This window comes from Amphiura filiformis, chromosome 5, assembly GCF_039555335.1.
Source record: "Amphiura filiformis chromosome 5, Afil_fr2py, whole genome shotgun sequence".
In the NCBI taxonomy this organism is placed as follows: Eukaryota; Metazoa; Echinodermata; class Ophiuroidea; order Amphilepidida; family Amphiuridae; genus Amphiura; species Amphiura filiformis.
The window spans coordinates 3,214,830-3,344,809 of NC_092632.1; the positions used below are offsets into that span (position 1 = coordinate 3,214,830).

At 37.1% G+C, this 129,980-nt stretch overlaps 3 protein-coding genes across 5 annotated transcripts; 2 read left to right on the plus strand and 1 right to left on the minus strand.

Moving 5' to 3' along the window:
• The first annotated feature begins 11,860 nt into the window (after window positions 1–11,860).
• LOC140152484 (5'-AMP-activated protein kinase subunit beta-2-like) lies at window positions 11,861–48,619 on the plus strand. Its single transcript, XM_072174814.1, has 8 exons — window positions 11,861–11,952; window positions 34,388–34,736; window positions 35,579–35,760; window positions 38,045–38,138; window positions 38,654–38,765; window positions 39,298–39,431; window positions 42,547–42,615; window positions 43,400–48,619. The coding sequence occupies exons 2-8, from the start codon at window positions 34,575–34,577 to the stop codon at window positions 43,475–43,477; spliced, it is 831 nt and encodes a 276-aa protein (XP_072030915.1). The 5' UTR covers window positions 11,861–11,952; window positions 34,388–34,574; the 3' UTR covers window positions 43,478–48,619.
• A 14,433-nt stretch (window positions 48,620–63,052) lies between these two features.
• On the minus strand, window positions 63,053–82,484 carry LOC140152486 (peroxiredoxin-5, mitochondrial-like). Its single transcript, XM_072174818.1, has 6 exons — window positions 82,280–82,484; window positions 78,003–78,137; window positions 75,189–75,320; window positions 71,457–71,495; window positions 68,178–68,233; window positions 63,053–66,104 (listed from the first exon to the last, which is right to left on the minus strand). The coding sequence occupies exons 1-6, from the start codon at window positions 82,367–82,369 to the stop codon at window positions 65,999–66,001; spliced, it is 558 nt and encodes a 185-aa protein (XP_072030919.1). The 5' UTR covers window positions 82,370–82,484; the 3' UTR covers window positions 63,053–65,998.
• Window positions 82,485–82,675: 191 nt separating this feature from the next.
• On the plus strand, window positions 82,676–118,668 carry LOC140152485 (exosome complex component RRP46-like). Of its 3 annotated transcripts, none has more exons than XM_072174815.1 (6): window positions 82,676–82,938; window positions 106,152–106,265; window positions 106,679–106,800; window positions 109,096–109,236; window positions 115,956–116,045; window positions 117,729–118,668. In XM_072174815.1, exons 1-6 carry the CDS (start codon window positions 82,827–82,829, stop codon window positions 117,819–117,821), a joined length of 672 nt encoding a protein of 223 aa, XP_072030916.1. In that variant the 5' UTR covers window positions 82,676–82,826; the 3' UTR covers window positions 117,822–118,668. The 3 variants fall into 3 exon arrangements, with proteins under 3 accessions (XP_072030916.1, XP_072030917.1, XP_072030918.1); XM_072174816.1 differs by having other exon boundaries at window positions 82,676–82,929; XM_072174817.1 differs by lacking the exon at window positions 82,676–82,938 and adding an exon at window positions 94,296–94,444.
• Window positions 118,669–129,980: the final 11,312 nt, after the last annotated feature.

Consider the following 129,980-nt stretch of genomic DNA (forward strand, 5'->3'; position numbering starts at 1 on the left):
GTCATTTTTATCCATAAAACGACACAGGATATGATAGATAACTACTTTCACATCAATATGGTCCATATGATCACAGATTGTTGAGAATCTGTGATATGATCCGGGGATATGATGAAGATTTTGATTCTATAGATCTGTTATCAACATGATATCACGCTGTTCAGTGGTCAAGGAGTAAGGACCCCGGTCAAGGACACTGATATGACATCATAGGTGATGTCAGATTTTCTTCTGCTGACCATATGATGCTATATATATTAACTATTATTGTTACATTTAGGCCTTTAAACTTTTAAAGTCATAATTAATTAGTTCAAACATAACTTTGGTAATACTCACTCGTTTTCGTTCGTTGAAACGGCAAAACATACTTACTTTTCCTAATAAATCGAATTAAAATATTTTTAAAAAATTTAACCACAAAAAGTAAAAAAAAAAATCATTCCAATACCACAAAAATATAATCTCTTGAGTAAACTGACCCCAAACCTGAAACAGGTACCAGCCCCGAATGGGCTGGCGAAAATGGTATTTTTGATATAATTCAACTTCGCCCCTGGCGTGACAGTGTTAGATGTTTACCTAATAATTTTCCCGTTAATTTTTTACCTTGATAATGTTTATCTTAAGGGTGGGGTTGAACGTTTGGACACGGTATTTATTGTGGGACATTAGAGCACATCAAACATATCGAATTGCATTCTGAATACGAAGAATGTCCTTCTGATATCAAATAATTTTGATTTTTTGAAATTCGCAATGTAATACACATTTTATGACAAATGATTAAAAATTGATATTTTTGATATTTAACAATACTCGAAGTAAACTTTTATAAATTTATATCTAAAGTGTATGCAGGTGGGAGGAAAAGCCGACGATCAATTGAAAATTTTGACCTTTCATATTGAAGATATGGATTTTTTTCTTGATCGTAAGCTTAGTTCCTCCCAGCTACATACACTTTAAGAATATATCATTAGATTTATCAAATTTACTTTGAGGACTGTTATATATCAAAAATGTGAAAAATATCAAATTTTAATAATTTGTCATAAAATTTGTATTATATCGTAATTTCAAAAATGAAAATTATTGATATCAGAAAGACATTTCTTCGTATTCAGAATGCAATACGATATCTGATGTGCTCATTTGATCTGTCACCCAAAGACCCTTATTTTCAATTTGAACAGCAACTTCATTTTATCACTGATTTTGTTACTTATTTTGAAAAAAAAAACCAAAGAAATTTGAAGGCAATTAAAACTAGATGTTCGAGGCAAGTTCTGTGGCGCGGGCTCTCACCTAAAGGTTCCATTTAGAAAAGGTCATGCCGTTCTCACCCAATGACCCCATATTTTTTACATTTTGCTCTCACCGAATGCCAAAACTCATCCGGGAAACTCATGCTCTCACTCAATGACCCCATATTTTTTACATTTTGCTCTCACCGAATGCCAAAACTCATCCGGGAAACTCATGCTCTCACTCAATGACCCCATATTTTTTACATTTTGCTCTCACCGAATGCCCCTTTCTGCGAAAGTGTCAGCCCTACACCTCAGTAGGGGAGACCGGGGTAAAGTGGACCAAGGGGTAAAACGACTCACCAATTAACTTATGCTGCCCTCAATCTCCAAGCTCATGTATTTAGAACACGTCATTTCCTTATTCAGAACAATTTTTTTAAAAAAAAAAAAAAAATGTTGATTTTATCAATTGCGGCATAAAAAATGGGAATTTCGTTTTTTTGTTTGTTTGTTTTTGTGTTTTTTTCTTTAACGTTCCGGAAATAGAGAATATCTTGATTGATTATCGATTATCAATTATTGATAATCGATTATCGATCATCGATTATCGATTATTGATTGACACGACAATTATTTCATATAAAATAAAAGTAAGTTTATTTGAACTTTTCATAAAATCAACCTTTTAGGCCACATGTCACAGGGGAAGTTGCCCAAAGGTGTCAAAATTCTCCAAAAATGTCCGAAATTTTGCAACATATTTTAATGTTACGTAAAGTTCCCCAAAAGTGCGTGAGGTTGCATGACCTATTTGTGCTGCACTGGAAAATTTTTGACAATTTCATGGAATCCGCGCTCACTTTACGCAGCTTGCGCGGGAGTTGAAGCAATTTTGAGTAATTTTGAAAACTTTTGAGCATCTTTTCAGCAACTTTAAGCAATTTTGAGAAAATGTAAAGCAATTTTGTGAATAACTTTACGCGATTTTGAGAAACTTAAAAAGCAACTTTGTGCAACTTACCGCAATTTCGAGGAAGTTTTAAGCAAGTTTGTGAAACTTTGAACAACTTTATACTATTTTGACAATTCTGGACCAATTTGGGCAACTTCCCCTGTGACATAGGGCCTTTTTTACAGAAAGTGTCTGTGTTGATAATTTATAGAAATATAATTATCTGCCAACTGTGTTTTTGCTGAATTACTGCAATAGCCATATTATTAAAGCATTGATGAGGAGAACGCCCTCAAAAAAAATTAAATTCTGGTTTTTACACGATTCTAATGTAGGCCTACTTTAGTCAATAAGGATACTCTGCAAAAATCGAGACTGTAGGTGCTGTAGTTTTGTCAAAATCTGAGATTTTGAATAACACGATGGAACCGGCGTTTTATTAATATTATAGGCCTACGATGGAAATATTAGTCGAATACACATACACAATTATACACACCCAGAGGACCGTATCAACCGCGGGAGTATAACATGCATGGGCGCTAGTAGTAAATTCCAATTTTATGCTTTACCACACTTGTTTGGCTCAAAATTAAAAGGGGACATATCTGACAGTAAAAGCTTACATTTTATGGAGAATAGACACTAATCTATTTTTACAGAAATGTTATATAATATGGCTTTAATGACAGATGGGTTTATGTCTGCTCTATGCATGATAACAGGGCCGGCATACATTGGCTGTTCCATAAAATAGATGCACACCCCTATTATAAGAGGAGTTCGGATTTCCGGACTGTTTGTCCAATCGTGACTCAAAAATTAATAACACACTGCAAAGCAATCCAATTGCTACACTGAAATTTCAGTGACTCAAGACAAGCGGTTCAGTAAATATGATAGCTTATGGAAATGAGGTAGGCCTACATCTTATATAGCGGTACCTCGTTTTCTATCATAAGTATCGAATCGCTTGTCTTGGGACACTGAAATTCCAATGTAGTAATTGGATTCCTTGCCCCTATAATATATAACTTTTGTTATCAGTGTGTTATTAGTTTTTGAGGAAAATGCAAAAATAGTCACACATTTATTGAGGGGTGTAGTACCCCCTTAAAGTGCCCAAAGGTAAAAAATCCGACAGAAAAATAGTTCAAAATCAGAAATCCTCAATTTGAGAGCTCCTTTTGAACATTTCCGTGATTTTTCCTTCATTTAATTGAATTTCCAAACTTTTTCAAGTGGCAACTGGAATTCCAGTCGTTTTCAGAAAGCAGACTTGGAAATCCGGACATTTTATTTTATTGAAAATTTACTCCCAGGGGTGTGTGCTTATTTTCTAGAATAGCCCATTGGCGTATAAAAGTGGCAAAGTGGACAATAGTCCAAAGTGGATGGGGCAATGTGGAACACTGGACTTCAGACCCCACTCAGAACTATGCAATTAATGTATCCAGCCATAGTAGGCCTATACTGATAGTCTACTGATGTATACCAAGAGGTAGGCCGTAATTGATGTTGACACTTGCCAATGCTGAAGACACACCTGAAGGGGGTGCATTTCTGTATGCCCTCTCCACGTTTCACTTTACCCCACCCCCAAAAAACCTGGGGCAAAGCGGAACGACTCTTTTCAAGTTCACACCAGTTCTATTTAATAATACCGCGTTTTTGATCAACTTTATTAATGTCATTTGCTATGCCGTAGTCGAATTTTGATTTAAAAAAAACACCATTATTATTTAATCAGTGTTGGAGGACTCGGGACTCCGACTCGGACTCGAGTCCGGACTCGAGTCCTTTTTTCAAGGACTCGGACTCGGACTTGGACTCGGAAGCTAAGGACTTGGACTCGGACTCGGACTCGGACCCCAAGGACTCGGGGGACTCGGCTCCGAGTCCTCCTCGAGTCCGGCAAAATAGGGTCTTTTTAGGTCTTTTATTTTCGTTCATTGTAAACTTCTTATACTTGATCAATAATCACATCACATGATTAATTTAAGTAATTTTGCATGCAAATAAATTCAGTTTGTAAATAAAAGTACAACCAAAAAGCAAGATTTGTTTCAGTTATATCTTTAATTGGTTAAATGGATTTTAATCATAATCGTTTCTTTTGACATGACTGCTTAGTTAGACGGTAGAATGTACATGAATAATAATACCCTGGGGCACTTAAGTTAAATTTTGGTAGGGGTGTGCGGCGCCGAACTTTGAGAACTAAGAACTGATTTGGGGGCAAAATAGGGACATTTTTGTTTAGGTCTGTGAACTAAATTTGGGCCATATTATAGGCTTTAAAACTAACAAATTCAAAATGTTTCCAAATTTGAGCTAAAGAGCTACAATTTTCAGAGTGTTAGGCTCAATGAACTGGAGCATGATGCAAATGTGGGTCTCAAGGAACTGTCAGAGAGCACGAAAAGGGGACCCTTGACCGCCGAACATAGCCTACCCGTACCACCTTTACATGTGAGTGACACTTCCGGAATAATACTGCATAGGCCTACAGCCAGATCCAACACCGTTTCGTTTGGCACCTAAAGTTTGGTAGTGACGTCATATTTTGATTGTCATATTGCAACTTTTGCCTCTTTAAAACACAAGCCTAATAAGTTGGGGTGGGGGAGTCTGTGATTATACTGTTTTCAAGGTAGGCCCTTTGCTACCTATTGAGGGCTTAGCAAAAATTATGAGCATTGGGAAGGTAAAATTGTGGGCAAGAACTTTTTGGCCGATCGAAAGGGGTGGGGGTGGAAGCAATTTTTGGCAAGCCGAGAGGGGGGAACAAGCAATTTTGGCACATATGGGGCACCTTTCAAATAAAACGCTCTAAAAATGCTTAGAAAACGGTACGGGAACGCTTACATATTATGCAAATTTGCCTGCTCGCTGCGCTCGCAACATATATCAAAACCATTTTTAAAACCTTAAAAGGTTTGTAAATTGGGATGCCAAAAAAATGGCATGTGTAAACTGCAAAGGGAGTGCAAATATTTTGGGCAGGCCGGGAGGGGGGTGCAAGCGATTTTTGGCAGGCCGAGAGGGGATAAGCAATTAAGCATATCTCTTACAGTTTCACACATCCCCGCGGGCTCCGCATAATTATTGCACAGCCCCAAAACAATACTAGGCATGCAAGGTGGGACTAGCAAATTATGTATTTACAAGAAAATAATATAAAACTAAAATTCTGGTTAAGCATGTTAAGTATAGGCCTACATTGATAAAGTATTGGTCAAAACCCCGGGGCTTGAATTTGATACATAAGGACTCGGACTCGGACTCGAACATTGAGGACTCGGACTCGGACTCGGACTCGGACATCAGAAATTGGCAAGGACTCGGACTCGGACTTGGACTCGGACACCAAGGACTCGGACTCGGACTCGGACTCGGATGATGAGGACTCGACTACAACACTGTATTTAATCATGATGAACGCATTCCGTTGAACTCAAAATTATAGGCCTACTGATGTTTATTAAACATGTTAAAATTAAAGTGTTCAATAGTAATGGTCATAAAACTGATCCTGTTAGCCAATTTTCATTAAAAAGAGTTTATAATATGACCGAAGCCGAATGTTGCGAGCTGTATTTAATGCCTTTCAGAACTACGCTAGATGTGAAATTAACAGTACAGAGTACTCATAACATTTTGCCAACTAATGACTGGCTGTGCAAAGTTGGGTTGGTTGACAATGATAAATGTGTCTTTTGTAAAACAGAGAAGGAAACCATTGTACATCTTTTTGCTATAGTTGTAATATTGTGAACCCTTTCTGGCAAAGTATTCAGACTTATTTTGATTTCATACCTGAGTTCGATGAATTTTGTAAAGTATTTGGTTTACTGGATACAAATGTTAATTACTGGGCAGGTATTAATCAAATTATGCTCATTGCTAGAAGATATATTTACAAGTGTAGATGTGAGCAGTCTAAGCTATCTTTTAATGGTTTCAAAAATATTGTTGTTGATACCTTGAAGCTTGAACATTTTTGTGCACAAAGAAAATTGAAGTTGGATTTACATTTTAAAAAGTGGGATTCCTTTCTCAGCTTGTTGTAATGCATGATATCTGGGATATCTACGTTTGGCTTTTTTGCATTTTATGTATACGGTTGAGGTGGTACTGCACCCCTGGCCAATTTGATGCCTATTTTTGCATTTTTCTACAAATTTGTTGAGAGGAATGCAAGGATGGTCACGGTTTTGTCGGAAGGTGTGGTACCGCCTTAAATCCTTTATTCCATAAAAGTGTACTAGTATTTGTTTGTTGAAAATTCATATTAATTTCATGACCCCACTTAGTGAATTGCGCCCAGCACTGGCTGCAACACAAATCCATTTCTCGTATTTTTCAATCGTGTTTTTCATCAATTTTTCAGCGTCAGCAATTTAATTCCATGTTTTTGTGATAAACTGTGATATGCTGTGGTGTTCCTGAGTGTTCGTCTTCATTCTTTGTGAACTATCATTAAACGTGAGTGTATAATAGCAAGACTTTTGGTGGGTGTCTGTTGCTTCAATGAACGCGAGTCTGCAGAATTCTGCACTGTGTTTTAAGCTTACTGACTGACTACCAATTCGTCACCTCAATCATCTGCACAATGTGTCGAATTACCTATAAACCAGATCACCTAAAAAGCATTAATAACAATCAGTTAAAACCATCAGCTGAGCTTCAGGCTTGCATCGATGAACTTGATCTTTTTAAATATACTAAGCCTAAGAAAAAAAACATTCGTGGATGCCGTGCTGGGCGATATAAACAACGTCAAATTAATGTTGTTAATTCTCACCGCTACCAACCCTCTCAACACAGCATTAAGAGAGGTGTAGACTTTGATAATCTTGTCAAAATCCAGCCTGCAAGCTGTCTCCCGTGGACAATACAGTTCCGGTAGGTGGTCAAATGTGGTCACCTGATGGACCGAACCCCACACCCCGCCCACACCCTTTCCCACAGCCAACCAAGAGGGAAAGGCGACAGCAAGCCAACTCCCAGTTATCTTCATGACTAATGCCCAATCACTTGGTAACAAGTTTGATGATAACAGTGTGGTATTTGATCAGAACAATGTTGGCGTCGGCGTTGTCACTGAATCTTGGTTCAAAGATTTCATGCCTCTGAACCAACTCGGCATCAGCAACTACAACTTATACACCCAGTCCGGGAACATAAAGGTGGCGGTGGTGTTGCCATTTATGTGAAAGAGGATGTACCTGCCTCTCCCATCACAGATATTGAAGTCCCACCGAGCTGGAGTGCCTATGGGTTAAAGTAAGACCTAAGAAATTACCAAGAAGCATATCCGCTATAGCTATTTGTGCTGTGTACATCACCACTAAATCGCCACTTCAACCCCTTCTACTGGAACATCTTCTAAGCAGTGTTGACATTCTCGATCCAAATATCCTGATATTGGCATTATTATCACTGGCGACTTCAACCGTATGAACATATCACAATTGACTAATGGTAACAATCTATTCCAAATTGTCGATTTCCATACTCGAGCACAGGCAACCCTTGACCTTATAATTACAAGTGACAATATGAGAGCTTGCTATGAGAAGCCGTGTCCCTACTCATCAATAGGGAAAAGTGATCATTTGTGCGTTCTCTGGAAACCTAAAAGGCATAGAGTTGTTCATCATAAAAGGAAAACACAGATCACCCGCCCATTGCTCGAGTCAGGAATCCGAACATTTGGAACATGGATTCAAAGCCTTGATTGGCATATGGTTTTAAAACAAATGGTACTCAGCATAAAGCTGACGCTTTTACGCCATTCTTGATCAAGGTATGAGCTCATGCTTCCCGAAAAAAAAAGAAGATGGTTCACACGAATGACAAACCTTGGATTACCCCTCAGATTAAGGACCTGATTGCGAAGCGTCAAAAGGCGTTCATTGCCCGCTCTGATCAAGAGTGGCGTAAAGTGAGAAGCGAGGTCAAGCGTAAAATTGAGAAGGCAAAAATAGATTACCATGCCAGCAGAATCAGAGGTGTTCAAAAAGCGGAGTCAAGAAAATGGTACCAACAAATCAAAAAGGTTACTAACTCTGGCCGAACTGAGCTCAGATTGGACATCCCAGGTGTTTGTGATGATGATGAGAAGGGTAAGGCTGATGCGGTCAATGACATGTTTGCTAAAGTATCTGCAAGCATGTACCCCCATTGGATACATCTAAGCTACCTGCGTATTTACCAGCCAAAGACCCTGCTCCCAAACTGCACCCTTGGGAGGTTTATTCTGAGTTACAGAAAATTAACCCCAATAAATCTGGGGGACCTGATCGTATCCCTGGTAAAATCATTAAGGAATTTGCCTATGAGATGAGCATCCCCTTGACAAATATTCTTAATTCCTCATTTACTGAAGGTATTGTACCAAGTCAATGGAAACAAGGTATCGTTGTGCCTATACCAAAACAAAGACCCCCTACTCTTGATAAGTTACGGCCAATTTCTTTGACCTCAATCTTCGCCAAAGTAGCTGAGGGTTTTATATCGAGATGGGTAATTGATGATATTAGTCACAAGTTAGACATCAGGCAATTTGGAAATGTAGCAGGTGTGTCAACTAATCACTATCTAGTCAATATGATGCATTACCTTCATACTGGTGCTGAAGTGAGTCACAATACGGAACGATTGTCCTAACTGATTTTCTAAAGCCTTTGATTTGGTCAACCACACCATTCTCATCACAAAAATTATTCAAATGGGTGTGCGAGGAACATAGTACCTTGGCTTTGTGACTTTCTTCAGCATCGACAGCAATGTGTATGCGATACAACAACATGCTTTCAGACTTTGTGCAACTCACAGCTGGTGTACCGCAGGGCACCAAGCTTGGCCCAATTGGTTTTCAAATCCTCATCAATGATGCCGCCCGATGATGCACATGCAGAAGTCTGGAAGTATGTTGATGATCTCACATTTGCTGAAAACTCTACTAGTGATAGCAATAGTCATATCCAGGAAGATCTGAATAAGTTCTCAGACTGGGCAGCAACTAATGGCCTAAATCTTAATGCCAAGAAATGCCAGGCACTTGAGGTTAATTTCAGTAAAACCAAACCACATCATGCAGACTTGAGCATTGGCTCTGACAAGCTTGATTATGTTGACAAAGCCAAAATCCTGGGTATCTGTATTCAAAGTGACCTGAAATGGCAATCTCAGGTTGATATTATGATCAAGAAAGCAAACACTCGTCTTTTCATGCTTAGATCCCTGAAAAGATTTGGCTTTGACCAGGATGAACTTACGGTTAGTTTACAAAAGCTATGTCAGACCAGTGCTCGAGTATGCTGATGTGGTTTGGCATTCGGGGCTCACATGTAAACAAGCTAGTGATCTTGAGCGCATACAAAGAAGGGCGATTAGAACCATACTTGGTTATAAATACATCTCATATTCAAAGTCAATACAACAGTGCAATATTAAAAAGCTAGAAGACAGAAGGGTTGAGCATTGCGAACTTTTGCCAATGGACTGAGAGACAGTCTAAGAACCAGTCACTTATTACCACCCACCAGAATCTCGGTCCATGGCAGAAGTTTGCGCAATGCTCAAGATCATACACAACTCAGGGCCAACACGAAACGCTTCAAACAGAGCCCCATCCCCTTTTATGTCACACTTTTAAACATGCATTAAATGCCCCACTTGCTTTTATCTAAATTCAATTTGTGTGCATCCATGTCAGAGGGATGCGCTTGTCGGCTGCTACATGTGTCTCATTTCGCATGATAGCTGGGAGTAGATGCCGGACTCGTCTTGGGTGGAGGTCGCTTTGGGTCGTCCCGGGGTCACATGGTTTGGGAGTACAGAGAACATTCCTTGGCCATGTGACTTGCGGATGATTTGGAGTGGCCTCCGCTTGGGATGGGTCTGGTGTTTGTTCCTGGCGGTTGTGAGGGGTGGGGCGCATGTGGCGTCCAGCACGGGTGCATCGTTTTGTTATGGATGTACACATTTTTTCATAAAGATTTTATCCTGCTGGCAGGTTAAATTTTGATTTTTTGTGCTTTTTAATCAAATCTTTTGGTGATATTTTACATTGTAATTGGCCTATTTTATTTGTGCAAATTTCATATCTTTATGTCCTTGTAATAATATATTTTCCATGTGTCATGTTTATACTACTTGTGCAATACTTGTGTATTTATGAATGTTTTAAATTTGTGGGTTATTCTAAGTATTTAATTATAATTGTAATATTTCTCTGTAATTTGGCCCATGGCCACGATTGTGAAATAAATATATATGAAAAAATGCTTGTCTGGAACTTGTTGTGATGCATTATATCTTGGATATTTTAGTAGCCTTTATTGTATTGTATATTATGTATACCGTTAAGGTGGTGCTGCACCCCTGGCTAATTTTGTGCCTATTTTTGCATTTTTTCTCCAAATTTGTTGAGAGGAATGCAAGGATGGTCACGGGTTTGTAAGGGGGTGTGGTGCCGACTTAAATCCTTAACTCCATAAAAGTGTACTGGAATAGAATATTGTATTGTTTTATATTACCCCCCTGGAACTTATCTGTATTGTATATTCTTTTGTATATTCTTTTTGTGCTTGTATTATTATTGTACTGTTTTTATTTGCAACGCATGAAATGATTTAAATAAAAGCCCGATTTCGGGCATGAAATACAAAAAAAAGTAATGGTCATAAAGAGTTTATATAATTAGATGATTAGTGACAATAAAAGTTATTGAATGCAAAATATCTTAGTGCATAATTACAATTACTCACTTCAATACTAAACAATTCTGATTTTGGAATCTACCAGTTTATTGATCTCGTTATTGATCGAGAAAGCCCGAGTAAAAAATCACTTGGGAAGCTAGCTAACAGAGGGGGTATGGTGACTGAAACCAGAGAAGATGAGAAGAAATCATCTTCTCTGCTGAAACAGAGGGGGTATGCAATCTATCAATTGCACACAAATTAATACAAATCACTGAGCGTTTTATGCTTGAATGTAGTAGCCAGAGTCTAGTTGTTGTCCTAAGGTAAGACTATCATTTATAGGCCTATAGTATCAACCTAAAGTTTTTCCTTGCCTCAGTGCTTTGTAATCCTGGTTGGGCTGGACAAAAAAATGGTCTCATTAATTTTGCCCTGGTCTCTCCTACAGTGTCTCTTATTGAAGTGCCGGGGGTCCCAGTCGCCCCTAGAAATCAAGTGACCCCTCCCCTTTCGAATTGCACGAGAACTAAAATAATCGTTGTTTTGGCTCATTAAATGTAATTTTGTAATTGATCTGGTCAGGCTTCCTGGGCTGACGTAGCTGTATAGCTCTGTATAAAACGCGCACATGCTCATGTTTACCTGGGGAAATAAATACATGCAATTGACCTCATAAGGTCACATATGGACCAATCCATTTTTATACATGAGGGGAATAAATTTGTGACATATTTTATCTTGCATTTTTTACCAATATATTCAATTAAAATAAAACAAAATAATTGTACTAACTTTGTATATTTATTTTTAGGATAACTTCGAAAACTGAAATATACACGAGCTTGTGGATTTAGAGGGTTAATAAAGGAACTCATGCACAGTCTTATCCAGGAAAATGGAATGGCTTATCCAGATGTCGCCATATTTGTTTTCAAGCGCAGTCAGGTCATTGGAGGGTGTTGTTTTTGACCGAATTTGTTCTAAGATTTTGGCTAAAAAGTGCTGTTCAGAATGGCAGTTAATGGTTAAGGTAAGTACATATAGGTTGTCTATTATATTTAGCTTCGGATGAATAAACTGCAGAGTGGTGTACTTTTCAACTAGAGCGAAAATTGCTGACATTTCTGTCCTGTGTACGTGTGACTTTGCACATCAGCACATGGCGAGTGCAACGCAAGCTTGTTTACATTCAGTACCATTGAAGCAAAGCAATTAATTTGTGAGGTGATGCAATTTGCGTTGTATTTTCTTGTGCATAATATTCGTCTCGTTGCAAGGAAAGCTATGGGAGATTGCACTTTTTCGTACCAGCTATATGTCAATTGTCAGGAAGGCTGAGTGAGCATGTAGTCCTGCCAGCAACTGAGCAAGACTTCAGTCTTTATATTTTTCATCATAAACATAATAATGACATCTATAGTAAGAATTCCAATTGAATGAACGCAGCTTTCAACAGCTGTACTCGATCCAACCGCGATTGTATATCGCGTATTTCAAACTACAACGCGAACGCACGACCTTGGATACAATGCTAACCAATCACGAGTGCGTTGGCATGGTTCCGCGTTACTCACGCACAGTCGCACACGCTGGCGTACATCGCACAGTGTACGCAAATGTTCGTCACGCTATTAAAAGCTGCGTTCATTCAATTGGAATTCCCACTATAGTATATCTACGTAGACTACGTACCTGAACTGAGAGAGTTCCTCAGCAACATCCTTAGAGCCCAAAATGAGCCCACATATTGTGATGTTTCTTATTTGTGGAACAAATGTTAATATACCGATCTGTAACTCGGTAATCAGATAATGTTAGGGCAAGTAAAATAAAAAACATGTTTCACGTCCGGGGTTTTGAAAAAAAAGGAGGAAGAGGGGGCTTTTTATTTTTTATTTTTTATCACAAAATTGGTGTGAATACCCATAATTAGATTTAGAGCTGTTTTACATGTTTTAGCGCATACAATAATGCCTGGAAAAAGGAGGAGGCCTCTTTTTATTTCTTGTTCTGAGAGATAGGCCCCCTCTAACTATCACAAAACCTTATAAAAGTGTTTCTTGTACATGTATATTACCAAGGCTATAGAAAGCATCTCTACTTCCTAGACATATTTTTTGAAAAGTTATAACTGAATTTCAAAAAATAAAAATAAAATTGAAGAAACCTCAAAAAAGGAAGCGGGAGGGGATGTGAAACATGTTTATTTTTTTATTTGGCCTTAAAATTAAATAAAGATTACTGAGTTACAGTTACTGGAAGCATGGTGAGTGCATGTTCTGCATCTGGATCAATCGCGATCTGGATACGGGGGTACTGTCACTGACTGTACTCTGATTAAGCAGGAAACTACAGGTAAAGTATTGTTTTTCTTGGCCAAACTGGAACACTATGAACGCTGTGGCTCCGTGATAACCACACACACGCACATAGCGTGGTACAGAAAAAAAGCATACCCGGCGTGCAGCGCTTTACATTCATGCATTGCGTACATACTTGAGTGTTTGGACAAGCGGAACAGTTTTGACAGGCCTTTTGTCTACCTCTCTGTTTGTAAACAGATGAGGAGGTCAAAATTGTCATCCTCGCCGAACAGGAAAGTCAGCGTAATAGTACGGCACTGGGGGGGGGGGGGGGAGCACTCAGAATTATACTTGTATTTGTAAGCATCCGTGTGAAAGAAAACGCAGATTTAGGGTGGTTTTGAAAAGCAAAACGAGGAAAACACTCATTTTACTGGAAGAAGGGTTTTTTTTTTAAAGAACGATCCTCGCTCAGAATCTGGTGTGTAAAATCGCTCTAATATGTCATATTTGTCAAGTTATTTGGCACAAAAGAGTGGTTTCCAAGCGATTTTACACACCAGATTTAAACAAATTTTGAGCCGACTTCAACAGCGCCTTGAATAGCCGATCATTTTTAATGACATTGACACTTAATCCTCACTTATACTGACACATGCAATGTAGATCCTTGTTTAGGGGCAAATTTCAAGCCAATTCCTCGCTTAGGGTGTTTTTAATGTTTCTCTTTGTTTAGGGGAAAATTTCAAACGCTTTAGGGCTAGTTTGACAAAATTTCGACATTCTTGTTTAGGGTCATTTTTGAAAGTCATTTCACGCGGATGCTTACGACTTTTAATTTGTAGCACAAATTGAGGACTTGTTGTTCTCAAGTTATAGAACCTTCGGTAGGGTGTCCTATAGTGTTAATTTGTTGGCAAGTTTGCGCAAGTATATCTAGTAATTTAAAATACTCACTTGAGAAACCTGTGTCACTAATTGCTGTCATCTGTGATTGCTCAACTTATTCTATGCATCAGCTTTTGTCCAAAGAAATACTAAGAAAGATGATTTTTTAAATGATTTTTAAGAGCAGCGAAAAGTTCATTCAACGACTATGTCGAGGTAGACCAGTTTTCGACCCACTGACGGAGCAAGCTCGAGCTTAAACTGGTCAGGAGTTGTTTATTTTTTAAAATCCTTGTGCATACAACTAAACTACACATTGAACATTCCTGCTCGGTCTTTTGCTGGTTTCAAGTTCAACTGGTTTAGGTATATGATTGTATAAGACATGTAAACAGGGACAGGGAGACTGCTGTCAAATGATGGTACCATACTTTTATAACCTCCAAGATAGACATTGGCAACTCTATGTTGCATGGCAGCACAAAGACAAACTGCACAGAGAATACAAAACATTGCTGCCAGACTTGTAACTTTCACGAAACCACATCAGCATTCAGCACATTACACAGACATGACCTGCATTGGCTACCAGTTGAGCAAAGAATTGCATTCAAAGTAGCCTTGTTTGTCTACAAGATTTTGTATACAATGTATCAGCTCCAGCATATTTAAGGTGGTACTACACCCCTGATAAATTTTGTGACTAATTTTGCATTTTCTCAAAAAATAACTACACACTGGTAACAAAAGTTATGTATATTATAGGGCAAAGAATCCAATTACTTCACTGAAATTTCAGTGATTCAAGACAGGTGGTTCATGTTAAGAAATGAGGTACATTCTAGCGTTACCTCTCTGTATTCACCAGCTTGTAATCTCCGTTCTGCTACAAAAGGACTTCTCCAAGAAACAGTTGCTACATGTAGTTAGAACTAAACAAATGGGGCAGCAGATCATTCATTTCCATGTTGCAGCTGCAAAAATTTGGAACAATCTGCCATTTCCAGTTCGCTCTGCTAAGAGCATATATGTGTAGTTTTAAAACACACTTAAAACACATTTGTTCCAAATTGCCTTTAATTGACTCCATGCATATCATGATCTATGCAACAATGATGAACTAGATACAAACTCATTTGTACCACATGCACAGCATGTGACACAAATAAAATGGCATCACAGACAGTGAAAACGGATCAGCTGTCAAAGGAGTGTATCTTTCCAAACATGATATCTGCACCAGTTTTATGAAAATTCCCACATGCCTACCACTTGCACTTTCAACTTCCATATCTGAAAAAATATGATCCCCAATTTGTACTCACTTTGTTAAAAAAAGTTAACTCCACATTCCAATTTCAGTTGTATATGTTCGATGTATATGTCCAACAACATAACCTCATGTCATGACATGGTTTATCAGGATTTCAAATACACCCCAATACAGCCCAAGGCAGGGGAAGCTTGGTCTCACTAAAGCTCACTATTAAAGCCACTCTGCGTGCATGCATTCCATGTGACTTGATGACGTAATCAGCCAAAGTCATATACCCAGGGAATTGCTGCCAGGGGCAGCCTAACCTCGGTAGCTACAGGTCGGTGATCGTATGCTTGGCATGCGAGGGGTCCCGGGTTCGAACCCGGGGGTACCAAGTGACTTCTTCCCCTTCTCTCCTTTTTTGTTACTACTTTCCTTTCCGATAGCAAAAACACCACGGGTAGGGTTGGGGTTAAAAAAACAAAAGAAATAGTTCAAATAAATGACAAAGAAAATTACTACTTGGTATTTCTGAGGGAGTGATTATGAACTGGTCAATGAAACAGGTGCTACATGTAGTTCCTATGTACTGGTTCAAATGATTCTGGAAATCAAGGCCAAGGTGATATTGACTATAACCACACTATGATGGTTGTAATCAGGGACAGATACCTGTGCAATTATATTTGAAGTATTGATTTGTGTGGGCACACTTTTCAGTATAGAAGTCAGTAGAGTTGCATTGAAGGTTCTGTGTATTGATTGCTATGTGAAGCATATTAGTTATTCGCTAAATACGCGAATAAAACATTTTTTAACGCGCTTGCGCCACATGTTATATACACACAACATAAAAGTCCTTTTACTGGGGAGTCGTCTTATCGCAGCAGCTAAGGGACAAAACGTACTAGGCCTGACTTTATTGTAGGCCTCCTTATTACCGAAATAAATCAAATCTGAAAACTTACCCACTTTGCAGGCAGGAAGAAATTTTTCACTTTCTGGAAAATTTATCGGTGTAGCTGTTATGAGTGAAAGACATAAAGTGACAACGACTAGATTCTTCCCGAACCACCTTACATGCCTGAGTGAACAAACTCTGAAACGCTTTTGTTAATCGATAACAATTACGATAATGATACATGCTTACTCATGTATTCTTCATCTCTGTTTAGAAAATACATTTAATTGCTGCAAAATGTATGTCATCATCATCACCATCAGTCGGGTGCGGAGCAGGTGTATACAAGCTTTCGCCAACTATTGCGATCTTTGGCAAGAGAAAAATTTTGTTTGGCTGCAGGAGCCTGCAGCATCCCTTCAGTATCTCCCAGGAGGTGCTGGACATACTGTTAGTACTGTAAGTACAGTGTGGGTGGCCATCCCGATTTCCTCTTCCCATGTGGTGGAATATAATAAAGGGCATATTCTTTCACCTGTAGGCTTGTTGTCTCGCAGTATATGGCCAAGAAATTTGAGTTGATTAATCTTGACTCTTGCAACCAGTGGAGTGGTGTTGGTCAGATTGCAGATAGTTTCATTTGGAATCTGATCCACATGCTTGATGTTTAACATGACTCTACTATATAAATAACCATCGCAGCCAGCAGGCTTCCGTTAGTGTGCGTCATTGCGTCCAGACGCGTATTTTACAAATTTGGACGCAAGTTTCAGATGGCTGATCAAATATTTTGCGTCCATGTCACATGCATGTGGACGCAGACAAAACTTCAAAATTTAATCAATAATTGATGATAAAAATAAGAAATTTCTATTCCTTTATATTTTTAAGATAATAAAAGCCCCCAAATTTTGACCCACCTGCTAAGAATTGAAGTAAATTCTGCAATTTTTGTAAATGCAACGACAGGAAATCATTCACTTTTTACATGCTTTCTGTAACGATCGCTGTTTGATGGGGAAGCCCCAATTGATGAAATTTACACTTTGTTTACAAGCATGCTGGACTGACGACGTGTGGTTAACGTGCGGTTAATGTTTATTTAATTATATATCACAACCCGACATGTTTATTTAAGAAATAAAAGGGTAATGCAGTATCCTTTACACCAAATAATAATGTCGAGGCAGTAAAAGCGTAAATAATGGGTGAGGCGCAGCCGAACCCATTATTTACGTTTTACTGCCGAGACACATTATTTGGGTGTAAAGGATACTGCAACACCCTTTATTTCTATTCTATTACCACAAAATTGTCCAAAATGAGCCGAAAAGGAGCAAACTCTTCCTTGTTTTACGTCAACAAATTTAGTGGCCCCTGAACGAGCATTGTTGTAATCAAGGGATTCCCAATGACGTCACCATCATGATGTCATGATGTTTGCCACGCGCGCTGCTGAGACTCTCAGTGAGAGATATTCATGTATTATTTACGATGCTGAAAAATCATGACACAACGATACAGTATCACACTCGAAAATACAGATTTCAATATTTCAATTTTCAACAAACTTTTTTAATATCGTAGATAATTTTTAATCTTTGGCGAAACTAGCTTTAATGTGCCAACTTTGAAGCATTTTAACAGCCTCACAAAATGTGCGTAACGCATAATATGTCGATCCAAGAAGAGTCCTTGTTTACATTTTTGAGAGCACATCAAAAAGGTCACGGATCGGTCAACAATGGATCATTAATGTTTTATGCAAAACATATTTACAATCACAAACACTTTTATCCAATGACAGCATTTCTTCACGGTACGCGATACAGTGGAACCACACAGTGAATATTGAGCAGCTTCAGTTCAGTCAATGCAATGTCTGGAATTCTTTAACATATTTATATTAAATTAAATTTATTCGTGGAACTGGAACAATTTGAACAGGATTTTCAAGAGAGGAAATAATACCATGTCCATGGAACTATGTTATAGTGTCTATTATTATTTGGGTAAGTGAACTGTTACATTTCCGTGAAAAATACATCCAGAAAAAAGTACAGGAGCTTGACTAGGTACTGCGTGAAGTGAGGCAGTGCTCATGACCGCTGCAGTAGCTGTTGGTGTGATTTCCATAGCTTCTGACCGCTGCAGGCCTATGGCTCCCGTGGCTTGACTAGGCTGAGGCCCGGGCTGAGGCTCTCCCTTTACCGTGGCATGTTTGGTAGATGTCAGGGTAGGTGAAGCTGTTGACATGCTTGACAAGGTATGCGATATATTTCTTGCCCTCTCTGGGTGCATACGTGCTGTGTAACTGCGGACACTCGCCTCATTCTTATGGCCTGTTATGGCCATAATCTGTTGCGATGTCATAACCAGCCCGGTCCAGTTGCACACATGTTGTTGCGTGAACGCAGTGATTGGTATATCTGTTGGATAAGCCAGCAGACTGCGACAGGTCAGACATCATCTTGCCCAGGGTTTTTGAGCCTACAGGGGCATTATTGTACCATGGACCTTGCTTGGGGATGTCAGGCTTGGGTCGTTGGAATAGAGCATCATGACCTGGATGTAACTTGCTTATGTAAAACATAAAAGAGCGTACAGGACAGTTTTCTGTGTCTTCTGGTGTTTCATGCATAGTGGCATGAGTTTGGTAGTCATCATTTGCATGGTTCTTTTCAGCTTCTCTGAAGTTAGGTGTTACATACTTTAGTCCCTTGGGATCAGACTTCACCGTAAAGGAACTCTTAGTGAGCTGCCTTAGGCCTTCATACCCCTTCTCCCAAACTGATAACTTATATCAAAGTACACCTTCTTTTGAAGGGCAGCAGGTGATGCGTAACCCATTACTGTAGACTGGCGTAACTTCATCAAGTCCTCTTCAACAATAGGTTGATGGTGTTTGCTCCTTCTCGTTTCATCTTCTTGATGAGACCTAGAAGTAGCTGATTGCTGGACGTAAACTCTTTGTCCGTCATGATGGTAAATTGACGATGAAATGGGGGGTTCCTGAGGTACCTGTTTAGGCCAGACCGTAAACTAATCAGTGCCGGTTTGCTGTAGGGCTTCCCACTCCGTGTCCGTGCTTCAGCATAGAAGGATCGCAGCAATGAGTTTAGTTGTGCGGATGTCCTGTCCTCAAAGTTCTCCCCTTGTCCCCTCTGTTTCATCCAATCTAGAAGAAAAATAAAACACCAAAACACACATTAGCACTTTGGTTAAAATGCAAATTAACCTACTGAGTTTAAGACTATCCTTGAGTTTTATTTAAACAGGCCTAGTCGAGCCTAGCCTGGCCTAAAAAGCTTATAGTAACACCAAAACACACATTAGCACTTTGGCTATTGCAAACCTACTGACTTTTCTTGAGTTTTAAACAAGCCTAGTCGAGCCTAGCCTGGCCTAAAAAGCTTATAGTAATAGTTAAATAAGATATAGGTCCTGATGATGATATGTTTGATTTGACCTGTCCTTGCTATTGAGTTTACAAATTACAATCATGATATTTAAATAGGCATGACTTCCAAAAATAAAACAATATGTAGGCTAATTTTTATGCGATGCACTAATGTGATGGACCTCGGGCCTAGTCATGCATGCATGCATTGCATGCATGACAGTAGGAGTAGAATTAGCGGGTTTAACTACTTTTAAGGCATGGAGTCAGTCAACTTTAAAATTAATTTGGTAATGATTTTGCTTTTTATTACTATTTTTTATTATAATTTTTACCTTTTAAAACCTTAACAGCCCACGTAGTTTGATTCATTGTTGCCTTTTCATTCCTCGCCTCTTCAATTGCCTCCAGTTCCTCGCCTGAAACTTTCTTAAATCGTTCAGATGCTTCTGGTCCTTTCCCCGGGGGTCCGTCCATGTCGAACTGTAAATCAAATGTGGGCTTAGGAGTAGGAGGTGTATCTTCGGCCATGGATTGGACACTGATGATGATTGTATAGGCCTACAATATTGATTAATTTCAATGTTTACTATTGAATCTACGTGAATGACTGTCAAGACTTGAAATTTTTCGTAACAGACTATAAACAATTTCTGTGAACCGGCGTCTTCCTTTATCCATGTTCAGGGGCCACGGCGGCACATTATCGTAATTAAAGGGCTCTCACGTGACGCGTTTTAACAAATCAGAGAGCGTGATTCTGAATAATGGGTCGTGGGGGTAATAGAATTTCTCATAAATAATCTCTGTTTCCTTTATTAGTATTATTATTACGATGAATAATTTGTGGCAGTGTGTGTTTAGCTTAGCATCAACAACATGTTAATTTGCTAAAGATTGACAGACTTTGCGCATGTTTTTGCAGCTGTTTCTGACCACGTTTCTGACCAAAACTGACACGGAAATGAGAAAAAAGAAAAAGAGACTGGAGATGGAATATCACGGCGAAAATGCACTTTTATTTTATTTTAACAATCAGCATTTGATGAGGTTTAGACCCAGGGTATGTGTGTAGCAACAATGGGTTGCCGTTCTGATCACAGTATGATTGATCATGAATTTCAGATGGACGCACAAAAATCTGTCTGGACACAAGTTTTTGCAACCTTGTCAACAAACTTGCATCACACACGATGCTCATTTTTTAAGCCTTAAAGGGAAGCCTGGCAGCCAGGACCTGAGTTTTGATCGATAGACTGGGCCAATAAGCACTAAATTCCTTGTTTGTACAAGAACAGAATTATGACTGGAGGTGGTCTACAAAGTCGTATTGTTTTTAAGTCTAAACTTTATACACTTTTTATTGAAGTTTATGCATATGTGTCTGTGTGTATCATGTTGAGCCCAGTTGAGTACAACATGATCTCTAAATCTGCCTCTTGAAAGCATCCCAAGAATTAACCGTCAGCAGTACTCAGCACCCATGGCATATGCCGTTTGTGCCCCTCCGCCTGCCGTACTGCCCTCAAAATATGTCCTTTACCGATGGCAGTCACTTGCCGTGCTATGCCCTCTGACGAAGTTGCTATCGGTGCCTAAAATCATTAAAGAGAACTATTTAGAATCAGGGTTCGATTTATTTTGAAAAACTTGGAATAGCAATTTTAGCGAAAATATTATTTAGGTGATGTTCTTATAATATTAGCATATTTTTACATTGTAAAATTTTGATATACCAGCTGATATTTGTGTAGCATGTTGTCCAAAATGGGGAGCATTTTGCTCCACAACACAAGTTAAATTGAAACCCTGTTTAGAATGGAATAAATATTTTATTTTTAGTTCTAATTTTGAAGCAACTAGCCCGACAATCTCTCTATCTTTTTAATCTTATTCAATAATTTTGGTATGTAACCTATATCGTGCACAGGGTTGTTGATTTTTTTAATTTTTTTTAAATACAAAAAATCAGATTTTTAAAATTTAAATTGGATTTTTTTTATTCCAAGAACTGCTATACCCCATGATAAAGTCAAAAGAGTACCAGTGGAATGCTAGTCTTATGCACAATCCTACCAGGTATTTACAAACAATCAAAACATGTTTTTATATGTGAAAATTTCAAAGAAAAAATTTGGTAAAATCATGGGAAACAAATCTGTTGAATTCTGCACCTTGAAGATGAATTTTTAGCAATAGATAAAGTGACATCATAGAGTGATTTTAATTGTATGCAATAGTTGTAGAAATATTAAGAATGAAGTAAATCAGTCAATTTAAGCAAGAAATTAACTTACATTTATCATAAATGGTAAAAAATGAAAAAGTTGATTTAAAAAAATAAATTAAAAAAAAATCAAGTGATTTAAATTTAAATCAACATGATTTAAATCAAACAAACCTGATCAGTGAAAATCCAAGGCACTTATCAACTTGCCCTAAAAAAGTTGCTGTGCCTCTTGAGCAGGGGCGTAACCAGACCTGACCTTCCGGGGGCAAGATTGAAAAATTTCCCAATTTTTGACCAAAAGTTGTATTATTTATATGCGATCATGAGCGGCTTACCCTTGAAGCGATAATGGCGGGGTCCAGGGGCCCGCCATAGGGCCCCTGGTGGGGGTCCAGGGTTTTTTGGCATATTAGAAGCTAAAAATCCAGTGTTCAGAGTACAAAATTTCACAATGAAAGTAGTATAGATTTTCTTTCCCTTTCTCTTCTCCTTCCCTTTTCTCTTCTCCCTTCCCTTTTTCTTCCCTCTTTTTCTTTTCTTCTTCCCTTTCTCTTCTTCCCTCTTTTTCCCCTTTTTCTCTTTTCCTTCCCTTTTTCTTCCCTCTCTTCTCTCCTTCCCCTTTTCCCCTTCCCAATTTTTTTGCTCTTCTTCCCAGTTTTTTTTTTTTCTGGTTGGCAGCCCCCCACTGGTTACGCCACTGATCTTGAGATCCTTAAGTCGAGGGTTGTTTGAAAGGTTTCCCTTTAAAATCAGTTACAGCTTTCTTTCACTACCATTTGCGGCAATTATTATGGACATCCAAATCTTCCTTCCTTCCTCTCCTGGATGACACTGCCTGTTATGATTCACTGTACATGTATTTCCAGTATTGATAGCATTGTATACTGATGATAAAAAGGACAAAGTATTATAGACTTATCGAAATCTTCCAAAATTGCTCTGATATTAAATAGCCAAATTTTCAGCACCCTGACAGTTTTGGTTCGTCAGATAATTTTTGTTGTTGAAATTTTGGCCAAAAAATGTCATGAAACGATTAACACATTCACAGTGACTGGAAAATTGTGCACCAAGAAAATGGATTTTGAAACCTAATCTGTTGCTCTTATACAAATGGAAGTGCCCTTGTGCCATTTTTTATGCCTCCACGGAGGTATTATGTTTCCTGGTTGTCCGTCTATCCATCCATCCGTCTGCCTGTCCATCCGTCTGTCTGTCCGTCCGAGCTTGCAGTGCAATTTCTCGGAACTGGTAAGGCGTATTATGATGCAATTTGTTGGAGGGGTGGCAATTGGTGGTCTCCAAATTTTAGGTTTTCGTCGCAAAATATGGTAATTAAGTACCTAATTTGCATAATTTATGCATATAAAGCAAAATATAACCCAGACCTGCCAACTGTCCCTCAGTTTGAGGGACTGTCCCTCATTTGGGGTTTACCAAAGTGAAAATGAGGGACAGTCCTGTTTTCTGAAAATTTCAGTGATGGCAAATTTAAATAAAAGAACAGCACAAAATGATGAAATGTCACTTTAAAATTTGCTATAGCAATCATTTTAGTCTATTGTGATAAATTCAGACCTGCAAAACCATCTCTGAGTTCTGAAAGTTTTGCACACCTAAAGTCCTTCAATTTGTCGGTACCTGGTTTGTGTACATGTACAAGGTTTTGGTCTCCATGTCCCTCATTCTGACTTTGGTAGGTTGGCAGGTCTGTATAACCTTGTGCACAGATTATCTGGAGATCTGTGCGAGATACATGGATGAAACTTGGTGGAGAGTAGCACAGCCAGAGGTTCTTGATCTGATTTGCTTTTCAGCGCAAAATTTGCATAATCGCAAGGTCATTGTGAGGTCATTTGGGGTCATCCGGGGTCAAATCGCCATATATTGTTGCAGGTTCATGAAATTTGGTGGGAAGGACTACTGTAGGAAGAAAAAAATGTCAAGGTCATTTTGGGGTCATCCAAGGTCATCCGAGGTCAAATCGCCATAGATTGTCGCAGGTTCATAAAATTTTGTGGGAACAACCACTGAAACAAGGCAAAAATGTCAAGGTCATTTTGGGGTCATTCGAGATCATCTGGGGTCAAATGGCCATAGACTGCTGCAGGTTCATGAAATTTGGTGGGAACGGCCACCTTAGTGAGGTAAATAATGTTAAGGTCATTTTGGGGTCAAGTGAAATTGCACCTGTTAAAATGATGGGCATCAAGGTGGAGGCATTGCGGCTGACGCTTTGCGTCGAGAACCGCACAGTTCGAGAACTGCAAAATTCTAGTTATAGTCTTGTATCTCAATGCCCCATTAAGATCCAAGGGTCCATGAAAGAACACCAACTAAGCTCTGAAAGAAATGCACAAAGCTTTGGAATCTTTTCATCCAGATACAGATATTTTATGGAAATCTTTTGCCCTGAGAGTATTCTTCGTAAGCTGGGCAATACTCAACTGGCTGATGCCATTAGAACATGGTACATTTACAGAGATAAAGCAGTGTTTAATACCTGGGATATTAAATTTTCTGATTTGGGTGCTTTGCAGTACTTATGGTTTAATTCTAGACTCCGATCCAAATCGAAACAGTATTTTTACTCAGATGAATGGTTTGACAAAGGCATTTGCAATATCATTGACCTTTTAAATATTGATGGGCCTCAACCTATTGTTCTTACATTTGATCAGTTGATTGAGAAATTTGGTATATCTCATAAAGATAAGAGATTTTATAATTTTCTTATTAAGAATATTCCATGTGAGTGGTTGGAGTATCCTAATATTCAAAATGATGATGTTTTTGAATTATTTGTGAAGAAGTTAATCGATGCTCTAAAAGTTCCTAAATATGCTTATTCGTTGATGTTGGACAAATGCCTTCCAGATAAACAAATTTCCTCCTGGGAAACTTTTGCAGGCTTCACTGTGGATTCTGAGGATTGGGAAGAAATTCATCTTAGGAATTTCAAATGTTCCATTAGTTCCAAATTGCGTTCATTTTATTTCAAATTTTTTCATGATGCCATTGCTTTTAATGATTTTTTATTTAAAATCAAAAGAAAAAATTCTCCCAACTGTGCTTTTTGTGATAAAGCTCCAGAAACTTCCTCCCACATTTTTTTGCAATTGTGATATTGTTAAACCTATTTGGGAGGCGCTAACATGTTCAAGTTATCAAAGTTAAACATGACATTGATTTTGATTTGTCAACATTTGATAAATTATTTGGAGTGCCCTTAGATAAATATATCACTTACATTTGCTTATGTTTGAAATATCATATCTATCTGTGTAAATTTCAAGACAAAAAACCTACTTTCGTTTCATTTAAAACTTTTCTGAATGTTCTTAAAGATACTGAATATTATATTGCTAAGAGGAAAGGTAAATTATCTGTGCATTTTAAAAAATGGAGATTTGAATTGTAACTCTCTAACTTTTCACTTGTACACTGTATAATGTTTTAGTTGTACCACTGTAATCTATTTTTATGCCTCCACCGCGAGGCATACTGTTTTTGCAATTTCCGTCCTTCCGTCCTTCCGTCCTTCCGTCCGGATGCCATATCTCGGGCATGGATGGGCGGATTGACTTCATATTTTCAGGATAGGTGGGTCATGGTCAAAAACTCTGGCTACTTTTTTTTGGGTGAGGTTCAAGGTCATATACTGAGGTAAAAGGTCATTTGAGGTCAGGGGGCTCATTTTCCTTATTTACCTCTTTTCTCAGAGAGTAGGGGTCGCATGTTCCTCAAACTTGGTGGGTGGGTGCATCTTGACCCCAGGCAGAACAAGTTTGTATTGGTTAGTGGGTCAAGGTCACCTGAGGTCATGCAGGGGTCATTTGAGGTCAAATTAGCAAAAACTGTCATATGGCCATGAAACTTGGTAGGTATAGTCAACATTTAGAGCCGAATTTTTGGAAGGTCATTTGGGGTCACCTAGGGGTCATCTGAGGTCAAGTTAGTAAAAACTGTCGTATGGGAATGAAACTTGGTGGGTACAGTCAACATTTAGAGCCAAATTTTTGGAAGGTCATTTTGGGGTCACCAGGGGTCATCTGAGGTCAAATTAGAAAAAACTATCTGATGGGCATGAAACTTGGTGGGTACAGTCAACATTTAGAGCCAAATTTTTGGAAGGTCATTTTGGGGTCACCAGGGGTCATCTGAGGTCAAATTAGTTTGAACTATCATATGGGCATGAAACTTGGTGAGTACAGTCACATTTAGAGCCAAATTTTGGGAGGTCATTTTGGGGTCACCCAGGGTCATCTGAGGTCAAATTAGTAAAACGGTCATACGTACATGAAACTTGGTGGGTACAGTCAACATTTAGAGCCGAATATTTGGAAGGTCATTTTGGGGTCATCCAGGGTCACCCAGCTTTGTATCAACTTGTGAGTATGTGCCACATCACTCCCTTTGGTGGAGGCATCACGGTCGACGCTTTGCGTCGAAAACCGCGACATCCGAGAACCGCGGTCCATCTAGTTGTATGCTGCTTTTTTTTTGTTGCTTTTTCCATGTGATTTCTTGTGATTTCTATGTGATTTCTTTGTTTTGATAATAAAAATACATGAAGATAAAAAAATGCACAAAACATTGCATGCCTTGCGATGAGCGATGGGTGTTCTCTACCCATACCTTTGGACAACCTATTTGGGACCGCTATCCCTATTTTTATGTTAAATTTATATGGGGATGCGCTTCATTATGTGCAAAAAGTCTTCTATACTAATAAAATAATAAGCGGTCTCTATCTGTCTGTCCGGCTATGCGTTCCGCCGCGCTTCGACGCATCGATGCGATATTTCGGATATGGATAGGTAACGGAAAAGCATGTTGACCGGGTGGGTTCAAAGGTCATCGGAGGTCAAAGGTCAAAATTTCAAACTTTGTCCGATCGGGCCCAAACTTGGTAGGTGGGGTCCTTGATACGAGGGGAATATATGCCCAAAATAAAATCGAGGTCAACCGAGGTCAAAGGTCATTACGGAGGGGTCAAATTTCAAACTTGGTGGGTCGAAACCTTCGTCTGAAGGGAGCATGAAAAACATTATATGGAGGTCATCCGAGGTCAAAGGTCAAAGGTCATGGATTTCAAACTTTGTCCTATCGGGCTCAAACTTAGTGGGTGGAATCCTTGATACGAGGGGAATATATGCGCAAAACAAAATTGAGGTCAACCGAGGTCAAAGGTCATGTAGGAGCTAAATTTAAACTTGATAGCGCCAGTGCTCTCACAGCATCAGGGCTCTCACAGCTGCAGGTGCACTAGTTACTAATAAAATAATGAGCTCTGTCTGTCTGTCCGGCAATGCGTTTCGCCGCGCTTCGACGCATCAATCCAATATTTCGGATATAGATAGGTCTCGGGTATTCCACGTTTATGGGGTGGTTTGAAAGGTCATCGGAGGTCAAGGTCAAAGGTCATGGATTTCAAACTTCGTCCGATCGGGCCCAAACTTGGTGGATGGAATCCTTGATACGAGGGGAATATATGCCCGAAATAAAATTGAGGTCAACCGAGGTCAAAGGTCATTACGGAGGGGGTCAAATTTCAAACTTCGTCCGATCGGGCTCAAACTTGGTGGGTGGAATCCTTTGTATGAGGGGAGCATGAAAAACATTATATAGAGGTCATCCGAGGTCAAAGGTCATGGATTTTAAACTTTGTCCTATCGGGCTCAAACTTGGTGGGTGGAATCCTTGATACGTGGGGAATATATGTGCAAAACAAAATTGAGGTCAAAGGTCATGTGGGGGCTAAATTTAAACTTTGCCCTATTGGGCTTAAACTTGATAGGTGGAATCCTTTGTATGAGGGGAGCATGAAAAATTTTACACTGAGGTCATCCGAGGTCAAAGGTCATCTGGAGTCAAACAGTATCGCTGTCATGCCAGTGCTCTCACAGCATCAGGGCTCTCACAGCTGCAGGTGCACTAGTATAGATAAAAAAATTACATTATTAACTAGTAATGGATCAACCGTCACTAAAAAAAAATGCCACTTCCATTACCGTACTGCATGACTTGTGGATGCATCCTTTGCATATCCTTTTACCAGCCTTATTAATGGCTTTTAATTTGTGTACTCATATCCAATGTACCATACATGTCCTTTTGCAGTATCAAAAAGACAAAATTTATTTATTACCAGGAAACCCCAATATCTAGCTAGGCTATTTGTTTTAAAAGCTATTCTTATTTTAATTTAAAACTTGATTTTGAAATTAAAATCACTATGATCCAGTCAAATCTGGGAGTGTATGTTGTGTTGAAACTTGCAGACTTGTTGATGTCGCGATGTGTTGGATGCCCCGGGGGGCCACTGTAATGGTGAAGGGGGGTATCAGGCGCGTCCGTAAATTCACGTAAAAAGGGTATTTTTTCAGACTAGTGTACGTTACGTGCGTAACGTCTGAGACCATTTTTAGGTATTATGGTCTCAGGTAACGTGAATAGGGTATCAAATTCATGTAAAATTGGTGTAAAAGGGTATGTTTTGGAGCTCTTACGTACTTAGGGTAGTTTTGCCAAGTTTGGGATTTTGTGCTTTCTCCTTCATTCATGAAAAGTGAAAGGAAAGTATCTTCTTCCTACACCCCAAAAGCAGTTAAAAGCCATCTTTTAGCTGTCAGAGATGACAGATCCCTATACTGGCCCAGCTAGCATACTAAACACGAGGTCCCCGGACGAGGTCACAACTTGTTCAGAATATACAACCAATCAGCATGCTTTTTTCTTAACTGTGGAGTCAATAAATTATGAGGAAAAATATAAGAGGATTTCCGATTGGCGAACCTCTTTAAACTCATTAATATTCATAGTCTTGGTGGCTTCCAGCCCAGAAAATTTGGTTGATCGGAACATGGTCTAAAGGAGCAACAAAGCAACCACGAACTTCTAGGTTTGTAAACAAGCTGTGTCAATGAACTTTTGACATGTGTGAAATTTTACCGGTATTTACAAACACAACGATTGAATAATTTGGAACTATTTTGGCTTTCTTAAAATATAAATCAATGAGTTTCAGGATTTTGGTTGGGTTTACCACTAAATCCAGTATGATAATTAATGCTCTAGAGGAACTGGTTGTCTTTAATAATCTTAAAGGTTTTGTTAAAACAAGTACCCGGTAAACAACTACATTATTATTATTAAGTTATTCAAACAAAAAACTTGGTAGATAGGTAAGATAAAATTTTAATAAACAATTAATAAACAAACAAAACAAAACAAATAAGAATTGCAGGCCTAGAAGTCCATTCTCGCAGAGATTCCCTTTCTACCCCTACATTGGGTAATCAACAGGAATACACAGTAAAACATGTGGATTTCTTTTTATGAATGAAAAATAAATCAAAATATGATGTTTGTTGAAGAGGAATACAAATCCTTTTATTGTTTTCTGTGAGGAATGAAAACATCTTACTACTTAAGCATAAATTGTAGGTCATATTTTGTGCAAGTCAAGCTTGAAGTTGAAATGATTTCAGCTGTCATTACTCTACCATTTATTTGATACCAGCCTCATTAACTGTCCATTTATCACTGATGGATTGAGGTTTACCATAAAATAGTAATTTTGGTTTATAATTTTTTTTTTGCTTTCTCAGTTCTAAACAAATCACAAATTTAAAGCTCGTGAAATTTTCTTAGTCCATTGGCCTATGTTTTAAAATTAGAATTCTATTGTAGCTTGTCAATTTCAAAATTATGTGCATGAAATTATTGGCATAAAATTTGTCTTCACTAAATTGTATGGAATTGAGCAATGGCTTGGTTTGATAGGATTGACAAGGTCTATTGTGGCTACATTATTGTCAATATTATTAGTTTGTACTTTGAGGAGCTATAGCATTTGCATGATGGAAACATTTTATATGCACTGATAACATGATAATTGATAAGCCATGATTTTCATGTACAGAAGTTCTGGGAAATTGTGCAAGTTGCTATTTTCATATATCTTGACAAGTAAAATATAACTCTCAGTTAATATATTGTGTATATCTTTTTGTTCACATTTCCATGTTATTTCTCAAAATTTGCCAAAATAAACCCCACAAAAATTACAACATTACAGTGAATTTTTACAGTTAAGCCAATTTGCACAAAAATAAGTCAATGAATGTGACAGTGTGGCAGTATGTGGGCGCATCCACCCACGCATGTACATGCGGAGTATGTACGTGAAACTTCCTAGAGTGAATTACTACAAATAAATTGAGGATTCATGTTATATTATTAGCCAGCCTATATCTAGACATGGGTTCCAAGGAAAACATTGATAAATTATGTATATTTTCAATTCTAATTTATGTGTTTAGAATTACAGAATTTTATTGCAATGCAATTTTATAATTTAACTTGTGTTTTTCATTGTACAGTAGTATTATATTTGCTGCTTCTGCCATCAAAATTGATAAAGTTGGTCATAGACTCAGATTTGATAAATGCATCTTGGTTCATTAAATTTGAGATAGGCCGTGGGAATTTGTGTGAGGTAGTGTACTGCAGGACTAGCAGAAAATGGTAACAACTAATACAACTATTTGACACTAGGAAGAGTATCATTTGTTGTACACATTAGTACCAAGAAGGAAATAGGGTATCAAAAGTTTTGAGAAAAATATCCTTATGAAACTTTAATGTTATTTTTTTTCTTTCTGCAAAGCTGCCAGAAATATAGGACTATGTTGTCAGATTAAACATTGTGTGTTCTATAATTTTGAGTATGGGTTCTATAATTTTGAGTATGAGTGTATGTATGTATGCTGGGTGTTATTCAGTGCTCGTTTTGACTCTGCAACCAGCAAAATGCATTATGCAACTATGTTATAACATTGCGTGTTCTAGATCTGTTTCTCCTCCAACCTGGACACCTATCAATGAGTGAGCTTATTCCCATGTGTATTATGGAGCAGTATTAAACACTGTATACTTTCAGTCATCTGGGAAAAGTTCAAATTATATTAAATTGAATCATGTCAACCAGAAATAAAAATTCCTTTAAAAAGGAATAGGGTGAGCAAATGAGGAACTGTCAAGATAAAACTGTAGTTTCCCGAGTCTTGCATGATCGAACACTTAAAGGAAGATTAGTGCCAAAATATTAAGCAATGCATGAAGGGCCCAAATTCTGAGTCAATCAATGAGGATGTTGCTTGATGACCTGATCCCAACCATGTGACAGATTTACTCTAATGCCCCGCTCCTGTTGAGGGACGGTCGTCCCCACACTGCTTCTTTGACTCCCTGATCAAACCAACAGGGTTCACAATCCAAGATGACAACGTCGTCTATGTCAAAACTGTGATTGCTGCTGAATCATTGCCTGACTCTTGAACTGTCGCGTCTATGTTGGGACATGAGACTCTGCAGGGGTTGACCTGTTTCGCCAATGTCAAGTTCTTGGCACTCCTGTGATTCAGTGCACTTGACATCGTAAACTACGCCATCAATGCAGGAAGGCTGTTTGTCCTTTTGCTGCACTAGGGACTGCCGCAGGTATTGGCTAGCTTAAAGTGTGTCGAGATGCAGTGATCGCGGTAAATCCTCTTTAATTTCTCTGAAACATCCCAAAAAACTGTAGTGTCCTTGCTAGCTGGTTTAGCGTCTTTATCACCGCGACTTTAAAAGGCTTTGTCAATTGCCCAGTCTTGAAGCAATATTATGGAGTAGGTTCAGCAGGCTGGTTACACCAGACCAAGTATACCCCTGCCAGGACTTTTTACAGGTTTAAATTAAAATCAAATTTAATTTATTAGCATATTTGTAAAATGATCTGGCCCACAGAGGGGAAAGGAGGCATTTTTGAAAATTGAGTTGCTATTATTATTACCTTCTACAAACATTAGGCTATCATAGACTGAAAACTCTGAAGGTCTAGCATACTTGGTTCTAAAGGTTTGTGATGTCTATTTTTTATGTATTTGATTGTTTTTTACTCCATATCACCTTTATCCATAGATCATCTAAATCTCAATATCAAATTTGCCACCATTGGCCTCCATGGATCAGATCATGTCACATTATAAAACCAAAATCATATAATTTTTTAGCATACACAATTTAACATATTTTCATCTAGAGCAGACGGATTGTTTACCTTTTTGCCTGTGTAACCTCATTTCATTGATATTACAAAGTGTAGAAGCTACAAAATGTACCAATCACACACAGCCCTATATGCAAGTTGTGTTAGTCACGGGCTCACATGCTGGTATTGATGTCAATGTATAAAAAAATCAAAAACCAATCAAATCACTCCATTACCGTACTTCATGTAGCAAATGCATTGTTTACCTTTTTTCCATTTTGACCTCATTCATTCATTTGCTTGTAATAAGTGGTAGCTAGCTATATGTGATACTATGTACACAGAGTGGAGATTCCTGACTGAGGCAGAGACTTATCCTGATTTGCCACTTATTAAAATCCCAATAGATCGTATAATTGGGTTTATGTGCTCCCTGAACTACGTCATTATACAGTGTGTGTTAAGATGACTTTTAAATATTCACAATATAGACTTAGACTTAATATGGAACTGCCAAGGGAGTTTATTCCAGGCTATTTGGATGAAGGAAGGTGCAAAGAGTTTGGCTTTTTATCAACAGTTAATAATCCACTTGTATGTTACAAATGGAAGTGCTTCTCAATGCGCTTTACAAACCAACCTTTATAACAATTAATGAAGATGCTGTGATGGTATCGTAGGCCACGTTGCTTCTAAACTAAGACTCTGAAATACTTCAAAAGCAAACATGACAGTTAACATTGAAATTTTATTTGTTTTCATTTAAAGTATTCATAAATGATGCTGGATGCTTGACTTACATTAGAAATTTGTGAATGGGAAGATTATTAGAAACGTTGAGGAATGCATGTTCTTACAGGTGTTTACAGGCTTTACTGCAGTTTAAAGTGATTATGAACAAGAGGGCCACATTGAATGCAATGTTTGAACCACCTAATTTAAAGAGAGGAATGCATGTTCTTGCAGTTTACAGGCAGGGTTGTAGCTAGAGAATTTTTAGTGCCGGTTAGTTTTTTGAGGGAATTTTTTGTGAAATTGACAATTTTATTGAACATTACATAATAAGAAAGATAATACTTATTAGGGTGGGCCAAAAAACACCTTTTTTCTCGGATCGACTTGGAACTCTCGGAGAATTTTACTAGGGTACATATTACTATTGTGCTAAAATATCAGTAAGATCGGAGCACGTGTCGCCCAGGCAGTAGATTTTCACAAAGTCCCTATTTATTCACCATTTCTTACTGTATAACTCTATATAGAGAAATCAGTAGAAACAACCTGGGAAAAGTAGGCATTGAGATTACTTCATAGCCAATATTAAACAATTTTGGTAGTTTGTTTAGACCCTCCAGAACATCACCAAATAGCAAGCAGTCTCCAATTGGTTACCATTATTTTTTGCTAGAGACCTGTATTTAGTTAAATATTGATGATATTTGAGTTGCTAAATTAAGGGGTAGGGGTAGCATTATGGAGCATTTCCCCAGTTCTACTGAGTCAAATTTCACAATCTTGGTCTTGTTGGGTAGCTATGAACTGCAAAAGTACAAACAATACATGAGATATGAATTTAGAGCAGCTCTGACATGACCAGGGGTTAAAGGGTCATGTGACGCCTGATTTGTAGTAATTTTCAAGGCTATGTGACCTTTTGACCTCTGGTCAAAACATGGATAACCGAAAATGATATAGCATTTGTTTTTGGCAATGCTGCAGCTCATATATGTGCAACAATACCGCATTTGGGAAATTTGACTGAGTAGAACTGGGGAAATTCTCCATAATGCTACCCCTACCCCTTAATATAGCAACTCAAATATCATTAATATTTGACTTACATGCGTGTCTTTAGCAAAAATAATTGTAACCAATTGGAGACGGCTTGCTATTTGGTGATGTTCTAGAGGGTCCAAACAAACTACCCAAAGTGTTTAATATTGGTTAGGATGGCATCTGAATGCCTACTTTTCCCAGATTGTTTCTACTGATTTCTCTATATAAAGTTATACAGTAAGAAATAGCAAAAAAGTAGGGATTTTGTGAAAATCTACTGCCTGGGCGAAACATGCTCTGATATTACTGATATTTCAGCACAATACTAGTATGTACCCCAGTAAAATTCTCCGAGAGTTCCAAGTCGATCCGAGAAAAAAAGTGTTTTTTGGCCCACCCTAATACTTATACATTGATTGATAAGTTTCATCTTACCTTTTAAAACTGTTTTCAGAGTCCTAATTCTGCTGCTGCTAAAATGACACCTCTCTTAATCCTGACCCTAAAATGTAACACTGATCCCAGAGTCTGAGTTGACAGTCTTTCTTCAATTTCATGTGAAGTCTTGCTACAGTTTATAAATAATGATGTGAAAATCAGCTTACATTCAACAAATTCCCACACATGTTTTAATGTAGTTCTCTCTCTCTTTCTTTTTAAACTTCTGTAGGTACATATTGGCTACTCCACAAAAATTGGGGAAGATATTACACTGTGAGGTGCTTCCATTCCTGTCATCAATAAATAGTCTTCACTATAAGGCAACAAATCTGAAAGCAAGTTGACGTGAACCAAACCATTTTGATTTGTGGCTTTGTGCAAGTAATTTGCCAATAACAATTTTCTAAATAGACACCATGGGAAATACAGGAGGAAAGCGTGAAAGTAGGGACTCTGGGGCTCTCTCGCCTACCAAAGAAATACCACCCAATAGTTTTGATTTTAAGCCAGGAAAGTCACGGATATTACAGCATGGGTCACTGGATGATAGCATGGACTTGCAGGCTGGTATAATGAAGGTAGGTAGTCAAATGAGGATAAAATTATACAATTTCCAGGTACTTTTTTCAAACCATGGGTCACATTTTGTTACGTTGCATGCATCATCTTTACTGAATCTTTGAATGAAAATGTGCCATTCCAGTTGATATCCATACACCCCTATGGAAGACATGACCTTTATAAGGGAGGGGGTAACCCCATTTGAAATCTATATCCCCTGTGTAGCAGGAGATGAAAGTCATGTCTTTTATAGTGGGTGTATGTATGAATTTCAGTTTGAATAGCCCTGGCAATTGGACAGGTCAATAATTTCATAGCATACTTGCAGTGTTATAGGACTTATAAGTTGAAACAATATTCAGCCCAAGGCAATAATTCAATGTACCACTTTTATCTAAACTTGACTCTTGAATGTTATAATAGCCTCATCTTGAGGCACCATGTAACAGGTAAGGTATTTATGGTCAACTGACATTTGCTCAAGGGAGATGAGTCAGAGACATTATTGGGAGTTCCTCAGTTTTGTTGAAAGACAGTTTCAGAGCTGATTTCCCTTTCTGAGCTCAAACAGAGTTTCCTGAGAAAAGCAATTTCCAGGTTGGAAATTGTAGGCACAGTGGCTAGTAGTGATGCGTTGTGTTGCTAGTGATGTTTGCTAGCTTAGTAGTAGTAGTGTCATGGACTTAACGTACTGAAATTAACACCTGCAAATTAATGACAGAAACATCATCAGAAATGGCAGATAAGACAGACTCAAACAATGAGGTCATAAACCGTGCATTTGTGTAGCTGTAAGTTTTATCCTTTTCATATAAATGCAATGAATTTACAAGTTTTGAATTTTTTTTGTTTGTTTCAGGAACTGTTAGAGCAACAGAAACAAAACCAAAGGATTCGAGCGACAACAATGGGCTTTGATCAAACAATGGGTCTGGAATCCAACATGCTTCCTGTTGTATTCAGGTGGGAGGGTGGAGGCAGGAATGTATATGTGTCAGGTTCATTTAACAACTGGAGGTCTAAGATTCCTATGAATAAGAGGTAAGTTTGTCATGCAATTTGCAGTGTATACTTAGCAGTCAAGTTAGCTCAATCGATAAGGCGTTTGACTGTGGTGTGAGAGCGTTGTGGGTTCGAACCCTGGTGGTGGTATAGTTGCTGTATGCTCTTGTGAAAAATTGAGTTAGCTTGAAATTCCCCTGGACAAGGAACTTACTGCTAATTGTCTTGTTGTAATCCGTACAAAACTTGTGGAGCTGATCCTGGTTGCGATGGTCATATGTTGAATGTCTAGGGTGTGCGCTTTTGAAGCTGCAAAGTCCCTGTGTTGTTTTTAAATGGTTTATGGAATGATGTGATTTTTTTGCACTTGTGCCTGTTTAATTTCATCTCTATAATTCCCTTTCTATTTCTTCTTCATTGAGTGTCATGTATAAGCATTTTTGGAGAGCTGAAATTAATATGCACAATGTGTAAATTTTAATATATAGGGCTATTTCAGTGAGCTTTTCAAGTTTAATTAATTTGAGTTTCCAGGAAGTTATTTATTTAAACACTGTAATTGTAGTAATAAGCATGACATTCTAGTGTACATGTAGGTGCGAGTCCTATGTGCAAAACATTATAGCTCTGGCTGTTGAAGTATTTTGGCACAGCCTTGCCAGCATCCAACCTCCTTAGTTTGCTGATACTTGTATTCATCTTTTTCTACACACTCATGAGTAGCACTATATTCACCTCGCCACCGCAGTATTACTGTCAAAGTGCACACATTTTGGACTCTTTCAGTTGAAATCCTTACACTATCTATAGAAGACACAGGGCTCGAAAAAAAAATTTCCTGGGAAAGAGATTCTGATTTTACATTGAGGGAGGGAAGTTGAGGGAGGTTTATGATCAAAATATCCATTCAAAACCAAGTGGGTGGGGTCGGGGTGTTGAACAGTGTACCTACACACGCTTGTACGGTTCACACGCTGGGTCTTTGCATGCAGGCCATATCAAGTATCTAGTAGATGGAGTAGGCTAGGTGTGGACATGCGGTAGGAGTTGTGGAATTTTTATCAATGTTAGCGTAAGTTTACGCCAGGTGTAACTTAAAATGTGAACACGACTTAGACCAATGAAGGAAATTACTAATGGAAAGAAATGAAAAGAAAGTTTATTATTGCAGTAATATATTTCATGACTATAAAGTGGTGTAATTAATCAAAGTCACTGATGCATGCATTCAAGAGAGTATCAAGATTACGTTTTCCATGTGCAGTACTGTTCAGTGTTGAAACAGTGCTCTCCCATTATGACCAGAAGTCACAGTAGGGTGTACAGCCAGGCATTACCCTGATTGGAACTGGCTGGAGACCTTTGTCTTCACCTGCATATGCCCCACAATTCAATGCAGTATGGAGAGAGCGACTTGAATATGAATTTTACCTCCATGGGGGATTGAACTGGGGAGCTCGTGTACCAGAGTCAAAGAAACCACTGGACTACGCCGTCATACTTGGTACTTAAAAGTCAATATTTCAATCAGGAAATTTTTCTTTTCTGTTGTTTTCTGGCATGATCAGTAGCTTATATATGACACAATCTGATCCACTCAGATCAAAATTTTGAAAATTAAATTGAACATCGTAATGAACTTATATCACTTTTCTCAACTTGATTATTGCTGACTTTGATCTGATTGGATAAGATCGTGTCACATATGTGTCTTCCCTTGCTTCTTTACTGTCATTTTGGGGGAATAGGTCTCAATATTTGGGTTCATAGTGTGTTAAGCTGAATGTATACTTGATCGCTTTTGCAGAAAAATGATTCTCACAATTGCTCAATGTTTACTTACATTTCCAGAACGTCGAGGTGATCAATCGATTCAAATCAACTGGGCAAAAACTAGGTTGCTTTTGCAAGTTGAAGAAATCTCAACTTCTGAGCGATGTCGCTTGACATGTGAATGCATCATTTCCAACCAAGATCTTTTATTTTGCTAATTAATTTACCTTTCTCGATTATTAACTTTCGGTGATGAATTAATTCAAAGCAATAATTATTGACAGCAATGGATGTTCTAAAAATGTATTTTGTGACATTTAGAATATTTTAATTGTCTTCTGCAACCGCTATCGCTGTGATAAGTACAATGCAAAAGCAACGAATAATGCATCGCAAAATTTGGCGATTGCCCATGGCTTTCTAAAAGTGGTGCATTGCAATCACTCGGCGATCGAGTATATAAATTCAGCTTTACAGATCTTGGGCGGGTAAATCTCATTCTAGAATCGGTTTATGTTTTGTTGTTATTTTCACCTGTTTTTTTTTACAGTCATGGTGATTTTACTGCAATAGTGGACCTCCCAGAAGGGGAACACCAGTACAAGTTTCATGTTGATGGATCTTGGGTACATGATACTAAACAGGTAAATTTCAAGTCAATAGTAATTCAGAAAATATTTGTGAAATAAATAGAAAAAATAATTATGTGTATGCAGTTAAAGGTGACTTGAGTGATGTTTGTGTGGGAGTGCGACCTTGAGTTAGTCATCACTTTTGAGGGCTCATATTTTACAATGAAACAAAAAACAAAATTTTGAATTTTGTACACACATAAAAATCAAAAAACAGTGTATTGGAAGTCATCATAATCTTGCGCTGGAAGGCTTAGATGGTAATTTTATTCAGACATGTGAAGAAATTAAGTTGTCCAGGTGCATTACAATTGGGGCTGTTGAGACAATTGTGATGCATAGTATGCTGGGATGGAAGGCTTTCAGCAATTTGTATCAATTGGTTACTTGACAAATGAATGACGATAAATATGCTAGTATGCCATTTCGGATGGTTACTCTTGTATAGGATCCAGGAATTTGTTTTCCTGCCTGTATTTTACCAGTCACATTGCTTAAATAACTTCCATATTGTCGTACATTTTCAGCCCATTCAAAGCAACGAATTTGGCACTGTGAACAACATGGTGAAGGTACAGAAGTCTGACTTTGAAGTTTTTGAAGCATTAGCGTTAGATTCGTCCAATAGCAAACAAAAAGGTGAGCAATAAATGTGACCTGCTACTGGAAATGAGCGTAAAGTGGTAGTTTCAAGACGTCCTGGCTGCTGCGGTAGTGTTCTTTGACTCACTTTAACACACACCTGTTCAAGGCAATAGTGTGTCTGTATGTCCTTTGTGTGAATGGGGGCACAATGGGCCATTCAGGAAGGACATACTACTGGCTTGTACAGGTGAGCAGCAAGCCAAAGAACATCAACTCAGCAGACAGGATGTCTCAAAACTAGCAACTTTCATTCATGTAAATTCCTTATTTTGTCTTAAATAAACAGCTTTTGGCTGAACCACTAGCAAACTATGTTAACACATCTATGACAATGACAAAGGTGCCAAAATATGAATTTGATAATTTTTATGATTGTCCGGATGAGAAATCACTGAATAGGCCTTTAACTGAAACTTGTTAGTGAAATGTGGAGTTCACCGCCAAGATGGTGGAAGGCAAGCTTTGACTGACTTTAAAGTGAGATTGGTTGTTCACTTATTATGTATTCTCTCTCTTCCATTCTCAGATGACATAGGCACGCCGCCAGGGGATTACAGTCAAGAAGTACCTAGTCGGGAATTCCAGGAGAAATATTCTGGTCCTCCCATCTTACCTCCACATCTACTTCAAGTCATCCTTAATAAAGACATTGGTCCACAGGTAAGGTGCTATAGATAATATTAGGGCAAAGGGGGAGACATCGGCCTGCAGGTAAAGTTTTGCAGATATTAGAGGGATTGCGATTTCCAAACGTACGTATCGAACGTACATGAAATCACTCTCCTGTGACGGGATTTTGAATAGATTCCATGTACGTTCGATGCTACGTTTGGAAATCACAATCTCTAATATTAGGGGAAAGGGGGTCACTTTAACAATTTATAGGTTGGTTACCAGATTGACAGCCTCATCTTCCACTTTAACTCCTTCAAAATTGTGGGTATCTGAAGAAGCTCATATTTTACTCATCAACACATTAAAATTTTATGCCTGCAATGTTTCTTTTAACTGGTATGACAACAAAGTGGTAGCCTTATCAGTGATGGTATAGAAAATTGCAGGAAACCTTTGATGAGAGTGTAGTTCTACGATGTTGACAAGGCGCAACTCACAATGCATAGGACACTTATGGTGGTGGAATTTAACATCGCGCACATTGCATAAAGCACACATACTACACTTCAGAAGCACCTTGTTGAGAAATATGCTCTCATCAAAGGTTTACAGCAAAATACTGTAGTATTCTATGGGCCATTGTTATACACATGTCTGCTTCTAATATCTAAACCTCTGGAGCAAAGATTTTTTTAGAAATATTAGGTACTCAATACCATTTGATAAACTCTTCCTTTTCATACAATCCTTTTCATACTATAATGGGCTCTTATCATGGGAATTAATTAACAATGAACTAATCGCCACAATATGATGTCATGGCAGAGACGCTGTGTGATTGGTTGCTGACTTGCGCAGTGCGGCATATATTGTCTGATTGACAAGACATGAGTTAATCTCTGCCAGCGATTATAATTATTACCAATTGCCATAATTTAAGCAAATTTAGCTGTATTTTTCATAAAATTCATAGTGCCTTGAGGTGAGTTACTCAGCATTTTATGGCAAAATTTCAAGAAAATACTCAACTCACTGCTCACTGAATGGTTTCCTTCCGTAATGTATTAAACAGGAGTGATATTGTGTCTCCGTGTATTCAACTCAGGCCTGTAAATATTCATTCTTTGAGCCTCAATTTTATGCTTGCTGACCTCTGATCTATAAGGTCATGTTAAGCTGTAATCACGCAACAACACTCCAAATATTTACTCATGTCATAAACCAAGCATGCATTCCGTCAATGTCTCCAACCAACCAGACTTTGTACTTCTACATTTGAGTCTACTCTCGAGGAGATACATGTACGATGAGTCTTGAAAAGGGATGAAATACTGCCTAAAGCATTAATTGCGTTTTAAAAACACTCGCATCCTTTTAATCATTAATATAATAGACCCATTGATCTTCATATAGTGTTCAAATAATATGCAGTGCTTTCAGCATTTATTTCTGTTTATCCTGTAGTAAGTGGGATCCTCCTCACTTGTACTAATTAATTCCCTTCCATTCAGACTATCCCTATTGAAGGAATTATTTTATAACACTTTTGTTCTCTGACAAGCATTAAGTAATTTCTTTCATTTTATACATTAACTGATACAGTGTTATTCCTCCTCATTCACTAAGTTACACATAATTCTCTTCAACCCAATTTTTTTTATTTAACAAGTCAAGTATTATTTTCATCAAGAATTTGTTAGGCACACAAATACAGGTTTTTGTCAAAACATGTATTTGTAATTTGTTTTGACTGATAGTAACTTGCAATGTTTATGTGAACTTTACTAGTTCTGTGTTATCAACACCCTTATCATGCCAAAATGATTGCAATCAATCTGTAAATAGTTTATATGTCATGCATCGGCCATCAGTGTTTACACCAGTCATTCTGTATTCAAACATTTCTCTCTATTGGATTTCCCGCAGAGAGAGGGAGCAGATTCTGAACAATTATGTTTCTTTTGTTTGAAAATTGAAAATACAATGTAATTTTTCTTGCAATTTTGAGGTAATTTGCTGGTTAAGACACATTGAGGGAAAAATGCTAGACATGTGGCTAGTTCAAATGATCATATAATGACACACATTACAAAGCGCAAAGTGACTGTTGATATATCAGAATCAGTTTACTTCCTGGTTGTGAATAGCTTTCATCATTGGATTGGATTAGGACAGTTGGGGTTAACATCCTACTCTTTTCAAAACTTACTGCGAGCTGCAGGGATGGCTTTCAGTGCATGGGACTGATGGCTTGACATCCCCTCTGAAGGACAGAGTACTCTCATGGTTCATTTATTTAATTCTAATATACGGAGGGGAGAGCAGAAGTATGAATTTAATCTACAGATGTTACAAATTGAAATTCAGATTTGTTCCCTGAATCAATACCCCAATAATTGAGGTTTTGTAACCGTAAAGCTTGAGTGTTATAAAGGTGTCTGCAGTTAGCACTTTGCACACATTATCTGGGAGGGGGGGGTACTCAGTACAAATGACCATACAGGGACGTGCCGCAAACATGGGTAGCATTTTCGGTCTTTTGGTATATCAATGACCCCTTTTTCCAAGCCAATTTTGGTATATGGATGGGTCCTTTTTTCAAAATTTTCTCAATTTTTTCAGAAAATAGCCCAATTTTCCCCAAAATTTTTGGGGAAATTTGTAAATACTAAGCCAATTTGGCCGAAAATGTTGACTTTTGGTATATTGATGGGTCCAAATTTCTTGAAAAATTGGTATATTTATGGGTCCACTTTCAAATTCTCAGCGGCACACCCCTACCAAAATGAGTACCCCCCCCAGGACATTATCATCCCATTTCAAATCACAAATAGGAACATACTTCAAATAAAAATTTGCCTGGTGAAATAGAAGAACAATTTTGAGGTTCACTGTTTCTTTCTCTGTGAGCTACACACAAACAAGTAGTAGTTTCTTCTAGTTTAATGGGCGAAATTTAGGTTATCTTCAATGCGGTATTCAATTTTCTCAGGCCACAAACTAGCTGCATATTTTTGCCTTGTTGGCTTGTGTGCTACAAATTGTATGATGTTGAAATGATGTCCAAACAAATTAATATCAATAAATGTCTTTTATTGAGTGTTGATTTAAATAGTGCATAAACACTAAAATTTTACAATGCTCTTAATTTCTTTTTCAGTATGAGCCAGCTTTACTACCAGAACCTAATCATGTGATGTTAAACCATCTGTATGCATTATCAATAAAGGTAAGCTTATAGCAATTAGGGTTGCCAAACAATTTCAGTCCAAATCACTGGTCAAATAATCAAAAAGTCACCAAATTTTCCTTTAACAGTTGGTTTTATGAGACACAAAGCTACTGGAAGTCAATGGAAGCAATGTTGAAAAGTCAGTCAGTTTTTTCTTAAATTGGTTTCTATCGGCAAGAAATGGTCATAAATCGCCCAATAGGGCTACCAAATTGCGGGTTTTGGCAACCGTGACACAACTAAAACTTGGCAATAAAAGCAGTTTATACTATTCATATCTAGATATAATATGATAGAGAGTAAACACTTGAATACACACATAATGAGTGGAATGCCAAATACTGATATAAACACTAGTTTATTTGTAGAGATACCATAATTATTAATACTAGTTGGATTAGGTGCCAAGATTCAATGTTCAATTATTTTGTACCGTATTCAACCAAATTTATGCTTCATCTCTAATAAATCCTGTGGAAATTTCTTATTTAACCTGTTTAAGTGCCCCTCTAATTGCACCTGTAGGATATAATTATGTAGCTAATGTAAAGTGAATCCCAGTTAGTGAGTTACAAGGATTGTGACATTTTGTCTGCAGTTCTATTTTCTTCTTAGAGGAACAGGGTCCAGTTGACAACCCCTGTATCATTACCACCAAAATGAGAGATTTTGGTGTTAGTGGAAAGTTTATTGACACAGAGAAATAGTTTATTTTTATGATCATAACATAATATTGATTGAACTCTTTATTTATAACCTGTTGTGATTTTTTATCTGCCAGGATGGTGTTATGGTGCTGAGTGCTACGCATCGTTACAGGAAGAAATATGTCACAACTCTTTTGTACAAACCTATATAAATTATATGAACTCAAACAAAATTAGTTAGTATGTATATTCAATTTTATCATTGTTGTATGTACTGTATAAGAGCTAGGTGCAGAGTGTCAGCAATATGGCAAACAGAACTACCTCTATTGTAGGTTTTTAATAGGCCAAATTGGTGATTTAAGTGATTGCCTACAGAGAAAGCCATAAAAATATAGGCAAAAAGAAATCATGTATGTGCTGTATATGAATTTGCTACCCTACAGCCGCCCGTAATGATTATGAAATGTAAGACTTTGTTGCAATATTGGGAGTACAATCCTTGTTTTGTTTGTTATGAATCAGACAGTGTACTGATTGGTAGTATTGTAGTTTAACAGTTTAGATACTACTGTAGATGTAGCCTAAGTTACAAAATTTGTTCCATTTCTAAAAATCTTATCCTATCCGAATACCCCATCAAAAGTGACATGTTTGCAATCCTGTAGGTCATTATACAATACCAGGCACAATGATTTACATGTGTGCAGCTAATGTATTATCCCAATGAACCTATTGAAATTTGATTGCCCAGTGTTGCCTTGATTTGCATATCATTTGAATAAAGCAATAAGCATTTTGAACACCATTATATGGATACATCATATATGTGGTGTGATCAAGCAAAATCAGTCTGAAATCTGGCATAGTCAATTTTCATTTGTCTACTTTGATGTAGAAATCATTTGCAAAGCTACATATTGCAGAAAACATCATTGAAATTGGACAAATTGTTCCAAAGATAAGATTAAGAGCAGTTGAAGGGTTTCCAAAACAATAGCAAAGAGAAGAAATATTTCCTTTGTTTGACTATATCTCAAAATCAGTAATTCCGACTTCCAACTGATTTTGCTTGATCACATCACATATAAGTATCATCAGTAAGGTAGTACCAGCCAGGGTTTCATTCAAATGAGATCATTATTAATGGTAGGATAAGTTTTGGTAAAGTGCATTGCTATTGGACACTGATGTTTTCTGTTGTGGCATCACTAATGCTGCAGTGCATATGCCTATTTAAGAATTTATTAGGATAAAGAACAAAGTTGTGGACAAAGCTGATTTGTCCAGCAGAAAATTGCAGTGCTGACAGTGGACAGTGGAGAGTGTATAATGCAGTGTTTGTTTGTCGTAGTGGAAATACACATTAATCAATGTTGGAGTAGTCTGTACCTTTACAACTCACAGAATTGTTTTCATCATATTTTATGAGAATAGGGTGTGATTCACGCAAGCAAAATTAATCTGAATCTTGAGTTGGGTACAATTCTTACTGCAGTGTGCAGAATATTCAGAAACATACATGTAACCTGAGACTTTACCAGAAGTTTAGAATCAATTCTGCCAATTCTCATCATTTTCAACCTACGATTGCCACTGTACTTTGTGATCACACATAGCACAAGTATTTTTAAAAGGTTTTTTTTTCTGTTTTTGTTTTCATTACTATCTGCTAGTCAATTTTCGCTATACACATGCAAATAACTTGTGTAGAACTTTTTTTTTTAAAGAAGTGAAACTAGTCATTTTCACTTCGCACATGCAAGTGACTTTTGTAAAACAAAAAGTTTTAAAGAAGTCAGTTTCATTATACACTTGCAAGTGACTTGTGACAAATGAACTTTTTTTAGAAGTGTAGCTATACTCTGTTTTACCTGCAGTTAAGTAGTGATGTAACACATTGCGCCACAAGCATGCCAACAAACCTCCCTTGTATGTGTGTGTATACACTCTCTGGGATTAGGTTTTAGTGTGTCGATTTGATACTGCGACCAGCAAAGTATGCAACTAATGCAACTATGTCACTACCACACTTGCAGTGTAGCAAAGTACAGTCAGTTTCACTCTGCACATGCAAGTATATTGTGTAGAACAAACATGTTTTTAAAAAGAAGTGAAATAAGTTTAGTTTCATTATACACATGCAAGTGTCTTGTGTCGAATGAACTTTTTTTAGAAGTGCTTGTTTCACTCTACACATGCAAGTGTCATGTATCGAATGAACTTTTTTTAGAAGTGCTTGTTTCACTCTACACATGCAAGTGTAGTGTGTCGAATGAACATTTTTTTAGAAGTGCTTGTTTCACTCTACACATGCAAGTGTCTTGTGTCGAATGAACATTTTTTTAGAAGTGCTTGTTTCACTCTACACATACAAGTGTCTTGTGTCGAATGAACATTTTTTAGATTAAATGCAGTACAGATGATACTACATGTGTGTAGAACCAAGTTTGTAACTTTAAGTGTAACTATGATTTATAGCCTGTATACTTTGATTTAATGTGTTTTATATTTTCTATATTGCCTGGGATATGGAATAGGAAATGTTATAATGCTACATGAGGAGATGCCCATTAGCATGAAGGGATTGTATGGACTTTGAGTCATCAGCTATTCATTTAACCAATGAATCAAGTGACTTTTGAAATGGCATTTGTATGTTTTAAGTAATAGTATTGTTCAGCCAGGACTGCCATAAAGAATGTTCTGAAATTCAATGAAGAAGCTTTGCCTTATGTAAATAGGGAATAGTATGATTACACTTGACAATGGTATTTATTGTTTTGATTATAGGTTAATAACTGCGTATTAGTTATTTGGAGGGCATTGTGAAAACATTTTGCCTTTGGAACCGAGGGATATTCCGCGGTCCAAAGCAAAATGTTTAGATTTTTCACAATGCCCGACATATAACTGATGCAAAGTTATTAACCGAATTCATAACCGTCACTTTTAACTCATCACTCAACAAAATCTCAAGATTTTATTCTCAGAAATTTGTTGAAATAAACAATTTTTATCAAAACTTATATTTCGCCCTTCAAAAAGTCAAACAGGCTAAAACGGACTTACCAATTACAGCACTGCGCAATCACGCCATGTGCGCGTGTAGAGTTCCTGCGCAACAGTTGCGCACTACGCGGAAGTCATTGTACCGCGTAAGCATACGCGGAGGTCATTGATGGATATCAATAACCTCTGCGCCGGTACACCGCGGTGTGCGTAAATCATATAACGACCAATTTGATATTGCGTGATACGCGGAGGTTATGAATACATATTGGTGATTTTACATACACTTCTTCATTCAATTTCAGAACCAGATGTACAATGTGTTAATCAGCTGATATTCAATTCATCTTCAGACTAGGAGCACAGTTGTTTCACCGAGGGACATGACTTTGAATACTTTTAATTAAAGACATGCATACACTAAACACTGCATTTCATACCCGATTTCTGTTTTTGTACTCTGCAAGGCAACCAAACAGACCATTTTGGTAAATCTCGAAAGTCATGTAACCCTATATATGGGATCCAATGTGCACATCATTACTGCTGGTTATGGTGTAGTTCAGTGTGTGCAGTGCTGATGTGCACATCATTACTGCTGGTTACGGTGTAGTTCAGTGTGTGCAGTGCTGATGTGCACATCATTACTGCTGGTTACGGTGTAGTTCAGTGTGTGCAGTGCTGATGTGCACATCATTACTGCTGGTTACGGTGTAGTTCAGTGTGTGCAGTGCTGATGTGCACATCATTACTGCTGGTTACGGTGTAGTTCAGTGTGTGCAGTGCTGATGTGCACATCACTACTGCTGGTTACGGTGTAGTTCAGTGTGTGCAGTGCTGATGTGCACATCATTACTGCTGGTTATGGTGTAGTTCAGTGTGTGCAGTGCTGATGTGGGCATCAATTGCAAAGGATTTAGGGATATACATCAGAATGTGTGGATATATAAGTAATAAGGCCAATTTCACTCTTACTGCAGCCTTGCATGGAAAGGACTAAACGTAAAATGCACATTATTTTGTAAAATGTTGATGTTTTTTACAGACATCCAGGTATGAAATGCAGATGTTCTCTTTTGGGGCCCATCCTTAAAGCCCATCCAGCAGGCGAAGTGCTGTGTATGTAATGAGAATTCTTGCATACTTGAGGGATGATCATTCTATTGGCTGTGTGTAACAAATGATGCACGAACAGCGGTGCATTGTCGCACGGTATCGTACTGCAAACTACTGCATTGCGATATTGCAATAAAGTTAAATACATTTTAACTTGGAAATGCGACGAGTTGCGTCGGCAAATGTAATCGATATATCGGCATCACAAAGCAATGTATCGCAAATGCGGTGTACACAGTAACGGGTGCAGAGTGATTAACATTGTGTCTGTCCCACTTCATGGAACGATTGCCTGTTGGACTTCACCTGTCTGGGTACTATCTCTATGGTATTAATCTATTGGCCCAGCCTTTCAATATATAAAATGGTCTCCTCTGAAACAGGTGAATAAGTAATGTATTGTAAAATGAATGTAATGTACAGTAAGGAATATAAAATGTATTGTTTTGATATGATGGAAAGCATCAACACATCACATCAGGAAACTACATATCCATACAAGCTACAGGGTCCACATATTTGCTCTGGATTTGTAAAACATATTGATTTTTAGACCAATGACCCCAAATATGAGAGTTGTTCCTATTATAACAGGAGTAATGGTTTACCCATGGATCTCTGGTATGATTGCATTTTGAAGAACAATGTTTATTTTTAATATGCAGAGCATTACTTGGATTTCTTGATAAAAATTGGCTTCATTGTTTGTTTTGGAAATTGAATAATCACTTGTGATGCTTTATAAGGTGCAAGCACATGCAGCAAAGCAAGTAGAGCCCAGATATAGGCCTATATCTTATCAGGATGGTATCATAAGCTGGTTACCATCACAACATATCATATTCTATTACCCCCACGACCCATTATTCAAAATCGCGCACTGTGATTTGTTGAAACGCGTCACGTGACAGACCATTAATTAGCGATAAAGTGTCAAGGGCAACGACCTTTATGGTCTTCTATCATCACAGCGCACAGCAAAGCGCACAGCACACCTGCTTATGTAGGGGAGAATGGAATGCCAGGGATGTGTTATTGTATGTGCATAGGCTACCTGCTTATAGGGGAGAATGGAATGTTAGGTGGTGTTATTGGAATGTGGATACGCGTAAGCTCTCCACCTTGAGGTAAACAACTTGAAATATTTGGGCCAAAAATGTGATATTTTCTCTTTAAATCGCACTATTTTGTGGTAATAGAATAGAAATAAAGGGTGCAGCATTATCCTTTACGAAAATAATGTGTCCTCGGCAGTAAAAGCGTTTAAATAATGGGTTCGGCTGCGCCTCACCCATTATTTACGCTTTTACTGCCTCGACACATTATTTTCGTGTAAAGGATCATGCATTACCCTTTATTTCTTAAATAATTACACAAGCCATACAATAGCACTGAAAAATGGGCATTGTGAAAAATGGGCATTGTGAAAAATATTTGTCAATTCCAAACTACAGGAGGGCTAATTTGGGTAGAGTCTGTTAAACGTAGCCTTGGTTATTATAATTATAATAATAATAATACAAGAAAGCCAACTTTATTAGCCCTGACCATCAATGCATTGGGAAATCTTTTATTTGTTCTGGAAATAAAGAAAACTTGTGATCCTTGGCCAAGATTTGAGCCTGGGACCTGTGGTAATATAACCATGTAGTTTCTTGTTGTGTTGTGGTGATAGGAGTAATCTGTTGCAGACGTATTGTAAAGAAATTTTGTATATTAAAAACAAATTGTTGAATTTATTTTAAGAACCCTATATTGCTGACACCCTGTACTATTCTCTCTATTGCAAGTTCTTCCAAAGCCAATTATATGTGTTAAAACAATGATAGTGTATACAACATTTTAAGTTGAGTGTATCATGATTATAATAGTGACTGTAGCCATTACACAACATTATGCTGACTGACAACCTTTTTGTATGAAATGTATTTGTTAATCATAAACATGTAAAAAAGACAAAAAATCTGTAAAGATGTTAGGGTATTGTTTTGCAATTGTTAGTTTTCTTGTTGGGTCAGTACTGTTTGAGCCTCTTTTCTATCTATTTTTTTCTGTATTTGGCTTCTAAAGCTGAATTTATACTCAATCGCTTTTGCAGAAAAGCGATTCTCGCGCATGCATGGTATTTACTTCTGTTTTCAGAGTGTCAAGCCTGTCGATTGATACAAATCGCTAAGGCAAAATCGATGTCGCTTTTGCAAGTTTACAACCAACTGGATCTCTTATTTACCTTTCTCAATTATTAACTTTCGTTAATGAATTAATTCAAAGCAATAATTATTGACAGCAATGTATGTTCTAAAAGTCTATTTTATGGCATTTAGAATATATTTTAATTGTTGTCTACAATCGCTATCGCCGTGATAAGAATAAATGCAAATGTAAAAGCGATGGGCGATACATCGCAAAATTTGACAATTGCCCATTGCTTTCCAAAAGCGGTGCATTGTAATCGCTCGACGATCGAGTATAAATTCAGCTTAAGAGTAAGTGATATCAAGTGCCCAATCATTTTGAGGGGTAAAAATAGCAAATTGTATTTTAAAAATACATGGAAACTGCTACATTTTGCGGGGCTTCTACAAAAAGATGTAGAATTGTAACCTTGGATATTGTATCATGCTTTATTTGTTGAGCCCTTCAGTTGTCAGTGGGCTATTCCAGTTGAAATCCATACACCCCCTATGGAAGACATGACCTTAATCTTACACACAGGGGGTGTAGATTTCAAATGGAGTTACCTTAACTTCCATTCCATTCCTGTGTGTGGAAGTTTACAGTCATGTCAGGGGGTGTATGTGTTTTATATGGAATAGTCCAGTGCTTTGATTGGATTTGTCTCCGGTGCATTTTGGGTACACCATCTTTTATCAGTTTTCAAGGTTCAGTGGTATGATATTAGAGGATGCAACTAATGGACAGATATCACTTACTGTACAAAAGACGAGGCACTTTATGTACTATCCTAAAACAAGAACCCAAATTTGTAAGCCTCTATGACAGATATACCAAAATGTAACTGTACAGCTATAGGTTAGTTAGATAACAGGCAAAAGATACAGCCATGTAGAGACCCCCCCCCTGGATAATCCAGTAACATTGTGATATTGACAATTTTACAAGTGAAAAGGGTTATGTCAAAAACAAAAAAGAGATGGGTGAATTTTGTTGAAGGTGAAATTTGTTAGAATATGTGTGTAGATTTGATATGCAAAATGTGTTGGATATTGAGACAGTTTCATGCTTTAGGCATGTGAGCTACGTACATTTAGAAAATAACAGTATTGTTTTTTTTGGCCTCTGTCATGCATCTATAATCTTATATACTTACTTTGAAGTAGAACAGGTACGTTGAAGGTGTTGTTTTACACCAACAATAATTGTATTGTCATGTTACATGGGATGTTGGATGCATGGTAGAGGCAAAAAATACATACAGTCTCATTGTTAACACATTTTAAAATATGCTATTCAATAGTGATTTCAATTGAAAGTATTTAACAGGGGTAAGATATTTAGTGATCAAGACTTGTACCTGGACTTATTTCATCTCATAATATAGTGCAGGAACCAATGAAATTGCACGTTTCACACATGTTTAAGAATCTACCAATGCTTCAAAATTGTATCCAGAGTAGCTCCTTTTTAAGTTGTATTACAAAGATCAACATTGGGAAGGGGTTGCATCTCTTAATGTATTTTATGGACCAACTCTAGTTTCTTGCAAAAGAGAGCCATTGACACATGGATTTCATGATTTGTTGTCATATTTTAAGTAGCAATCAAACATGATATGGCAGCCATGGTATATAGTCACCTGATGATTGATTTAATAATGGATGATTCTGAAAAAAAAGAAAGAAATAGTGACAAGAGTTGTGACATATTGTAGCATTCATTGGAATACAGGACAAAGTGTCTTCTTCATCTGATGGAGCAAAGCCATTCCACAGGAATCACTGATGTTGTTGCTGGAGTTTGGTCCAAAGAGTTTGGTAGCAGACGTTTAATTGGGTTTGGAATAATGGATGGTATTTGAGAGACAGAAGAGAACCGGAATTTAGTGATAATTATTTGTTGCATTTGAAACTAGTAAATATGGTACAACTGACATCTATTGTATCATAGTTGACTTATTGATGATTTTGTGAAATTCTTTAATTACCTATTGTAAAATCAAATATTAGTGTGCATGAACATTCTCATGAACTTTACTGGTCTAAAATATGAAAATTTGAAGGATGGGAAATGTTACCATCTACATGATTGCATGCAATGACAATCCTTGCATATGTTGGCCGTAACTGATGTTGGTACTCAAGAATCCAACTGAGTAGTAGGTTGTAAGGTACAGACTTGGAAGCTTTGTCTTGTCTTTGATAAGACATTTGTTTAGCTTGCTCATTCTTAAACTTTTGCTTACACCAAATAATTGCATAAATTTATGTTTGTCTCGGCCATCTCACTTATTAATCTTTTAACAGTGCTAATGAACAAGAATGTATGGCTACACACTACATAATTTGTTACAAAATGTTATTGGGAAAGTCTCAATTCTAAACTTCAGTGTAGCGCTATTCATAGCAGTTGACACCATCTAAGACCAATTTTAGATAGTTGTCTTTACTGCTTGTTGCGAAAGGGCATAGGCATGTAGCAGCATTTCGGTATTGTTATGCAAAACTTTGACATCAAAGTATAATTAAGTTTGATCTCACAGAGCTGTTACAAGATTTCAATTGTGTCATGTATAGCGCAGTGCTGTACATCTACACCAAAAATAATCTGGAAAACTTGCTAGGCTATTGACTAAAATGTCTGATTTTAATTGAGAACATCTGTAGATTAAATTCAGAGTTCCGCACTCCCTGTGGTACATCTACACCATATCTTATAAAGGATTGTGGGAAGAAATTAATTTGGTTTTAGAAAGAAATGTAGAATTTACATCACTTTGCATAATGAACATTGTCAAGTCCAGAGTTATTGAGTGGTAGTTTTGTATGATGCATCAACAAATAATGATATAAAATTACATAAAACAAAAGGCAGTCCAGTAATAGGGATAGTTGTTGAGTTCCCTTGGTCAAAACTATGTTTATAATTGTACAGAGTTGTTTGTGTTGCTAAGATCTTGTGCATGAGGTCGTGGATTTGATTCCCGAGGGTGGAAAACTTGCTGGGCTATTGACTAAAATGTCTGATTGTAATTGAGAACATCTGTAGATTAAATTCAGAGTTCAGCACTCCCTGTGGTGCATTTAAACTTGGGCAGGTGAACCGTGAGAGAATTCCATCCTTTGGTTAGCCTATATTAGCCTGTGTACAGAAGAGCCATACCTGAACATGTAGCTCACAGTCAGTTCTGAGAATAGTAGGGTGTTAACCCCTTGGCTGTCCCAACCTGTTACGGTTATCCAGGGTTGTCAAACGTGAACAAATCAAATACAAAATTAACAAAATGTGATCATATTCAACTGGTTGACCTTTATTTAGCAGGCACATCCGGGTTTTAAATGTGCTGTGTCTGGTGGTGCTGTTTGAGTACACCATGATCAGAGCATGCCTTACTGATTTCTGTGTATCCACAACTCTGAATAACAATTTATTATCATTGTGATTAAATGTTTTATGACTGTATCTTCTAGAGGTTCAAACTATTACTTCCCATACCCATACTGAAATATATGAGATGATTATAATTGATCTTTTTTCCTTCCTTGAAGCACAACCATATAATCTCTAAGAAACTAAACAAACGGAAATACAATAGGAACATATTGCCCCACATGCCCACTGATCATATCCCTATCTTGTAAATTTGGTAACAGCCCTTGTTTATCAGTCTATTCTTCATATGAAAAAGGTATGTTTTACAGGGAGTCTTTGCAAAGAAATAGGAGGTCATTTGATTACATAATGTGGTGTACCATGTTGCAAAGGATTCTGGGAAGGTAAGATGTCTTCTCCGGCCAGGAACAGATATTTGGCAAGAATGGAATTAATGAAGCTTACCAAAATATTTTTTACAGAGTGATGAAACTGATTTGATGATATCAGTATCATTTATAATTATGGTGTAGTGTAAACAGTAGAAAATAAACATATACTTGAATTCTCAACTGTACCAGTAGAAATATGTAAACACCATAAACATTGAATGAATAGGAATATATCAGTTTCAAAAGATAACTTTTCTTGGATTGTTGTCTGATAGCCTGACTGTCGAATGTGCCAAACGGAATAATATTCTCCCAAACCTTGCAAATCATTATATATTATATGTGTATGTTCCCATAAACTAGTGTATATAAGTATAACAAATCAAGGAGGTAGAATCAAAGAGTACCGACTCTGCCATGTGTGTGTGTCACTCATGGTGGGCAAATAGTGTACTTCAGATAATTTTGCTATTTTTCCAGTTAACTTTGATTCAAAGTACTTTTTAGTTCTTGTTGTGCATGTAACGCACTGTACCAAAAAACGTGCATTCTATGCACAAACCTTTGTAATGCTCAAAAGACACAAATTGTCATTACATTTCAGTAGCTTGCCGAAATACGCTGGAGGTAAACACTATTAGCTCTCCATTGACAAGCAAAAATTGCGGATTTACTATAGTGTTACACACAGGGCAATTTTGAGTCGGTGCTCTTTGGGTATAATCTCTTCGAACAAAATGATGGATGAGAGTTCCATTTTATCTTCAGCTGGTAATTTCATTGTTCTGTCATCACATCGCACAAAAATATATGTATTTTATTGTTTGAATTTGGTTATTTTACAAGAACCTGCTGTGAATAAGTCACAGCTTTGATACTCTGAGCATGGGATATGTTACAACTTAATTTCTTATAATTTACACACTCAGAATATTAAAAAACAGCCCAACATGCAAAGTATGGAATGAGGATTTTTGACAAATAAGCCATAACAATTTTAACATACCGTGAGTGGTGGGAGCATTATTGTTTCCTATTAATATACTGGATGTTTGCATTCATATGTTGCTCTTCAATTTCTATGAGTGTACCTTTGTTTAATCCGCACCCTCTTGATATGATAGCAAGCTAAAAATATAGGCAATAAGTTAGTAAATAGTGTACTTTAAAACCCCATTCCTTTGTAGAGTTTTATTACCAATAATGTGTACTCAATCAATCAGTCTAGACAAGCTTGCTGCCTTTTTGTGACCTGCTCTAACCAAACCAAGATTTTTCAGCAATGAAAATGATGCATAAAGCCATTCTTTTGACTTCTCACACATAAAGTAATCTATATTTCATGTAAATACTTGTAACTGGCAGTAACCTGAGGGTGTAGGTCACATTTCAAGCAACTCATAAAGTGCCCATGCATGTTCAGTAGATTTATTACACCTTGTGTTCTGTATATTTTTCTTTTTTGTCTATAGTTTCTTTATTTTTCAAAAATTGTAATTTGAAATAAGTAATGTGGAAATTAATGTCCATCAAATGGAAGTTTACTGAAACCATATACAAATAAAAATGCTTAATGTAAAAATATTGCATTATTTTTGCAAAGCAACATGAAAGGGAGAGTAGAAATTTGATAGATAGTGTGATTTTGTCAACACTACACGTAATGTTATCGAATATAAAATTATAATTCTTAAAACTATTCAAATATAGTGGAAATTTTAATTGAATGAACACAGTCTGACATAGCATGTGCGACTGTGTATGCATAGCGCGGAAGTGAATCCAACCATGCCAACTCACTTGTGATTGGTTAGTATTGTATCCAAGGTCATGCATTCGCATTGTAGTTTGAAATGCGGGATATACGATCGGGGTTGGATCGTTTAGGCTGTTGAAAGCTGCGGCCATTCAATTGAAATTCCTAGTATAGACCCGCATTTGTGAGAGGCTATGGTTTTGCACCTTATCCTAGACAAGTCCAGTTGAATAGTTTTAAGAGTTTCATTTTATATTTAATTATACCTGGATGAATGACAGCCTTCACAAATATATTGTTATACAACTTATTAAAATCAAGAGAACATAATCCCAGCTAAATTAGGTGCAGTTAACTTTTGATAATGGCTGCAGGTTGCAGTTAAAATTTGAAGCTTTTTTTGTTGTTGAAAGCTTATTAAATCTGTTATTGAACTTGTATTAAATATAGCAAGACTTTGCTTTAGGTTTTATATTGTTTTTGGTCATTCTGTTCTGTTGTGACATTAAAGGTGGGTGACCAGATTGATAGCCTCATAACCCAGCTTACCCCATCATTATTGAGAATTTGGCTTAGGCAGAAACTGTTTTCAAACGCAGTGAAAACTAAGGCCTGGGATATGTTTCTTGTAGATGGTATGAACGAATTGGTAGACCCATGGTAGTAACCACTCGTGCTGGAGCAATCCAGCTCAAAACTTGGAATTGGACAGTTTTTGTGATATGCCTCCATGTAAGGTACAAACACCTTAATGAAAAAAGTGGACCACTCACCTTTAAATGTCATGTTTAAATTGGACAGTGTGACTTCAATTTAATTTGTATATAAAGGCCCATTCAGTGATTTGTTCATCCAGCGGATTGTAAAAATCATCAAAATCAGATTTTGGCACCGTTATTATTGTCATATATGTGCTAACATAGCCTGTTAGTGGTTAAGCTGAAAGCTGTGTATTAGAGACAAAATGAAACATTTTACATGAATCTGTAATTTATATACTTAGTAGAGAAATTAACTATGTGTATATTTGAATGAGGCTTCAGCTTTGTCAATACTGCTGTTTTCCTTGTATTTTTCACAGAAAAAATAACCAACGACAATCTTAATGACTTATCCTTCACTCTTAGGCATTTATAAACAATTTTTTTACACCTTTGCTGGGATCACTGAATGGGCCTTTAAATGGCGGAAATGATTGAAACGCACCAATACTTAGCCCCACACAGTTTTGAGTGTGATGGCCTGACATTGTGAAATATTTAGATAAAGATATTAATATGTGTAATATTCTGTAGATATTCAGAGAGAAGAACTCATTATCATCTTCAAGTACTAAAACAATAAATACGGATAGATTTGCTTGGATGTTTATTTTGTGTTTGTGTTTATAATTTGCTTATTACTATTATTTTTTTCGGCGTAATAACATTTAATTGACATGGCTGGGTTAAGTGTTATAACTGATAAAATATCTTCAGTGAAATGCAAACCACAAACATAGACACCATGTGACCAATCTTATGACTTGGTGGACACCATGTGACCAATCATATAAGTTTGTTTTTAGTTTGTAATTGGTCCAAGCGCTGTGATGTGTTTTCCACTTTTCATAGACATTTCACACATCAACATAGATTAGATTCAAAACACACAATGAATCATTGCTCAGTTTTGCTTGTGCTATGCATATTGAAGTGCATTATGTGGCATAGCACAATCATACAAGAATGGTGTTATTGGCATTCACAAATCAGAAAAATTTGCCATCTTTAAAAAGTTGGTCTTAAAGCTTAAAAATGAACTTCAGATTTGAGAAACTATATCTGTCAGCATACACAAATTATTTTTAAGCACTTGTGCAAACTTGTTTTATGTACATTAGTTCCAGAAATATATTCCAAATGGCCATTTTGTCACTCTCAAATTACCGTTCCCATGTTCTGCTTTCTGAAACTAGGATTCTGTCATCAATTACGTACCCTCAACTTAATTTTGAGTTTTAAAAATTTGATTAAAAATACTTGGTAACACTGTCTTGTACATGTATCATTTGTGTCATACAGATGAAAGTAATACTGCATCGCTAAGATTACAAGAAGACTCTTAGACCCAGATTCACAGAAGGCCGTCAAGTATTGGATGGAAAGGGTGTCAGTCAGTCAGTGTTGAGCTAGCCACCTGTCTGCCTGTCATTTTGGATCAGGAGTCTGCTCCGGGATGGCAAATTTAATGCTTTTGACAGTGTACAATTCCTTCCTATATATATATGTGCTGCACCTTAGTGTATCAAGTATTAACGCACTGGCTTTATGTGCAGTTTACATATGCACAACCCTGGAACCTAGGATTGCTTGCAGATATCAGAATCAGGGATGGTTCCCCTTCTCTTTCTGAATATCTCTGACACGTAATTGAACTGAACTTGTGAGTAGATAAGATATACAACACAAGGCTGTAACAACACCCCTGAGTCTGGTTCATGTATTGAAGACCAAATTTATGATGAGCAATTTAATTCAAAGCTCTATTTTAGCTTAAATGCTGGTGTTAGCCCTACAGGATACAGTACCCATTTCTATAACATGAATTTGGTAACACCTTGCAAGCTACTAGCAATATTATTACAAGTGAAATGTTTGTGAAAAATTGGGTAATAAAATGCCAACATTGTTCTATCTCGGTCTGTTCGCGTAGTTCAAGACTGCATTTCACCAGGAATATATTTCACCAGGAGACTGAAAGAATGTTGCAAATGGCTTTTAATTTTATTGTCGCATACTGAATATCATTTTTAGATTCTCCTGATCAGTTAATTTCCAATACAAATACTGGCTGTAATATCGTGTTATTCTGCTGCATTTTATAAACACAAATAATGCATGTTTTATTTCGCATTGCAAATTATGCAAGGAATTTGTTTCAGGGTTAGCAGAGTGTAGGGCATTTGTGTCCCCACTCAGGCCATATTATGTATTGTTATAATTAACTGTTTCGCTTTATTTCCTAATATAATATACATTTCATTGCGGACATTCTAACCAGACATGTAATGGTCGGCTGTATTTACATTTTTCCTGTTTTGTTATTAATTTCATCAAATTATTGATGCAATTTAAGAAGACTACAAGTTTTGAACCAAGTAGGAGGAAGACAAACCCTTGCATATTCATTGGAAAAAAATATGTATAATTTTGTCTTTGCAAAAGAGAAGATTTGAGACCGAAATGTGGACTATTTTTGGAAAAGATTGGGATATATTTCCACAGTGGCCAATGATGTTTTTGTAAAATGTATTATGCAGCAATAGTTTTGAGTTGCTGCAGTCATAAATATATGTTTTGATGTCTTTGGCATTAATGTCTTCTTTCTGTAGAATAAGGTGTGATCATAATTAAAAGAGATTCTTTTAACAGATCAAAACTGGTGTTATTGTCTTCATTCTGCAAGAAAAGTATTGATGATGGTGTAGATATTTGTACAGGAGCGTGTAACAGGATATATATATGGCTGTCCTGGAGATGCATTTTGTCAAAGCCAGGCTTAACCGGGCACATACATGTTTCTCCTTGTAGAGGTTTTATTTGCTTCATTCATATGGGTGCTTTACCATATTGTATACAGTATTGTGGAAAATCTCCATCTAATATGGTAATAGCGTGATTCACATAACATGAATAGGGATTAAAAAGCTGTCAAGTAGAACCATGTGCTTCTTTTGTCCAATTTACCAACAAGATTTCATATGGAAACAGTTCAGACCCAGAACATGATCATGTCAGAAATTAATTTTGTTCTGGGTCTGATTATTCGGACTAATGTGGTAAAGCACCTATAACAGATTTGTTACCCAGATCAAACCTCTAGAAGAACTAAGAGAAACATGAAGGTGCCCAGTTACACATGGTATAATGTGTCACACATTTCCTCCCCTGGCTTGAGCAAAGTTTGCCCCCGAGTTTGCCTTCCAAGCTCTTTATATTAGTAGAACCGAGAGTAGAACCCAATTAGTTCAAATTAAAGTTCGGTTGTTTTCTATTAAATAAAACATATCAAAACTGTGATTAGCAAGTTCAGAACTTCACAAAATGTTTCCAAAACAGGCACAACTATAGAATACCTACCAAACCACCCTGTGATTAGGCTTAGCCTTCTCTACTCGTTTATTTGATGTGCTAACTGGAAAATTTTAGCGATCCTGAAGTGCCAACATGTTAAGCGAGGACTTTCGGATGAGGGAGCATGTGTGCAAGCGAGCACATAGCAGGTGGGCCGTTGGTGGGTTCCAGGGGCAAAGCCCAACAAGGGTCCATGGGGTAGCACCCATGGAAGCTCCTGGATTTCAGGTTTTTTTAAAGGCTCACATGCTTCAGTATGGCTGTCTCTCCTTTCTTTTTCATTTTGCCAGATTTTTTTTGCCCCCCCCCACTTGTTTAAAAAAAGTTGAAATTTTTATACCACTGGAATCCTCTGGCTACATAATGTGTATGTACCAAATATTTCTTGCAGATTAATTCGTTAAGTCAAATTTGAATTATGTTCTGGTGTACAAAATTACAACAGTGGCCTATGGAGCAGTGTAATACACATTAATATCATGCATAACTCGCAAACGTAAAATCAGAATCAACTGAAATTTTGGGAATACACTTTTTCCGTGGATATAATGTCATAAAAAGAGGATGCTAGGATCATGAAATACTCCTTTAATGTTCAGCCTTGCACCACTTCGACCGACTCCAAGCGACACACACCACCAGTTGAGGAGGCCTAGGGTAGAGTTAGGGGTTAGGGTGCAGTAGGTATTCTCTAGTTATTCTCAAAAACAATTATGGAATACCAGATTTGAACCAAGCCTTGATCTTGTCCAGAACTGAGACATCAGGGATAAGAAGTCACAACATGACAAGTTGGAACATTTATTTTTTTAGATGTAGGTTTATTCACTACACAAAAGTGAAATCTTTTATTTTACACATCACATCAAATCATTGTACATGTATATCCTCCTATATTTAACATATTACATCAAAATGCTTGCATCTTGCATGCAGATTGAGTTGCGTGGGGCTTTAAAATTATAACCTTTCTCCTTTTTCAATTGGAGTGAGTTATAAATTCAATTCCTAAATTGATGTGATTGAAATCATATTCTTAATATCTGGGAATTACTGTTGGCGACATAAGGTGCCTTTCAGCGGCATAGGGGTACATGCCCCAATCTATTTGAAATTTAGAAAATTTATAATGTAGGAAAATTGCCAAAAACTGCCTGTGTCCCCCCCCCCCCCCCATCAGACCTGGAGCCCCCAATCATGGCTGGTGCCCCCAATAAGATGACTCACACTACACCACTGGTGCAGTTTTAGTTTGACTTAACACATCACACAAAACAATCTTGTTTCATTGGAGATCCACTCTATTTCAGAAAGAGCTTAAGATTGTCAATAATATAATTTACCAAAATATTATAAAATTACTTTTTTTTAATATATCATTTGTAAATATGTTGTTTATATAAAAATACTGCACTTGATCATAAACCATTACAATTAATTTAGATTTAAATCTCATACTAGCAATGACAAATTAGCACACATTGAATTTGTTTCTTAAATAGCGCCACCACTGATGCAACAGTAAGTTACCAAAATGGCTAAATCATAATGGGCGTGTATATTTTTGCTTCTTTTTTTTGGTACTTTTAGACAACTTCCCCAGCATTTATATAATCTTTAGAGTAGAATGTTACACATAACAATTTTAAGTGTTAGGAAGAATTATGTATACAATACTCAAGTCAATTACTAATTTAGTAATGTAAACTAAAGATACACTTCAACATAATTTTGTTATTTGATACTTGGTTCATTTGATAACTTGATATGATCAACTTTTACAGGTCCATCTCCTGGGGGTGTATATCCCTAACATCAAGAACACTTATTGGAATATTTACATTAATAAAACAATTCATTGCATCACATATAATGCAATAAAAACATGATGTGTGTACATTATAATCCACAATGGGTGGAATGCTAAAACTTATCATTTTCACACTAAAAATTCTTATTTTTTATGGTGTCAAAATAATATAATTTATATACATTTGTGTGTCAACATTAGCAATCATTTGTGACATGGACCATCTGTACACACAATAAAACCCTGTAACACACCTATACTGTGTTTCTTCAATGATCAGTAACCAGCACTCAGCTGATCAACCTGGCACTTAAATATTATCTTGGATTTTACCAATTGGCACACAAAATGAGAAAATGTAATTTTGTTTTTGAAAACAGCTGCAATATGTCAACTAAGAATACTTAAAATAAAAAAGGATAAAAGGATAATTCAACTGGCACTATGAAGACTAGGTACAACTCAGCTGCTACAACCATTTTATGGTAATTTTTAAGCATTTTTGTTAAACATTTTAATAAGCTTTGGAGACCTGTTTCCACATACTGATAGTAAGTTACACATTATAACTTTTGATGTCTATGTTTAGATTCAATCATTACCCTAATGATTACATTGGTGTCAAGAAAATTCAAAGAACCGTTTTTGCATCTGCCACGCTAAGCTGATCAAATTGGTGCATTAATGGTGGGCATGTTAGTACTGCATACATACACTGCCAATCACCAATGTTCTGGTTTGATCAACAATCCACAGCAGACAATGTGAAAGAGGTTATTTTTATTCTCTTGGGAGTTTATTCTCAGTATTCACCAGGGAAGTTACGTAATGTTACTATGTCAACGGGATCACACGCTTGAGTAATGAACCATGCTCGAAACAATCACAACACAAAGTATATGGCACTTGAAGGCATACCAAAATAGTGTGATCCGGTAACCAAGAGAATTACGTAACCACTTCGATGCTGAATAGGGGTGAGAGGTACAAAAATCAACTTCTGGGCCACTTAAGATCATCACCAGTCTTTTAAAACATATTGCTGTTAATTTGTAACAGGTGCTCTTGCAACGTTTTATATAAGAACATTAAAATAACAAGAATTTTCCCTGGGATATATTTATGGAAATGAATCCTGACAACTTAATACTTTTACATGGAAACAGGTCATCCTAATTGAACAATCACATTATATGTGATTAAGCACACAGAGTATAACATCTACAGGGTGACCCAAAATGATTAGTACCCATGCAGGCAAGCAACAGATTCCATGGTATTTTGAAGTATGGCAACATCTTTTCATTAACTTTTCATTTCACTCCATAAGAGCAATCCTTGTAAAGAAATTATGATTGCTAAAATCTGACATTGATGTCTTTGACAAAGTTGTCATGCATACACCAGTACTACTGGCTACTGGCTATATCAAAATGGTTGTTCTTCATCCATATTTTGGTGTTTTTGAAGAGCCTACCTATTCCAAACCCACCTGAAATGACCAGACTGTATTTTTTACAGTTTATATTTAAAAGTCTGGTCATTTCAAGTGGATCCAATGGTGCATCTGTATTTAGAAAAAAGCACACCCCCACACACACAACCCCCCAAAAAAAAAAAAAAAAAACCAGAGTGAGAACAATCACTTTGATACAGCCTGTAATAATTTTGTAACACATCTTTTCCCCACACAACCAATATTGTGGCAAAGTATTAATGGGAGGGCGAGCGGTAATTCCCTCGCTTTGCACCACTGAGGTCCCGGGTTCAAGCCCCGGCGCGGCTCAAGGACTCATGTGCACTTGGTTTATCCCGATTCCATGCTCGCTCTCGCAGGATCTCCGGCTTCCTCCTGTATCGCAAAAATCGGTGATTAGTTGTTTGGTTATCAAAACTTCCTTCACCCAATGGAATTTGGGGAGCTGCACAGATAATTGGTGGATGTTACAATCTAAATGCGGATAGGTGTGCTTGCCGTTCGCTCAGCAACCTAGTTGATGCGATCTGATTATGATGATTCACCATTGCAGCGAAATTACAGCGCTTTGAGTCCTCTAAGATCTGGAGAAAGGCGCTTTATAAATCCAAAATTTAATTTAAATTTAATTTAATTAATGTGAACATTTATAATAATGCTACTATATCCTTCTTGTGCATTTTACAAGTAGCACCTTGGTTTGAGATGACCATGCAATAGGTCAATAGCAGCTGAAAAGCCTGAAATATGATTGGAATTAATGGTTGCCATAGGATCTCTAACTGAACATGAAAATGGCCAAAAGACTAAATAATGTACATTGTAAATACGGCCCTACATTAATATCATTTAAAACAGAAATGGTTAAGTTTAACACATTGCATCTGTTGAATACTACAGGATGCAATTGTAACAGTTTGCTCATGCACACAATATGATCCCTTCAACAAATCAGCAAAACCATAAATTCATTTCATTCCAAATCCAAATTATGCAAGGTTGTAATGGAACTACAATCATGGAAATAAGTCTTGGAATGCTTTCGTGTAAATAACGGAAAGCTGTCACTCCCTTTCCCCTGTGCATTGTTGAGAAATGCTGTCTTCAGCAGCTTCCCAATGTCCCCAACATTGATTGATGGGGATGGGGGAAGGGTAAATCATTGTTGTAGATGTCTGTCATGTTTGTTCCCAAGCACAATATAAGTCATTTCCATGATTATAAGAAATTCTGCACGAAATTACGGCAGAGTGTGCCAAGTGTTCCAAGTACTTTTTTCCAAGATTGTAGTGGTTTGGGCAAAAATGTTTGGGATTTTTGGATATTTTCTAGACTCCCCTACAAAATTTTTTATTTGGGATACATGACTATACCCAAGTCAGTACTGTATGTACTACAATGTATGTCTACAGACTAACATTAATCAATACCCTCAGTTAAGGATGATCCCTTACCCCTTCAAACAGGCTGTTCTACCCAGGCAGATATTTCACTCACTGTTCCTATTTAACCCTTAAAATAATAAAATGGTACAAAGGGTTTTGTACAATTATGCTAAAATATTACACAGAATTAGAAGCAAGAATTTGACTTAATAATTAAGAACATATATCGACTGCTAAGTGTCAGAAATGGGTAAGTGCAATAGCTGCCATGTGCAGCTGCAATATGTAGATGAGTACAATATACTGTGTGTAAATTGCCAATGTTCACAGGGCAGCTATTGCACTTACCCACTTCTGGAACTGAGCAGTTGATATGTTGAAATTAATTTAAATTTAAAGCATGTGATAAGATTAAATAAGAATAAACTATGACAATTAAAAGTTCGGCTTGCTTTGCGAGTGCAGATCTTGTTTGAAACTAGCGCTAAAACAATAAGTTCTTTCACAACAACAAAATATAACTACCAATACATCATATCACCTGTAATCAAATTATTTATGATTGAAAACAAAAGATAACTCTATATTGACATTCTGTTACAAAATAATATTCTGGTGATACTCCTAAAAAAAGTTGTTTGCTTATCCATGACTGACCAACCCAAATTTGAGAAACTCTTGCAATTTCTTTTATGCCTCTTTAAAATACTGTACAAATGAATACCAAAGTTAAGATATTCTTTCAATTAAAATGAATATACAGTAATTGAATTTCAATGTTGACATCCTTAATGAAAACCAAACCTTTTAAAATTAGAGCTTTAAACACCAAAAGTTTCATAAAGTTTCACATAGTTTCACATGTTCAATTTAAGGAGAAAGGTGAATAATATCCAAAACAAGAATTGCCCGTATGATGCATATTCCAGTCCACTAAAAACACAACCGAGTAGAAACAATTTTGAGTCAAATTTGGTAGCAGGGTCAGGTTTTGTTTAATCACAACCTATATATTTTATCAATAAGTTGGTCTTTACATCATGGGTGTTCAAAAAAATAATGATTTCAACTTGATTCAATTCACAATTGACTTCTTAAACAGATTTTAACATGAATTAAATGGATAAAATACTACCTCTTATTCTTACATAGCTTTGTAACACTTGCAGCTGTAATTAAATGTTTTTTCAACCCAACTGACAAATAAAGTAAGTCAAGGACAAGCAAGCACCTTTTTCTTACTGCTGGCCAATGACAGCACATTAACCATGTGAGCACTCCTGCCTTTAATCCTCAATGTTGCTTAAGGTGCTACTACACCCCCTGATAAATTTTGTGACTAATTTTGCATTTTTCTCAAAAAATAACTACACATATGTACACTGTGGAAACAAAAGTTATGTATATTTTAGGGGCAAGGAATCCAATTACAAGTGGTTCATTATATATGTTAAGAAATGAGGTACATTCTAGTGGTACCTCTTTTCTTATCATAAATAACGTAGCGCTTGTCTTGGGTCAATGAAATTCCAGTGTAGTAACTGGATTCCTTGCCCCTATTTGAGGGCACGGTAGCTCAGTGGATACATCCTTGGACTCATAATCTCAGAGCTTGCTCGACATGCGTGGGTTCGAGTCCCCGTCCCGCCACCGTGTTGTGTCCTTGGGCAAGGCGCTTTGCCTCGCTTGCCTCACCCCACCCAGGTGCAATGGGAAGCTGTTAGGGGTAGTCACAGTCGTTGTACTGATGAACCCTGCGCCATTTGTAGGCTGCGAACGTGGTTCCGATTATTCTAATGACGGCGGAATAAATGTAAAGCGCTTTGAGGCTGTTTACGGCATAAAGCGCTATATAAATATCTACATTCATTTATTTATTTATATACATAACCTTTGTTACCAGTGTGTTATTTTTTTTGATAAAAATGCAAAAATAGTCACAAATTTATCAAGGAATGTAGTACCACCTTAAGCAATTTTAAACTACAGCCCTAATGGCAATATCTCTCTCTGATTGGCTCAATATAATGATATAGCTCTTTTTGTAACCAATCAAAATAGTTGTTAGAGGCTGATGCTGGTAGTGCCCATGGAATTTAGGTAATTCATCCACACATTAGTTACAGCTGATTGACGATGCTGTTGGACAAGCTGCACGTTGCTCCCACATTGTCAGGTTCAACATTGATAGCTTTAATCACGCTGTCTACCACCACCATGGAGTAACTAACGAAACAATCAACAACAACAACAAACAATTTTAGTATTTGTTTGCACTTCCCATGCTCCAGAATTACTTACCGAACACAGTGGAAATGATTTGGTTTTATATTTATCTACCCATGTAAGAATCAACCTTGGTACCTAGTCTGATTTTTTGTCATTCTCTTTTCATTTTGTTAAATTGGGTAAGTGAGAATACACACTGCTTCTCTGGTTAAATCAATACAATGTACAGTCAACTTTATTTGCGTAATATTTATCTAGGCATCAAAACAATTCTTCTCAATATTTGTGTAATTGTAAGTGTCTGTCAGGTCATGCATAATGAATGCATTTTTGGGTTAGTGGCCTTGACTATTTCACATTATGAGTAGATTTTACTGAAGGTTGACTCAAAGTTGGCATAATCATAAAGCAACACTGCTTTGAAGTGTAATTAATTTGTATTTCAAACATATCCCCAGCAATTTTGATGAAAAGTAACATGCATCTTAAAAAGATTTGATCCAATGATCTCAAAATTTGGAACAACAGGTTTGCAGCAATAGGTGCTCAATTTTGAGCTTACATTTTACTTCTTAATTTGGTATTATTTTCAATTACTAATGGAACAATGATAAAATGCACTGGGTTCACAATTTATTTTCACTCAACTGGAATATGAACTAGATCTGAGTATATATATGAAACCCTGCAGGGCAGTGCACTGTGTAACATATGTAACAATGACCACTCAATGACCTTTGACCCCTTATTTGTGCGCATGACCAAACCATGCATGTCATTATCCCATGTTGCTAATTGGCTAATTTGCATATAACTTGAGATAGAAAGGTCCAATTACAAAACTAGCACCATCTTCAGTCTTCCTTGTGAAATTTGCCACAATTTGGTACCAAGGTCAATTTACTTTGGACAATGTTTGACATTTTTAAAAATCTAATATAATTAGCTAATTTGCATATAACTTGAGACAGAAAGGTCCAATTACAAAACTAACACCATCTTCAGTCTTCCTTGTGAAATTTGCCACATTTTGGTACCAAGGTCGATATACTTTGAGCAATGTTTGACATTTTTATGCTAATGAGCTAATTTGCATATAACTTGAGACAAGAAGGTCCAATCACAAAACTAACACCACTTCCAGTCTTCCCCGGGCAGTCTTCCTAGTGAAATTTGCCACATTTTGGTTACATAACTCCCTGGTAACTTGATCACGCACCTTTTGGAGTGGTAGTACATGCCATAGACTATGTGTTGTGATCATTTCGATCGTGGTGCAGAACTCAACTTGACATAGTGATAATCGGATTACACATAACACACTTCGCTGGCAAATAGTATGGAAGTGACAAGAAAAAAATAAAAACAACAAAACAAGAGCAGCTATGCTGCTGAAGTCTCGTCTGAACTTATTATTCACGATTGAATTAATATTGAGCATAATTGGAGCAATTTTGAAAATTTACCCATGCAAGAATTTTGACCTCAAATGACCTCTGCTTTGCTTTTCACATGTTTTGGAGTTATGTCAACCAAATTTTAGTCCAATCACAGCTATTTGAAATTTGACCCCGAAATGACTTTTTGACCCCTAAATGACCTTTGACCTCAACATCCTTTGGGGTATTATAAGGCCCCCTCCATCCAATGATCATTGCTACCAAGTTTGAGTTCCCTAGCAATGATAATTTTGGAATGGCATCTACTTTACAAAAAACCAAAAATATTTTTGATACACATACATATTATACACCCCTACACATACAGACAGAAATATTGATAGCAGTCTGTTTCTGTGAGAGATGAATATAATGAATAAAAAGACTGACAGAATGACTCAACAGAGAGAAAAAATGACAACATATAAACAGCAAGACAAATTAAGACAAGGCAAAAGCCAAAACAAAAAGGAAAGAAAGCAAGAAAGAATGGAGAAAGATAGAAAGAAAGAGGAGAAAGATAGATGACAGACTGACATAGAAAGCAGAAAGAGACAGACAAAAAAAGAAAGAAAAGAACGAACAAATGAAAGAAAGGGAGAAAATAAAGAAAGGAAGGACACCCACTTACCGTTTTGAGCGAACATTTCCCAAAGGCCCACTGGCATCAAAATCCATTTCAAGAGCCTGCAAAGAAGGCAGTTTATTGCTATGTTTAACAATTTAAGTCATACAATGTGTGATTTATGTAAAATTTCGATTTTATTATTCTTTGCCAAACATTATTACATAATATTAGTAAGGGGGCTATCATTTTCTCCAAATTTTCCGAAAGTTGGCATCAATAAAATTGCGACACCCCCTATTTCGGCAACAAAAATTTTATGACCCCTACCACCGATAGTCCGATACACCTTACAAATGTACCCCTAAACAGGCTAAAATTGTATTGAAAGCAGTCTTTTTGAATAAAATAAACACTATCTGTGGTCTTCTTGTGACTCCCTACAATTTTATGACCACCCTATTTTTCTTTCCAAAATTATATGACTCCCCCCATATATTTGGGACCCCCACTTCCAAAGAAAATAATAGCCCCCTAACAAATATTATTCCATAAAGTGCAACTTTTACTGTCTTTTTCTGTAAAAATATGCATTTCACGCTATGCTGTCTCTGATTCAGATTCAGATTTAATTTATTTCAATTCCTGGCTTGTATGCCAATTTACATGAAATATTACATTTACATTAAATAAACAAACAACACACTTCAGCACACCCCATCTACATGTCCACACACACATTACATACTCTCACACCCAGACTATCTGCCCCTCCCTCACACACACACACACAACCCACTTACTCACCAACACAAGCACTAATAAGTTTTTGATTAAATTTGCCATTTTGTTAGTGGACAGTAAACAAACAATCTGTATTCTCATTGCAAACATCCAGATTCCTATTTAAGTTACAATTGCCACACACATTTGATGAAAATCCAAGCAAAATTTTGGGATTATAAAGAGATTTTGTTCATCATACCATCCCAAAATATGAACATAAATATATAAAGAGCATGAAGCTAGTCTCTGGTAGCTTCATGATCAGAGCAATTCCTATTATTACACAATTCCAAAAACAACAAATTATTTCTTACTTGAATTGTGAAATAACAGAACCACAGCCCTCACAAGGTGTCAACACAGGAGAAACTAGGTTGGAACCACTTCCCAACACTCATTGGGTTAACTAGGTAGCCAGGAGAAACTAGGTGGGAACCACTTCCCAACACTCATTGGGCTAACTAGGTAGCCAGCTACATGTTGAAATAGGCCATGGTCACTCTGAATACAGTATGGGTTTTTGTAAATTCAAATTTTAATTTTCACTGCTATTTGAGCTGCATTTTCATTATGTAAACATCAGTCGATAAGAAAAAGATAAGAAAATTAACTCAATTGATTCATAAATAGCATAAAATATAATTTATCTACAGTATTATAGAGGTCTTTTGTTGTACTATCAACAGACTGGCTATCTCTTCCTACAGGTTCGAATTATGGAATATGGGAAGTGGGAAGTACTTAAATCATTCTCAGTTTGATTTTGGTTATGATTTAAAAAAAAGCTTAAGTATCCAACTTAATTATTTTAATTCCAATATAATTGCCTTTATTTTTAAAATTAAATATGTCAAAAAGATTTGATGGGTGATTATAGTAAATATGGTATTTACACATTTTCTGCAGCAGCACCAAATTTCTAATTAATGTTATTTCTATCTAATTAATTTTACCCTATTTTAGCTTGAAAACAGTTAGGAATGGGGGTTACAACCGTGGCTGCAGTATGTGGCTGCGCGAACATACTGAGCACAAAGCGCCAGCGTCTGTTGCTGATTAAACCTCTCTGTATACTAATATTCTGAAGCAACAGGACCCGTAAGTAGTGCTACAAAAAAAGGTGCCCAAAATTGTTAATTTGAATTGGCCAAAATTTAATAGATTTTGATAGATGAAATAAAATTTGTCTGTAAGTTAACTGAATGCTCAAGTTTAAATTTCTTAATTGTTTCTCACAGGTACTTGCATTTCACTGTATTTGTCAAACTGAATGCAATTATCTGCTTGACTGGCTACATGTAGTGACAAATCAAACAAACCAAACAGAGAAAGTCACCAAGGTCAGCTGAACTAGACCAGACTGATATTGGTGTCACAATCAAACCATATCTTGCACCAAATACAGTTCACAGTAAGCCCATTTCTGTCTTTCCCTTTATCTCAAATCATTGACCAGAAGGGAGTTACTGGTGTGACCATCTGTGGTGTGATGGAGGCATTTCATGCATTATGTCATTCTCTTGCGTAATGTGCATCTTCTCTTCAAGTTGCAAAATAAATTTTATATAAAGAATTCTTGAATTGAATGATCCAGAATCAAATTGAATGTTCTTGCATAGAATTGAATGTTCTTGAATTGAATATTGTAGAAAAGAGAGTTCTTGCATAGAAATGAACAATATTCTTGAATTGAATTGAATGTTCTTGCATGTTTTAAATAGAATTGAATGTTCGAGTAGAACTTGTGGAATGAAAGTTGTAACTCTGAGTTTCACGCTAATGCGATCATCAGACAACTGAGGGCTATACGCTAATTGCCATAGACCTTATCCTATATGCGGAATTGAATGTACTTGAATTAAATGTTCTTGAATTGAGTTCAATCTTCAGAATTGATTGAATGTTCTTCAATTGCATTGCATTGATTTGAATTGAATTTTCTTAAAATGAATTCAATGTTCTTGAATTCAATGCTTTAAAATCAAATTGAATGCCTTGAATCAAATTTAATGTTCTTGATTTAAATAGAATGTTCTTGAATTTATTTAATTGAATGTTCTTGAATTTAATTTAATTTTCTTGAATTTAATTGAATGTTCTTGAAATGAATGTTCTTGAAATGAATGTTCTTGAAATGAATTTAATGTTCTTAAATTGCATTTAATGTTCTTGAAATGAAATACATTAGCAGCTATAAAGTCCTCTTTAGCTCCATCACTCCATTATGAGACCCTAATTAATAGAATAACAATATATTCAGTTACTCCCTTATGAGACCCTAATTTATAGAACAACAATATATTCAGTTAATATAAACATTCTTTACCTTTTTTTCTTTCATTTGACACTCGGGGGTCATACCTTCTTCGAGATATGAAAAGGACCCAAAATCTGAATATTGTCCTAAATGTAGGTCTTATAATAAGTGTCACCCCCGGGTGGGTAAATATTTTTATTATATTCTTTACTGTTTCCTCTTTCATGTGACACCACTGGGGGGTACCTTCTTGGTATTTTGAGATATGAAAGTTGAGTGTGCTTTGGAGAAAGATCCCTTACCTTTGTAAATTCTGCTTGAGGATCAGCTAACATCCTAATCTGAAATAAAAAGAAATATTATCATTTAAAATGGGCACACTGTATCACACTGTATATTTTACCACAAATTCATGGACATACCATATGACTAGACGAATGGCAGCGAGCTAGAAGGAATATAATGCAAATTAGGAGATTGTTGATTACATTACTGATGTCATTTGAAATTGTATTTTGTCATAATTATCTGTACCGAAAAAATGACGAACAATAATTGCACTTTTATTTCCATTACTGTCATACCGGTATTGTAAAGTACCATATAGCTGAGGTATTAGTCCTGTTAAGAAAATATTTCTGCTGATGAGCCCATGTAGAAATTGGCTCGATAAGCTGTATTTTTGCTCAAAAAGGTACAAGTTCATGACAATTCTGTGGCCATTTCTATTTTCACAGATGACTTGACCTTCTGAGGTCAATTAGTAGACTTTCTTACCAGTCATTTTTGTTATCCTAACTACAGTTCACCCATCGAAAAGTGAACTTCGATGTACGTGGTGCTAAATTCATACCTCCAACCAAGATCTATTTTTTGCCAAACCTGTGTTTTTCTGATCGCTGATTCTGTGGTGTCTAAAAACTTGAGGCGTAATGACATGAGGCACTAGCTTAACTGCCTTTCCAGAAATTACAGGCAAGTCTGGGCCAACCTATAATCTATTTTACCAGCATACTTTTTACTGACACCACAAAAATATATTTAGAGTTAATATGTACTCCCTTTCCCACCTGTATAATAATGCCATCAGTCATGGGGGCAAATTGGGAGTGTTCGGGTCCTTGCCGACAAACACAGAAAATGGGTAAAACCTAAACTGTATCTGTGGCAGTGTTTCTTACAATGTATACTGTACCTGGGGCAGTGTTTTCGCTAAGGCCATGCATATGGCCCAAATTTGCCCAGCATGTCAACAAATTGGCTCAGATGGGTTTAAAACAACAACAAAATCAGAAAAGAAGAGTAAAATGTAGCTTGAAAGTCAGTAGAAGACGTGTTCCAAAAAATTGCAGCATTATGTCATATATGTCTGTTTTTTTAGCAAATGCAAAACCTTTTGCTTTTTGTGAATATAGACCAATTGAAGTTTGAATCTCCTGCTCTTTTAAGCATGATGGTTGGGGTATTATTAAATTTGAAATACATGTGGGAAAGAAAAGACATAGACAATGTTACAATTATCTTTTGTTTTTGTTTTGAAAAGTTAAGAAAAGAAAGTCTTTTTGATTTCCATACATCAAAACGGGATCAATTAAAGATCAAAATACCCAGAAATATGCATGTTTTTGACTAACATTTGGATTTGTCATGACTAGCAATTGTTTATTATACAAGTCTACCATGTGATATCAAGTAATTCTTAATGATAGAAACCCATATACAGGCGTCAATTTCTTACAATGTATATTGTACCTGGGGCAGTGTTTTCGCTAAGGCCATGCATATGGCCCAAATTTGCCCAGCATGTCAACAAATTGGCTCAGATGGGTTTAAAACAACAACAAAATCAGAAAAGAGTAAAACGTAGCTTGAAAGTCAGTAGAAGACGTGTTCCAAAAAATTGCAGCATTATGTCATATGTCTGTTTTTTTAGCAAATGCAAAACCTTTTGTTTTTTGTGAATATAGACCAATTGAAGTTTGAATCTCCTGCTCTTTTAAGCATGATGGTTGGGGTATTATTAAATTTGAAATACATGTGGGAAAGAAAAGACATAGACAATGTTACAATTATCTTTTTGTTTTTGTTTTTGAAAAGTTAAGAAAAGAAAGTCTTTTTGATTTCCATACATCAAAACGGGATCAATTAAAGATCAAAATACCCAGAAATATGCATGATTTTGACTAACATTTGGATTTGTCATGACTAGCAATTGTTTATTATACAAGTCTACCATGTTATATATGATATCAAGTAAATTCTTAATGATCGGAAACATTCCCTTTCTTCCGTTTTATGATTTTTCATATTATAGATAGAATGCAAGTTTGAACTTTCTCTTTATCATGCAGGTTAGCTCCTTCAATGTCAATACACTGATTTCCAAGGAGGCCCTGCAAAGATACATTGTGATAAAGAAGCATACAGGGTGTCCCAGAAAAAATTACCGGGCGAACAAATTTGAACGTAAGTTGAGAAATAGACATCAGAATCCAAAAATCAGCATGTAGCCCATCTTATTCTGCATCTCATACGCCAATTTTGCTGGAATCGGTTGACTGATCACGAAGAAATGAGCGATTGCATAACGCATGTGTCAATTCACTTCATTTCAAGTTTGAAAGAAAGATCATTCAACATAATGCACACTAGTTGTTAACTGTCAATGGGCTTCATATTTTCTTCTGTGAAATCCTCGTTCTTTTTAAACAATCTGTTTCTTGCAAAACATTTAATTAGGTTTTGTTCAAATTTGAAAACCTGCACGATATTGAAAATGAAAGCTTGCATAAGATGATGCTCAGTTCTTGTAAATATATATTTTTCGTTAATGTTGCATAAAGAATTATTGCATAAAGAATTCCAGCTGGCTTAAAAATTTCTCACACACATAAATGTTTTTGGAATATTTCCAAGAAATTGTAATGCAAAATTTAAATGCATGTAAGATGATGCTCGGTTCTTGTAAATATATATTTTTCGTTAATGTTGCATAAGGGCTCATATTGAAATTCCCTTACACAGGAAGGTGTGCGCCATCCTGCAGCTTTCCTGTGCTAGCCTTCTTTTGTTAAAATCCTGGGCAGGGTGTATCACTGATGCATATAATCCATCCGTTTTATGACCGAGCTTTCCTGAGGCGCGCGCTTAGCGAGGGGAATCTTGCCTTCTTTCTGTGTGAAAACGTGGTAGGGTATTTCAATATGAGCCCTAAAGAATTATTGCATAAAGAATTCCAGCTGGCTTAAAAATTTCTCACACACATAAATGTTTTTGGAATATTTCCAAGAAATTGTAATGCAAAATTTAAATCTTTTAAAACTTAGACAGTAATGATGTTGGTTTCAAAAATCACACGTAAACTAAAGCTGTAAGCACTTGATCATTGTTATACTTGTCTCAAATGTTCTTTGGAAAGTTAAAATATAACATATTTGCACAACATGAAGAATTGAAGTTGGAAAGCTTCCAATTGCAGAAATCAAAGTTTTACGGACAAATTGTTATTCATCTTCAGTGAAAGCATGGATGACATAACACCGTCCGCTTATAAAATAGATGATATGGACTAAATTTAATGAGATACACACACTTTAGGCAGCGGTGAGCGAGTATGAAAAAGGCGTCTGTTGATCAAACTTGGAATGAACTGAATTGATGCACACATTATGTAATTGTTCATTTCTTCGCAACCAGTAAACTGAATCAAATAAAATTTTTGTATGTGATGCACAACAAAATAAGCTATACGATACATTTTAAATTTTTTGATTCTGATGTCTATTTCTCGACTTACGTTCAATTTTATTTGCTCTGTAATTTTTTATGGGACACCCTGTACATATATTCCATGGTGGTTTGACATAGGAATTACTTTTTTCCAAATCAGCCTGATTCCCAATGATAAAGTGTAGCATATCTACATTCTACAGGTAAATAAATATAGCAGACACTATCTTTTCACTTGCCTGACAGTTTTTCTATATTTCAGTTCCCATTTAAGTAAAACATTTAAGCATTTACTTGTAATGTACCTTGCCTGTAGCACCAGAGTTTTCTGCCCATGCTTCCATTACAAATGGGTCATTGACGGACACACATGCTATCACCTCAACTCCTTTAGCTTTCAGTTTGTCATAATCTTCAACATATCCTGGCAGATGAGTCTAAAATAAAGAGTACAATAAATATGATGTGATCATAAGCCAAAATGAGTTGTTTGTTGGGCAACTTTTATATCAATTTCATTATTTGTACCGGCCATCAGAATTGTATTTTGATGAAACCTCATCACAATTGGACTTACACAACCAGAGATACGGTCATTTTAGTGCTGCTCAGAACAACAAAATGGAAAGGAAGTTGAATACTATTATTAGCTGTATCTCAAAATCAATATTAATTAGCGACAACCAATTCAATTAGCTTGATCACATCAACAAATAAGTGATTTCTGTCCAGCAAGGCTGCAAGAGATTGTCCTACAATCCTACATAAACATCTAAAAAAGTAACTTCCCCCCTTAAATAATGACCATTATTAAAAAACGGGCGATTGTATTACAAATCTGTAAAAGGCATTGGAAGCAGAATTTTATTTTCGCACATTTTGACATCAGGGTAGGCCAATCAATCCATATCTTGCCCACCTCGAAGATCACCATTTTGATACTCTCAACCTCCCATCCTCCCCAAAAGGTTCCACATAGATTTTGGCAATCTCCATATATAACCATGTACATTTCCATGTACACAACCATATATACATATCCCCCCCCCCAAAAAAAAGAAAAAGAAAAGAAAAGTAGACAATGTTGGATACTCGTGCAAATAATATATGGCTACAGACATGTTTATCTGGTATCCACAATGGAACCAATGTGTCATACACATTTTGATACATTCACATTTTAGAGGTGATAATCGTTGATGAACAACTGTGAAACATGATTGCATCCTAAATGTACGCAGGGTGTTAGCCAGGATTCAAAAACGGCTTGGCCACAATTTTTGGAGTTCATTATCGATCATGCATCATGATCAATCACATACCAAATTTGGCAGGTCTGCATAGCTCTGATATTTTTCCAAATGATACATATGAACAAACATGAAAAACAACTATTGTTTTTAAAAAGAAAAAGAATAAACATTTTAATTTATCTTATAAACAAAAATCGCTCACAAGTTGCCAGCATATAAAGTGCCCGGGGGAGGCACTCCCTATCTGAAATGGCAGGGATGTGCCTCGGCCATGTTAAAAGTAGGGGGCATTCAGGTCAAATGTACAATTACAAAAATATGGGGTCATTCAGTACACAACCTGATTAAAAATGGGGTCATTCGGTATGAAACTTTGAAAAAAGGATGGTCATTGGGGTAACAAAAAGTAAAATGGGAGTCATTGAGTACAGGATTGCCAAAAGAGTATATAAATAAGTGCCAAACTGCGTAAAAACAACTTGGCCACCTTGGAAATGTGAAAAATCTCATTATTTCTGGAGGAGAACACAAATACCACCTAAATTTGGGAATTAAAAGGGGGTCATTGGGTATAGCAGGAAATAGAAAAAGGGGGTCATTGAGTACATGATTTTTTTAAAGGGGTCATTGGGTAATAGGTAGGACCATAACACAAAAAAAGGGGGTCATTGGGTACAAGCCGGTTTGAAAAAGGGGGTCTATCCCGAGGCACATGATGCATACCTGTCATGGAAGTGCCCCCCCCCGGGATAAAGTGTTAGTAATGAACTTTCTCCTGCATTGCATGTGACCCCTTGTTGACTCTATAGCTCACTAATCAGGTGTAGCAAGCTAACCTACATATAGCTACTTTAGAAGGGTTGATTAAGTCATTGCACTTAAATTATCTGGGTTGGTATACAGACCACAAACCCTAGAAAGACTTCATGGTATTTTAATTTAAGGGGGTACTACACCCCTGCACAATTTTGTGCCTATTTTTGCATTTTTCTCAAAAATTATAGCGCATTGATGACAAGTAAGATATGTATATTATAGGGGTAAGGACTACAACTACTGCACTGGAAATTTTTATTTTAGCACAGACAACAGTTGTGGAGTTACAGTCAAAAATGAGGGAAACCCACTATTTGATCAATAAATCAATAACTACTTGCCTTGAATTGCTGAATTCACGGCGCAGTAGTTGTAGTCCTTGCCCCTATAATACATATTTTACTTGTCACCAATGCGCTATATTTTTTGAAAAAATGCAAAAATAGGCACAAAATTGGCCACGGGTGTAGTACCCCCTTAAATGTTATAAATTATGCTATTTTCATAGACCTATAATATTCATTAGATTATAGAGGAAATAAAATGATTTAAAGTAAATTTTCTTTGCATACTATACATCTCATTGGGCATTATCCTGCCCATTCGTAATAAGACGTGTTGAGGATTTTTCCCACCTGTCTTATACTTTTGACATTGATGTATGTACTTATTTTTCCTACTGCTTGTATGTATATGTTTTTAATTTCACATTGTATATGTTCTTATTTTTTGATATTATATCGTTGTTTATACTTGTTGTAAAACACGGCCCCAGGGAAGACCAGCTCAAGGGCTGATCTGGGCCTTTCCGTGTATAAATAAAATTTGAATTGAATTGAATTGAATTGTACAATGTATGTATTGTAAATGTATAGTTGTGATCCATTACATCAAATCAAAACTTGGTACTTGTCTTGTAAACTTATCTCATGGCATGTTGGTGTGAAAGTACCTGGCACAACAAAGAGAATACCCACACACACTGATGCAACACCCACTGACACACACCCACCCACAAACACACGACTTGAGGCCTGCTTCTTAACTTACCTTATGACATGTTGGCGTGAAAGCACCTGGCACAGCAAAGAGGATACCCTTCTTATTTCGAAAGATTTCTTCCAGGTTGACCTTGTTGCCAGGATTATTCTCCATCAATGGCACATTGGGAAGCCTGTCTCCTACCTAAAATGATACACACAAATGTATACCTGCTCGAGAAGTCTAGCTTCAAATTTAATCACCAATAGCTTTCACATTCGAGGCTAGAGTCCAAAGAGATTGAAATCTATAGTACAGGGTGCTATATGGGGTGATATTTGAGTTAGCATTTTGTCTTTCTACATTAGTGGAACCAATGATTTTTGGTATACACCTCAAATGCTGAACGGTCTCTACATGTAGCCTAGAATGTGAAGCTATTGGTGAGCAAATTCTTGGCTAGACTGCTCGAGCAACCATGGCACTAATGAATAATTTAAATTTACTTGAAAACATTTTTAAAATACTTCATTTTGAGGTCAACATCCTTCAAAGTGTAAATTTTGACCCCCATAGAGCCAAAAACATGACCTTTGACCTTTTTGGTTATACAGGGTGAGTCAAAAAAAGTGCAATAGAGAAAAGAATCCATTTTTACTTAAGAACCGAGTTGAACTTTTTAGGTTTGAAAACATTTTATATATATGGTATATCCATCAGTGACCTTGTGTGAAAAAATTAAGGAATTAGCATTTACCGTTTTGTTTTTATGACACATTTTATAGCGCTACCCAATTTTAATGTTTGTCCAAGAGACATCTAAAATTTGAATGTCAGCCCACTCTGTGTAAGGTAGATTTGGAACAACTGCCATTTTCTTAACCTAATTGGCATTAAAATAAAATGGAGCATCCAGAGTGATATTGCCCTTGGTCTTGTTTAAGGAGAAGAAACATTATTTGTTGTTATTTTCATTTTACCTTTACTTTAAAGATGTTTATTCTCTATCAAAAACATACAAATTTGCAGGCTGGTTTTTCAAATGTCAAAATGAAATGCGCGCATAAATTGAAATGGAGTGAATTACAAAATATCCAGTAAGTTGGACATATTGGGATTAAAAAACTGGAGTTGGAGTCGAGTGAGGTATGAAAGACTTAAAGTAATGTTAGAAAGTTTGTTTGAACAGAAAAAAGAAGTTAAATTAACGCATAAAAATCAACCTTATTTAAGTTAAAGTTAGTTTTAGATATGGTGCCTTTACTGCGCACTGTGTGCTCTCATTCAAAATACATGGTACCTCGTGGACAAATAACGAAATTGGGTATCGCAACAAAAGGACGCATCAAAATTAAGCGGTAGTTGCGATTCACTTCATATTTTCACAGAAGGTGGCCATTGAGTGTAGCATTTATAGAATCTTTCAATATTGTGACAGTTCGATTTGTTTTTTTCATAAATATCGATTCTTTGCTCTATTGCAGTTTTTTTGACTCACCCTGTATCTCAAGAATGGTACGTCCTACATGTGGGTAGGTCAAACTATATATTTTCTGAATCCTTGTGACTAGAGGAATACATTGGAATGGTTTTTAACACAATTTGAGCAACTTTTGAAATTTGACCCTGTGTAAAGCTTGATGACCAAAAAAAAAAAAAAAACTACTCCAGTTTAATTACCGGTAGAGGTTAATAACTGTGCATCTGTTATTTGATGGACTATGGACCACAATGCGCCCCTCGGGATATTCCTCTGTTCCAAAGGCAAAATGTTTAGATTTTTCACAATGCCTGACATATTACCGATGCAAAGTTATTAAAGCCATAATGTACGATCTTATAATATGAAATTGGTTATTTTTTTCTAATCTGATTTTTTTGTATATTTGTAATGTTAGGCCAAATAAAAAAAAAAACATGTTTCACGTCCGGTTTTAAAAAAAAAGGAGCAGGAGGGGGCTTTTTATTTTTTTATCGCAAAATTTGTATTATAAATAGCTGGAATAAGAGCTGTTTAACGGACACAATAATGCCTGGGAAAAGGAGGAGGCCTCAAAAATCAACATTTGACGGAAATCGTACATTAAGGCTTTAACCTCATTCTTAACTGTCACTTTCATCTCTTCACTTTAAAAAATATCACACAATTTTCTTCAAAAATACACAATTTTCTTCAAAAATAAACAATTTTTACGTTTTGCCTTTTCAAAAATCGATCAGGCTAAAACAGGACGACCAATAACAGAAGTGCGTATCAGAATCTGTGCAAATATGGTAGCGCCCAATCCAAATATGGCGGCCAGTGGGTCGTTTCAACCAATGACAAGCCTAGAATGTGTCCGTTTGTCTGCAATGCGCGTGCGCCACGCCGCTCAGCGGCAGGGTAGTATGAAACCAGCATTAGTCTTTTATGTGGTATTTTAGTATACATGTACCACTGGGCATTATAATTATGCAAAAAGTAGAAATCTGAGTAAAATTGAGGGCGTCGCTGTGAAGCAAATCACACATTATGTTTTTTTTAGTTTAACAAGTGTGTTGATCAGCCAATCAGTGCGATTGTTTTAATACCTCTTCCTATGTGTACGCTAGTGAGAAACATCCCACCGTCGCATCCTTTATCATATGGGTGTCTATCTCGCTACAGTGGGAACCTATTGTGTATTCCCCATGAGATAGCAAGTGCCGTCCACACAAATTCAATTACTGCGGGAAAAAACTTTCCCGCAGTGCGCCGTGTCATGTTGGCTCCCGATCTCCTAGCATGCTGTGCGGATAAACTTACTGGGGACCATCACGATCTTTCGCTACGTGTTTCAGGGCTATTTATTGTCCAACTTAGTGGAGAGTCGTGTTCCGTTTAAAAAAATGTCAGTTATAAGTACTCAGTATGATAACAGTAGGTATCCCAGGCAAACCTTAATTAACACATTTGCTAGTCAGCCAAATTTGCCTAGAACACATTACATAATTTACATAGAAATATAAAAGAACTGGCCTAAGAAGGAAACCTACAAAAATATGTTTTCTATACTTCACTTGACCCAAATATATGATTTTTTATGGTGATAAGTCACTCGCACATGGAATTTTAGAGGGATTTTGATAGCAGTTCCATTAAAAAAGCTACTATCAACATGAGACTAAGATCTAGAAACACCACCGAAATGCTTTTTTTGGGAATTTTGCTAGCTGGAAATCTTTTTGATGAAAGTCAATCTTTGACAAGATGTAACTTTGCTTTACATGAAAGTGCTATGAAAAAAAGGTTTTCAGTTTTGGCTTTCTTTACTCAAGGGCTTTAATTTGATATATAAAATGATGCAGTTTGATGGCAAATTTGAATTCACCTGGCATACCTAATAATAGTCCGAATAATCAGACCCAGAACAAAATATTAATTTCTGACATGATCGTGTACTGGGTCTGAACTGTTTCCATATGAAATCTTGATGGCAAATTGGACAATAGAAGCACATGGTTCTACGTGACAGCTTTTTAATCCCTATTCAGGTTACGTGAATCACGCTATTGTGGACCATCTTTCTGATACTTGAGTGTTTGGACAAGCGGAACGGTTTTTGTCTACCTCTCTGTTTGTAAACAAACCAGGAGGTCGAAATCGTCCTCCTCGCTGAATACGAAAGTCAGCGTAATAGTACGGCACTGACCTAATAACAGTCTATGTCTAGTCTGTGCTGACGAAACTAAATTGGAAGTGGACAACTAGTGTACACTTCAGTCGCTTGGTGCACAGCTCTGACAATGGAAGTAAAAAACTTTAAACATAAAGCAATTTTTAATACAATGTCATGAATATACATGTGTATGACAACATTCAACAACAGTTACTAGGTATGCTAGGTGAATTCAAATTTGCCATCAAACTGCATCATTTTATATATCAAATTAAAGCCCTTGAGTAAACAAAGCCAAAACTGAAAACCTTTTTTTCATAGCACTTTCCGTAGCAAAGTTACATCTTGTCAAAGACTGACTTTCATCAAAAGATTCAGCTAGCAAAATTCCCCAAAACGGCATTTCGGGGTGTTTCTAGATCTTAGTCTCATGGCGATAGCAGCTTTTTTAATGGAACTGCTATCAAAATCCTCTAAAATTCCATGTGCGGGCGACTTATCACCATAAAAAATCATATATTTGGGTCAAGTGAAGTATAGAAAACATATTTATGTAGGTTTCTTTCTTCGGGCACAAGTTTTAAATTTCTATGTAAAAATGCATTGACATTGTCGGCGAATTTGGCTGACCAGCAAATGTGTTAACTAAGGTTTGCCTGGGTTACCTACAGTTACACACACTGCACATTGATTTGAACATGAACAAACCTTTGCTGGCATATTTGTCGTTTGTGAAGTTGCAATACCACGACGGACAAATTGTCTTGCAGTATTTGAAAGTAAACGAGATGCAAACATATTCAACTCAAATGCAGTTCAAAGAACTCTTGGCAGTACAAGGAAGTTGGTAAAATATTCACGTGATCTTTAAACAGAATGGGGAAATCAATCAGGCTCAGGTTTAATAATAAATCAACTCTCTGGAAATTCATGTGAACTTTGACATGAAACACTAGTTTCCAAACAATGCAGTACGTATACGATGAAGTATACAATGTGAAATGCACTGAAAATATATTGGCATTAAATTTTAGTGTTTGATCACCGTTTTGAAGCAAGACAAACACACCACAATCTGACAATCAGCTACAATCAGCTGTTTTAGGTCAAGGGTTACGGACCACGAGCTTTTCTAGTTTCTAATTGATTGAACCACGGGCTGTCTGCTATCCGGCTGGCGAATTTGGAAGCTAAAAAAAAAATTCTGCGTAGCATTTTTCCTCGCGTTGTAAGTTTATTGTGCTACATTATAAATATGGAAACAGACCGCGATACAGATACTTCACCTGAACTTCGTCCCGTTGCGTGTGAGCAGAGTTTTCTATCCAGACCTGATGGATCGGCAACTTTTACTCAAGGTAAAGTGGGTAAGCTTATAATCCACATCATGTAATCAGTGCATGAGTGCGAGTCAGTGCCCGGGCCGGGAGTCAGTGTGTGTGCATAACTATTAAATCAAATTAAAGTAATTCTTGGCCAAACTGGAACATGCGCGTTGCGTCCATGTAGTGTACTAAGCGTGTACGCAGTGTAACTGTCATGACACCGCGTGTATACTTTCTTCTGTACCGCGCTATATTCGCGTGTGTTTATCGCGGAGCCACTTTAATATGTCTGGTTCCATACAGCAATACACAGTATTGCTGTCTGGTAGTGGTAAGCAGGTACGAATAATTCGGTGTGAATTGAGACGTCAGAGCAGGTCAAAATACTATTTTAGCCTACGTCCCGTATCCTACTACAGTACTGGCTGGAATCCACCGGGCAAAAATTGCGTGGGTTTTGCACGGCATTTTGCATGGACCGCTCAATTTCAGATCTTACAGATCATACCAATTTGCGCGGTTTGCACGGTTTTTGCGTGGTACCGTTAAAAGTTGTGCTAACCAGCCAACTGCCCAGCGGTTTATGAGCGGGTTGTTGCACGGCATAAGCCTATTATAAATCTAATTTGCTCTTCTTTGTCAACCACTTGACAAGTGACACACACATTCGGAAGTGGTACTTCAGTTCGCAATGCAATCAATAGCTGTTCAAAACCTTGATATGATTCCTTGACCGTGTTCAAGTATAAAACAACATGCAAGTCCCGGGCCAAAGTACTGAAACATGGGTCTAACTCTAACACCACCGGCCGGTCATGCGAAATTTCATAACGGGTTTTGGTTTTACCGGTTTAATTGTTATGTTTTGTAGGGCCTACTAGTTACACATTTATTCATTTTGTTTCGAATTTGTCTTTCATAAAGATGTAACTTGTAAAATTGAGTATATATTTATCATTATTCAATTAATAATAGAGCTAGGGGCCAACTTCGAAAAAAGAAAAATATATGAAGAACGATCGAGATAAAAATAAAATGCGTCGATGGAAGAACATAATGAAAATTTACAGAAGGCTTATCATTGGGCTTAATTTTCACGATGATCACTTTGTTTGCGACAGAATATTGTAAAAAGTAGAGGCCCATATTACATTCTGCCACTACCAGAGTTGGAGAGAAATAAACTTCACCAAGCATGGCACCAAATCATCCCGAGCTCCGCGATCGCCTGAGCTGAGTGCCGTCCAGCGGTACGGTATCGGACTATCTTCGCCACAAAATCATCATCATCATCATCATAAATTCATGTTTCTCGCCGAGTCAATTTATGCAAGTCCTGAGTGCCGTGTGTGGGTCTGAGGACACGGCATTTATTCGACTTAATCATCTTACCTTTAGTTCTATATTAAATCTATCATCAAAAATATAAAAGCTGCAATTTATTCCAGAAAGTAATGTCGATAGCCGTTTATAAATGGCCTGCCATCAAAGGCCTTTCCATCTTGTTCTTTGAGGCGATAAAATCCCGGGAGGTAATTCAAACATCATGAACATGCATGATTCACGATTTCATATTTTCCTGAAGAGCTGTCAGCTGTTCATTCCTATTCTGATACTTCATAATTTACGGTATTTATTCCAGGTATGTATTTATTCCAGGTATGTGCGTGTGAGAGAGTGATCAAGAAAGACACAAGAAGAGGTGTTGAGAAGATCAAAGTTCCTTCTTTGTTGGAAAATTCCCCATATCAACAAGAATACAAGATCATTCGAAGCATTTCACCAGTTGTCATCATTTTAATTGTTGTCGCATGCACAAGTCAAACTCTTAGTCAAAACATTCCCACAGAAGTCTCCATCATGCTATGCCGGTGAAATCCCCCCGGGAGGATTCAGGTGCAAATCAATGGATTTTGTAGAACATCCAGGGTGTATAGGCCACCGTCTAGGGCTTGATTTATATGCCATGCGCTGTACCACATTCCATTCATACCATGTCCGTCCACAAAGATGGGATGGTATACCACAACACGTGTGTGCTTGTCATCATAGATCGATCGGAAGACTAGAGATTGCATGATACAATACAACTTACAAGAAAGTTTTGAAGAAAACAATTGATAGTTTGTCCCGGGTAGTTTAGCCTATTTTAAATGTTTTACTATAATTATCATATCCACAAATCTTTCAATAATATAATTAATATTCTTCCCACGAGACCAGTAGTTGACATCGAAATCCGAATAATGAACAAGCCAAATGCCTCGATGTCAACATGAAATTTTTTTTATGAATGGGGGAGATTATAAACCCAGGAAACAAGCGAAACAACCCAATACGCGATCTCATTTGATTGCATTTCTCAGGCCCTGGTATTTCCCCCGGGTATTTCTTTGCGGCCCTGTGGATCACATGATCATTAATTATTCATAATTTTAAGGGGCTGTGCAATAAGAATGAACAGGGGGGGGGTGCAAAGATTTTTTGGCAAGCTGGGGGGGGGTGTCATTCAAGCAATTTTAAGTAGGGGGTGGGACAAGCAATTTTTGGCACGTCATTTGAACCCCCCCACCCCGCTCATAATTTAATAAAAATTAAACAAAATAAAATAAACAAATATTGTCAAAAAAAAAGTTGCTTTTCCCTCACTTCTCGCGAGACATTTCTACCTATTTAAGAATTAAGATAATATTCCACCAAAATCGTTGTTATCATCCCAGGAATTTAATCTATCGTTGGTATTCTAAATTCATGAAATTATCCTGGCACTAATTATAATATCAAATCAAAACACGTGTATACGGCCCGGGTATACGGCACTTTCCCCTTTCCCACACATCGCACGCACGGTCTAAATATAGATTGGGGGTTGACCTGACCTAGATTTTCTAGCGACCCTGGAAGCAAGCACCTTCACCACTTGCGCGCGGGCCAACTGAAGGGATAAGAATATTGTATTGGTAATTATTTTTCATAATCGAATTGAACTTTCAAAGTTTTGCCTTAACATTTTTCTTTGTTTTAAAATATTCACAATGATGTTAATAAAACCGTCAAAATATCCAACAAAATAAAATCTGTGTCTTATTGCGTTCTTCATTTTCAGCAATGATTTCACACTCATCAGAATATTGATAGCCAAAGCACAGTCCACACCCATTTGCCTCATTAATTATTCATTAGCCCAAACCAACGATCGCCTCAACGTTAGGTCTGGCTCAAGATCTGCATGCGGTCTGACTAGAAAAATTAAGATGGCACTAAAAAAGAGTAAATATTTGGAATTCAAAGAGAGAGAGAGAGAGGGGGGGAAGAACCGGAGGGGTGGTGGAGGAAATAATAGAGGAACTTGAAAGAGACGAGAAAGAATGAGTATTGGGAAGAGAGAGAGAGGGGGTCTTTTTTAGAAGATACCCAGGAAATGTCGAATTTTATTTTAATAAAACTAATACAAAAAAGGGTAATATTTGGAATTTAAGAGAGGGGAGGGAGAGATGGATGGAGATAAACTGGAGGAGGGGGTAGAATGAAGTAATAAGAACTTGGAACTGGCAGGGAGGGGGAAGAGACAAATGGCAGGAGTGTGAGAGAAAGAAGTAAGGGGAGAGGGAGGTAGTAAAAGTTACACCAATACACCAAATGACCCTATTGGGCATAAAATTTCAAAAAAAATATTGAAATATATGCGGCATTTGCCAATATTATTATTTTTATTATTGATCTATTTGTTAAAAATGATTGATCAACGTACATGTATAATTAAAATATTTTGAGCATAAGTCAAAAAAATTCAATTCTGTGTTATGTCTGAACTTGAGTCAAGTTTTTAGAAGGGAATTTTAATCCAACACTTTCATCAGCTTCGCGATTTTTCTGTCATTTTCAAGTTCAAGCAAATAGGCTAGATTATTTTTCTTTGTAATTTTGTCCTGAAGTAAATATTGATAAAAGTTGATGAACCAACCCGAAATATAATAAAGTGATAGTATAGAGCTGTAATCCCTTACATAATTACGCAATCATCCAGCAAAAATAGTGGGCATTTGCTAGGAATTTCCGTTCTTTTGAAGGAGCACCAGTATGATACATTTTGTATGCGTGCCTGATGGGTGTGTTCAATTGGCTTCACAGCACACCAAATGACCCTATTGACAATTAGCATAAAATTTCATGAAAAAATATTGAAATATATATGCGGCAAAAGCTATAATTCTGTGTTATTTCTGAACTTATGTTTTTAAAGGGAATTTTAATCCAACACTTTCATACTTTTCGCAATTTTTCTGTCAAACGACCTTCCAAAAATTTGGCTCTAAATGTTGACTGTGCCCTCCAAGTTTCATGCCCATTTGACCTCATATTACCCCGGATGACCTTGGATGACCCGAAATGACCTTCCAAAATGTTGGCTCTAAATGTTGACTGTACCCACCACGTTTCATGCCCATATGACATTTTTTACTAATTTGACCTCAGATGACCCCTGGATGACCTCGGGTGATCTTGGCCCACTAACTGAAACAAACTTGTTGTCTGAGGTCCAGATGCAACCATCCACCAAGTTTGAGGAACGTGCAACCCATAGTCTCCGAGAAAATAGGCGGAAAACAGTTTTTACTAATTTGACCTCAGATGACCCCTGGGTGACCTTGACGCACTAATCAATACAAACTTGTTCTGTCTTGGGTCAAGATGCACCTACCCACCGAGTTTCATGCCCATATGACAGTTTTTACTAATTTGACCCCTAGATGACCTCTGGTGACCTTGACCCACTAACCAATACTGACTTGTTCTGTCCCGGGTCAAGACGCACCCACCCGTCAAGTTTGAGGAACATGCGACCCCCAGTCTCCGAGAAAAACAGTTTTTACTAATTTGACCCCTGGATGACCTTGGGTGACCTTGACCCACTAACCAATATAAAATCGTTCTTCCTCATACCAAGCTGCACCCACCCACCAAGTTTGAGGAACGTGCGACCCCTAGTCTCAGAGAAAAGAGACGGACAGACAAACAAACAGACAGATTCTGGTGAATTATAGTAAGATGTATGAATGTCACAAATCATTAAATTTCTTGCCAGATTCTTTACGAAAGAAGTTTTTTGTTTTTTCCTAATAATAATGTTAGGCCCATTTTCCGAAGAAAAGTAACTTGGTGACGTCTGATTTACTAAAGAAAAAGGTGGTATTTATTATTTAAAGAAAAATACGCATAAATTCAATGAAATATTAATCAAAACGCAAATCGTAGTATTTAAAAACAATTACACGTACACATTAATAATAATTAATATAAAGAAAGGTGAAAGAAAATGTTAATTGATTTAAATTTGCCCGTGTTAAAAATAATCACACACACCACAGATCCTGGAAAGAAATGGGGTTACCATGGTGACCTTGGCTGAAAGCCGACTAGCAACTATTGTTTGAGCGCCACGCCCCTCCCCCACAATAACTAGATCGAGGGGTCACCCAGCGGTTAGTAGAGGTTGTTTACAACTATTTGCGCACTCTCCCACACTATCTGAGGGTCGTGCCTACGTGCATCAGGGGACCCACATGGCCACGTGCTCACTGTGCGGTAGAGCACGCACGGGCATGTCAAAACCCAGGTCAAAATAAATATTATTGCGTGATTCAACCGGGGATTCTGCCCGGGGATTCTGTAGGGGAAATATTCTTTCGGAGTTTGTATTTTAAGCTTTTAATATCAGCATTTTCATTTGAAATGAAGTTTGGATCATGGGTTTTGGAATCATATAAAGCAATTAGCTGGAATAAATTGCATCATCAATCACAGAACTCGCTTTTCACCAATTGCACAATTGCATTTTTTCTCGAACCTATAAATAGGTGAATGTTATGACATGGTGTGACATCAAAAATGTTGGGAGTGGACGTTCTTATTGTTTTTAAAATACATCATTTGATGTTCACACCACATTCCAGAGATAACTCTATACGCGGTACGGCAATTGTTGGCCAATTTGAATAATTCAACTAACATGAAATTGGTCATAATCGGCTGAGCGGCAAGAAATGGTGCTCGACATTCACGAGTAAAGATGATAAAATGTTGGTCGGAGCAGCAATTTCAAGGATCTCTGGTTCTCTGGTTTGTCAACTCATATTAAAAGGATTAACAAGTCGTGCCAGGATCCTCTGTGCCAGGAATCAGGATGATCTTTTCGGGAAAAGCCTTCCGATTCATCTCTTGCCAAGGCGCATATCGGGGTTGTTCAAAGGCAGCTGCCGCATGCCGGGCTGGGGCATTGAAGACCCAAGGGTGCGTACGGCTTCTCAGTCCTGGGGGCTTCGGCGCACTTGGCTATGGATCATTGGATGTATAATCTACGTGCACTTTTAGTTCTGAAACGAAAAGGAAATACATGTAGAACTAGAGCGGTTCTCGGGCTTCGCGGTTCTCTGCTTTGGTGGTTTGTTTTGGTACTGAATGGTACATGTGTTTGGGTGATCATTGATGGTGTTTGTGATTGATTGGTTTAGGTTGGGTGATGTATGTTTTGTTTCTGTTCAGAACCTTGTGGGGATTTGGCGAGTCGATGGGTGGGGGTAATTAGTTAAATGTTTGTAAGAAGGGAAAGTGAGAGGTTAGAGAGTTAAAATGAGGTAGACGATAGAGGTTTGTAAAGGTTGAAGGGAAAACATAGGAGCATGGACACTTGGCCTGGTGAAATAGTTGTTGAATAGAAGTTGAATGTATAATGTTTGTTGATGAATGAGACCGATTTGACCGAATTAATTACACGTCTGTCTGCAGTGGATACTTTGAAGGGAAGTGACGGGCGGCCCGGGTTGCCAAAAGATTTCAGCCCGAATTGCGGGTCAAATAATCGAAAAGTCGCCCAATTTTTCTCTTTACCATTGGTTTCTATGGGACATGAAATGATCGGAAGTCGCGGGAGCCAATGTTGAAAAGTCGCCCAATTTTTTTCTTAACCATTGGTTTCTATGGGACAGGAAATTGTCAAAAGTCGCGGGAAAATCTTCAAAAGTCGCCCAATTGGGCTACCAAATCGCGGGTTTGGCAATCCTCACTCACTGACGGGCGCATGTGACGCTTTCTTTGGCGTGGTGTAAACAAAAACATGGAATATAGCATAGGCGTGCGCAACATCATTTAAATTAATTATTATTTACCGATACAACATTGTAGGCGTTTCAATGTACAAAAACTTGTGTCATAGCGTTACGTAATCGCTATCATCATCATCAATTCGCTCAACACGATGAGTCATTCATCAAGTCAAGTACCAATTTCCTTGATGTGTTTATTATACAGGTTTGGGCAAAATCGATTTTTCTTTTATAATATCCCGTGGACGGCAATGCACAAAACGTACTACGCCATAATATAAATAAGGCTAAATAAAAATAAAATGATGTTTCCGGTAACATGCTCTGAAAAAATTGGGACGGAAAGGAAGGAAAAAAAAATTATTTACACATACTGAAATTTCCCCGGGAAATTTCGACCCAATTTAACACTTGAAGGCTAGCCAATAGAAAAACAGTATGACTCGGGGTCTCAATCGCAAAAGCTCTTCTCATACTACACAAGTGTGTCGTACTGTCCAATATCATTTACCTACTCTCTGTCATTCACTGTTCTTGTCTATATATAAAAGCTTTTTCTGTTTGTGCAATTATAGAAAACTGCTACATACAATTTGGAAATTTATGCAATACAAAACACTAAACAGATAAAATAATATTTTGAAATGACCATAATTAGGGGTAGAAAAAAGTAAGGAGTCCAAACTCCAAATGGACCCTCTTATCTTAAATCCAAAAAATAGGGGTCCATAACCAAACTTTTGGGATCCAAAAATAGTCAAATATAATATTAACTTGTAAACAGTTAATGACTTGAACGTGAAATCAATAAGTGTAAATCAAACCAAATTTTTAAGTTTACCTGACTTGGGGATCAAATCTCGACAGAGGTTTCTTGCCAATACAACATTTTACTAATTTGACCTCAGATGACCCCTGGTGACCCCTAAATGACCTTACCAAAATATGGCTCTAAATGGTGACTGTATCCACCAAGTTTCATGCCCATATGACAGTTTTTACTAATATGACCTCTGGTGACCCCAAAATGACCTTCAAAAATTTGGCTCTAAATGTTGACTGTACTAACCATGTTTCATGACCATATGACAGTTTTAACTAATTTGACCTCAGATGATCTCTGGTGACCCCAAATGACCTTCAAAAAATTTGGCTCTAAATGTAGACTGTATTAACCAAGTTTCATGCCCATATGACAGTTTTAACGAATTTGACCTCAGATGACCTCTGGTGACCCCAAATGATCTTAAAAAAATTTGGCTCAAATGTAGACTGTACTTACCAAGTTTCATGTCCATATGACAGTTTTAACTAATTTGACCTCGGATGACATATGGTGACCCTGAAATGACCTTAAAAATTTGGCTCTAAATGTTCACTGTATTAACCAAGTTTCATGCCCATATAACAATTTTAACTAATTTGACCTCAAATGACCTCTGGTGACCTGAAATGACCTTAAAAGAATTGGCTCTAAATGTTGACTGTACTAACCAAGTTTCATGTCCATATGACAGTTTTAACTAATTTGACCTCTGGTGACCTCAAAATTACCTTCAACAAATTTGGCTCTAAATGTTGACTGTATTAACCAAGTTTCATGCCCATATGACAGTTTAACCTAATTGACCTCAGATGACCTATGTTGACCCCTGAAATGACCTTCAAAAAATGTGGCTCTAAATGTTGACTGTATTAACCAAGTTTCATGCCCATATGACAGTTTAACCTAATATGACCTCTGTTGACCCCGAAATGACCTTCAAAAAATTTGGCTCTAAATGTTGACTGTATTAACCAAGTTTCATGCCCATATGACAGTTTTAACTAATTTGACCTCAGATGACCTCTGGTGACCCCAAATGACCTTCAAAAAATTTGGCTCTAAATGTTGACTGTACTAACCAATTGTCATGCCCATATGTCAGTTTTACTAATTTGACCTCAGATGACCTCTGGTGACCCCAAAATGACCTTCCAAAATTTTGGCTCTAAATATTGACTGTACCCACCAAGTATCATGCCAATGTGATGTGACAGTTTTTACTAATTTGACCTTTGGTGACCCCGAAATTAACCTCCACAAATTTGGCTCTAAATATTGAATCTACCCTATCAAGTTTCATGCCCATATGATAGTTTTTACTAATTTGACCTCAGATGACCCCTGGATGACCTTGACCCATTAACCAATACAAACTTGTTCTGTCTCGGGTCATGATGAACCCACCCACCAAAAAGTTTGGGTCAAATAATAATTGCCCTTGTAAAACAAACTGGGACATCCCCATACCCCCCATTTAACATGTGCTTAATATCTGTATCATCCAAGTATCCTCATCTTAAATGCAACGTTCACTATTTATCGCTATGGAATTATATTTACATGTTGAAAAAGGTAGGCCTAGGGTTGAGTTTCTTGACGGGATAATATGCAGGCCTGGGCGAGCGGCATGAGAAAATAAATGTTGGTTAATCCTGAAATCTGCCAGGTTAGTTATTTTAATTTTCATTATATCGGTGCTGACAAAATGCACAACTTCCTCAACGTTTATAAATTGAAATGAACAGTCTTTTATTCATACTTGATAGGGGTTTATCGTTGAGTGTCTAGGACAAGATTACACAATTTTTCGGCCTACATCATTTTTAGCATTTTAACTTTTATTTTACTTGCTCTTTTTAATACGAGCTTTATGGGAATTAGTTCGACAACAACACCGATTTAATGAGCGTTAGGCCTTTGTCTTATAGTGTTAGGCCTACTATTACCGTTTTTATCAAATTTTTGCGGACACAGACAAAATACCCAGCAAACACAAAACGTTTTCGACATCATTCGCAAAAGGTTATAAAAGGTTGTCAGAAAACGTTTAAATGTCGGGTTATATAAAGGGTATATTAAGAGTATAAAACATTTTCATAACCTTAAAAAACATTTTTGATAATCTACTGCTCAGCAAACAAAAATGTTTTACAGAAAACGTTTAAATGTCGGGTTATATAAAGGGTATAAAAACGTTTTAATAACATTCCAAAAACATTCTTGAAAACTTGATACAAAACATTCTAAACAGAATGTTATTTTGGGGTTGAAAAAATATTTGCGAAAAAATGTTTGCCCAAAATATTTTCAATAACGTTTTAAAAACGTTTTCATGACCTTTATATAACCCGACATTTAAATGTTATTAAAAGGTTTTGAAAAAACATTTTAAGAACATTTCTGTGTTTGCTGGGTTCAAACATTTTAACATAATGTTATTTAAGTATTGACACAATATTTGGCAAAAATGTTTGTAAAAATAGTTTACAATAACATTTTTTGAAAACATTGAAAAATATTGTTGTATTGTGTTTTCATACAAAACGTTTTAAAACATTATCATGACCTTTATATAACCCGACATTTTAATGTTATTAAAACGTTTTTAGCTAAACCAAAAGCCAAAATATAACTTATTAAAAACGTTTTTAAAACGTTTTTGTGTTTGCTGGGTAGTTCAATAGTTTTTCAATAGTTGTAGGCCTACTTAATATTACGAGTCCTGCTGCACGCTGTTTTCATAAATAAAATAGTTGTGCATAGGCCTAGGCCTATATCGCGATAAATATTATCTATCAATTCAACTGTATTTCTTTAATCATTGAATGGCAGAAAGTCGGGGGAAAATAAAATAATGTGATTTCCAACAACTTCATATCAGAATTTCGACACGGACGACTCTTGAAATTTTTTATTTTTTCCAAGTGGCATAAATTATTTCATGTCAGAATTTCGACACGGACGACTCTTGAAAAATTTTATTTTTCCAAAAGTGGCATAAATTATTTTTTTGCGGCACCAAAAAAGAGGGCGGGCGGGTTACCGGAAACCGAATTTTATTTTTAGTAGGCCTAACAAGATGAGTCATACATCATAGTTTATTGGTATCACATTGATACAACCTGATTGGTCCCCATATTTTACTGCTAGAAAGCCGATTGGTCAAAAGCCACTTGAACATTTGCCCACACATTGATCAGCCACTTTGACCTTTTATCACGACTTGATCACGCGCCACGATTAGTGACAAGTAGGCCTAGGTCTATTACTAGTAGGGATTTTACGATTTCAATATTACATTCGCATGGACGGTCATTTTTTTGCGGGGTCGCTAGGATTCTAGCGAGTAGATTTCTTGCAATATTTGGCTTATTTACCATCCAATTTATATCCTACAATGTACCTGTATATCATTAGCATATCAAGCGCGGCCCAACAAAAATTGTTTTTGAGGTTTCTGATCGTCACGCTGAAACACTTTTAAGGACACAATTTTCTCCGTTTTCCCAGCCATTTTGTTTACTCGTTGTTAACGACGTAACTGATTAGTCTCGACCCCAGAGTGCAACGTGGCTGTATCGCGAACATGACTTGAAGACAGAAACCGGCTGTAAAAGAGGTGGGTCATCTCGCCAGATCTTGTGACTTGCATTTAGAGAATAAACGATAGGAATTTTTATTTTGCCTATCCTCTACCGTGTGATAGACGACAGGCAGGTCCAATATTTTGAGTAGTGGATGCCGGCGCAGCCGGTATCCACTACGATAAAAATATTGACCTGCCTGTCGTCTATCATAGGTAGAGGATAGGCAAAATAAAATTCCTATCGTTTATTCTCATTCTTAGTCAGTTAAATATTATTTTAATAACTGTAAACAATTTTTAAAGCAAAAACTAAGTTACCGTCATAAAAACTCCCTCATTATAAAATGAACGAAACTTGTTTACAACTTCACGTATTCTGTTGCGCGTACTGCTAGCGCGTCGCGTATTCCGCACTAGTCTACGCATTACAGCGCAATGCATACGCGCACCTCTACAAGCGTGTAAGGCATTATCAAGACGCATGATGACGTGGGGTCGTCTACGGCCTGATAAACGGCACCCGAAATCTTGCGATTATCCAATCAAAAATGTGTCTACGAACTAGACCACTCCCACTGACTAAGAATGTTTCATCTCGTAAGGTCGATGGCTCAAAAATTATCTTTGAAGTATCACAAATTCCAAGTGTAAGGTACTTGGATACATTAAACAGGATAATTATGATTTAGAAATCAGATCTGTGAGTACCAATTTTATATAAATTGACTCAATTGCAAAAAAAAATGTTGCTACGTTTGTATAGATCCCAATGACACACACAGTGGCATAAGCCAGTCTCTGTGTACAAACGGCGTACACGAGACTGGCAAGTCTATACCACATCGTTACGACTCTAAAAGCGACCGAGTCAATGGGGGGATATACTATCATGACTATTGGACAACTTCCACTTGATTGGCCCTCAGCCAGTCTGAGATAGAAGTATAAATTCGTAACCAATGGTAACGGTAGGCAAAACCGGCTATGCACGACTATGTGCACGACTATATGGACCAACCTCTGGTTGGATCGCACGGAATACAGAGTTGCCAATGCAGATTAATAAGGTATAATATTGGGTGACTTTGTGAACGTCCAACTAAATTAGTACAATTCTGAATACTTCGTTATTCTTTTTGTAGATGTCGACTACCATTCAAATTTAATAGGTTTCATCATTAGCACACACTTGACATATCCTGAAAGTGTCACTGAAAAAAAAATACTTCGTTTGTCTGCTTTTTTGTATACAAGAAACACATGAGACATCTGTTTGTGTGGACTTTGTGCAAGGAGCCCAAATCCCCACAACAAGTATTGTGAGATCGTAAATATGTGTTTGTCTCAAGGTAAGAACAAACAAGAACAGCTTGAAAACCTGGCCCGGGGAAAACTGGGTATCAAACATGTCGGCGAAATAATATTGAAAACATAAAATAATTTTGACTGCAAATGTATGTAGGCCTACGTACACTGATGTAACGAATGTTGAATTATATCGGCCGTCTTCTATGTATCGGTCTGTAAAATTTGTGATGGCAAGACGATTATTTATGTTTTGGGTGAATAATTTGCTATTCATGTGTGGGGGAATTTGATGCACAAACCGATGACTCGGAGACCAGCGTATCACGGGCTGACTTTGCGCTCGAAAGTGCGGGCAAAATGTCAGGTTCCCGGTTGGGTTCTTGCCAATTTATCGCGGGAGAAGTTTTAAAGTTAAAAATAGCGCTCGTACAAACACAGGTTTGAGCATAAAGCGGGGATTTTTCTTAAAAATTTGCTGTTTTTATTTCCATTTTTGTACATGTTTAAAAACAGCCTGGTTGTCTTTTTTTTATTTTTTATTAATTTTGTAAATTAATTGCGCATCGTCGATGTTTTAACTTTTGCCGTTCTTCTAAACATGGAAATAGTATAGCAGGCATATAGATAATTTGAAGATATTAATGTTCACGTTCCAAGCTAACATCAAGAGCTCTGCTCAGTGCTTCATGTCATGATGTGTCAATCAATAAAGATGAAGGTACATCTTGTTGAACTACTTCAAGTGATGAATGCGAATCATTTATAGCCTATCGATTGAAGTGAATAGGATTAAGCCGTGCAAAACTCATGCGCGGTTTTGCGCGGTACAGTCAGTAGAGATGCTACATGTACATGTAGTCACATGAAGAGGTTCATCAGAGATGACCGTGCAACTACCGCGCAAAACATCAACCCGCGAATACCGCGCGTGGGTTTTGCACGGCCCGTGCCCGGTGGATTCCAGCCAGTACTGTATATCACTCAAACAAAGAAATGAATCTCTTCACGAATTCACTCACCTTGCGATCCTACATCATCAGTTGAAACAAACATCTAAGTTTCCAAAAACAACTTTGTCATTCCTCAAAACTACAAGTAACTTGAAAATTGAAATCCTACTATTACCCGTTTAATATTGAAATTTTTTTTTGATTTATGTCAACCAAAAGAACGCACGAGTCGAGTTCAGTTGACCAAAATGGTAGGTCATGCCTCCTGGTCACCTCAGATATGACGTCAGTATCAAGCGCTGCTTATTAAATAATCATGAAACCGACGTGGTCACAATCGGTGGATCGGATTGGTTGGAATCAACGCCACGTGTTTGACCTTGGTCGGTCAATATGAAGCTGATCGTCAAAGACCGCAAGAAGATTTGGATCATCTCTGTGATTGGTCAAGTTTTATAGTATACAAACCAATGTCAATGAGCAAAGACTGGATTTGGCAAAATTTAATTGAGGTAGTCCTTAAGGGGATACTACACCCCTTGATAAATTTGTGTCTATTTTTGCATTTTTCTCAAAAACTAATAACACGGTGGTAACAAAAGTTATGTATATCATAGGGGCAAGGAATCTAATTACTACACTGGAATTTCAGTGACCCAAGGCAAGCGATTTGTTATTTATGATTTAAGATAAGGTACCGCTAGGATGTACCTCGTTTCCTATCATATATTCTGAACCGCTTGTCTTGAGTCATTGAAATTTCAGTGTAGTAATTGGATTCCTTGCCCCAATAATATACATGACTTTTTGTTACCAGTGTGTTATTATTTTTGAGAGAAAAATGCAAAATTGTCTAAATTACCACATGGGTGTAGTACCCCTTAAGGGATTCTACACCCTGCCCACTTTTGTGCCTATTTTTGCATTTTTCTCAATTTTATTTCAACACAGACAACAGTTGTGGAGTTACAGTCAAAAATGAGGGAATACCAATATTTGATCAATAAATCAATAACTACTTGCCTTGAGTTGCTGAATTTTCAGTGCAATAGTTGTAGTCCTTGCCCCTATTATACATATCTTACTTGTCACCAATGCGCTATAATCTTTGAGAAAAATGCAAAAATAGGCACAAAATTGGCCAGGGGTGTAGTACCCCCTTAATTTGAAGGGTGGTCTTGAAGTTTCCGCGTCTGGTATACATCTAAATATGTCGTGGGGTAGTCCGTTTCAGTGTGGAATTGTCCATGGAAAAAAGCTATTTGAGTAGGTTGCTTAGTTGATTCTGATTTGTTTATATGTATGAAGATGGGTGGTGTCTGGTCATTTGTGTTGGTCGGGTGAGAAGTCCTGCCAGTCTAGGTTGACGAGATTGTGTGGTAATAAGGGGACAGATATCTAAACTTGGCCATACAAGTTGGTTGAGCATTTGCGTAACACTTGCTTCTCTGGAGTAGTTGTTGTAGCAATGTGTATGGAGAGATTTTGATGGTTTTCTTGGTTGTGAAGTTCATTTTGAAACATTTATCAGTATTAAAAGTCATCTGCCAGTCTTGACTCCAACGAGATATTGCATCAAGATCAATGCGTGACCTACTCTCTTTTTCAGAGAAGAATGTCAGTCCCTTCGACGCAACAGGTTCGACGCAACCTATGGAGCTGTAACTCAACCATCAAAGAAACCGTGTATCATTCACTTGTTCAACCTTTATTAGAATATGCTTCTGCAGCCTGGAACCCATACCTTCAAAAGAACAATTATTCCCTCAATAGTATTCAAAGACAGGCAGCAAGATTTTGTAAATCAAAGTACAGCAGAGAACCAGGGACAGTAACTAAACTTCTTAGGGATCTTGACTGGCAACCACTGGAGTCAAGACGAAAATCACAGCAGATCACCATGTTATACAAGATGATCAACCATATCGTGGATGTACTCATTTCAAATTATGCCAAGTTCAACACCAGAAACACGCGGGGTCACCAACAGAAACTCATCCAGCCAAGACACCATAAGGCAGTCTACAAGCAGTCTTTTTTCCCAACATGTCTCACATGGAAAGTTCAAATCCAATTGCTACCAAACTTAGGCCAATTCCATGAAAAAGTGGAAGAAAACTAAAATGAAAATAAGGCCTGTTACTTATGAAATGCAGGCCAATATCAAGCCGTTTTATCATACTGAGGTTAGCAGGGCAACCTTTCAACATCTCAATCATCCAGGCATATGCACCTACAAGTACGGCATCAGATCAAGAAATGGACATGTTTTACCAGCAACTTCATGGCATAATGACAACAATTCCTAAGAAAGATGTCTTGCTCGTAATTGGTGACTGGAATGCAAAAGTAGGACCAGATGCATATCCAACATGGCAGGGTACTGCTGGCAAATTTGGACTGGGAGTGACAAACGACAGGGGTTACAACCTGCTTGAGTTTGCAAAGTTTTACGATCTTGTCCTGACCAATACCTTGCATCCACAGAAAGAATCAAAAAAAGCTACATGGCACTCACCAGATGGCAAAGTCCACAACATGATTGACTACATCATGATCAGTAAGCGTTTCCAATCAAGTGTGAACCTCGCCCAAACAAGATCCTTTCCTGGTGCTGACATCGGAAGTGACCATGACTTCGTGATGACATCAGTAAGAGTAAAACTGAAGAAGTTAAGGAAAGAGAAGTCACCTACTCACCTAGAGTTAAGTTTGATCTAGAAAAACTCAAGGATCCTGACATTGCTACTGAGTTTGAGGCTAAGATTGGTGGCAGATTTGCTCCACTTATAGCAGCCAACTTGGACATCGAGAGTTTTAACAACCAGTTGAATGAGAACTTCATTGACACAGCACAAGAGGTGTTGGGCAAAGTAAGAAAGAAGAAACAGGCATGGATGACAGATGATATGTTACAATTATGTGACAGGTGCAGGGAGTTGAAGAAGAGGCGTTTCATGAGTGACATCGACCATACCAACTACAGCAGAATTAAGGCAGCTGTGTACTCTCAGACATGCATGTAGTAAAAGTGCCATAACTTTGTAATTATTAACGCAAGACATATAAAAGTATACATTTTTATAAAGGCAAGACATCAATGAATCTTAATATAAATACAGATTTGGTGTAAAAACAACAATTATGAAGAAAATCACAAAAAAGTGAGTTTTTGGCAATTTTTGTTCGGTACATCATAACAAAAAAACACCATTTCCAAACATTTTTGTTTTGTTTTTTTCTTAATCTTGAGACACCATTCCAAAAACGGTTTTTTTAGTTTTTTGATATTGGCCTTATTTTTTGAGATATTGACCATATAAGGCATCAAAATGAACTTTTTAAAATTCACAAACGCCCATTTGCACAAAATGATGCCTAAAATCGGAAATAGACCAAAATATAAAAAAATGAGAAAACCGTTTTTTAAGTCGATCACGCTTTTTATGATGAGCATAATTGCTTACCTATAGATGCTGTATTGAGTTATCGTGTACCTAAATCGTCATTTTACCGAGAAAATGAACATTGAAATAAAGGCCGTTGAAGTTTAAAGTGGTCATATTTTGCACTTTGATCGAAGCTCACAGGAGAATGCGGCAGTTCTCGTTTTTCTACCTTACATTACGTGAACATCGGGTAAATCCACAGCCCTTTGAGAAGTTTGGGCGAAATCTATTCATATCTTGATGTTTAAATCGGGGGAAAGAACTTGAAAAAAATCACATTTTATCAGCTAAAATGGAGCCATTTGACCGCTAGGTTTTTATGAAATCAGTGCTTCCGCGGTGCTTCCATAAGATGCGCGGCGCATGCAGCTAAGCGTTGCGTATGCGTAGCGTACCTGTGCGTTAACAAATTGGCACAAAATTGGCCAGGGGTGTAGTACCCCCTTAATTTGAAGGGTGGTCTTGAAGTTTCCGCGTCTGGTATACATCTAAATATGTCGTGGGGTAGTCCGTTTCAGTGTGGAATTGTCCATGGAAAAAAGCTATTTGCGTAGGTTGCTGAGTTGATTCTGATTTGTTTATATGTATGAAGATGGGTGGTGTCTGGTCATTTGTGTTGGTCGGGTGAGAAGTCCTGCCAGTCTAGGTTGACGAGATTGTGTGGTAATAAGGGGACAGATATCTAAACTTGGCCATACAAGTTGGTTGAGCATTTGCGTAACACTTGCTTCTCTGGAGTAGTTGTTGTAGCAATGTGTATGGAGAGATTTTGATGGTTTTCTTGGTTGTGAAGTTCATTTTGAAACATTTATCAGTATTAAAAGTCATCTGCCAGTCTTGACTCCAACGAGATATTGCATCAAGATCAATGCGTGACCTACTCTCTTTTTCAGAGAAGAATGTCAGTCCCTTCGACGCAACAGGTTCGACGCAACCTATGGAGCTGTAACTCAACCATCAAAGAAACCGTGTATCATTCACTTGTTCAACCTTTATTAGAATATGCTTCTGCAGCCTGGAACCCATACCTTCAAAAGAACAATTATTCCCTCAATAGTATTCAAAGACAGGCAGCAAGATTTTGTAAATCAAAGTACAGCAGAGAACCAGGGACAGTAACTAAACTTCTTAGGGATCTTGACTGGCAACCACTGGAGTCAAGACGAAAATCACAGCAGATCACCATGTTATACAAGATGATCAACCATATCGTGGATGTACTCATTTCAAATTATGCCAAGTTCAACACCAGAAACACGCGGGGTCACCAACAGAAACTCATCCAGCCAAGACACCATAAGGCAGTCTACAAGCAGTCTTTTTCCCAACATGTCTCACATGGAAAGTTCAAATCCAATTGCTACCAAACTTAGGCCAATTCCATGAAAAAGTGGAAGAAAACTAAAATGAAAATAAGGCCTGTTACTTATGAAATGCAGGCCAATATCAAGCCGTTTTATCATACTGAGGTTAGCAGGGCAACCTTTCAACATCTCAATCATCCAGGCATATGCACCTACAAGCACGGCATCAGATCAAGAAATGGACATGTTTTACCAGCAACTTCATGGCATAATGACAACAATTCCTAAGAAAGATGTCTTGCTCGTAATTGGTGACTGGAATGCAAAAGTAGGACCAGATGCATATCCAACATGGCAGGGTACTGCTGGCAAATTTGGACTGGGAGTGACAAACGACAGGGGTTACAACCTGCTTGAGTTTGCAAAGTTTTACGATCTTGTCCTGACCAATACCTTGCATCCACAGAAAGAATCAAAAAAGCTACATGGCACTCACCAGATGGCAAAGTCCACAACATGATTGACTACATCATGATCAGTAAGCGTTTCCAATCAAGTGTGAACCTCGCCCAAACAAGATCCTTTCCTGGTGCTGACATCGGAAGTGACCATGACTTCGTGATGACATCAGTAAGAGTAAAACTGAAGAAGTTAAGGAAAGAGAAGTCACCTAGAGTTAAGTTTGATCTAGAAAACTCAAGGATCCTGACATTGCTACTGAGTTTGAGGCTAAGATTGGTGGCAGATTTGCTCCACTTATAGCAGCCAACTTGGACATCGAGAGTTTTAACAACCAGTTGAATGAGAACTTCATTGACACAGCACAAGAGGTGTTGGGCAAAGTAAGAAAGAAGAAACAGGCATGGATGACACAGATGATATGTTACAATTATGTGACAGGTGCAGGGAGTTGAAGAAGAGGCGTTTCATGAGTGACATCGACCATACCAACTACAGCAGAATTAAGGCAGCTGTGTACTCTCAGACATGCATGTAGTAAAAGTGCCATAACTTTGTAATTATCAACGCAAGACATATAAAAGTATACATTTTTATAAAGGCAAGACATCAATGAATCTTAATATAAATACAGATTTGGTGTAAAAACAACAATTATGAAGAAAATCACAAAAAGTGAGTTTTTGGCAATTTTTGTTCGGTACATCATAACAAAAAACACCATTTCCAAACATTTTTGTTTTGTTTTTTCTTAATCTTGAGACACCATTCCAAAAACGGTTTTTTAGTTTTTGATATTGGCCTTATTTTTTGAGATATTGACCATATAAGGCATCAAAATGAACTTTTAAAATTCACAAACGCCCATTTGCACAAAATGATGCCTAAAATCGGAAATAGACCAAAATATAAAAAAGAAAACTGTTTTTAAGTCGATCACGCTTTTTATGATGAGCATAATTGCTTACCTATAGATGCTGTATTGAGTTATCGTGTACCTAAATCGTCATTTTACCGAGAAAATGAACATTGAAATAAAGGCCGTTGAAGTTTAAAGTGGTCATATTTTGCACTTTGATCGAAGCTCACAGGAGAATGCGGCAGTTCTCGTTTTCTACCTTACATTACGTGAACATCGGGTAAATCCACAGCCCTTTGAGAAGTTTGGGCGAAATCTATTCATATCTTGATGTTTAAATCGGGGGAAAGAACTTGAAAAAATTCACATTTTATCAGCTAAAATGGAGCCATTTGACCGCTAGGTTTTATGAAATCAGTGCTTCGCGGTGCTTCCATAAGATGCGCGGCGCATGCAGCTAAGCGTTGCATGCATGCGTAGCGTACCTGTGCGTTAACAAATTGCTTGGCGTCTACAAAAGCGCGATGCGTTGTTGCACGCAGTATACCCGATGGTACAACAAAGATTTTCTTTCCTTTTAAATTGCGGAAACAAGTGAAATAGTGAAATAAAATCCATAAAATAGAGCAGTTGGAGTTAACAAATCTGGATTTTCTTTCCTTGTATTTATAAAAAACATAACAAAGTAAATACATTTCAAAAAAGCTCAATTTCGCGAAAGAAACAATGTCTTGAGTACACAGCCGCGTTAACAGGGAAGTAAAGAAAGCAACTAAAGAAGCAAAAGAACAGTGGATCCATGATCAGTGTGATACAATCAACACCAATATGGAGCGTAACAACACTGCAGTAGCTTTTCAAACCGAGAAAAGCTCAAACCATCAGAGACCTTACAAAGAAGAAAGCAGGTAGAACAACAGTAATTGAGGACAAAGATGGACATCTTTTGACTGAGAAGAAGGAAATATCCAACAGATGGAAGGAATATTGCGAGGAACTCTACAACTATAACCTAACATCAGATCATAACCTGTTAAATAGGCTGAAGGCAATGGCAAACACAGAGCAAGAGGAAGATCCACCAATCCTCACCTCTGAGGTTGAAGAGGCTATAAGAAACATGAAAGATGGGAAGTCACCAGGTATTGATAATGTTCCGGCAGAGATGCTGAAAAGCGGTGGCCAAACAACAATCAAGGCTTACACAAAACTCTGCAATGAGGTATGGACATCAGGAATTTGGCCATCCTCATGGACACGGTCGATCATCATTCCACTTCCGAAGAAGGGCAACCTTAAATCTTGCAACAATTACCGCACCATCAGTTTGATCAGTCATCCGAGCAAGATACTTCTCCGAATAATTCTTAATAGACTTCGACCTCAAGCAGAGAGAATCATAGCAGAAGAACAGGCAGGATTCAGAAAAGGGCGCAGCACAGTGAAACAAATCTTCAATCTGAGAATTCTGAGTGAGAAATTCCGCACAGATCAAAAGCCATTTCTCCACAACTTCATTGATTTTAAAAAAGCATTTGACCGTGTCTGGCAAGAAGCAATGTTTGAAATCCTAAGAAAGTTCAACATCAGTAATGGAATTGTAAATGCAATTGAAGCATTGTACACTGCATCTAAGAGTACTGTACTGCTAGGAGATGAAATCAGTGAGTGGTTTCAGTACCGAGTTGGAGTCCGACAAGGTTGTCTACTGTCACCAACCATCTTTAACATCTTCCTTGAGTTTATCATGATGGAAGCTCTTGACGGATTCGAAGGAACAGTTAGCATCGGAGGGCGAAGGGTTACCAACTTGCGATTCGCTGATGATATCGACCTCTTGGCAGGACAACCTGAAGAACTAAGTGACCTCACAAGAAGGCTAGATGACAGTGCAAGGCGACTTGGCATGGAAATCAGCGCTGCAAAGAGCAAGGTCTTGAAAATGGGGTCTGATGAAATAGTGGAAGTTCATGTTGGAGGGGAAGAACTTGAAACAGTTACAGTGCAACCATCACAGATGATGCCAAATCAGTGCAAGAAATCAAAATCAGAATTGCAGTAGTGACATCATCACTAGCCAATTTGAAACCCATTTGGAGAGACAAGAACATCTCAATGGCAGCAAGAATGAGCCTCCTGAGAGCATTGGTAATTTCCGTCTTCTTGTATGGGTGTGAAACCTGGACGCTTAATGCCGAGATGGAAAAGAGGATTAACGCGTTTGAGATGAATTGCATGAGAAGGCTCCTCCAGGTCCACTACTCTACGCATACTACCAACAAACAAGTAAGGGCAATGATGGAAAGCTTCATCGGAGAGCATGAACACCTGATCTCCATTGTGAAAAGAAGACAACTCCAGTGGTTTGGTCATGTGATCAGATGGAAGAACAGTCTAGCAAACACCATTCTGCAGGGAGGTACAGATAGGGTAAGGAAGAGAGGAAGACCAAAGAAGACGTGGATTGATAACATCAAAGACTGGACTGGACTGAACTTTGACCAGCTAATACGATCAGCTGAGGACAGAGAACTTTGGAAATTATGCATCTCTAAAGCCATCACTACGTCGCCCCAACGGCCTACTAGCTATGGGACATAGATAGATAGATAGAATACTGCCATGGTAAATTTGGTATTGTATGAAAGATCAACAGGTTTACTATGAAATTTCTTCAAAAAAATTTTTCTTTTGCATAGCTTTGTGATTTTTTCTGGAAAAAATGTTTAAGTTTGGATCTCATTTACAAACCTTCAATAAGGGTTTATATGTTTTGTTTCACATTAATCATGAGGAATGAAACTTTGTTATATTGATTTTTATGTATTTTGTTTCTCTTCTATCAACAATGACTTGTTATAATGGCTGGAAAAAGTGTAATGCGTGTTACCAGGTTTGCACTTGCAGGTTACTGAAAAGTATTTAACTTGAATTATTATTATTATTCCTGTATTATAAACCTTGGCGTAGTACTTGATTACAATAGAAACCAATATGTTGTAGATTGGTTAGTTTTAGGTTAAAGTTGAGATAAAGTTTTGTAATTTTTTCCACTGAATGAAATGCGAGTTACAGATTTTCGCAGTGCTCTCTCATTTGCATGCGTTGATTACATCTTTGTGTGAACACAGGGATCTAGCCTTGACTTTTGGGTGTTCAAATACAAAAGATAAACACCAAAATACAATTAGTCTCACAGCCAGAGTACGGAAAAAAAGAAGGATGTGCTAAAACATAACACATGTTACCGTGGATTCGCCCTGAAGTCAAAGTTCATTTGAGGTCAACTTGTTGGGTAATTGCAAAAGCAAGCAATGCTTTTGCTCGAGAACTGCCTTATTCCTATTATTATCATATTTTTAGTTGTCAAATGTTAATATTAAATTGATTAATTACCATTATTTACGATAGGAGATACATCTGTGATGGCTGCTGTGTATGGTCCAGCTGATGTCAATCAGAGGAAAGAAATCTTAGACAAAGCCACAGTGGAGGTAGTTCTCAAAAATAAAGTGGGCTTTGCAGGTATGTTACAAGTGTATGTACGGACACTAGAAATAGCAAATGGCAACTGAATAGAGCTACACATTTTGTCAGCCCTTCATGTCAGTCAATTTTACATACGTAAAAGACCTAATAATAATTTTGTAAACTTGTCCTTCACTTTAAATTTGACTCTATGGTGGGGATCACTGATAGCACCATTAATGTTTGCACTATTTTGTTTGGTGGGAGCCAGGGGGTGTTTCCAATGCTGATTTGACAAGGTCTATGTCTACTGGGAATGTAGAAATTGAATGTGTAATTTTATTTTAATTATTATCCAAAATGAATGTAAACAATACACATCAATTTGAAGCGGCTTGATGTACATTTGTAGGGTCAGGGTTTACAGTCACACTAAGAATGAGCTCTCTTGAATCTTTTGCCTGTTACAGCTGTCAAGGAGAAAGCCCAGGAGCGACTGATACGTAACAGCTGTGCTACAGTGATTCTAACAGGACTTCATCCTAGAACATCAGTTACCATAGTGCTGCAGATAATACAAGATTCTGGATCTGTATCCTTCCATTCAAGATAGTTGAATATATTATGTTAATTTGTTTGAATCTCATCAGGTACCATAACTGATCAATTTACAGACTGGTCACCCATTTGAAAATATTACAAACATAGTTGTTGCTTGATTATCAAAATACCCCAATCTTTTGCTTAAACACTTGAAAGTTACCTTTTTCAGAATATCTGTTTAGCAGTGACATAGCTTGCGACCCTATCAGGCATCTTCATACAGGGTAGTGTATACAATCCTTCTGTCAAGTGTTTATAGCAGATCATCTTAGATGGTAGGCAGGTTGTATCCGGTATCCCTTTTGAGAGTAGGGTAAAAACACTGCTATCTCATCTTTCATGAACATTGGGAGTAAAAAAGGTTTGTATCAGTTTGCATCTTTTAAACCCCATTTAAAATCTGGTTCGGTTGGGCCTGTAGAAATTGTGCATTCTGCATAGCCTCCTTCGACTAAAAAACAAGCGAACTCATGTACCGGATAGGTTTTTTTTCAATTTTCTAATGAGACAAACTTTATTCCATACTAAAGGTTATGTCATAATTTGTTTGTAGTACATGTACATGAGTATGCAAAAACAGAGATAGAGTGCAGGGTGCTCCTGGTCATGTGCAATCAACCAACTAATGCATCCATGTGAGACATCTGTCTACCTGTCTGAGAGGCATGGGCTGTTTTATCTTTGAACAAGTTCTTTTGTTAACTTAGCAATACAAATTTGTTTCACAGCATTTTCAAAAGGTTGCCCTGAAAGGTTGCTAGATATTTATATGTCGGGTTATATAAATGTTATGAAACATTTTAGGTGGTTTTAATGGTAACAGTGTCATGTACAGATGTGCTTGAAAATGATACATGATCAATGTGTATATGGGGGAGAAAACTCACCTGCCAATTTTTAAGTTCATCAAATCAGCTTAATTTATGAAAACAGATAATTTGTTTAAATGTGATTTTCTCTCCTTTACACCACTGCATAAATCTGGTTTTTGATTTATTTTGTTGCAAAAATGGTACTTTTTTCAATTTTTCTGACCTTTTCTAGGGACACTAAATTACCTAAATTCTAGAATTTTTTGTGAGCTACAATGTAACTAAACAATAGGTCCAATTTCAACAAACAAGGTGTCATATGAAAGGTAATCAAATCTTGGCAACGTTTTTTTAATTAAGTGTTTCTATTTCAAGTTATAGGTGCTTCTAAATTTCCCTAAAATAAAATAAGTAAATATTGTTTTCTAAACAATTCAACACCCTAGTATCTAAAAACAATGGCGAGAAAATTTAGGTATTAAGCTTATACCACCATCCCTGAAACTTTGGAAACCATAGCACACTCCATGTAGGCTAAAAAAATTAAGATGGGGAAAAATTTAGGTAATTAAAAACAAAAAATGAAATACATAAGAAATATTAGAATTTTTATGAAACTCTAAAAAAGGATGGGGTGAAGACCTATCTTTGGTTTGTTCTAACTTTATAAAGTAATACACAATTCTGGTTTGCTATTGTGGCTATTTTACTGCACGCCTGCTGATTAGCCGCACAAACCACCTTAAAGTTGGTCTTAACCTTAGAATTATGGTAACTTTTGAGCCTCATAACTGCTAAATTGTTGGTCTAAAGTATATAAAAGTATATATAATATATTTAGAAATTCAAAGACTTGACAAATCCATATGTGAGGACAAATTTAGGCAAAAATGCTCAGTTTGGGAGACATTTTTATAGATGCGGCTACCAATTGACCCCCCTTTTTTTTCAAGAATGTTATTATCAAAATGCCACAAAATAATGCACAAACTTTTAAACTCTCTTATTTCAGCAAATTTGTATTGGAAATTTGGAAATTTTTTAACAAGAAATAGAATTTTGCTGCATTAAAAAAAAAAAACCTGATGACCCCCTTTTTTGAAATGTTATACCCAATGACCCCATTATTTCAAAATCTTATACTCAATGACCCCCTTTTCCTTTTGTTTGTAATTGTACCCAATGACAATGGTACAATGTTTTGTACCGATAGGCCCCAACTGCGACGCCGGTAGGCACATACCCGTCACTTCTAAAGTTGAGTGTGCCCCACCCCCTGGGTGTTGGGGTGGGAAGATGGGGAAATGCTTTCCACATTGGATTTTAAAATCTCTGCAAGCTTTGAAACATACTTTATTTTGGTCTGACAAAAAAACCCTATTGTTAAATCCAACTTATGATGGATTGTATGTCATTGCAAGAAAGCATCAGGTTAGATGTTAATGTTGCTTTCCTTGACGCTAGTTAACTAGTTATTATCCTGCTGTATTAATGCTGCATGTTTAGCATTACTTGATGCTGGAGTACCTATGAAATGCCTCATGGCTTCCGTCACATGTGTCCTTGATAAAGATGGGGATTTGTTTCTTGATCCTACTGAGAAACAAGCAAAGGTAAGCACTATAATATATTAGAATGAAAGTTCATCTGTGTTGGTAGTAAACATAATTTATAGTCCGTCCATCCAATTCCAGGATCATTCGCTTGAATGGATAGGTGGTTTTGATATTGAGGGGAATGCAGTTTTGCCTATTATCGAGACCTACAGGTTATCTGTTACTCTTCCATACTACGGTTATTGTAGCTATTATTAACATATTTTTAGTGGGTCAAAAATCAAAACTATCCACCAACAAGTACAAATCGATTTCTTTTGAAGCATCATCTGTGCTTTCGGCATCTGTAAAGATATGCAAAGGCTATTTAAATTTGATCTGGGTGATCAGCTACTAATGAGAGGGCCATCAAAGATCTTTATTATATTATATGATGTACTTCTATCATGTCTATTTAATAGGCCTACAATTTCTTGTTCATATTATATTACTTTTTAAAGATAAATCACTTTGTCAGTTGAATATCTAATGTGTAATTGTCCTTAAAAACGAATTTTCGTATTTCTTCAAGTGGAAAATATCCTGTTACGCACCTGTTATAAACAAAAACTTTTTTCACGAGTGGCCTTTTTCCTATCATGAATGCTACATCGATCTTTTCTGAGTTAGATGGGTTTATGTTCAACTTACCAGTGATGAGCCATTGTAGTTTTTGTCGATGAACTGAAATGATAGTACTTATACAATAAAAACCGATTCATTTATTGGTCAAGTTGCAAGTGGTCATCGCTAGTGACTTATTTATGAAGCAGTTTTACAGTAAACCCTCTCCGAGATGGTGGAATCGTCGAATGACATCATTGGATGTTTCGCTCTGGCATGGATACAGTATAGTGGTTTAAACCTTTGATCATACACACATTTTTGCTTTTTTATCAAAGTCTTAAACCACCAAATTACTCTATAATATACTTTGTTCAACCTGTAAATGACAAATAAAATTGTGGATTGATATAGAAGTGTGCATGCAGTTGGAGCAGCACCTATGCTAGCCTAGTTGGCGCTTTGCATAATGAGTGACTGTGGCATGCTTTGTGAATTTATGCGAGCGTAAGTTGGGATTTTATTGATGAGTTCAGTAAAAAATCTTTACCACTTTAGGTTAAACAAAGGTATCAGCAACCTATGTCAATAAGGTACTTAAGTCAATAATTTACTGATTTACAAATTCTGAACTATTCATACTGTGCAAAGCATGAGTCCTGCACTGTATGATGACATTTTTAGCCTAATATCTATAATTTACAGAATATTATTCAGGGTGTTTGCCATTATGTGTGGGGTGCGTTTGTTTTCACCTACAAATGTGAACAATTCTACCTCATTTAACCAGTATCTCTGTGTATTTTTCCTGCTATTTTTCCTTTGCTTCTTTTGTCTGTGATTGGCATGTTTTGGTACCTTTTTGTGTTATTATTTATTCTCTCTGTTTGATTTTGGTGTTATTTATGTATAGGCATCCCGTCAATTTATTGTTTGTCAATATTTGGTTTTGCCTGGCATTTTGTGGCAGAGGATGCTATTCACTACTTGCACGGTTCTGCCATTATGCACAATGTGCGAGGAGAGCCTCGAACTGGCAGCACACATGAATGAGAAGTGCACCAGTCATATTACATTGTGTGTAACGTTATGTGATTATTCCTTTCATATGATCATCAGTTCGAGGCTCTCCTTGCACATAGTACATAATGGCGGAACAGTCGAACTGTGCAAGTAGTGAATACAGCATAACTTTGCATATGGAGTAGGGTCCTCTATCATAGGTGTAATATCAGGTCCACGGTTGTCGATTAACTGTCATAATTTAACACAGAAGTCCACATTTGGATTATGATATGTCTATGTGTGTGGGTCCACGGTTTCACTGTTAACAATCACACACACAATATGGGTCCATGGTTGTCAGTGAAAACAAGTAGATGTGTGTATGTTTTTACCAACAAACAAGGACAGGCACATGACATTTCACATTTAAACTGTGGATCAGTCGGCAAAGGGGAACCATGAACCATCCTCAGTTTTGGAGGTCCGCAAATAACCACAATTGCATGTATAATGCATAAATGTGGGTTACACTCTATTGTGCTATTAAATATACCATCTGCATTTGCTAGGTAAAATTGCATCTCATACACACAAAAATGGTGGAAAATGACCTTGGTTTGTCAGTGGTTTCAGACGTCTGTGTTTGCATATTCCACGTTTGGAGGGAAACACACATAGGGGTCTGCAGGGGTGTGTTTACCGAGAACACACATAAGACTTTCCACATGCCATGGACCTATGTGCAAACGATGAGCACCGTCCCGTGTTGAGGTCTGCATTCAAGTCGCAATTCATGCCGTCAACGAATCCTTAAAGAACCTGAGGAAAATTACCCTCGATTTTTGATTTCGCATGTATAATGACTTACGTACAACTCTATGGAGAATGCAAACCTTACTGATGTGTTGAAGCCATCGAGTCCCAAAGCCAATATCTCTCAGAAATGTTGTCCAAGGACATATTTTCAACATACCTGAAGTTGATGGTGGATCAAAATGCCTGACATTGGTTTTCAGGGGGGTCAAAATGTACAAAAAAAGTACAATTGGGGTTTTGCATGGGTAATATCTCAGCTAAAAATATTCTAATAGGCTCAATATTCGTTAAGAGTAATGTCCTACCAAAGGGCTCTGACTAGCAAAAAAATGGACAATAAAATTATTTTTACTTTTGGAGTTTTGACCCCCCAAAGTTGGTCCCGGATGGACGAAGTTGCATTTTGAGGGCCCTATATCTTTTAAAGTAAAGGAGTTACAAGTTTTCTGATGCCAGATTTGAATTCTACCCAAATAAGTACCCCAGGATACATACTTTTCAAAGTTGTAAATGGTTCCCTTTATACATTCATGGACCTCCAAACATCGTCTTTCGCTATGCGACACATTTTTACGCTGACCCTCTAAATTTCAAATTGATGCCACGGGAAAACGAAATGGAGTATGAAGCTCAAATTTTCGGGATTTTACTTTCTCATCAATATCTACCACCACAAAGAAAAAGAAAAAATTGAAGAGGTGCTGCGGTGCACATCCCTGGAGTTGACATGGAATGGGCCTGTTGTGCTTTTTGTGTACTGTTTACCAATACTACCTATTTGCCTCTGTTCATCCATTTGTACAAATGTACACATATTTACAGTTAAATGAACTTTATGAGTGTATATGACAGCATTCAAGCTTTGCCTTACTTTTTGTGGCCAGAATGGTGAAAACATAAAGTGAAAGATATCCTACTTAAAGGAACATTTTCTAGGGTGAAATTTTGTGTCATTTTCTAGGGTGAAATTTTGTGTAGAAACTGAATCTGACATAAAAAAATGCATGATTATCAACTTGAAAATTTTCCCCATAGCACTGTACAGGAATATTTCTGCCCGAAATCCTCAAATTTGAGTTAAAATTTGCTCTAAAAAATAAGTCCTTCAAAATGGGGATACTTAGGGGCTAAATAAACATAAACTAGGTCTAGAGGGAGGTATTGGTAAGAGCAAGTTTGTTTGTTTAGCCTTAAACCTCCAAGTTTTGAAGGACTTATTTTTTTTAGAGAATCCATTAATTTTTTCACGCCTCAAAATTTTAGGGGGGTAGCATATTGCAAGTTATTTTCTTTTCTGTAAATCTAGCTTATTTGTTATATCACCATTTAGCTATTGAAATACTGAGCAAAAGACACTTTAAGCATCCCTATAGCTCATACCATTGTGGAGATATGGCATATAGAAAATGAGGTGAATATTGTCCTTTTTTCCAAATCAATTGTCACCCCAACGCTTGAGTTTCTACTGCTGCTACAAAAATAAAGAAATATGTGGATCCCATTCAATGCTTTTCACAATTGTACCCTTGTTACACAATTAGCAAAGAAAATTAGGCTCTATTTTATAGTGTTCATGTTCATACACTCACAGGAAATCTGCATGTCAATTTTTTTGTCACCCCAAAACAGCTATTTTCGGCCAAAATCGGACATAAAATTGAATTTACATAAAGAATTTGGATTTGTTTGACACTACATGGTAGTGTCAAACAAATCCAAATTCTTTATGTTTATGCTCCCCTAACGGGTTGAGCACTTTTCTTTTGGATGGTTTCAACTCACCTGAATTTAATTAAAATTGAATTTATCTTGAAATCTATAAAAGATAGGGAGTTTTAAGTGCCAAAATCTGAAACTAGATGATATTTTACCCTTGGAAACATATAAACAATAAAGAATTTTTATTGTTTTCACCCCTAAATATTTTTTCACACGCATGTCCGCCAAACGTAAGTCAAAGCTTGAACGCTGTCAGTAGAGCTTATTTAAAAAAATGTGTATTTTTCCATGACTTGTGACATGTTTTTTCAAAAAGGCTTTTTTTTCCATAACTTCCAAAAATTTACATACCCACTTTGTATGACAAAAGTGGTCAAATAATTTTGTATTAAATTATTTTCAGCAATGTGAAAGAATTTATATCTTAGGAATAGTAATTCCAATTTGGATGGAATTTTCAGCATATATTTACCTATATTTATATCAACAAGAACACTAAACAAAACAAAATTTGATTTGTGTGTGACTGAGGACACTTTTTTGGTGAATAAAGAAGTTGCCAACTCATCATGGGAAAGGGTTCCAAACAACCCATAATTGGCTATATCTTCTGGACCAGCACTAATGTTGACAATAACATAGGTCATAAGAAAAGTGTTACCATAATTACTACTGTTATTTCTATATTGATACTAGCTGTGTACATAAAGTACTGATACCTTCAGTTTGCCTTGTAAAAAACCCCACAGTAAAAACCCAAAATTACAAAAATTTCCACTTTTTACGGCATTTGTGCATAAAATTTGTTGATTTTGCCCCCCCTTGAAATGCCAATGCCACTGAAGGGCTATGCCAAATTCTTTCTGGGTTGTGAAATGATTTATTGAAAATTTTAAGAGCATGGGCACACATGCTAATATTGGCAAAACAAAACCTGACAGATTAGGCATGCTTTGTGTAATACAGTTAAAATTGAATCATGTTTTTAAGATCTATCATGGTTCATTAGTAGCTCGATGGTACATCTATTTCATATCCTAGAGAGAATTCTAACTTATACTCATGATCATCATACACATATTTAGTGCTTTTGATTTTATTTTACATTGTGCAGAAAAACAGGCATGCAACATTTTGACTTTACTGGCATCAATGTCTGGAATTCCAACCAAAAACCAAGCAAATTGTTTATCAGAACAATTCAAATGTGCAATTAAAAGTAATTTCAGCTGTATCAATAATTGTATGTCAGTGTGTAATTAATCAGGTTTTTTTAGAAATTTTTATAGGCTATACAGGGCCGTTCCGACCATTAGGCCAGGTAAGGCGGTCGCCTAGGACGGCAAACGCAGAGGGTCGCAAAAAAAGGGGGCGAAAAAAGAATAACAGGAATGGAGAAAGAAAAGGGAAGAAAAAATGAGGGCGGATAAAAAGAAAAAAATGGGAGGCTGGGATGAAAAAATACAGAAAAGAACGAAAACGGTCGTGGGCAGCAGTGGCGTAGCGACTGGGGGAGGGAAGGTGGGGCACGTGTCCTGGGTGCCATCCTTAGGGGGCGCCGAAATGACCAATTCAGCATCGATTCTGCGCCCCTCCAAGCGATGAAAGTCAAAATTTTCGCGCGCTTCGCGCACATTTCACTCACCGTGACTACAAAATCATTTTAAAGATCAATTTGTAATTCATTATAGCCAAAATGTATTAGTGCTAGGCCCTATTTGTGGACATTTTTGCGCGTTCTGCGCGCAATATTTTTGGAAGAAGGTCCACCTTTTACAAAATCGACCCTCTACATGGAAAAAAAAGTCCACTTTTTCAAAATCTGCACCCCCTCCAAAAACCCTGCCTACAGTCTGGTTACAGTGTGACTTAATTGCTTGTTCCCATTTAATTGGCAAAAGGTAGAGTTTCAGAAATGACAAAATTTGACAATTTCTGGGGCGGGAAAAAAAAAAAGCTAAGAGTAGCGAATCATAGATTGAGTTGTCATTTTTAAAAGTTTAACTTTTATCATGCAATTACACCATGCCTTGTTCAACAATACATGGACTTGAGTGAGGTATCAAAATTGGCATTAAAAAAAATTCTCTCATCCATCCATCCATCCATCCATTGAACTTATTGAATTTATATTCTCATATAGTGTTAATTTCATCAAGCAATTGAGGTACAGGGCTGGGTTTACCACAGGGCTAGAAGGGCCCACACTGAGGGCTCAAGATTCAAGGGCCCCAAATTTTGGCAAATAAAAATAAAAGTAAAAACGACAATTAAAAAAAGAAACCAGAAAAAAAACAAGAAAAAAACAACAACAACAAGAAAGTGGAGAAAATTTAGTAAAGCATTATTTTGGTATGAGAAACAGGTTACATGGTTGGGATGAGGTAGGGGTGTAACACCCATAGAAGGCCTATCTGGATAGCCAGAGGTCTTAAGTTTTAGCCTGGCCCTGGTATTAATGAACTAGCACATACATGTAGGTGCAAACAGAGAGCTGTCAATATTCAATATTAGAAGTGCCCAACCCTAGAACCCAATTTCCTATAGGGTTGTGTTTACAATATCTGACTCAAATACATAGTGCACATTTGTAAAACTATAATGTATGTGTGGTTGATATTCATTTTATACAGGTTGCACAGTGCATGTACACATTTGCTTTTGAAAGCCAAGAGAAGAAGATTATCACATCAACAATGAAGGGGACATGTACAACAGAGCAAGTAAGCAAAATTGCTTGAGTTTTTGCATTAGGTAGTCTCAAATTGTATAACACATTAGTTTACTAATTTTTGTCTCACCTGAACTTGTTCAGAAAGAGACTTGAGAAAAATTAGTACATTATTATACAAATAATCCATCCCCAGAGGTGAATGGTCAAAACTATATTATTGCTCCAAGTGACCTAAAAACCATACTATTTTCCCGAAGCGAAGCCGAGGGAAAATATTATGGTTTTGAGATCACATGGAGCAAAAGTTTGTGTTTATGGTGCAAGCAGATATATGTTTAATTGGCACAAATACTTTTCAGTAGTAAGAAATTGTCCGAAACTCCTCACTTTAAATAATTGTGTCAGGAATTTATTATATATCAATATCCTTCTAAATAGATGGATATTGACTCATTATAAACTGTTGAGGATAAATTGATTGTGATATTACCGAAGTACAGGGTGTCCCAAAAGTAACTTAACATTGTGAATTGGCCATAACTTGCGCTGTGTTAATAGTGTTGTTACAAAAATTGCACAGTATGTAGATAATTCTTTTAAAAATGTTATGATACCAAACATGCCTATGTGGTCATGACCCTTTGGCATGAAATTAACGGATATCTACCGTACATAAAACCTATTTTATAAACGCAAAATAAATCTCTTCATTTGAGACGTGATAACACTATATAACGTGTTATCGTTTTCAAATCTGTTTTGTTTAATTTTGCTATGTTTGTTTGATTGTTTGTTTGTTTGTTTTCAATGCGTAATCTTCATTTTCTGTTTCATCTGGATTTATATGGAAACTGCTTAAGATCTTTTCTGAGGATTCGATGAACAGTTGTACGCGGTACGTTGTTCTCCATTGAAAGTCGACGTACTGATCGTCTTGGGCTTTTCGCCACCACTCTTCGTATGACATTGATGTATGTAGCCAATCTTCCTGTTCTTTCACGCCCTGCCCGAGGTAGATCATGAACAGATCCAGTTGATAGAAATTCCTGCACTAGTTGCTGTATTGTATTTCGGCTGGGTGCATAATTTACATTAAAATGTTCCCTAAACTTTGCTTGAGTGAGTTTGTCCGACTTTGTCTTGGCAAAGAATCTGAATCTGTTGATATATAGGAAATTTATCTTCACTTCAACTGTTTTAAAGTAAAGTTTAATATTGTCAATATATCCTAATTATAATCTAAAACAGCAGTCACGCTTACACTAGGCCATGTAATCCATGAATGTTCATACCTAAATGTAGCGCGTGCAGTCCAACTCTATTGTTGAGGGAAGCACATCATTCATGTGCTTGAGCAAAGAACATAATGAGCTTGCTTTTGTGGGTTTGATACACATATATGTACAGTCGCACAGAAAGGTCAATTGGTCATCAATAATGCTGTTTTTGGTATCAGAATAATTCTTAAATAAAGATCAATCTATGTGAATATGTTCTTCATTTTGGTATGAAGTAGGAAACATTTGAGATATGGCAAATTCACAATGTTAAGTTACTTTTGGGACACGCTGTAAATACTACATGTATGACCTCGGCAAATGAGGTCCGAGGTCATTGGACATTTGAGGGAATGTTATTTGCGGTAAATTTGATTCACTATATTGCGGTATATGTGTATAAGAACTGACAGTCTTTGTTAATTTTCCTTTGCAAACTTCTTTTTATTTTTCAGTATCAGTCCTGCCTTGCAGCATGCCAAACAGCAAGCCAAGAAATCTTCAACTTTTATAGGACTTCTGCTGAAAAGAAACTCTCAAAATCATAGCACCAAAAAAAATACGGAAGAATATAGCATTCTTGTAGTATGTACTGTTATGCATACTTTCCTGGGCTTGAAGGCTGTATGGTATATACATCTTGTGAGCAGTGTTGTGGTAGTGTACTATGGATACAATGACTACACCAGCAGCTGGTGGCTACACCTTTATAGTTATTCAAGACTCTTAACATCGTGGATTGATATAGAATGGCATGCACGCATCGCCTATGCTAAGTGTGCTTTGCGTATTGAGCTGTAGGCCAATAAAAGAGGTTTGTCTCTCAACCCCTAAGTGCTGGGCATTTTAAAAGGTTTTATTTTCTTCTAAAATATAAGCAATCTATCACCAGGAAAATTGATAGACCATGTTCCAAAATGAAGTACAATGACAAATTTAAGGATTCTGACATTTGGTTTCTGGTTTTAATTTCATTAATAATATATACAACCAGATTCATGACAATAATGGTATAGAGTGTATGCAATAAACCAACCGGAATGGTATAACAATTGAAATGGCAGCCATGCTGGACGACAGTTCTAAGATAACTTACATTGTAAGATGACAGAGGGACAGGTCTCTAGATCGATTCTACAACCATTCATACCTATTACATCGTTTTATTGTATTATCATGCAAATTTCCCGTGGTACCTTATGCAGGATAGACTTTTGTCATGAGTGATGTCGTATTGTATACCCTCTATATGTGTTCTCTCATACATGTAGACCCTACAGCCCTGAACATGTAAATCGCCACTTGTAAATTTGTATGATCCAAGGGTACATTTTGTCTTGTGCATGCACATGAAACTGAAGAAGATGAAAGTATTAAAAAAGTTATTGAAATGTACATTATGTATTTGATTTCCATTTGTAATAGCTGTGACCTGTGGATGGAGAAAATGATTGCAATGTTTTTAGATATTTTTCATCCCAAAAACATGCCATTTTCTCATGACACTGGAAAATAAAGATTGCATAGCTATTTTTTCCAAAAAAACAAAGTAAAGTGTTAAGGCCCAAATTGTTTTCTGTTTTTTAACCAAAATATCAGTAAAAATATGATTTAAAAGCATTTGTGTGTAGAATTGTGCAATTAACAACACTTAAGGGATCTGGAATGAGCGTTTATATGCTTTTTTTTGTGGGACATGAGAGCACCTCAGACGTATCGAATTGCATTCTGAATACGAAGCATGTCTTTCTGATATCAAATAATTTTTCATTTTTTGAAATTCACAATATAATACAAATTTTATGACAAATTATTAACATTTGATATTTTTCAAATTTTTGATATATAACAGTCCTCGAAATAAATTTTATAAATCTAATGATATATTTTAAAGTGTATGTAGCTGGGATGAAAAGTCGATTAATTGAAAATTTTGACCTTTTATATTGAAGATATGGATGTGTTGTCCGAAAAGACCTGTGTTTTGGGTGTTTTGGGGAAAAAATCCATATCTTCAATACTGAAGGTCAAAATTTTCCATTTATCGTCGGGCTTTTCATCCCACCTACATACACTTGAAGTATAAATCATCAGATTTATAAAGTTTACTTTAAGTACTGTTAAATATCAAAAATATCAATTTTAATGATTTGCCATAAAATGTGTATTACATTGCGTAATTTCAAAAATCAAAATTATTTGATATCAGAAGGACATTCTTCAGATTCAGAATGCAATTGATATGTCTGATGTGCTCTAATGTCCCACAATAAATACTGTCCAAACGTTCATACCCTTCCCTTAATAAATTTGTAAAAACAATTTATTATGTGTGTATAAGAATGCAAGTTTTGAAAGTTCCAAAAATTTTGACTGGGAGTTTGAGTTGGGGTAAGGGGTAGGGGAAGGAGGTGGGACTGATTCTGCATTGCATGTTACAATCTTCGCAAGCTGTGAGACATACTTTTTATTTGTGCCTAGCTACAGAACCTGGCAAATAAACAGGTGTATTGAGGTCTGTGATGATTAACTTTCTAACAAGATGCCGAAGAGCAGGTAGCTGTGCTGCTGGTGTAACATTATTACTTTCCAGAAAAAAATTTGTCTGCAAGGAAAACCCTGTTCTATGGGCAGACCCAGACTTTTCAAAAATTTGGGAAACAAATGTTTCCTGTACAAATGAATGCCGCCCAAATTTGAAAAAAAAATTTCTGTATTTCCCCAAAATATTTCAGATTTTGTTGATTTTTGGGTCATTTTGCAAAAAAAAAAAGGCAGACTGACCGACCCTACTTGAAAGGTCCGTCCGCCCTTAGATCAAAAATGACAAATTACGAATTGACCACGCAAAAGCCAGTGCATGGTACCAGCTTATTTTGTGGCCTGAAGCAACCTGTACAGGAATCATTGTACACTTGCCTGCTCACAATAAAAGAGCGGGTATTTGATTTGCATTTTGACATGCATGGGTAATTAAACATCTCAGATGCGTGTAGATGTTGAGAAGAGGTGGTTTATAATCGATTAACCTGCCGGCCTATTCAGGCAACGTAATTCTTGACACTCATGCTAGCTCCTCCGCTTGATACAACTCCCTATGTCATTTTTTAAATTGCACAGATTTCCAAACAACGGTTCCTATGCTCACGATAATTAAACTTTTGATACCAAATTTGGTATCAACTTTGAAGGAAAGTGTATAGAAAATTATTATATTAATTATTTTGCCATAAACTCATCAGACTCTGATTAAATGGGGATGGAACTAGTGGAGACTTTTTAATTTGGCTGTGTTTATTTTTGCTGATGGACATATCTCAAAATACCAAGAAGGTATCCCCCCCCCCTGAGTGGTGTCACATGAAAGAGGAAAATGTAAAGAATATAATAAAAATATTTACCCACCCGGGGGTGACACTTATTATAAGACCTACATGTAGGTCAATATTCAGATTTTGGGTCATTTTATCTGGAAATGCCAAGAAGGTATAAAACCTGGGTCATTATATTTTAGGTTCTTTTATTACCGTAAACGTCAGCCTAATGGTGCTATGGGATCTCTTGACTTTTTTAAAAGGAATTTTAGGCACAACCTAACAGTGTCCTCCTGTTAAATCCCCACCAGCAAATAAGGGCCCGGAACCTTAATTCCTGTTGAGATTTCAGAGGAGGGAGCTCTCTATTTGCACATGAATTTCCCCCAAGGCAAAGGAGCCCAGGTGTGCCATTAGGCGAACGTTTACGGTATCTCATAATGCCAAGAAGGTATAAACCCCAAGTGGTGTCAAATGAAAGCTAAAAGTAAAAAATATAATAAACATAATTTCCCATCTTTGGGTGACACTACTCGAAGACCTGGGTCATTATTCACATTTTAGGTCCTTTTCACATCTTATAATGCCAAGATGTGGCGATAATTCGCCTTTACATAATTGAATAATTGATCATAGTGCAGTACGCCATGATACCCGTTCATCGAGTGAACGGTGTATTATCCGTGCATCAATTGCATGACATGCAGCGATGTATTGTTGTGCTTTGATATAAAATAGATCCTCCTTGTTGGTTCTCAAAACCGTACGGACGCATCATCTCGTCTCCTGATGTTTTGTTTAGGCTTTTGATTTATGACAATGAGTTTACTGTTGTCATAATGAGCGTGTGTATCAAATTCAATTATGCAGCAATGTGACTTGGGTAAGGTTTATTATTAGTAGGCCTAGGCCTAATCTTGGAACATGTCAACCAGAGTTTACCCGAGGCCAAAGGTCAAATGAGGTCACATGTTAAAATTTGCCCAATTGGGTTTAAATTTGGTGCAGAACATCCTTAATGTGAGGGGAACATGAAAAAAGTCAACCTTAGGGTCACCCAAGGTCAAATGGTAAAATGGGCCCGATTGAGCTTTATAAACTTGGTGCAAAGAATCCTTGATATGAGGGGAACATGAAAAGTCAACCTCAGGTCACCCTAGGTAAAAGGTCAAATGTTGAAATGGGCACAATTGGGCTTAAACATGGTACAAAGAATCCTTGATATGAAGGGAAACTCAAGTTAACTTGAGGTCACCAAAGGTCAAATGCTAGAATGGGTCTTTAACATGGTGCACATCCTTGATATGAGGAGAACATATAAGGTCAACCAGAGGTCAGAGGACAAATGAGGTAAAATGTCAAAATTTGCCCAATTGGGCTTAAACTTGGTGCAAAGCATCCTGGACATATGAGGTGAACACGAAAAAAAGTTAAATTGAGCTCTTTTGAGGTACGTCAATCGCGGTCATTTTACTATTCACTACCCATATTTTGGAACGATCTATTTTGAACCGCAGTCCCTATTTGTTTTGTCTCACCTGATATATAGGCCTAGGCAGGAAACTATATAGGCCTAATCACTTTCCTGTAGGCTATGTGTGTAGGGGGGTGTACATGTATGTGACAAATTTGGTTAAAGTTCATAAAGTTGATTAAATGCTCTCAGATGCAGTTCAGATCCTATTGCAAGGAAACTTGGGCCATAGGTGAAGTATGCAGGTCTTTATGTTATGGTGTTGTGTCACATAATATCAAGGTCATTTCAAGGTCACCATAGGTCATTTGAGGTCAAATGTTTTCTTGAAATTTGGATTAAGTTGTTCTCAGGCTATGTATTTCGCGGGTATTTCGCCATGCTTTTTACGTATCGAGCTGCATTTTTGAACAGTAATAGGGGAACTGCTCAATGTGTGCCGAACTGCTCAATGATAGGGAAAGTGTAGGAGGGCAGGATGGGTAGTACGGGGGAGGAGGAAGGGGGTAAGGCAGGAGAAAAAAAGCAAAATACCCTGTGAACAAAATCATCTGAAGATCCGTATGGGGTACAGTGACATAACTTGGTGGGGAGAAGCGCTACCAAACGTTCTCGACCTAATTAGATTTTCAGGTCACTTGGGGTCATCCGGGGTCACCCAGGGGTCATCTGAGGTCAAATTAGTAAAAACTGTCGCATGGGCATGAAATTTGGTGGGTAGGCCTACAGTCAACATTTAGAGCGAAATTTTTGGAAGGTCATTTCGGGGTCATCCGGGGTCACCCAGGGGCCATCTGAGGTCAAATTACTAAAAATTGTCGTATGGGCACGAAACTTAGTGGGTACAGTCAACATTTAGAGTCAAATTTTTGGAAGGTTATTTTGGGGTCATCCGAGGTCATCCAGGAGTCATCTGAGGTCAAATTACTAAAACTATCATATTGACATGAAACTTTGTGGATACAGTCAACATTTAGAGCCAAATGTTTGGAATGTCATTTCGGGGTCACCATGGGTTGCAGGTTCATTTACTTCTACCAAAGGTAATCGCGAAAGCAGGCAAGACTCGTGGTTCGAGAACCGCCTTGTTTTTTTTTTTGGATGACTTTATAAATATTTTCAATCTAACTACCAATAAATTGCTCGATACGTACATGCTCCAGCAGCATTTTGACTTAGAAACATGCTCCAGGAGCATGTTTGCAGGTGCAAACTCTCACTAATGGGGACCTTTTGTTGCATATTAATAATGTGCACAAAAAATGAAGAAATAGGCTACAAGTCAGTGATGGTTTTTAATTTGGGTAAAATTAAAAACAAGTCCAAAAATGTATTTTCCACCCAAATTTTTTTAACCAACAGAATTCGTTATGCATAAGTAATACAATCTAAATCTGAGGCGAATATTTAATCATGTAAATAGCACAAGAAATCCCCCTCTAAACATTTCGTAATAACATTGTAAGGTTTCGTTTTATACCAATAAAACTAACTTTGAAATAATTATATGACTGTTTACTAAGTGTTATGTGAACATGAAAGATGTCCATTACCTGATGGCTGAATGAGCCTAAATTGAAGACAAAAACCTGCCCTTTTCAACAAAAAAAAAAAGTAGTTTTATTTACGATGTTATGACGAAATTTTGAGAAGGGGGACTTATTTCTTGTGATGTGTTTATATTAAGGTTTGACACTATTTTAAAGTGTTGCGATAAGGGTGGGGCGGGACTCGCCCACTCCGGGAAATCTGGGGGAGGGCATTTTACACGGACGAGGGGAGAAAAGAGAAAAGAAAGGTTGAATGAAAAGAAAGGAAAGGAGAGAAAAAGTAGAGAGAAAGGGGAAAGAAGGGTCAAGGAGGACGAAAATACAAGAGAAAGCAAACGACAAAAAAAAAGAGAGGGAACTGAATAAAAAAAAAGGAAGCCTAGAAGCTTCTAGAGGGATGGGGAAGGAATAAGGAAGCACCATGACCATTGTCAAACATTCACCTGAGTATTCTAAGTCAAACATGCTCCTGAAGCATGTACCTAAATTGGAAATATTTATAGTAGCTTTAAGCATAGATCATTATTTTAAATGGTCTATGCTTTAGAAGTCAAACATGCTCCTGTACCATATGGTGCAGGACCATTATGATCCAGGACCTTAGGGGCTGTGCAATAATTATGAGCCCTGGGGAGGGTAAAATTGGGGGGGTGTCAAGAATTTGTTGGCCAGCCAAAAGGGGAGGGGCAAGCAATTTTGGCAAGCTGAGAGGGGGGAAGCAATTTTTGGCACACATTCATGGGGCGCCTTTTAAATAAAACGCTCTACAAAGGCTTCGGAAAACAGTACGGAAATGCTTAAATATGCAAATTGTCCTGCTCGCAACATGTATATAGACCATTTAAGGTTTGCAAATTGGGATCCCAAAAATTTGGCATGCGCAAGGGGGGGGGGGTGGCAAGAATATTTGGCGGGCCGAGCAATTTTGGCGGGCTGAGAGGGGGGGCAAACGATTTTTGGCAAGGGGGGCTCATAATTATTTCACAGCCCCTTATGGTCCTGGACCATATGGTCCTGGACCATATTATCGTGCCAAAATCGAACAAAAGCAACAGAAACGCGTTGCATAAGTCTATAATATACTGTATTGTACATTTTCTGTTTCCCACACTCGTCACAGCAATAAACAAAGCCAAGGTCACCATGGTTTCTCCACTTTAACTGAGCCCATGTGAATACGTCAAAGTGTTTTAGTTTTTTAAAATATTAGAGACCATTCATCAAAATGAGCTAAAATGTGACCAATCTTTTTGTTTTAGCCCCATGGATCTTCAAATTCAAAATGCAACCTTACTCATAACTCTAGAAATTTCAGTTGTAGCTAGGTCAAACTATATACATTTGATAATCAGAGAAACATTTTGATATGGATTTGAGCAGTTTTGAGCATGTATAAATTTGACCTTCGACATCTTGACCAGGGGTGACAAATTACTGACAATTTACCCCCACCCCACCCATAATCGCATTTTGTGCTAGGCCCTACCCAAAGAACGATGAACAATGAAGACTTTATAGAGAATGGAAGTCTCTTCCCGATTTTGAGTGGTGTAGTACACGAGATATCGAGGCTTGATTGGATTGTTGAACCAAGGACAAGTACTACTACCACTACTACTACTACTACTACTACTACTACTACTACTACTACTACTACTACTACTACTACTACTACTACTACTACTATTAGGCGGTTACCCATATTTGGCGGTTTTCGGCTGGGCGCGATTATCTGGCTGATGGTGACTATACCCACCAAGTTTCATGCCCATCGGACAGTTTTTTTTTCTAATTTGACCTCAAATGACCTCTAGTGACCCCAAACTGACCTTCCAAAAATTTGGCTCATGGTGACTATACCCACCAAGTTTCATGCCCATATGACAGTTTTTACTAATTTGACCTCAGACGACCCATAATGACCTTTCAAAATTTTGACCCAAAATGTTAACTGTACCTACCAAGTTTCATGCCCATACGATAGTTTTTAGTAATTTGACCTCAGATGACCCCTGGAGAGGGGCCTGGGATCAGATGACTTAAAGAACAACTTCTTGCCAGGACAGAACTACACCCACCCACTGAGCTTGGGCCCCGTGCGACATACGACGACCGCACACGACAGTTTTAGTAATTTGACCTCAGATGACTCCCTGGAGAGGGGCCCCGGGGTTGATGACATAACGAACATAAACTTCTTCTTGCCAGGACAGAATTACATCCACCCACCGAGTTTGGGCCCCGTACGACCTACGACGGTCTCACATTAAGTTAGCAGTCACAGACAGACAGACAAACAGACAAATCTACAGATCTACAGAGAATAGCGTATTATTATATAGATAATAACAACAACAACAACAACAATAATAATAATAATAATAATAATAATAATAATAATAATAATAATAATAATAATAATAATAATAATAATAATAATAATAATAACTCTTCCAGTTAGTAAACACAAAGTCGTGGTGTCAAGCTGGGAATCAACTTCAATTCCTTCAATTATTTGAAAATAACGCAGGGACCGGAAAATCATATTTGAAACTGTTATTCTAGCATAGTGTATTAGTTGTCACGGTAAATGGGTGTATATTATTGGCTTTGTATTGTTGAAATGAAACGGAAGCAAAGGGCAGTAATCACAACCGCCACTTCGAGAATGTTATTGGTCAATTCCATTATCGATAGAGGACGGTATTTATCAGTGGAACTAAAGTGTTTAGTGTAAACCAATCAAATAGCAGAATTTGCAAGACCCAATACCGTACCAAGTGTCAATTATTGAAGAGCACGCCTGTTTGGGAGGAACAAAAGGTATATGTCCATGATACATGGATAATTATACGGATGAGATATTCAAAATTTTATTACTTGTGACAAGAACATAATCATGATATTAAATGATTCTTTTTTGAGGATTATCTGAGTAATCGCCTACACTGACAATGTAAGCCTACTGTGGAAACAAAATCATGTTCTTTGGAAATAATAACTTCAAAGTTGGATTTTGATACTCCTAGTGAAATATGGATATATAATAGTAAATTCCGGTTTTTATTTTTACTTTAACAAAGTTAACATTACTATTCTTGATTATATCGGATATATACAACGTCATAGCCAATAGAGCAGAAAAGTACAGCAAGCTCTGAACAAGGTTCTGTATACGATACAGGGTGAAGGTAAGTAACATTCATTTGAACCTTTGTGAAAATTCATGTACAGGTTATTTGCTCGAAATCGTATGGCTATTAGGCTCCCCTAAGAAACTTGGGTATACTACAACCTGTACCCCAAAATGGTGCAACCAAAATTAGGGTCAAGTCAATCGGGCATTGTAATAAATGGAAGAGAGGTACCTCTTTATCTTTGCAAAAGGTGCATAAATTGTAGTCTTTCCTCCCTGTTTTCTTTTTGATTAGACATTTGATTTTTATAAAACTGTTGTACCTAGTGGCGTAACTGTTGGGGGCAATTGCCCTCTGGCAAAAATTGCCTATTTGGGCCCGCCCCCTAGTGCAAGGAAAAAGGAGGGAGAGAGGAAAAAAGAGAGGAGAGAGAGGGGGAGAGGAGGGGAAGAGAGATGGGGAATCCATACGATATGCAATACCATACGATTATTATCAATAAGCCTGGAAAAATTGTTTATTTGGGCCCCCCTAGTGCAGGGAAAAAGGAGGAGGAGGAGAGAGAGAGAGGAAAAAGAGGGGAAAGAGAAAGAGGGAATCCATACGATATGTAGTTCCAAACGATTATTACCAATATACTGACAATATATTTGACTTCTTGAAAACAAAGAAATATAAAGCTTTTTGAAATGCTAATTGCACAAAATCACCTATTATAGGAGCAGTATATTGACTAATAAAAAATAAAACAATAAAAGGGCCAACCCAAAAAAGAAGAGTCGAAAAAGGTGGCCAAGAAAGCTTGTATTGAATGCCCCAACCGATAATTGTCATTATGTTTTCAGGGTTATTAGGAGTTAAGAAAACCTAATAATGATTGGATGGCTCATTTCGCATGATACCATAACATATCGGATTCGTCATAGCAAATATCGAACTCGCCGCTGGCTCGTCCGATATTTTTATGACTCATCCGATATGTTATGGTATCATGCTCAGCCATCCAATATTATATCAGTATCGACATAAAATTGGCCGATTTAGTCATTTACCATTGAGCTTTTTTCAAACTTAGGGCGGATTTACCATTAGACCAGATGGGTCCGGGCCCAGGCCCCTAAAATTGCCTAATGTATGTCCCCCAAAAAAAACCATGTTTCGGACTGAAATATGGTAACATTGGTATAATTTTTGCACGCTTCGCGCGCACTGGCCTTTACATAAAATTTACCTTCATTTTGGGCTAAAATTGTCAGATGGGTCCGGGCCCAGGAAATTGGATATTTTAGCTTCGCGCATCGCAAAATTTAAACTTATTTCCTTTGGTTTTTTTCTTTGATATTTATACTCTGAAAGTACACTTTCTTTTTCGATGGGGGTGCGTCGCACCACCTGCACCTCACCCATTGTTTGGTGGATTTGGGCCCCGCCCATACAGGCTTGCCCCCCTGGAAAAAAATCCCAGCTACGCTAATGGTTGTACCCCCCGGTTGTACCACGCTACAGCCGAGGTTGTCCTGGATGAGACATGCCAATTTATTTATAAGAAATAGTCCAAAATCATTTTACTAGTTACAGTTTTAACCAATTTGCTATTACAATATGATCTCATGCGCCTAGGGACACCACGTGTGACTTGGGGTCTACTATAGCACGCCAAGAACCGGGGAATTTAAAATGCAAAGCCAGTGTGCGTATTATGCCTAAACATGGCGAAGAGCGGCTAACATATTTCGATGGAAATTTAGTCTGTAAAAAATGCTACAATCTTTTGCTCAAAACTTGGCCCCTGAAAATTTCCAGATTAAAAATTGTTAATATGATTAACCCAAAGATTGGTATAAACCGTTGAAGTTTGGATATAATACATACATTAAAGGCCATATCTATTGCAAAAACAAGTTTAACTTCATTCGAAGAGAATAATTATTACCGTACATTACAAGTTGACACTCGTTGCAATTTTTTTATGCGTATTTCTCCTAAAAAAGAGAAATTGTGTTGGTAAAGTTCGGCCTCGTACGGGTCCTTCCCGTTCGAAGCGAAATTAATTTTCAGGGCAGCGGGCTGAATGACGTAAGTAAATGAAGCGGACACTATACTAAGGGTGAGTGGGGGTAATCCGAACATCTTTTCATTTAAGCCTATTACTGCACATTAAAACAACGTCAGATAGAATAAACCATACTATATCAAGAGTGGGATTACCCCCGTTCCCCCTATATTCACGATAACATAATGGCTTAGAGCTCTTTTCATGTTCATTCATGCATAGATCATCCAGATGATCTATGATTCATGTATAAATGCGCGACCTTCAATGGTCAACAAAAGGTTAGCTATTGGTCCATTGAAATTTTATGTTTAAAAACATTAAATTTGTAATACTTGATTAGAGTTTTTTCTGAGAACAACAACAGTATACGTTCTGTGCATTGAGAATGTTTACAGTCCATTCTTTCAAAGCGGGCACATTTCATTTCTTGACGTCAACTTTTTCTAGGTCAAATCTGTCTCGTTCGAAGGAACTCACCACTTACAGTTGCATGTTTTTTTGTGGAATATCAATTTTAAACGTCTTATTTTCAAAAAAAGAGTCATTTTCATTGTCCTCTTAATATTAGCTTGACAATGTTATGATGTTGTCCAAGCAATATATATATGCCCTTTAACATTGGAAGGCGTGATTGTAACTATCAATCCAATTGACAAGATTAAATATTTTTTTAAACCTGCCGACCATTTACAAATCATAGTGCACAATTGTTCACTTACCAATTTGTTCACTTACGTGAGCTTTGACACGACGACTGTAAGCGCCCAACATGTAACAAACCCCCAGTACGTAACAATTAATTGATACGTATTGGGCTCAACCTCTTCTACCTAGAACAAAAAATGGCAAAAAATAATTCTCCCCGCCCAATACGTAACAAAACTAAAATTTAATTAAAATTACTTTATTCATACTCCCTCCTCTGTAGTAGTCAAGTTTGTTACGTATTGGCCTCTATACATTTTTTGTTATGTATTGGGCTCCGGTTGTTTTTCAAGCAAATTATGGCGGATAAAATGATATAATGATATATATAATGGACATAAAAATTAGGGTGTACAATAATTTCATGCTACATCTGCAGGAATCATCGCCAATAAAAATATCTCTACTTTTATAATGTACTTTCATTGCTTTAAGTCAGATGATTTTCCCAAAAGCAATATTCACTAGATA

Coding starts and splice junctions, on each gene's coding strand:
- LOC140152484 (XM_072174814.1), top strand. CDS start 34,575: ATGGGAAATACAGGAGGAAAGCGTGAAAGTAGGGACTCTGGGGCTCTC. Junction 35,761..38,044: donor AAGATTCCTATGAATAAGAG/GTAAGTTTGTCA, acceptor TTTTTTTTACAG/TCATGGTGATTTTACTGCAA. Junction 38,766..39,297: donor GTCCAATAGCAAACAAAAAG/GTGAGCAATAAA, acceptor TTCCATTCTCAG/ATGACATAGGCACGCCGCCA.
- LOC140152486 (XM_072174818.1), bottom strand. CDS start 82,369: ATGTTTGCATCTCGTTTACTTTCAAATACTGCAAGACAATTTGTCCGT. Junction 78,138..82,279: donor CGACAAATATGCCAGCAAAG/GTTTGTTCATGT, acceptor GTATCATTTTAG/GTAGGAGACAGGCTTCCCAA. Junction 68,234..71,456: donor CTCAAGCAGAATTTACAAAG/GTAAGGGATCTT, acceptor CCTTCTTTGCAG/GCTCTTGAAATGGATTTTGA.
- LOC140152485 (XM_072174815.1), top strand. CDS start 82,827: ATGGAAACAGACCGCGATACAGATACTTCACCTGAACTTCGTCCCGTT. Junction 82,939..106,151: donor TTTTACTCAAGGTAAAGTGG/GTAAGCTTATAA, acceptor TATTTACGATAG/GAGATACATCTGTGATGGCT. Junction 109,237..115,955: donor CTACTGAGAAACAAGCAAAG/GTAAGCACTATA, acceptor CATTTTATACAG/GTTGCACAGTGCATGTACAC.